A 144,179-nucleotide genomic window follows, 5' to 3' on the forward strand; every position below is an offset into this window, starting at 1 on the left:
AGAGAAAAAGAAAAATGGTAACAGGGATTGTAAATTATCCCAGCTGGAGCCATGAGGGAAATGGAGGTTGTAAGGGACATGGCTCTCCACTCGACCTCCCCCTGGAGGTAATTAGTGCTGTTCCCCACAGTGTGGTTCTCAGGTCCTTCTGGCACAGGGAGGGCCGAACTTTCTACTCCTTTAAAGTTAAGGAAAATATAAATAAGACGAAAAGACAACGCTTAGAATGGGAGAAAATATGTGCAAATGAAGCAACTGACAAAGGATTAATCTCCAAAATTTACAAGCAGCTCATGCAGCTCAATATCAAAAAAACAAACAACCCAATCCAAAAATGGGCAGAAGACCTAAATAGACATTTCTCCAAAGAAGATATACAGATTTCCAACAAACACATGAAAGGATGCTCAACATCACTAATCATTACAGAAATGGAAATCAAAACTACAATGAGGTATCACCTCACACTAGTCAGAATGGCCATCATCAAAAAATCTACAAACAATAAATGCTGGAGGGCTTCCATGGTGGCGCAGTGGTTGAGAGTCCGCCTGCCGATGCAGGGGACACGGGTTCGTGCCCCGATCCCGGAAGATCCCACATGCCGCGGAGCGGCTGGGCCCGCGAGCCATGGCCGCGGAGCCTGTGTGTCTGGAGCCTGTGCTCCGCGGCGGGAGGGGCCACAGCAGTGAGAGGCCCGCGTACAGCAAAAAAAAATAAAAAATAAAAAAAATAAAAAAAATAAATGCTGGAGAGGGTGTGGAGGAAAGGGAACCCTCTTGCACTGTTGGTGGGAATGTAAATTGACACAGCCACTATGGAGAACAGTATGGAGGTTCCTTTAAAAAGTAAAAATAGAACGACTACACAACCCAGCAATCCCACTACTGGGCCTATACCCTGAGAAAACCATAATTCAAAAAGAGTCATGTACCACAATGTTCATTGCAGCTCTATTTACAATAGCCAGGACATGGAAGCAACCTAAGTGTCCATCATCAGATGAATGGATAAAGAAGATGTGGCACATATATACAATGGAATATTACTCGGCCATAAAAAGAAACGAAATTGAGTTATTTGTAGTAAGGTGGATGGACCTAGAGCCTGTCATACAGAGTGAAGTAAGTCAGAAAGAGGAAAACAAATACCGTATGCTAACACATATATATGGAATCAAAAAAAATGGTTCTGAAGAACCTAGGGGCAAGACGGAAATAAACTTGAGGACACGGGGAGGGGGAAGGGTAAGCTGGGACGAAGTGAGAGAGTGGCATGGACATATATATACACTACCAAATAGTTAGTTAGATAGTTAGTGGGAAGCAGCCGCATAGCACAGGGAGATCAGCTCGGTGCTTTGTGACCACCTAGAGGGGTGGGATAGGGAGGGTGGGAGGGAGACGCAAGAGGGAGGAGATATGGGAACATATGTATATGTATAGCTGATTCACTTTGTTATAAAGCAGAAACTAACACACCATTGTAAAGCAATTATACTCCAGTAAAATGTTAAAAAAAAGGTGAGCTGTGTGACTTGCTTTGGCTCGCGAGATATGGTGGTTGGCGACATGTCCCCTCCTGGCAGAACATGCGGTTTGCCACATTCTGCTTCTCTTGCCTGGCCTGATTAGGAATGCACATGGGAGCCTTAGTGAGCCCAAGTCCCTGGGTCACTCTGAAATCCCTTACCAGTCTGCAATAGACAGGTGGCATGAGCAAAATGTGAACTCTAGTCATTTTAATTTTAAGCCACTGACAGCCATGGGCTATTTATCACCCAGCATCACCTAGACTATCACAGCCAAAATACCTGCTAAGTTCTTCCAAAAGTTTAGTCCACTGAGTAAGTGTAAAGGAAAGTCTTCTAGGAGATTGAGTTTCTGCTTTCTCCAGAACCAAGTTCACCTGAAGCTGAAGGCTTAGGTGATTTACACAAAGTCTTTTAGTGTCTGAGCCATATTCTGCAATGTCCCAGCCCCAGCCCTTCCATATCACTTTTTAAGCCGGAGAACTTTGCACTAATGGAGGCAAATGCTGATAGGCCCTGTCTTCTTTCTGTGATAATATAGATTCTGGGGATTGAATGGGCATTTGTCTGCCTAGAGCTAAACAGAGAGTGCACAGGTTGGAAAGAGAAGAACTACAATCCCCAGACTCCCTTGCAGCCAGGCTCAGGATGTGGTTTAGGTCTGCCAACCAGATGTGCTCGTGGGAGAGTTTACTGAAGCAGATCATGCCAGAGGTGGACCCAGCAGCTAACACAGAAGCTTCCTGACTTCACAGCTTCCTTTTTATGCTCAAGAAGCTAGAGGCCTTGCTTGTGAGGTCAGATGAAGCAGTGGCCTGCACTAGTGACAGCATAGCAAGTGATCATATGCCGCCTAACCAGAGGGCCTGAGCACTGCTGAGACGTGCAGCGGGGACGCAGGCTGCAACAGGGCAGGCTTCCTGGAGGGGTGTGTGGGTGGGTGTGTGTATGTGTGTGCTGGGAGGATACCCTGAAGTGGTTCTTGCGGGATAAGTGAGGAAGGGAGGGGATGGCGGGGCTTTCCAGAGAGAGTGTGACTTGGGAATTTTCAAAGTAATAACCCCTTGCTAAGAATCCAGAGGGTATGAATGTGTGTACTTAGAATACTTGAGACTATAAAATAAGGAAATGGTAAAAATAGAAAAAAAAATAGCAGTTCTATCTCCTCCCTTAGAATTTCACGGGGAGAGTTTCCCCCAACCCCTTCCCAGGAAACGTCACTAAAGCATATATTAGCGGCAACCATGGCCTGAGGGCTGGTCAGCAGGTACACACCTCATTACCCAGAGAAGACATGGAAAGTGCAAGGACTGGGGCTCAGGGTACCTGAACTCCAGCATCAGGATAAGCCATACGGCCTCTCCGTGCCTCCGTTTATTTTTCCCCTAAGTAGGGATCATTTCAATTTTGGGGAGGTATTGTGAAAATACAGAGAGACAATAGGTGGGAAAGCTCACCAGTAACATAAATGCTGCACATGTGAGTTTTGTTGGCATGTGCTGGAAGAGGCACGATTCAGGGAAGAGGCAAGAATCCCATGTACGGGAGGAAAGGAAAGCAGCCAAGCCCCAAAAAGGCGCAGAGAGAAAGAAGAACGGAAGAGGAGGTGTGGAGGGTATGGGAAGAACAGGCTTGCAGTGCTTGGATTCTTGAAATGTGCCCGGGGACTGGAGACTACCTGCGGGTACCTGCAGGCCCTAGACCACCAGGGCCCCGGCCACCTGGGTAAATGCACAGCCCTGCATCTCTGCTTGGCATCCCTGCCTGGCCTCCCAGCCACCGTGCTCCGGTGCTGGCAGAGGGCTGTGAACAATCAAGGTGCACTCACTGGGTGGGCTGGGGGTGCAGCATGACAGCCTGGCTCCAACACAGGCCACCTACGGATGTCACAGGTCATAGCAGATCCTCCAGGATATTGAATACACACCCAACTATCAAAGGTTTATCTTCATTCACAAAGTTCCAGAATCACACTATTATGTAAGGTGAAGCCTCCTTTTCTACCAGCCTGTGTTTTGTTTGTTTGTTTTGAAATAGCATTTCTTAATCCTTGTTTGAGACAAGGAGCTAAGAGAGTAGCAAATGCCGGGTCAGAGTAGAAAGGAGATGACCCTCATTGCATCCCAACCCCACTGTGGGATGGGACTGGGATTTGGTTCACCTTCTAGAGAATCACACTTACTGGTGTAATGATGATGCCAGTGAAATCTGACTGCAGTCCACGTCTCCCTTCTCACAGCCCACTTCCTCTCTTTGCTCTTTCTCCTGCTCTTCTTCCCACCCCATCCAGGGTGCCAGAGGACCACTTCTCCCCAGCTGGGCATTCTGCCCTTTCCAGACCAGTGATATACACACACACACACCCCACTCCCAGTAGCCATGTCTGTTCCCTCCCATGGAGCTGAGTCCTGCCATGGGACCACTGGCTGATCTGAGGAACCAAGAATCTGCATGTGTGACCATGGGGTCAGATGCTGTGGCCGTGACTCTGGTCACAGGTATGAGTCTAGCAGGATGGCCCAGTGGGAAAGGTCCCAGTCAATCCATCAAAGAAGAAGGCAGGAGATTCCGTATCAGGCGGGTGTTGGGACGCACCACCATGCAGGCACCTGCTCCTGTGCAGGCTTCCCCTCTGGATCTTATCTACTTCCTGAATACCTCCACAGCTTTCTCGGCAGTACACAGCAATTCCCCAATTCCAGAAAATTCTACTCCTCAGGAATAAGCCATGGCATGAAAAGATATAATTGCAAGGAAGTCAGCTGGTGCTTCTTGCCCTGAGCAGAGTAATCGTCCAGGCCCCAGAGCAGATGCAGCTTGTCCTCTTGATCCTCTGGCACGTCCAGGGACCACAGGAAGCGAGGCCTGAGATAATAGTAGCCCTGAACTCTGTAGTGACATTTCCTGGAACTTCTTGAGAAGAAGAGAAAACAAGCAAACTGACTCTGAGCTGCAGTGCTCGGCCAGATGTCACTCCTCAGTCCTGGGCATTGACTTAATGTCTGGTTTGGAATCCAGGTCTAGTGGTCTGTGTACAAGAAGGGCCACTTCATGCACCAAGGATTTCAGCTGGGCTGCCTCGACTGGATAATGACAAAAATCCACAAGCTGGGATTTTCCAAGACCTAATTCAAATGGATCAATGGCATTGGCATACGTGTTGAATTTCACCATCCAGATCATGAACTCCTTCAGGGCATGGAACACGCTTAGCCCAGTGCAGGGGTGCCTCGCTGTGTCACCTGGATTGTCCTCGAGTGCTTATTTCCCGAGCTGCAGGTAGTGCTGCCAGCTGCCCGCCCTCAACTTCAAGCCATTTCCAGAAATTATCCTCAGCGGCCTCCCCCCCGGTGCCACACCCTCTTCCCAGGAACAGCTGCACCCAATAAGGGGTCAGTGAGAGGTTACAAAGGCCTGGCCCCTGGCCCCACCTGGAACGGTTCTGAAGCGCCTTCGCATTTTAGAATTCCACATGGGCTCAGCCCAGCCCTCCTGGCTGCATTGCAGCCCAACACCTCCCTCCACCCCCTCCTGCATCTTTCTCTTCCCCTTTCCAAGAGCACCCTCCGATAAACTTGCTGCATGTTAAACTCCATCCCAGGGTCTGCTTCCCAGAGATCCCACCCTGCAATAAAAGAGAGGGTCTGACAGATAGAAGCTGCTCAATAGATACTGGTTGGCACAGTTGAACAGTCAGTTAGTTGCTCAGTGATAAATCCAGTCAGAGGTTGGCCTCATGGGGACTACTTAGTTGACCATGCAAATAGGAGAGGTGGCCTTGCCAGAAGGTAAGTGCCACGTGGCACCAAACCTACTTGGCAGGTAACTTTGAATTACTGGGAGAAGCTGGCACCATGGAATGCAGGGGAAAAGGCAAAATTGTTCGAGTTACACCTCAGGCAGCTCCAGCCAAAGGGTTGTTTACTAGTAACTGAGGGGAAGGACCATAGGACTCTTCTTCTTTGCAGAATGAGACCATTTTTTCAAATCATGCTCAATCTGCAATTTCTTCTTTTCTTCCTGACAGCCAGTCTCTCCTGTTCTTGGACGTGCTGCAGCTCAGAGAGAGACGGAGGTCCATAGATGTCAGAGAGAATATCCTTTCAAAAAGTAAGCATTAGAGGGAAGGACACTTCCTTAGGAGCGGAATTGGTGAAGATGCTGTCCTTAAGCAGAAATCTAGAACCACTGCATTGGGAGACTTTTCTGCATTTGCCGTAAAAGCCTTGGTGATAAGGATGAGATTTTTTTTTTAATTGCAGACTTGTAGGATATAATAGAAGATCAGTGGATGAAAAAGAACTGGGGCAACAAAAGAAGATCTGATGAGGATCAGGATCCTCACGGCTGGTTTCCACATCCCAGCAGCCATGGACGAGTAGCAGCTGCTGGGAACACTGATGGGAGGACTCAGGGTGCCTTCTGTGACCGGTCAGCTATGGCTTTGCTGGCACAGAAATGGGGAATGGTGGCACATTCCTCCTAGACTAAAATGTCACCAGTTCCTCAGTGAAGAGGAATCAAATTTAATGCCAGAGCCATATTGTATATCATATATAGTTTATTATATAAATAATTTTATGCTAGACATAGTTAATAGTTTAATTAACCATATCAATCTTATTTCATAGTCTCAATCATTTTATCATCTTTGAAAAGCCTTGAGAAAAAGGATCCTCTTCTGATACTTTTAAGCAAATAGAAGCCTGGACACGGTGAACCCCAATGAATCATTGTGGTAAATCCCCTGTTGGCCAGAGTGGGCAGGATGGGTAACAGCACCCTTTATAGAACATGCCATAAGGCCAATTCCTGATTGTGTCTGGCCTAGGTCATAGAACCACAGGTCTAGGAGTTGAACAGGACCTTGGAAATCATCATGTCCACCCAGCCTCAGACACCCACCAATGGAGCTCTGTATCCTTATGACTGTCCCTGGCCACCCATGTGTCCAGAGACCAATTTCTTCTGGATGAGATATCTTTCAGCAGTCACTATCTCATTATCACAACACTTTGCCTTATCAATAGGCACATGGAACTGCATCTGAAAAGAATGTAGGGCCAAAATACACTTGTCAAAACCCATGGAATGTACAACACTGAGAGTGAGCTCTAACGTAAACTACGGGCTTTGAGTGATGTGATGTGTCAGTGTAGGTTCATACATTGTCACGAGTGTACCATTCTGGTGGGGGATATTGAGAGTCAGGGAGGCTGTGCATGTGTGGGAACTCTCTGTACTTTCTGCTCAGTTTTCCATGAACCTAAAACTGCTCGAAAAATAAAGCCTATTGGTGAAAAAGAAAGAAAGAAATCAGGGCCCTGTCTGCACACGTGGAGCTCTGTAGCTGTATGTCAGAGTGAAGGATGTGTTGTCTGGCATGAACTCTGGGGTCAACGGGATTGGGTCCTCCGGCTCCTTTCCCGTCTCACTGAGACAAAATAAAGTCAATGACTGCTGGGTGTTGTGAGGGGTTGAGTTTTGAATTGGGGGAACTGGGGTCTAGAAAAGAAAGAAGATTTAAATAGGTGATCATTTAATTAACTCTCTGTAATATTCTCATCTTTGCAGCTGCAGCTTATCTCAGGAGCACTCGGTTCCCCTTGTCTTCATGCTCCTTTTCAGCTCCCCATTTCAATTCTACTATTGAGGGCCTGCCTTCCACCATGGCCAAGCTTTGAGACCATCATTCCCATCATTTCCCTCCGTTGTTGGTCTCATGTGATCCAGGCACAGAAAAAATAACCCAAGATGACTTATTGCTGAGAGAAAAGGAGATAAGTCACGAGAAGGGAAAGAATTTTTTTTTCTCTGCTGCTCAGGAAATGCAACTCGCTAGATAAGTTTTTTTTTTTTTTTTTTTTTTTTTAGATAAGTTTTTTTAAAAAATGAACTCTCTAATTTTCTTCCAATGCAAAAATAAAATTTCCCTTGAAAACCAAATGTATCATTTATGTGTCTCAAACCAGAATCATCTTTTTGTTCAATAAAAAAGGCAGATTGGGGGTGTGGGGAATATGATCAATTTCAGCACATGCCCTTTCTCTGTGAGAATTAATCAAATAAGGATGAAAAGTAAGGTAAACCTTCCAATGCCCTTCCCCTGACTCTTCCCACTGCCCGAAAAGATTTCACATGAAGTTATTTCAGTTACTGTAGGTTTTGGCCCTAATTCAACAATTTTGCCAAAGTACGTGTTAGGAGTAGTGCAGTGTCTACAGGGCTTCAACATTCGTGTGTGTGTGAGAGAGAGACAGAGAGACAGAGAAAGTGTCTGTGAGCATTTATGTGTGCCTTGTGTGTGGGTATTTGTGTGTGTGGCTGCGTGTGTGTGTTAACTGTTTTTGTCCTGTTTCTCTAGTGGTACAACAGTTTTGGAGAGTACCTGAGAACAACTTTGCAAAACACCTTACCGGAACGTTCCTATCCTGTTTCTCTTAAGCAATTCCAGCTTTTGGAAAGACAGAATTGAAAAGTGCTTCCAGCTGAGCAATTTGAAGACTCAGGACAATGTTGACCTATTATGAACCAGTCAGGTCTCCAGGCCACCAAGCCCATTATCAGGTCCTCTGCAGCCCATCATCTGGGCAGGTAGTTGAACCCTTCTTTGAACCACATCTGTAAAAGGTAAGGGCTCTGCACCCTTTCCTCCCGGTGCTGCCTGCCAACACCCTTCCACAGAAGGCAGCTCGGGAATATGCCCTCTCTCCTTGTCACCACTTTCCCCTCTTTTCAGCCCTGGTCACAAGCGCACAGTGGCCTCTCCCTTTCCTGAACTGGATGCACTCACACACTCAGCACCTAATAACGTAAGACTGAGCTGTTTATTAAGGGTCTCAAGTGTCTTTATTTTGTCTGTTGACCAGACTCCAAGCTTCCACGGGCAGGCTTGAGTTTCCTGTTCCTATTGCTTCCTCCCAAACTGCCTGGACGAGCCAGGGGCAATCTGCTGGTATTTGGTGCTGGACAGATGGTCACAGGCCCAGTGAATGGAGTCCCTTGAGGGCTGCAGTCAGAGAAGCCTCCAGCCTTGCACGGACTCAGATGAGACTTGATTGTTAACTTGCCCCAGCTTGACATCCATGAAGTGGCAGGACTGCATTAGCAACGGGAAGTCTTTCCAAGGATTTATGTATATTTCGTCTTCCCCTAACTGGAGACTTTTCAAGGAGAGAGATACACCTTCTTCTACTTTTTATATCCAACTATATTGCCTTAAAAAATGCTTAATAGGGGCCTCCCTGGTGGCGCAGTGGTTAACAGTCCGCCTGCCGATGCAAGGGATACGGGTTCGTGCCCCGGTCTGGGAGGATCCCATATGCCGCGGAGCGACTGGGCCCGTGAGCCATGGCCGCTGGGCCTGCGCGTCCGGAGCCTGTGCTCCGCAACGGGAGAGGCCACAGCAGTGAGAGGCCCGCATACCGCAAAAAGGAAAAAAAAAAAAAATGCTTAATAAAGGAATGAAGGAATTGTTTTTAAAAAAGGAGCAAAGGGCACAAACTCTTTAGGGAAATAATAAGAATTAGAATATAGAAAATCTGAGATTATTTACATACAGCCCCACTAGGGACCAGAAGAATAGACAAATTATTCTTCAGTCCTTTCTAGACTTGTGACATTGGATACTAAAATAGCTTAAATGGTCAAGCTGTTGACCTTGTTCATGTCTGAAATGTCTTGTGATCTATCTGATCCTTAGTTGCTGACCATCGTGCACTCGTGATATTGCCATATTCTATGCCTTAATTGCAATGGAAAGAATAATAAGCCTCTGATGAGTGAAAAGACTTTCACCAGATAGGAGCATTTTTTCCACATTAACAATGCTCCCAGGACTTGACAAGCCGGCCCTCATTTCTCTCCATCAAGGTCCTGACTGTACTGTGAGAGCCTTGTGACTAAGATCTTGATTACCTGCTTGGGAGGAGGAAAGGCGGGAAGTCAGGTGAGGAGAGAGCCTTCTCACCCCAATGCAAGGACAAGGACTCTTCTCCCAAGTCAAGGAAAGGATATTTCCCCAAACTCTGAATTCTTGCCTAAGGTATATCCAGATTTGTTTCCATGCTTTTGGGTGGAAATGTCCCATTCCCAGGTTGGATCAAATTGACTTCATATAACAGCTGAACTCCAAAAACACTCAAACCAAGGGTGGCCAACTCTTTTGAAAACCTACTAAAGAGAAGACCTCTCTAGATGGGGCACAGACTCTCCGCTTCACGCCATCCCTACTCAGGCTGCCTAACACATCGCATCACCCACCTACACTTTTAGGCATTTTGTAGATCAGCACAGGACCGAGACCTGAGCCTTGAGGGGTATCCCAAACAGGCAGAGAGGGCAGAGGGCGCAGTCACTCCCTAGACCTGAGACAGAGCAGCAGCCACTTCAGAGCTGGAAGCAGAAAATGGGATCTCAGAACCCGGGGGTACTAAATGCAATGGAAAAGCTACCAAGAACAAAGCCTGGTGAAGTTTGATAGGGGAGGTTCAGGAGTCATCCAGAAGGGGGCGGTGACATAGTGAGTTGATGGACTACATGTGGGAGAGGTTTAGCAACCCATAGATGACAAAGAATGGAATAGGAGCTCAAAAGGAAGTGGAATTTTTTAACAAAGAGGAGTCATGAGCATATGTTAGGTTAGGAAGGAGTCAGTGGAGGAAAAGATCTTTAGGGTAACCTACACTCCTGGCTTGCCTGTAACTGAGCAATTTCCTGGGATATGAGGTTTTTAGCATCAAAACTGGTAAAGTCCCAGGCTTCCCTGGTGGCGCAGTGGTTGAGAGTCCGCCTGCCCATGCAGGGGACACGGGTTCGTGCCCCGGTCTGGGAGGATCCCACATGCCGCGGAGAGGCTGGGCCCGTGAGCCATGGCCGCTGAGCCTGCGCGTCCGGAGCCTGTGCTCCACAACGGGAGAGGCCACAACAGTGAGAGGCGCGCGTACCGCAAAAAAAAAAAAAAAAAAAAAAAAAAAGAAAGAAAGAAAACTGGTAAAGTCCCAAGTAAACCAGAAGGAGTTGGTCATCCTACAAAATGCAAAGGGGACAGAGTGGGGATGGAGAGAGGGAATTACAGGATCCTGGGAAAGGTAGAAAGGCTGACCTGAAAAGGGAGGCTTTCTATACACCAATTTTTATTCCACTGGGAAGTCTCTTGGTACACAAAGAACATTTGGATTTACAGATTATAGAAACACATTCGCAGTTGCTCAGTTAGCTTGGCTCAGGGCTGAAGTCCTGGTGTCTCCTGCTGCTCCCCATTCAAGCTCTTGGTTAACTTGTTTCAACTATCTAGAACCTTCTGGTCACTGACATTCTAGCTCTCTGCCCTCTACATCAAGGGCAAGCTTTCACTGTTCGTCCTCAGCCCTTGACAAATAAAGCTCCTTGCGGCCAAGGTCCCAGGCCGGGCCTCTGCTTTGGATCAAAACATTCTTCCAAGGGCTTCATGGACAGGAAGTGCTCAGGCCCGCAGCATATGGGTGGGCTTGCTAGAACATCCCCCGACCTTCTCCTGCTCCCGTCTGGCCACATCCCTGCAGAGCCCACATCCTCAAATCCCTCTTTGACACTTCATCTCCCCCAGCCTCCCCCAGCCCAGGTCTACTTCTTTTAACAGTGCTTTCTCAGGAGCAGGGTTTAGGTACACAATTCCTTATTAGTGTATATTTTCTTAGAATTTAGGAAACTCTCCAAGCTGACAAACCTCTCCCCTTCATATTTGTCAGGGGTTAGAATCAAACAGGGTATCCTGAAAATATAGAACCAGAGTAGCTGCTGGCTCTGCTGCTGTTAGCCACGTGACTCTGGGTGAGTAAGCTCTCCAAGCCTCCATTCTCTCATCTGTAAAATGGGTCTATAAATGCCTACCTCCCAGTGTCAGCCTAATTCACCCAGAAGGAATAAACAAAAACAGTTTGCCAATTCTTAGCCACACTATAAATAAGCTAGCAGCACCAGAGGTAATGATGAGCTGAAAAGACATCCTGGAAAGCCAGAAATAAATGCCTGTTGAATGAATGAATAAATGAATGAGAGAATATAGGATTGCTGACATGATCAGACCTGGGGAGAACCCAAAAACAGTACTAACCTAGGTATGAAACAAGAAAGAGGCAGTCCCAAGTTCACGGAGGTGGAATTTGAAGTAAGTCGGCAGTATGAAGACAGACAAGCTGGCAGGACACCAGGTGCAAACATGAGCCACAGAGGAGGCCTCGCAGCAGAGGGAACCAGCCTTGCCGTGAGAAGCCTCCTTAGTTCAGGGCCACGCACAAGCTCAGCCACATGCTCAACTGTCCTAGCATCACATACACAGAGGCTGCCGGAGCCAGAAGAGGTTCCAACCCAAACGTAAGCGAGTAAAGCAGACAGGTACATGACAGCGGGGTGCTGAGAGGTGGTGAACCGGAGAACGCACGCCTTTTTCAACGGAGGCCTTTAAAAGTCGGTTAAAAACAAAATCTTTGCCAGCCTCACAAATACAGATGAAGAAACCGGCTCAGAGAGTGGAAGAGCCTGCCCGCTTGTGGCAGCCTGATGACTGCAATCTCTATCTTCCAACTGGAAGCGTTACATCCTCAAGACCCCGGGGGAGAGAAGAGGGTCTGTGGACATGGCAAGTTCGAACACAGACCTTCTGCCCCTGACCCTCAGCCTAAGCTGAGCTTCAGACTGCTTTCAGCACTGGCCTTGCCCTGATGCAGGTTCCGAGATAAAAGTGCAATAAGGAATGTGCCAGAAGCCACCATAAGGACGTGATTCCCACTGGTAATGAGACACAGAGGGAGGCTGGCTGTATTAGTCTGCTTGGGCTGCCATAATAAAGTGCCACAGACTGGGTGGTCTAACCAACAGAAATGTATCTCCTCACGGTCCTGGAGGCTACAAGTCCAAGATCAAGGGCATGTTAGTTTCTTCTGAGGCCGCTGTCCTTGGCTTGTCTTCTCCATGTCTCTTTACATGGCCTTTCCTCTGTGTGTGTCTGTGTCCCGATTGCCTCTTTTTGTAAGAACATTGGTCATATTGAATTAGGGCCCATCCTAATGACCTCATTTAACCTTAATTACCTCCTTAAAATCGTATTTCCAAACCACAGTCACATTCCCAGGTACTGGAGGTTAGGACTTCATATGAATTTGAGGGGGACACAATTCAGCCCATATCACTGGCTTTTGGTAGAAATCAACAATCCTTCAACATTTTAATGACATCTGTCCTCTCTGGCACTGTGTATACTAGAAGTAATCAAAAGCCCTCACGGGAACAGAACAAGGGGTCCTCGTCATATAACACTGCAGCAAAGCTCTGAAAATCAGCCTCCCTGTTTCCTAGACACTTTAATTCTTTCATTTGAGAACTTTTTGGGAGGGGGGTGGTTAAACATACTGTATTCCAGGCACTCTGCCAGGTGCTGGGGACACATTTGGTGAGCAAAGCTGACCTGGCCTGGGCCCTCAGGTAACTTCAGAGTCTATTGAAGACATTTCTTCTGGTTCTACCCTTTACTACTTATATGTCTTAGACCAGGTTGCTTAACCTCAGTGAGCCTCAGTTTTTACATCTGTGAGATGAAGAAAATAACACCCATAATTAAAGATAACATGACACATAGAGAAGGTCTATCACAACATGTGGAACTCATGTGTCCATAATCAACGTAAACCTTCTCCCCTAAGTCCTATTACTTAGGATTCCACATAAAATAATACATATTGAGGAATTAAACTTTTCGAACTTGAAATGGAACATCTTTAATTTGCCTAAATTTGGTACTTCCATCCCAGGGCAAGACGAAAACAGGACCATAACTTATTAGTGGAGACAATGAACATGTTATCAACAGAAAGGCACATTCCGAGATAATGCAGGTCCCACTTCCCACGGTCCAGCTCATCCCTCCCTCTTCCAACGCTGGGGGTTGAGGAGGGACTGGCGCCATCTTGGACCATAAATCATTTCCAAATGGTTCCTGGAGGGCACAAACCCCCGGAGCAGTACCTTCCACGCAGCTAAAGAATTTCCTGCCAAAATGGATAAGAATTTCCTGTTTTGCTTTTCATTATGACTTTAAATAATCATATTCAGAGTCTTGGAGGATCATAAGCAGCAGGGCCTGAGAGGGTGCATCGGCATCTTTTCTGGATTAACTCCAGACGATTGCAGCCACTTTAGAAATGTCAAGTTGAGATCGGGACAAAATGCACAAAACGGCCAGTTGGAATGAGAGAGGAGGACAGCTGACGCATGGGGTCCCCTTTGTTTGGCGCTGGACTTTACCCATGACTCCAGACCAGGCAGGAGTGTCCACACTGTCGCTCAGCCTGATTTTCCCCTTAGAGTTCAGGAGGGAGCTCCCACAAGCCCTCAGGGTTATCCCCTTTCCCTCCCGAGAAGGTCCCAGGTGCGCTTAGAAGCATGAACCTCTCGGGGCAGCTCTAGGTAACTCCCAGACTAATTATACTTGCTCCTGTGTGGGCATCCACACATGCTCAGAGAACACAGGCTGTACAGCCAAGGTCTAGGCGGCCAAGACCTGTACTAGGTTCCTTCACAGGTAGTCTCACTTGCATTTGTCCCATTTCCCCTGCTGCACCCAGCCTAGAATAAAGCCGAAGGACCTTAGGGTCTCATCATCTCCAGCCCCAAGGACAGCAGTGGCCTCTTACCTGGTCTCCCCTTACCCTGTGCTATTCTTATCCCCACTTCTCTAGAGCTGCTGGTACCATCCACACACCACTCAATACGTTCACAAACCTCAGAAATCGCAGAGCCTAGCAAACGAGGCACACGCCCCTTCTCCTGGCACTCAAAGCCCCGCGTGATCTGGTCTCAGATTCCTCTTATTATCCCTCCCCTCGTGCACCTACACTTCAGCCAAACTAGGTAGCTCCCCGTTAAGTTCACATTTCTTGTCCTTTGCCACACACCTGCTTCTGCCCCCGCCAGTCCTTCTAGATCCTGTGCTCTCCAATCCCTGCCTCTCAGAGTGCAGCCTTCTCCATGGAGCCTACCCATCAAAGCTGCTCAGGGTCAGTGTTCCCATCCCCACGGCCCCACACAGCTCTCCATATTGTTTTGTCACAATGTAGGGACGACAGGGCTGGTAGGACTGTTGCCAAATATTCCCAGTCTCTTCTGCTGGGCATTTGATGGACGACCTTGTTGACTTTCTTTGGCCAACAAATGTAAATGAAAGTGATCCGTGTCATTTTTGGCCAGAAGCTTGAAAAGCCAGTGTATACTTTGCCACTTTTTCTTCCCTATGAAACGTGTGTCAAGGTGAGGCTTCCATCAGCCTGAGACCTTGCTGACCTGCTATGATCATATAGTGGGAGTGAGAAATGTCTTTGCAACACAAGCCACTGAGATTTGGAGGTTGTTTGTTATCACAGCAAAATCTGGCTTATCCTGAATGCTGTGATATGAAATCTAAGAGAACTAGCCCATCTCCTGCTTTACAGGTGAGGAAACTAAGGCTTAGAGGAAGTGGAATGACTTGCCCAAGGTCACATCATTAGTAGTGACTCAAGTCTAGGGCCAAGTTCCCCTAACATCCAGTCCAATGCTGCTTCCATGGCACCATCCTGTAGGATCCTTGAGACTAAGGACCTAACAGCAGGAGTCTGGGATCTCAGCACCGGCCCTCCACTACTTAGCTGCGTGATCCTGGGAAAGTCATTCCTGCTCACAGACCTGTTTCCCCACTTCTAGAATGAGAATATGGGACAAAAACCCTTCCAGGCTGTCTTGTCCTGTATCCCTCTGTGTTCATGTTGGTGCCCTGTATATGTGGAGGACCAACCAGCTATCTCAAGGGCTTATCTCCTCTCTCCCTGGGAGTAATCAGGACTTCTCCAGGTGGGGCAAAGGTCAGACTACATGCACTGACTCACTCTTGAATCACCCTTCCCATCTCCTAGTTCCTCATCCAGCTGCCCACAGCTGTGAGTTTATGCTTGACTCTCGGTCCTTAACCAACTCCACACAAGCACCTGGCCTTTGACAATAGAGTCCATGAGGTGTGAGCTTGTTTTTTCTTGTGTGTTTGTTTCTTTTGTTTTTTCTTATCACACCTCAGTTCTTGAGTATTCTAAGTGCTGTCAGCCTTTTAATCAGGACATCAGGTTTCTGGCCAGGACATGCTCTTAATTCCTCTTCTTTGTCTTTTGATCTCCTTTCCTTAAGCTGCCTCTACAGGAAAAGAACCAGTTCTTTGGAAGTTAAGACAGGAAGTTCTTAAAACATGGCGGACCATCATGTATTCCTGGACATGGTGTCAAAAGTCAAGGCTTCCCTTCATCCATCAGCCACATGCCTGACATTCTTAAGGAGGTGATCAACCCAGAGCAGGAGGGACCTCAGAGCATGGGTGACTTCTTCCTCATACTGGTTACAGAGAGGACAGGCCATGCCCTGGAGCAGCTCCTTTCAGAGTAAATATTTTGCCACAGAAGTATGCTGTTCACAAGGACACTGGCAGTCTCGGGTGTCCCCTTTCTGCTTTGGCCAACTCTGTGAGGGACATTAGAGCAAATGACCCAGGAGCAACCAGAGGCAGTGTCCTTGCAGCCACCTCGAGTCTTCCATTAAGCCCCCTTTTCACCTGACCCCAGGCTAGTTAACCAACCAGACCAAAAATGGAAAGGAACCCAGAAAGTCTAGTCCAACCTGTCCATGAGAAACATACTACAAATCACATCTATATTTTAAATATTCTAATAGCCACATTAGTAAAAAAAACAACAGGTAGGTGAAATTAATTTTAATGATACCTTTTAATTTACCCCAATATATCCATAAATTGTCAGTTCAATGTGTAATCAATATAATTATTATTAATGAGAAAGTTTACATTCTTTCTTTGAAACTGTTTTCAAAATCCAGTGTGTATTTTAGGCTTACAGCACACCCCATTTTGGACCAGTCACAGTTCGAGTGCTCACTAGCCGTTTGTGACTAGTGGCCTCTGTATTGAGAGCCCAGGTCTAGTGAAGCCTCTTATCATTAGAGATGAGGAAACTGAGGCCCTGAGATGAGAAATGCATGACATCAAGATCCCCACTTCAGAGGCAGGTTAAAGGCTAGGTATCTGCGATACCCTTTTAGTTGTACCACTAAAACACCCCAAACCAGAACAAAACAAAAATACCACTCAGCAGCAAATAAGGTGTTGGTTTATATGAACCCCAGATGAAATGCTAAAGGTACTTTAGCAGAGTACAAGAAGTCATGTGACCTTCAAGTTCAAGCAAGCTGGGCATTGAGGGAATTTCTTCTGCTCTCCGAGTGGGGTAGTTATTTGTGCTCCAGTTAAAGCCAAGCAAAAGCAGCTGCACTGCTAAACAGATGCTCCTTCCAGGAGAAAGGAGTCCTGGAGGGCTGCCACCCATCCAGCTGGCTGTGCCCACACTAGTGGCCACTGGATCCATTAGCCTAGCTTCTGACCTGCAGCAAGACAGTGAACGAAATATTGCTGGTAAAGAGAAAAGAACGTGAGTTCGGGAATCAAGTTGACCCGAATTCCAATCCCTGACCACCTCTGTGAGCTTCTGCGTTCTCCTCTGTAAGCTGGGGAAGATGCTGATGATACTTTCCACTGATGGCTGCGGGGGACACTGAATGGTCTGGTCCCCCTAGTAGGTCCTTGTTACACAGTCAGGCCCTAGTAAACTTCAGCTTTCCTTCCCTGATGCTCCTGAGGCTGGTTTCTCATAGCAAATCGATGCCATTCTCCTAACTGCTTTAGGGAAAGGGGTTCTCTGGCTTAAGGGCCACTCTTAGTTAGGGCCACTTAGTCAGCTGCGGAGTGCTGCTAACTGCACCTGTCTCAGTGTCTTAATGGATGTCTCTGGAGCACCTTTCTAGGCCCAACCATGATGTGCATGGAGCATCGCCCTCCTAGAGTCACAGATGGTCCTCCTGGCAACACTGCTACCTGGGGTTAGGAAGAAAACCAAGCTGGGATGTCACAGCTCTCTGTCCATCAGTGCCATCTGGGGCCAGTCTCAGAGGAAGTCAACCCCAGGAGTGAACCCCTGACCAAAGTTTGGGAGGGGAACTCCTCAGTGGGGGGGTGATAAACTTAGTGCCCAGCTTGGATATGGGAGTGCCTCTCTCTCCCTGTGGTATTTCTAATTCTAACATCAAGTAAAAATAGAATTTCCTGTTGATCTGATAAGAAATTCCTGTTTTTCCAGGGAGCAGGGAAGACTGTATCGGGGGGCATGGACGGCAGGGTTTACCAACTACTTCCGAGATGGATGATTACAGAAAGGAGGGGCCCGGTGGGCCCTGGTTCACATTTCCTTATTCTTAAAGTGTAAAGACAGCTCATGCCAAGAAGAATCACAGGGTGTGATGAATAATTTCCTACATACATTGAAGACCTTGGCTAGCTTTAGAAAGTTCTTTCTGCTAGTTCCCTGGGGCCTGGATATTTTTAGTTGCCAGATGCAGTTTGGTCCAGATTCTCAGGCTGAGATGTTGAGCCTCACACATGGAACATGGCATATCAGGGTGGCACCTTGCAGGGGGTGTGCAGGTGCCAGGCCTCAGCCTTCACCACAAATCCCTGGTCACCCCAACGTGTGCTCTGCTTCTAGGGTAGCTGAGAGCCTTTGGCTCAGCAGTCCCCGCTGTGCTTGCTTCTGCATAAACAGTTCAAAGAGTTTGTCTCTAGTGGACATTTGAGGCTTTGGGGTCTCCCAGCATCCAGCTCCCATTCCTTCTGTTAATGGCTCCCCCATTTCCATTTGGAGAATCACCTCTTCCACCCAATGTGCCGGCTTGATGGAACTGTCAGTCAAGGATTCTTGCCCTCCCCTGGTCAAGTGGCCCATCAATGAGACCCTGTCCTGGGATTTGGAACCTTGAGTGGAGTGATGTAAAGACAGAAAAATGACCATCACCCATTCACCCCAGCAGTCAGCCTCTGACCCCAGGACCCCGGACCTTGTCTGGCCCCTGCCCTTTTGAGTCTGAGTATTCATTTCTCCAATTCTGTGGGCTACGCAGGTGCCTTCTGAAGATCTCCATTTTCTAATACTTATAAATAAAGCAATGTGCTAAACACAGCAGTGTACTGATGGTGGGTCAGGGGTGTCACCTGGTGTGTCTTCTAACAGCAAAGTAATGGTCTTAGCACAAATGTGTGATCCTGGACTGGCTGAGAAGCACCCCGACCCCAGACAGCTCCTTGGCCTTTTAACAGCTCTGTGAGGAAGGCAAGCAGCAATCATAGCACCTTTTGAGAAATGAGGAGGCTGAGATTCAGAGACCTGCCTAGCTGCTACACAGCCTGGGGATGGCAGAACCATCATGTAAACGTCTGTCTGTCTCCTGAGCCCAACCTAGGATGTTCTCTACCAGACCTCTTGAGCTGAACTGGAGCTGTTTCCCCAGGATGGGGGTTATTTGATCTTTAGCCTCTTCTGACTATTGATGCCCATGTCCTGGCTCACCAGTAACTAAAATTGGGAAACTAGTCTCTGAGATATATTTCACAAAGTCTGACTTGCATCCAAGCAGAGAAGCCATAAAAACACATTTTAAAGTCAGCTTTAAGATGTCATCGGGATTGTACGTGTGTGTTTCTGTTGACGCTTCACAATAGCCAAAATGTGGAACGGTCCAAATGTCCATTAATGGATGAATGGATACACAAATTTTGGTATATCCATACAATGGAACATTATCTGGCCATTAAAAAGAATAAAGTATATACTAGTGTATGCTACAGTGTGGGTGAACCATGAAAATATACTAAGTGAAAGAAACCAGGCACGAAAGGTCACATATCATATGATTCCACATATATGTAATACTCAGAAGAGATAAATCCATAGAAATGGAAGACAGCTGGTGGTTACCGGGGGCTGGAGGAGAGGGGAATGGGGAGAAACTGCTTAATGGGTACAGGGTTTTACGTTGAATGACAGAAAAGTTTTAGAACTAGATAAAGGTGGTGGTTGCACTATATTATGAATGTTCTAAATGCCACTGGATTATTCACTCTAAAATGGTTAATTTTATGTTATGTGAATTTTATCTCAGTAAATGGTATAAATACTTTTGTTGATAAAATAACAATAAAACTAATTTGAACAAAACAGGAATATCATTGGGACTCATCCTTTCGTTTTAATTCCTATTAGTCTCCCTGACTCCTTTCTCTTCCTCCATCAAACATTCACAGTCACCTGTCGCCTCAGGGCTTCCTCACACCATTTTCACTCATGACATTTGCTCTCTCAGCAATGCCCAGTGACATCCCAGTGACTAGAGATGAAGTTTCAGCTGGATGTTCAAAGTCTTCCAATCTCTACATCTAAACTGCCAGCATGCCCTCTACTTTAGCCAGACTGTTCTCCCCCCGTCACTGGTCACTGAGCTCTTCCTGAGCCCAGCCCTCCTAAGAGACATGATCTTCATGAACCTTCACCCTCTATACAGGTGGGTGATGATGATGATGACGATGATATTACCAAACCACTGCTGCTACTATTAATAATAGCTTCCATTCATCCAAAACCTCATATGCCCCAGCTCTCCTAGGTGTTTATAGTGGGGTAAGGATGCTTCCCATCAAATTGAGACGGTTTTCCTAAGCTCCCTGTTTGTGGGGTAGGTTCTGGTGTTAAGTGTTCTGGTGACTCTTTCTTCTGTATTAGATAGGGTGCAGCTTTCTCTCACTCTGCATCTCTACCACGATAACATCTACTCCCTTTCGTTTTACATTTCCCCCCTTTCATTTTACATTTCCCCTTAACCTCTCCCTTGGTTGATATGTAGAATTTGCTATTTGTATGACCTATTGAGCCTGACAATGGCATTGGAGCCAAGATACCAGGACAATTGCCATCTATCAAGAAACTTCCCATGGGGTGGTACTGTGTGTTAACAGGCCAAGAGGTCCTAAGAAGAGGAAGATAAAATGAGATCTTTGAGAACAAACATCTTTGACTTGTGGGCAAAGTTCCATGGATGGGCTGGTTTTCCCTCTCCAGTGCTACGTTAGCTTAATTAGAGCTCGGGAGAGGCTGAATGGAGCCCCGTTGTCAAATACTGCCATGGGGGTATGGGTTATGTGCTTGAGGTTTTAGCTGGTTGAATGGCTGTTTGTGTTTTTTTCCTCCTGATTTATATGCCTTTCAAACACACACCTTTGAGCAAGGCTGTGAGCTGCCCAGCCCAGGGTCAACAGGCATCTTGGAATCAAGAAGCACTAAGATTCTGAGAGCCGAATTGCAGGGACATGGCCCCCAAAAGAAGAAAGGGTGTTCCGGCAACACTTTACATTCACTGTTTTGTGTAATATTTATAATAATTTTAGCTAGAGAGAGATAGAACTGTCTCCACATTAGAGATGAGGCAACAGACTCAGAAGGTTAGCCAAGCCACAAAGTGAGTACCCCGTGGAGTGTGGACTGAATTCCAAAGTCTCTGCTTTTCCCTGCACTCCAACGTCAGCTCCCCTCTTCTCTCCATTCTTTGTCATTCCTTGGGGCTCTTCTCTCTACGAATGAGCTGGACTTAGATTAGCTCTCCCACCTGTGGGGTCTCTTTTCTGGACTCCTACTGTGCATATGATCTATGTTACTCACTTGAATGTTGATTTCATAATCGTCTAATATATTCTAATCTAACTGAGTCTCCTAATGAGACAGGAAGGAAGGAGGCAGGGCACAACCTTTAAAAGAATGACACAGCTGTCAAGGACAGGACATGACATAAACTGGTTAGAGCCAACAAAGTCCAAGATAGCAGGAGGATCAACTTCCAGTAGACTCTGAGCCTCATTATAAGTTCATTGTGATACATTAGCATCTAAACGACACACCCACGACAGTTATGAGGCCAACCATAAAGGGCCAAAAAGTGGGCAGTGTCCCAATTCCTGGAAATCCCTACCTCTTCCCCCAAACAGTTGGAATAATCCTCCCACTCATTAGCCTATGAAATTACCCAGCCCATAAAAACTAACCAGCCCATATTTGGGGGAGGCTCTTGCTTTCTGAGATGGACCGCATTCTGTCTATGGAATGTGTATCTCTCTCAATAAACCTGCTTTCACTTTACTATGACTCACTCTTGAATTCTTTCCAGCACAAGCTAAGGATCCTCACTTGGCGGCCCATCCCAGGGACTCACCCAAGGCCTGGGACATGACCATCCTCTCGCCACATTTTTGCCTACAGCACTAACACATGACTATTTCTTTCAAGCATGCATAGCTTGTATCCTTGATAAAAGCATAGATTCCTTGAGAGAGGATGACCGTTCTGCTCCCCTCTCCTCACCCCTGCCTAGAACAACGCTAAATAAGCAGGAAGTGACCACCAGGTCCTGGGATCTGGGAATTTAAATGGTCCTTAAAGATTGTTCTCGGGCTGCCCTGGTGGTGCAGTGGTTAAGAATCTGTCTGCCAATGCAGGGGACACAGGTTCTAACCCTGGTCCGGGAAGATCCCACATGCCGCGGAGCAACGAAACCCGTGCGCCACAACTACAGAGCCCACATGCTGCAACTACTGAAGCCCACGTGCCTAGAGCCCGTGCTCTGCAACAAGAGAAGCCACCGCAATGAGAAGTCTGCGCAATGCAACAAAGACTAGACCCCACTCACCACAACTAGAGAAAGCCCGTGCGTAGCAACGAAGACCCAACACAGCCAAAAAAAAAAAAAAAAAAAAAAAAAAAAACCACCAAAAAATAAATAAATAAAAAACACCAATCAAACAAACAAAAAAAGATTGTTCTCATCCAGGACCAGACCACTCTAGAAACTCCTCAATGATCACATGAGCAAATGAAGAAAGAAACATTGTTTCAACTGACTTCACTACCTCTAGTTCTTTTTGCACTTAAATAGAAATACAAAATTTCTTCTAGGGGAAAGAAGACAAAAATAAATAGATAGCTAGTGGGAAGCAGCCGCATTAGCACAGGGAGATGAGCTCGATGCTTTGTGACCACCTAGAGGGGTGGGGTAGGGAGAGTGGGAGGGAGACGCAAGAGGGAGGGGATATGGGGATATATGTATATATGTAGCTGATTCACCTTGTTAGACAGCAGCAACTAACACAACATTGTAAAGCAATTATACTCCAATAAAGATGTTAAAAAAAAAATTCCTCTAGGAGAAAAGAAAGTTAATTCCATTCCTTCCAGGGTTTTGGCTCTCAGAGTTCCAGAGTTGACTGTCACCACTACTGAGACTCATTTAGGGGCCATACTGACTCTGCTTTTAAAAGCAATACAGGTTCACAACCCCTTATCCTAAACTCTCAGAACCAGGTGTGTTTCAGAATTCAGAATTCTTCAGATTTCAGAAAGGTGATGTGGTGCATATACAATATATTCTGTAACAACCCCAGCAGTGTCCAAAGCAGCAACTCATTAGTATTTCAAAATATAGCTGCATTCCACATCAGGAGAGGTTTTACTTCCAAATGAGTTTCGACACCAACCACACAATTTTCAGAGCTTTTTGACTTCAGAATCATACATAACAGAACGTGGACCTCTAGTAGATAATAATTATTGAGTGCTTATTATACGCCAGACTCTGCTAAATGCGTACTGTGAGTTAACTCGTATAATCCACCAACGGACTAAGAGGTAAGTTCTCATTTTACTTCCATTTCACAGATGAGGAAACTGAAGCTTAAAGAGGTTAGCAACTTGCTCAGGATCACACAGAGAGTGAGCATGGGGGCAGAGCTCCACGGGTATAGATACCACCACCCCTCCCCCATCTCTGTGGTCCCCTTGGAGGGCACCTAGGATGGTGGACATAGGAGCGGCAGGTGACTCCCAGGGACCGCTGGGTTATGGGCCTGGGCAGATTTCGCCCTCAGGCATGGAGAGGCAGAGCCCTAGGTCTTGAAAGGAAGGGACAAGAAAATCAGCCGCCTTCCAGAACTAACTGAATGACAGGTTCAAGGCTGAACCGGAGGGTCCGCAGAGGCAGGTTAAGAGCAGGGGCTCCAAGGCCAGCCCGTGAGGGTCAAGCCCCGTAACTAGCTGGGGGATGCTGGGCAAACTTCCTTCCCTGTTAAGTTTCAGTTCCCTCTTCTGTAAGAGAAGGTTTCACCATGCTTCTTCACAAGACTGTCTGGAAGATTAAATGAAACAATTCATCTAAACACAATGCCTGACACAGAGTGGGACCCTTGATATTGGCTTTAAATAAATGCCTGTGATGGAAAAAATAGGATTGTAAATTGAGATAACCAGAGAGGAAAGGCACAGGCTGACTGATCCTCCGGTGTTCAAGTGCCCCGTCTGAATCCTTTCGCTGCTGAAAACACCCTTGTTTCACAGCCTTTCACCACTCAGCCACACTAGACTGCGGGTTTGAGGGCGCGAGAGCAACGCCATCAGGGCCGCGGGCAGTCAAGCATGTCCCGGACAGGCCACGCCGAGGCGGTATGGCTGTTTCACGTGGGCTCGGGTGGAAGGTGAGGGTTACGGTGGCCGGGGCTGGAGCACTACGATGCCGACAAAGACCCCGACAAAGACCTTGACCCCCAGTCCCTGAACAGCTCAAAGACAAATGGATAGGTCGCTACTCCTGTCAGTTCATTCTACACAAACACCCTGGGGCACGGCCCCGCTCGCCCCGCGGTTTTCCTCCCGTGGTTTGCCCTTCCCCCACCAAACACAGACCATCAGAAATGGCCACCTGAGGGGCTTCCCTGGTGGCGCAGTGGTTGAGAGTCTGCCTGCCGATGCAGGGGACACGGGTTCGTGCCCTGGTCTGGGAAGATCCCACATGCCGCGGAGCAACTAGTCCCGTGAGCCAAAATTACTGAGCCTGCGCGTCTGGAGCCTGTGCTCCGCAACAAGAGAGGCCGCGATAGTGAGAGGCCCGCGCACCGCGATGAAGAGTGGCCCCCGCTCTCCACAACTAGAGAAAGCCCTCGCACAGAAACGAAGACCCAACACAGCCAAAAATAAATAAATAAAGCAAACTGTCAACAAGTAAAAATAAAACACTATAAAAAAAAAAAAAAGAAATGGCCACCTGGGGCAGCACGAACAGCCAGCCATTCCCCTGGCGCCTGAGGAGGCAGGATTTGCCTGAAGGATGCCGACGGGACCACACTTCACTGGGGTCTTCCAGGGCCCACACCGGCATAATGACAGGCCTGGGGCCGCGTTCTGCAAGACGCTTGTTCTCAGACTCTGCACCTGAAAAGCTTTCCTCTCATCTGCAAACTCATGGCCAGACAGGGGCACCGGACGAAGGACCACAGAGAACAAAAGTGCCAGGAAGACGGGGCGTTTGACCACTCACCATTGTGACTCCCTGCTCACCACTGTATCCCCAGGGAAGAACAACGTTCGGCAAATGATATAGGTGCTTAACAAATGTTTGTTGAGTGAATAAAGAAACGGACACGCACCTCTTGGACCGCGCCTGAGGGGGTGTCCCCGCCTCGTCCTCTCCATCCTGGCTGCAGGCTCCTCCTGGCCAGCACGGGAGCTCATCTGAGCACCATGGCCCACACCTGAGGCACAAGGAAAGGGCGCCAAAGCCAGAGGAGTCTGCCCTGACAGTGTTGTCAGCTGTGGCTTGTCAAGCCCCTATTTAAAGCTCACAACGTCTGCTCTTGTTCCACAGACAGACCTGCCATTAGGAGCTTTCCAGGCCAAAGCTCAGCTGCTCCGAAGAGCAATAATTCAATCAACAGACCGCAGACCGTGATGTCTGCTTTCGGTTCTTTCACACCTGTCTGCCAGCAGGATTACTGGGTAAAAGAAGATCTCGGCTGGGCCCAGACTGGTAAGCACCCTGCAAAAATACCCTGGGGCTGGCGGGGAGGGAGGTGGTGGTCAGCCACGTGCTCCTCAGACCCACGCTGCAACTCACTGACATTTCTGGGGGGGCTGCCCTGTGGGCCCGGGGGAGCTGCAGGTGGGGCTGGAATGAAAGAAGCTCACATAGAGAGTCGGCAATAGGCTATGGATACGGGCCGGGAATAATTGCTTTCTTCGTGAGCATTTACTGGGTGCCTCTGGCGGTCAGAGCTGTACCGGTTTCTCTGTCTCTTGGTTCCCTCCTTACGTGGCCCTGAGTCGAGCAGTTTCCCCAGGCTGAGGAAAGCACTGCGTGCCCATAAGAGACATTCTGGAAATACTTGCCGACTGGGCAGGGGCAGAGGCGGGTGACACCCCAGATTAGAGGCTCTGCGGCCAAGTTCCCCTCCCTTCCTTGCACATCTCAGTGACCCCCCGCCCCCGGATGGTGTCCTGGGTTTGGGGCCCCAGGCTCTGGGGAGCGGAAAGGAGAAGGCTCTAGGCTCCCAGGGGCTCATGGGAAGGGAGGTCAGCATGTCACTTTCCTCTCTCAGGACCCCATGGCCTTCCGTAAATACACACAGCCTGGAATTCCTGACAATCCCAGCTGATTGTCCAGGAAAAAGAAAAAATCCACAGAGCGCCCACTGAGCCCTGACCCATTCCAGGTCCCACAAACACGGATGATTAAAAATACTTGGAGCCCTTGAAAGAATGCCTTCCGCACCAGGGCCCGAGGGTGAGGCCACAGGCTCTGAGACAGGCAAGAGCAGCCCCTAGAAGTGAAAGCAGTCACCTCCATGGGGGCCTGGGGGCCTCTGCTCTGAGGGGCTCTGGCAAAGAAAGCTGGGAGCAGAAGTGTCTCTGGAGCCTGGAAGGGCCTAGAAGAAAATGATAGAGGAGGCCTGCTGATTCTTACTTAGAAAGAAACCCAACTAAGGTCTGTCATGTTTTTCCTTGTAGTTCAAAATTGTAATGAAATAAAAAGTAGAAAAACCTGTTATCATCCAATGGGTTTTCTAAAGGGGAACTTCTACCTGGGGTCACAGGAGGGCCATTGAATGATAAGCTACAGCTGTCACCTGCACAGGGGTGTGTGTGGGTGTGGGGTGTGGGTGTGTGTGGTGTGTGTGTGTGTGTCAGTCATGAGTCTGGAAAGTAAGAAGCAGACTCACCGTCCTGGCAGGGGTGATTGACATGGTCGCAGGAGGAGGTCAGGCTGCTGTTACCCGGTGGCAGCAGGGAGAAGTAAGGGCACCAGGCCATTCCTTTGGGTGCCCTTGCTACTCTTTGCCCCAATCTTGACAGTATATGGAAAATGAAGCAGTCGTGGGCTTAGAAAAGCATTGAAGAGACTCAAACACCTCAGGGATAGGGTCTATCTGGGTCACACCACCAGGGAAGCTGTTGAGACCAGGAGAAGGGCTGGCTGAGGGTGTGAGCAACAAGGATGGAGATATGAGCATAGATGTGGCCCTGAGACCAGCTGGGGTTTGTCTCATTTCCTCTTGTAAGTGTCTCCCAGGAAAAGAGACCACCAGAATTCTGGAGGAGTTGCTTCCAGAACTTCTAAGAAGAAGTGGGTCTGAGTGGCACAAAAGATAGACCATTGAAGATGCTGTGCTGAGCAGCCCAGATGCCGCTTCAGGACTAAAGAACTTACTCCCTCAGCTGCTGGATGTGCTGCCAGCGGAGAACCCCCTTCAGAATCACCTTGGTGGTAGAGAGTTGCCTCGCCCCAAATGACACCCTCTTCCCAGGGCAACCTGCATCCAGTGACTGGTGGATGCGGAGGTGTAAAAGCCCTGTACCATCGCCACCACTCAGTCCGACTCTGAAGGTCCACCCCAGCTTCCGAGCTCCCCACGGTGCTGGCGGAGGCCTTTGTTGCCGCCGCACCAGCCCGCAGCTCTCCCCTCGCTTCAGTCCTGCTTCCCCTTTCCCTTCCTTCCACAGATGTCCATCCCAAGAGCGCTCTCTAATCAAGCTTCCACACCGCACGCTGATCCTGCCTCTGTCTGGCATGCTGGCCTAGGGCCAAGCACCCACATGTGTGTTTGGCCAAATAAATACATCTTCTGAAGTCTGTTCACTATGTATGCATTATCTACTAAAAACTTAATATTATTAGAGCAGATGCAAATGATCCCCTCCCTCGCCCCCATACACACAAACCTCAGGGGGAAGCCCTGGAGTCACCTCCAGGAAGCCCTCAAGCGTTCTGCAAACCAATAGGTTAGGGCATGGCTCCAGGCAGAAGGGAGCCCTGGGCGGGGCGCTGGTTCAGCACCAGAATGTCTGATTCTGACCTGCACTTCTGCCCCTGAAGCTGGGTGAGCTGAGGCGTCGGCCCACTCCTCTCACAGCCACACCCTCATCGGTCTGAACTGCCCCGGCTCCTCCCTGGGTTGGGTGGGAGAGCCAATGAGAGCTTCAAATATTATGTCTCGAAGGACATTTTCAACTGCAAAGGGCTATGCAAAAATAAGAGAATATCATTTAGCGAATGGCCAATGAATTGTGTTCATTCACTGTGTTCGTGGCTAATTCTGGACACGCATCCCCCTAGTGTTGGATTAAACAAGATATCAGCAGGACCTGCCCTAAACACATCCACTGTCTTCTTTGGTTCATTTTAAGACTCAAATAAGATAACAAATGTGAGAGTGCTTCAAATGTCATAATAGTGTGTACAGGTTTGCTAAACCGTGGCGGGTTTGGAGCGGGGGTGGTGGGTGCTGGAGAGAGGTAGGCTGGAACCAAAAGAGAAGACCCAGGTCCCATGCTTTCTCCACCACTTACTAACTTGGTGGCCTTGGGCAAATCACCTAACTTCGCCTCTGTGAAATGGGACTGGTAGTTCAGGCTTTGCTTTCCTTACAGTTTTAAAATTTATTTTCGTTTACTTTTCTGAAAGTCAATGAAAATGTGTATTTGGAAGCATTTTGGGTAAATTGAGGCCAAGAGACTTACAAAGTCCTTACCTCCTATAAGTGGAGAAGTTACATGGAACCCAGGGCCTTGACTCCCAAGCTCAGCCTCTTTCCACACTGGGTCAAGTATTAGGACTAAAAATAACAACAGCAATGCCGATTACAACAGTGATCACCACCACCTTTAAAATACCTCAGGCAGCTTGGCACGTCTGTGTTCATTAGATGCCCCTCTGGGCTGAGGGAGTACAGCCTGGTGAAGATACCAAGGTTTCTATTTCAGACCCCACTCACCACTCACCCCCCGGTGCCAGGCACCCTTGGGCAGTGTCCAACCTGCCCGACTCCACGCTGGCAACCCCTGTGGTTATCACCTTAAGTTTTGAGTTGTTTTTCTGCAGTAGGGTGGCTGTGTGCTCAACATTTCACTATTTCGAAGGCTGTCCCCTCATAGAGCAGTGAAATCGGTGGGCCAGAGTGTAGACTGGTCAAGAAAGAAGGCACCAACCTGACAGACAGACAGGGGGTGGCACCATTCATCTCCTCCCTTCCTAGGAGAGAACAGGGAAAGGAGTGTGGCCTGGAATCAGAGGAGAGAAAGAGGAGAGGGGGGAGTCCAGCATGTGGTCAGGATTTCAATCAGGGAAGTTCTCAGCGTACAGAGGAGAAGAGGGCATTGTCAAACTTCCCAGAGGAAAAGAGGGCATTGTCAAACTTCCTGTTAGGGAGAGGACCTAGGGAGAAGGGAGTTCTGAATGTTCCCAGTGTTTCCAAAGGGCCTCTCCATTCCTACTGCGAGCTTTCCCCTGTAGCCAGGAGGTCTGGCCACCCACGAGGCGGCCCAGAAGCCCGTTACGTCAGTGGGAAGAAGAACCGAGCCCTCTGGGGTGAGGCGGGAGGTGCTGGGCCTGCATCCCAATTTCCCAGCACACAAGCCCAGTCACCTCCCTTGTCCCTTCTCTCTCCATGTAACACACACCCCTTTATTCTGGGTGTGGACCAATGGCATCTTGCCTTGGTGGAGAATGACCCAAGTCCTGTGATACACAGGGATCCGTCCACCGCTAGCAGCTCATGGAATAACTCAACATCTTGCGAACGTCACATAGTAGCTGGGAGGTGAAGGCCATCAGCGCGGGATACCACTCTGCGTGTTTCTAGGTCAGATGAGTTTCTGGATCAGGGGGATCAAGGTGTTATCTGAGAGGACAGAGTTGCAAGTCAGCTGACCTAAATTCAAGTTCTGACTCAGCTGCTCACCCACCCAACTCGTAACTTAAGTTAGCTAACCTCTTGAAGCCTATCTCCTTACCTAGAAAATAGGATTAATGCCCACATCATAGAGTCACTGTGAATTAAAAACAAAAGTATTTGTGAGGTATAATATAAAAGGTTACACTGAGGTGGGACAGGGTGAAGGTGAAGATCAGGGTATTTGGGGTTCAAGAGCTCTGCACTGGGTCCCAGTTCCACTCTCCACTCAGGCTGGACCTTGGACAGGCACTGAAACTTTTTAATGTAGATTCTTTTTTAGAGCAGTCTTAGGTTCACAGCAAAGCTGAGCAGAAATTACAGAGACTTCCATATCCCCCTCTCCCCAGTCCAGAGCTTCCCCACCATCAACATCCTGCCCTGATGTTACAACTGATGAACCTACATCGTCACCCAAAGGCATTATCACTCAAAGTCTTTAGTTTACATTAAGGTTCACTCTTGGTGGTGTACATTCTGTGGGTTTTGACAAATGTACAGTGACATGTATCCACCATTGTTGTAGCACACAGAATAGTTTCACTGCCCTCAAAATCCTCTGTGCTCTGGCTATTCATCCCTCCCTCCTTCCAGCCCTGACAACCATTGGTCTTTTTACTGTCTCCATAGTTTTGCCTTTTTCAGAATGTCATATAGTTGGATTCATATCCTACGGAGCCTTCTCAGATAGGCTTCTTCACTTAGTAATGTGCATTTAAGGTTCCTCCATGTCTTTTCATGGCTCGATAGCTCATTTGTTTTTAGCACTGAGTGATAATCCATTGTCCCAAGGTACCACAATTTATTTCTCGGCCCACCTACTGAAGGACATCTTGGTTGCTTCCAAGTTTGGGCAATTATGAATAAGCTGCTATAAACGTCCACGTGCAGGTTTGTGTATGGAGTAAAGTTTTCATCTGAGTAAATACCAAAGAGTACAAGTGCTGGATCACATGGTTACTGTAACTTCTCTGAGCCTCACTTTCTTCATGATATTTGACTGAGCTACTGCACATGAAGCACTTTGCACAGCATCCAGCACGTAGATGGGGCTCAACTAATGGGAGCTCTGCTCGTTAGCCTACTCAAATGTTAGTGAAAACACTAATGTAAGGGATGTGAATCCAAGCATTGTCTGGGGGGGATGACATACGGGTACGCCAGAGTCATGAATCATCTCTCTGCAGCCCAAGAAGGCAGAGGGCAACGAGAGATGCTGGGCGGCTGTCAGGGCGCTGCTGCCTCCACTGAGGACGGATGTGGTGGTCTCCTGAGCAGCCTGCGCTGTGGGAGGGCAGGTGGAGGTGAACCCTCTGTCCCATAGTAACGTCTGTCCCAGGTTGAGCAAATCAGGGTGTTGGGGGGTATCATGAACCCTTAGACGTCTGCTGTCCTCCACCATCTCCTTCCCAAGTCCGCTCCTCACACAGTTTCCCCCACCCCTTCCTCCACTTGACTCATCCGAAGCTAAGCCCTGCCCCAAACCAGAAGCTCAGAGGTGACAAAAACAGACGCTCTTTTCGTTTCACCTACTTCCTGTGAACTCACTTAATTGTTCCCAGAATTACCAGGTCACCAGGAAGCTTCGCTAGTTCCGTTTTTTCCTTTCTTTTTTCTTTTTTCTTTTCTTGTTGCTTCTCTGATGACAAGATCTACTTGGGATCTGGACTTGAGTGTAAAGTGTGAGCAGGTAGTGTTTCTTTGGAACCCACTTCTTTGGTATCTTTGGAGAGGCTGAGTGAGGGGATGGGACTGAATGACAAGATGAGGCTCCCCATGTGGTATGTGGTTTCAGAGGCAATGCATCCTTTCCTGCTGAAAGGACTAAAGACATGCCCTCCGGGCCTCCAGCCCTGGGCCATGTTAGCTGGAAACAATAATGGTGCTTATGTTTTGTTTATATCTCGCCCTTCCTTCTCCTTCCAGGCTGCTATGGAATGATTAAGTGGTCTGAGTCAGGATCAGGCCTGAGCCTTCCAGGAGCTGGAAAGCGGGAGTTTCTGCCAATGATGCTTACAAAGCAAGCGAGCGTAGGAGGCTGCCATAGGAGAGCCTGTGTGGGTATCCCTCTAGTGACATCACCTGGGCATCCTCCAACAGGTCACCTCTAAAATGGGGGTGTTGGACTTAATGACCTCTTTGATTTCTTATAGACCCATTTTTAAATACTTTTCCAAATGATCTTAGCACTAGCCAGTAGAAGTTACTGCCATGATGGACAGGTTCACTAAAGCTACACTGTCCAATAATGGCAGCCGGTAGCCAGGTGTGGCCATTGAACACTTGAAATGTGCCTTGTGTGGGCAAGCAACATGTTTTATTTCATTTAATTTTCACTACTTTATTTATTTATTTAAATTAATTAATTTATTTGGCTGCACTGGGTCTTTGTTGCAGATGTGGGATCTTCGCTGTTGTGTGCGGAATCTTTTAGTTGCGGCATGTGGGCTTTTAGTTACAGCATGCGGGATCTAGTTCCCTGACCAGGGATCGAACCTGGGTCCCCTGCATTAGGAGCATGGAGTCTTAACCGCTGGGCCACCAGGGAAGTCCCTAATTTTAATTACTTTAAATTTAAGTCACCACAAGGGGCTGGTGACTACCATATTAGTCAACACAGGTCTAGGGAGCTGGATTCTGTCTCTTTTAAACTGCATGTTCTGTCGATTCTGCCTGAAAATGGTAGCACAAAACTGTCCTCTTCTCCTCATTTCCAGTTTCTGCCCTAGGCTGAACCATCACCATCCCCTCCTCCCTGGTTTCTTTTCTCCTACTTTCACCCTCTATGATCCTTTTGGCACAGCACAGAGTGAGCTACTTAAAAAGTAAAATTGACCAAGATATTCCTCTTCGGAAAACCCTTCAACAACTTCCCATCGCAGTAACATTGAAAACCCCCATGAGGCCTGGACACCTTGCTCCATCTCCCCCTTGCAGCCCAACACCAGGCTCCTGGAAGCCACCAAGTCCTTTTCCACCTCAGGTCCTTAGCACAAACTTTCCCTTTGTTCTAGAGCTGGGCTGTCCAATACAATGGCCACTAGCCACACATGGCTTTTTTATATATACACTTAAATTAATTGCAATTAAATAAAATTTAAAATTCAGTTCCTCAGTCACATGAAACACATTTCAAGGGCTCAAGAGTCACATGTGGCTCATTGGTACCATACTGGACAGCACAGATATGGAGTATTCCCATCATCACAGAAGTTCTGGGACAGTCTTCCCTACACTCGAGCTTGGCTAACTCCAACCTATCCTTCAAGTCTCAGCTTAAACGTCACATTCCCACAGAGGCCTTTTCTCATCCTCCAGCCTAAACTAAGAGCCCCTGCTTTCTTTTGTACAGAGCCTGCAATTTTCTTTTTTAGTTCTTACAACTGTTTGCCAAGTTATAGTTCACCTGTGTGGTTGTCTAATGTATGCGTCTATTAAAGTCTAGGATAATGTCTTTTTTGTTTACCAGTCAATCCCTGGACCCTATCTCAGTGCCTGAGACTTAGTAGCAGCTCATTCGTGTTGGGTGGATAAATGAAATAATGAGTAAATGTATAGATGGATAGAGTGGTTGCATGTAGTTTACTCATCTTTCAAAGCTCTAGGTAAAGAGCCAGAGCTCAGGAACCATATGGCCCTGGAATGAAATCCTGACTGCCATCCATTTTATAGCCCGTTGGTTAACCTTTCCGAGCCACCCTCTCTGCACATGTAGGAGGGAATGCTGTTGCCAGCTCGGAGCATTGCGGTGAGCTGTGAGTGAGATAGACAGGTAAAGCCCTTGGTCCACAGTCAGTGCTGTGTGGATGTACAGTCCTTTTCCTTTATTACTTCCCCTATGTCCTTCCAGCCCTCTCTGTGGTCTTCTCCCTCTCACACTGCATCTCCAGCCTTGGCTTCTGAGTCTCTCATTCCTTGGTCCCATTCCCTCTAAGAAGACTTTAGTTTTCTCTCAGCTGCCACAACTCAAGGATCAAACCAGAAGATTTCTCCAACATAGAGAGCCCACCTTGCTTGGGCCCTTCCTCACTGCCCTCCCTGTCTCTGGCTGTATAAACCAGCCTGACCCACCTGTCCACCCCCAACTCATAAAGGCAGACTCCAGCTCTGGAGATTCTCTCAGAATAGCAGGTACACAGGCATCTGGCCTAGAGTGGGCCCACTCTTTTTCTAGGTGTTTTTGATCAACTTGCGTCTGTGAACCACCTACATCAGTATTCCCTTCTTGTTTAAAATGCAGATTCCGGGGCTCCCACTCTGGATCCATTTAACCAGAATCTCTGTGGGGGGCCCTGGAAGCTGCGTTTTCAGTAACCAGCTCAGGTGATTCTGTTGCTCTAGATTGAGGCTTCTCAGTGTATAATATTTGCCCCATCAAGCACTGGGAAGATTCTTCTGGTAAGTCCCTCACTGATCCTCCCTTTTAATTTGTATAAAATTTTATTTCTATATCAAAAGATTATTTACCAAATACCTACCAAGTGAGTTATCAAGTGAATTACTACTATTATTTGGGATCTATAAACTCACATTAAAAACTCAGTCAGGTTTACAGTGGACCCCAACTCACTGTTCTCCCCGGGAGGAAGGCAGCCATGCAGCATGTGGCCATTCTGTGGACTTCCGTGGGGCACATGTCCACAAAGACACTGAAGTGTCCATAGATGCTTAGGAGGACTCACTGTAGCCAGAGGCCCATCACTGTCTTGAGTTGGTCATGATTTTGAATTGCTGCTCTTCTTGGTCTTTAATGATAACTTACTGTGGGTTTGTCATTGTTGATTTAGTTTATTATGGATTATATGGTGAGCCCTAGAGTACGTAGGGGTGCAGAATGATACCAACACAAGTGGGGCCTGAACATTCCCAATAACTAGACTTTAAGACATGTAGCTTGCTGTTAAAATATGACTAATCTTAAAGCTAAAGCAGACGTGTGTGTCTATATATAAATAATCCCTCCAAAATTTGCTTTAGAATGATAGCTTATTGTAATCAGGTTGGTTTTCCATGTGGTGGTATAAAGGGCAGGGTCAGCCGGCTGTGGGCAGTCATTTAACCTGCCCGCACTGCACACAGCTACCCTTACTCCTTTTTACTGCCTTTGCACCCTGAGCGCCCACTGCCTGCGGCAGCGCTCAACCGCTGCTCCGACACCCCCTCCTCACGCCGCAGCTCCAGGGTCCCAACTGGAGCCCTGGGTGCAGCTGATCAAGTTAACTGCAAAACAAGACACACATGGGAACAGCCAAGAGGCCCCCGCTGAGAACAGGGGCAAGAAGGCATTCACCCCAGCAGCTGTGACTGCACCCAGGCTCCCCTCTGCATTCCTGCTGCGAGTCTGAGCACATCCTGTCCGCTGCGTCCATAAAAACAACCTTTGTTATGCTCATCTCAGCATTGTTTATGATGGTAAAACCACTTGGGAACAAGCCAAATGTCAACATTGGGGGATTCATTAAATAAACCATGGTGCCATCCATACAATAGGAAACTATGTATCCATTAAAAATAACATGGAGGAAGAATATTAATAGACATGTCAGCGGGGAGCCTGCCTTTGCTCCTCAGGGGGACACCGGAGAGGAAGGCTGGCTGTTCTCACTGCTCCTCGCAGCAGGTCTCCTGTCTCCGAAGTTCATTCTTTCTATTTCCTCTGCCTGAAGAGCCCTCTGGCCAGGCTCAGCCTATGTAAATTCTACCCATCAAAGGTAGGCAGATAATGGCTCTCCAAAGAAGTCCACGCCTTAATCCCTGGATCCTGTAAATACCTTACCTTGCAAGGCAAAAGGAACTTTGCAGATGTAAATTAGGCTACAGACCTGAAAATAGGTTGATTACCCAGGTGGGGCCCAATCTAATCAATTTCCCCAGCTGGGGTCAGAAGAGACAAGAAGAAGAAATCACAGATATTCAAAGCATGAGAGGATTCGCCCTCACTGCTGGGGGCAGGGGTGGGGCATATGGAAAGCAGGAGGAGGAACGTGAATGTCCCCTTAGGAGCAAAGACAGGCCCCAGCTGACAGCCAGTAAGGAATCAGGACCTCCGTCCTACCACCACAAGGAAGTGAATCCGGCCAACAACTTGAATGAGCTTGGAAGCAGATTCATCTGCAGAGCCTCCAGAAAGGAATGCAGCCCTGCCAACACCTTGATTTTGACCTTGTGAAACTCTAAGCAAAGGAGCCAGCAGAGCCACATGGTACCCACATATCTGACCTACAGAACTGTGGGATAATAACTCTCCTGGCAACTTTCAAATATGTAGTACAGTATTATTAACTATAGTCACCATGCTGTACATTACAAGGTGTAGTTTTAATGCACTAAATTTGTGGTAATTTGTTGTGGCAGCCATAGAAAATTAACACACCATCCTTCAGCACCATCCTTCAGTACAAATGCCACTTCCATGAAGCCTTCTCCAGTTTATCCATCTATCCATGTGCCCCCTCTGAAGTCTCAAAGCATTCTGCCCCCGAGCCTCTTCAGCCTTTGCCATGGTCCACCTGGGTTATATAATTAGGGTTATTTATGTACAGGCCATATTTATCCTACTGGATGATGTGCTACTTGGGGCAACATCTGAGGCTTATTCATCTTTATTTTCCTTCCAGGGCACAGCACCTCATGTGTAGTCAGTGCTAATTTTTTCTTGGAAGTATGTTTCACAGCCTGTACGGATGAATTGCTGTGGCAATTAGGAATTGAAAGATGGACCCTAGAAATATTTGCAAATATAGAAAGGAATAGCTGACAGCATAAGGAAAACTAGAATGGGCAACAGAAGGATATATGACTATGGGGATGCTTGGAATCATGCTCCGGCAGTTGGCTCTGAGATGTAAATTCATATGCATAATAAATAGGATTGAAAGTTATCTAAAGTGTTTTAGAATATAACCTCTTAAAAGATTCAACTTCTTGGCAACATGAAGTTTTAATTAAATGAATGTTCTTCTGCTTCAAATGGATAGAAATGTAGAAGAAAATGTAACGTAACACCCAGCTGAGCTCAAAAAAAAAAAAAGAAAGGGAGACCCCCCACGTTCCAAGAAGAAGAGGGAGCTTGAAGTCAGAAGGTCAAGAACAAGAGCTCCAAAGAGACCTCACAGTCCCGTTGGTGCAACTACCAGATGATGGAGCCTCTGTTACACTTGGTCCCTGAGAGACTGAGCAGAGTAGATCCCACCAATATCCTTTGATGTTGACATAGGAATGAAGAAGCAGAGAGAATCCCAAGCATAATAAACAGTTAACACATACCTAGATAATGGAATATCTTAAAATACCTTAACAGAAGAAAAGCAGCCAGTGAGAGATGTATTACCTGCAAAAGAATGACAATTTGACTGACATCAGAAAAATATATGGCAAGGACTAAGAGACAATAGCTGCTTCCTAGAATTCAATACCCAACTAAATCATGATTGGAGGGTGAGGGCAAAATAAAGACATTTTTACAAAAAAGACTGAGTTTACCATTCACAAACTCTGACTGAAAAACTACTAAAAGATGTGTTTCTTAATGAAGGAAATTGAACCCAGAAGGAAGAGTGGGATATAAAAGCAATGATGAGAAAACAAAGGTAAACATATGAATATAACTAAACTTCTCAAGGATAACACAACAATGACTAAAGGAAGTGTTAGAACAAGGTGAAACTACTCAGTTACAGAGATGGAGGAGGAGAGGGGATGATCAGGGTTCATGCATTTTAAGGTTCTTAACCTGTTTCGTGGCAGCATATATATTCAATTAAACATAGGCTTTTCTAAATACAGTGTGCATGTTAAAAATTTAAAGATTATCTCTGAAAGAGTAGAAATAGATTGTAGAACCAAAAAACTAGTAGAGAGAGCAGGGCGGGAAGGAAAGAAATAGCTTGATGAAGCCAGTGGAAGACAGTGGGAAAAAGAGAGTAAACATGGTCAGTAGAGAAACACCAAACGAAATGACAGAAATAAATCAAAATACATTATTAATCACAATTCCTGTAAATACCTTATTTTGCCAGTTAGAAAGATTCTCAAATTGCATTTAAACACACACACACACACACCCTCATCTTATATACTATTTATAAGAGACCCAACTAAAACATAACGTGAACGAGTCAGAAATAAAAGAACAAAGTAGACATACCCAGAAATGCCAATTTGGAGTATGGGCCGTGGAGGAAAATTCTCACCCATTGCAGAAGGAGGTATGTTCAAGGATGTTTCCCACAGTGTTGTTTGTAGCAATGAAAGACTGGAAACGGCATGAACATCCACTAGTATGAGGATGAAAAAATAAAATTTGGCATATACACATAATAAAACACTACATAACAGATAAATGGCTGAACTAGATCAAATGAATACATATTAAAAGCGTAAGGTTGAGGGGAAAAGCAAGTTACAGAAGGATTTCACCATATGATATCATGGATGTGGGTTTTTTTCCAAAGGAAACTTTATTGAAGAGAAATATACATACATAAAAATGTACACATCATAATGAACCATTCAATGAATTTTCACCAAGCGGCACATCCTTGTAACCAACACTCAGGTTAAGAAACAGAACGTTACCAAGCATCCCAGAAGATGTCTCCTCCACCTTGCTCTAGTTACTACCCCTGACCAAAGGTAACTACTCTTGTAACCTCTAATCCTATAGATTGGTTTTGCCTATTTTTGAAATTTATATACATGGGATCATACACATACAAAGTGTGTACTTGTTTCCTGTCTGGCTTCTTTAATTCCATATTATGTTTGGGAGACGCATCCTTGTTGAAGCGTGTAGCTATAGTTTATTCATTCTCTTTGCTATGCTAGGATTCCATTGTAGGAATGTGCCACGATAATTTATGCCTTTCATTGGTGATCTACATTTGGGATGTTTTTAGTTTGGAGGTATTACAAGCAGTGCTCCTATGATCAGTCTTGGACTTTTTTTTTTGGTGCATATGTGCGTGCATTTCTCTTAGGTATAAGCTCAGCAATTCCTGGGTCAGGGGGTATGTAGACTTTCAGCTTTAAGTAGAGGCTCTCAGTAGTTCTCCCCAAGGGTTTTACCCATTTACTTTCCTAGCTGTGTGTGAGAGTTCCAGTTACTCTGCATCTTATTCACACTTGAGTTTTTAGTCTTTTTAATTTTAGTCATTCTGGTGGTTGATGGGTATGACTTTTGAAACACATTCATGCACAACTACTGTACGTTGCCTGTGAATGAATATACATGTAATATAAAAACATGAAGGGGGAGGATACACACCAACCTTAGAATATTGACCACCTTAAGGCAGAGAGGTAAGTCTGAGGGCGGGGGTGGAATGAAATGGAAGGCTTCAACTGTACTTATTCATTTTTAAGCATGAGAAACAAATATGGGCAAACCAACATTTTTAGAACTGGGTGGGAAGTATATATGTGTCTTTTATTTTTCTCCATATTACTTATATTTGATATACATTGTAATTGAATTTATTTAAGAAAAAAGTTCTTAAAGAAAAACAGACCCTCCACAGGGAAACAAACAAATTCAAAGTGTATCTGGTTATAAACATGACACTCAAAACATGAGTAATAGACAAGATGTTCCACTTCTGTGTATAATTGTTTCAGTATATAGAAATGCTTTAAGAAACTATAGTACAAAACAATTATGTGGGTCTGATAAAGGACTAGAAGCAAGTACCAAAGTCGAGTATTTCCATTTATAATTTTTTTGCAGGAAGGGCAATTCCCCATGCTGCGATGGATACCTCATGCATGTCCATTTAGAAATAAAATTTTCTTGCAGGGTTGGTATGATTATTCAAGCCAATTTTACAGATTAAAAGGCTGAGGTTCAGGGTGACTAAGTGACTTGCCCAAGAGAGAGGAAGAAGAGGAGAAGCAGAGGGGCTTGGCCCGCCCACACTCAGTTCCTAAATAGCCAAGCACTGCCTGAGACATGCTGGTGCCACTGCCCAGGGCAGGTGTTCACTCCAGCCTTGGTGGAAAGCAAGGAAAGGCAGCCTCCCTCCATCACATGGCCAGGAGGACCCCAGGAAATACACATCTCATGGGAGGAAGAACACAGGGCACATGCATGGGTCAGTTCAACGCTGTTGATGGGTGAGGACAGTTGGCTGCATGGAGGAAGGGCCCTGGTCTCCAGCCCAGCTAGGATGTGATGGAGATGGGCAGGCAGGAGGAAAAGGCAGCAAGCCACATGCTGCCCAGACTCTCAGAAACGCGCTCTGTGCTTCTAGGGCTGGTGTTCTGAGTGCATCAGAACAGTGGGAGCAGCCCCAACATTCAGGGCTCATTCTCAGGAAAGACTTCTGAGTGAGACATCTCAGGTCTCAGGCTCGGGCCATCACACAGGCACAGCAGAGCACTCGGGAAGGTGCTCCAGTGGGCCACCCTGGAGCAAGCCGACCGGAGGCTAGTTTGATCCCTAGGCACAAAATGGTCTCTCCCGCCATTGGGATTACGTCACCCCCTCCAGGCAGTCCTCCTGGGTGGCTTCCTCCAGTGTGGCCACACTGGTATCCTTGCCCTGACACTGGAGGATGGGTAACTCGCTCTCACCCACTTCCTCTTGCTGCTGCTCTGCTGCCTCAGGCTGATCCAACCACAGCCACTCAAGAAGCTCTCAGGATGTGGGTCTCTGGGTGGACCCCTGAAGCTCCCCTTCCCCTGACCTGGTGGGGGAAAACGCTGCCTCATACACAGTCTCTCTCTCTCTCTCTCCATCCCTTCCTCCCTCCCTCCTTTCTCTTTAACAGGGAGGATATACATCTTGCTGTCTTCAAAGACATACTCTCTCTCCAATATCTCAAACTCTATATTTCATTTCTTTATTCCCTGAGGTAGGTGATGAGCTAAAGGCAGCAAAGTCCGTTTCCAGCCAAGCCCCTCTGCAAGTCCCGCATAGATGACTTAGCCCATCACTTCAGAACAAGGGGATGTTTTGCACTTACTGTTTTGTTCCCGCCTGTGGAGCTTCAGAAGGATTCCAATTGCAGCATCCTGTCCTAGAGCACAGGCGACAGTAGGGCACAGTGTTTGTCTTGGGCTCCAAGCTGTCCATATCGTCTTCCCACCCCACGTGACTAGAATTCTATCATTTTCCCTGCAATTTGACCCAAAGGTTGCCTAAGAGAAGGCTCGCTTGACGAGTGGATGTATGATTTACTTTAAAGCATCTGGACCAGGAGTCAGGCAGCCCTGTCATAAGCCTGTCTCTCCCACTAAAGGGCTGTGGGACAGTAGACAAGTCATTTACCCTCTCTGGGCTTACGATTCTTGGCTCTTAAACAAAAAGCTTGAGTTTGACGGTTCCCAAGTTCTTTCCAGTTCTAGGATGCTGAGTCGGTCTAGAAGATTGGACAAGGTCAGGGCCAGGCCAGTTCAAGGACAGAGGTGATGTCAAAAACCCTTTGGGCAGTTCCTGACATTTCCATTCCCATTGGTGGGCTGCTTTGTTTCAGGTGATGAGATTGTCACAGGATCTGTCTCCTGCCTTGGGGACATGTACTCCCCCAGTCCAGGATAGAGACAAAACAAAAGGACAGGTCCCTAGGCCTGGGGGGGCCCAGGGCGACGTCAAGCCTCAGCAGGTCAAGGAAGCTGCATGTTCCGAACAGCCTTGTCCCAGGATCTAAAATAGGCAGCAAAGGGAATCGTTTCCAGGCTCCCCCTCCGCTAAAGATAAAAATACCATGGGCCCGGGGATGTTCCCAGTCGTAAATCAACCAGCTAGGACTATTTCTGTCCTTATCCCTTACCCACGGTTCCTCCTACGACCTCCATCCATCCTGTCCTCCCCGTCCTGGCTCCCCGGCCACCTTTTAGCTGCAGTAGGTTGAAGTTCATCGGCTGCCTTCTGACCACAGTCCACGGCTTGGCCATGCCCTGTGAGAATCCTAACCTGCACACAGGCGAACGGATAGGCAATCAGGGGCCTCCTCCAACCTCTGGGAGCCTGAGTAGCATGGGTCCACTCTGACAGGCAGATGGACTCCCGGTATATGCCAGGTTTCCCTGCTTGCATGGCTCAGTCACAGCTTGTTTTCCGGGAGTAAATGCCCGTGAATAACCCTTCTGCACGGCTGTGGGTAGGGTTTCTTCTTCATGTCATTACAGACATTAACGTACTACCTCTTAAGGCCACTGGGATGATTAAATGAGTCCCCGTATGTAAAACATGAAAAGTGGCACCTGGCAAGTTGTAGATGCTGAGAAAGTAAGACCTGCCTTCCCCTGCCAGCCATTCACCAGGAGTTCAGACTCCCACAGCTGACCCATGTCTTCTGAGAGTTCCTCTGAGGAGATTTTTGTGAGTCTGAAACCCTAAATCAGCTTCAAATCCGGCTGTTGAAGAGACCTTTGAAGACACCTGGTCTATCCTGAGGCAGTAAATCAGCTCCCCGGTAACTAACCTGCAGCAGACGCAACGCTGCTGGGCCAGCTGGAGACTATGGTCTCATGTCCAGTCTTCCACTGCCCTCTGCAGGTTGCAGTGAGATACTGCAGTCAATGCTGGCATCCCCTGTGCAACACCAAGCCCAAGGACCCTCACTTTACAGAGTTGAAGCAGTTTAACAGATAAGACAACAAGGCAAGGCCAGGTGTCTGAGGAAGGCAACACCTCAGAATAGCACGGTGATTTACAGCTCACAAAGCACTTGCCTGTTTGATTTTCATGACCACCCTGCCTTGCCTCTGTTCCTAAGCTCAGAGGGAATTCAGTCATTGTTCAGCCCTGATAGACTACTAACAGCTGACAGACACATCTCAGTTTCAGGCCATGTCCTAGAACATTCCAGAAAATCAATGAAACGGACCTGTGCGGATCTCAGTGCAAATACCGGTTTTATTTCTAAAGCTCTTCAGTTTTAATCATGCTGTAAAACAGTCTAGAATATTCTGAAGGAATTTTGTAAGAAAGTGTGTGTGTGTGTGTGTGTGTGTGTGTGTGTGTGTATACATGTGAGTGTTTGGTGTGTGCATTCTCTAGCAATGAAGGTTGGCTAATATATGGCAGATGTCAGCATTTGGTGTGATTATGATGATGAATAAGCATTTCTCACATGCCAACCAGCTGACAGTATCATTTAGCAGTGACATCAAGCACCCGGCTCAACTGCGTGGTTTACACTGTCCTTCTTCTGTGGCCAGAACCGTGGATCCCATCCAGCAGAATGTTGGATATTTTATACAGTGAAGGCACATGACAAGGTCACACCGTCCACCTAGCACCAGGTAGTGATGAAATCACCAGTCAGAACAAGCAGAGGGGATGCTTGCCTTTCTCCTATTCTCTTTTCCAACCTCAGACACTTGGGGGGATTTAAGTCAAGTTCATGAAGCCCAGATAGCATGTCACAGTAAGGGAACCAAGTCTCTAAGTGCTGCAGTTCCCTTATGTAACTGGAGTTTTTAGGTCATATATTTATAGATGTTTAGATCCAGAGAAGACCTTAAGAGATTATTCCAGTCCAATCCTTTCATTTTGCAGTAAAATGAAGCACAGAAAAGGGAAGTGACAGTCTAAGGTCACAAAGATAGTTAGAGACATGGCTGGGATGAGAACCCAGGCTCCTTGACTGTTTTTTCTCTGGCCTATCTTGATTCGAGTAGCCTCATTTGTAGATGGGAACTACTGGCTTCAGTTGAAGATTTTTAAACCTGATCTTTTTTTAATGCACAAAGAAGAAGAAGAAGCTAATGCATTGTAGGTACTCAATAACTGGGTTTGTTGGCTTTTGGTGTTATAGAATAATCTTACTTTATGCAGCTTAAGAAGATTAAATCCAATTAACCTTGAATTTGTTTCATGCTTTATTCTCTCCAATGAAGTGCTTAGAGGTTTGAATCTCACCCCACTGTCCCATTGCAAATCTGAGTGTGGATATGAGGTTATAATATGATGCTCACTGGTTTGAAGGAAAAGCTTTCTGAGGAAGGCACACAGATTTAGAGTTACTTTGGTTTACGCTTCTGGAGGCTTGTGGAAATCCTCTTTGAAGAACAGATGCTGTCAACACTTGAGGTTATACAGGCTGTCCAGTGAGTTGGGACATAGCACAAACACTTCCTAAACCTATTTCAAATACATGATTACAACAGACATGAAATGATGCTAATTGCCTATTAGCCACTTGGGCCTAACATTTCTGAATTTGCTTATCATTGTGTTTATAAATCATATTTTTGATCAAAATCTTCCAATGCATTCAATGTTCTTCCAAACACCATCCTGATGAATCACACTGTTGTCATCCTGCAACTTTTATAAATTCATGTTCTGAAGGGCAAGTTCCATCTTCCATGGAATCCCCAGTGTAGGATAAGAAGACTCCAATGGGGCTTTTTTCTTCAGACCTTCAGAGACCAGGGTTTACAATTTTCTGGTACATCAGTGACACACTAGGAAGGAACAATAGAGAACTTACTGCAGGGTCTTCACATAGCTCAGGACACCAGTGCCAACCACCATTCCAAGACCAGACACCACTCTGCAGTCCCAGCTGTTGGGAGTGCCCCCAGGGCAGGACCCCTTAATTTCCTAGTCATTCGTTTATTTTTATTTTTTTAATTTATTTTATTTATTTTAATTTTATTTATTTATTTATTTTTTGGTGGTACGCGGGCCTCTCACTGTTGTGGCCTCTCCCGTTGCGGAGCACAGGCTCGGCGGCCATGGCTCACGGGCCCAGCCGCTCCGCGGCATGTGGGATCTTCCCAGACCGGGGCACGAACCCGTGTCCCCTGCATCGGCAGGCGGACTCTTAACCACTGCGCCACCAGGGAAGCCCTCTTTTATTTTTATTAAGCACGTTCCATGTGGTAAGCACTGTGGCAGGCTCTGGAGATCCAGGGATGACCAAATACAGAAGTGGTCCTTTGTCATGTGACACAGTCCTTCAAAAGCACAGTTGGCTCATGGATCAGCTGCTCATGCAAATCCATTGCAGGGATTTAAAATCACCTGTGTGTTGTAGCATCACAAAGGGGCTTAGGTTAGAAACTTTGCTTTAGGTCTAGGGCCTCAGAGGGAGAGGCTCACCAAATCATTGAGTTCTGCATCAGATGGTTTACAAGGAGCTAACTTTGCAACCTGTGTGCGCTTACTGGGAGCCATGCAGCACCCCCGCCCTCTGAGAATGGGGTTTGGGTAACTGTCAGCACTGGGGCCACAGTGGGAAGGTTCTGGGCTATGGGAAGGTTGCTGCACAGGTGTGGGCAACTCACTGCCTGGGAGCCCTGCACATGGGTTGTGTGGCCCTCACCCTGAAGTTAAATCTACTGGAAAACCTAAAGGGCAGCCTGACTGGGGACCCATCTGCCTTCCTCACCCTCAGTACTGATGGCAGATTTGCCTGCCCCCAGGGCTTCTCCTGGACCCTTCCCATCCCTGGAACTCTGGGTTCATGAGTACCCACTTCATCTTGAAACCCAAAAGGCCTATCAAATTTCCTATCAAATACCCAAGAGGAAATCCAACTTGGGTATCAGGAAGAATCCAGTTCTGCTAACTCAACAGAGGCTGCAAAGGCAGTTGGAGAGTCCTGTGTATGCAGGGCCCACTTCAGCCCAACTCAGAGACTGGGCTGCTTCTGAGGCTCCAACAGTGGATGAAACTGTCCTGGCACAGTCTCCTTTTTCCAGGCATTGTCTCCACAAGTATCACATAGGGGCTTCCCCAAAATGATTCCAGTGACCGTGGAGTTCACTGCTACACACGCCTCCAAGGTAGTAACCAATCACCACGTAGTGCAATCATCTGGTTTCCTAAAAGGCTGCAAATTCTTCAAGGGCACTTATGTGTCCCCAGTATCAGCATGGCACAGGGTAATCACAGAACAGTGTGGTCCGTCTCATTCATTCATTAATTCTTCTTTTTCTCTCCATTTCCTTAGTACCTCACACTGTGTGTTTAACAAAGAAGGGTCTCCAAAATGCCAGTGATGGACACAAAGGATTAGGCTCTTCTGGAGTTTTATCCATCACCCTCATCTTTATGGAAAATAATGAAATCTGTGGGTGATAAATGTGCATCAAACAGCCCTCCTTCCTCTCAGGAGGCCTAGCTGCAAGCTGCAGCTTTAAAGGTTTCTTGTTATTTTCCTGCAGGTTGGAGGAGGTGCCTCAACTGCATAGCAGAGGGTGGGCGTGGACCCAAGGCTTCCCAGTTGAGAGAGAGGCTACTGTGTCACCCCTCTCTCTGCAACAGAACTTTCCCCAGCCTATGCCCCGCCTCCCCAGACTGAGGGGGCATCATACCAGGGTGGTGAACTTGTCCACGCAGGCATTACGGATCTTCTCCGGGGTGGCGGGGCTGTCTAGCCGGAAGAGCTCTTTCGTATTATTATCTGTGTGCTGAGCCCGAGCTGCGCGGATGGCATCCTTGATGGCGAAGAAGATGGAGGCGCCCAGGAAGAGGGGCGGCTCCCCAACAGCCTGAGTGGACAGAGCAGAGTGTAGGCGAGGAGTCAGGGGAGGGCCCAGCTGCCACAACTGCAGGGCTGGGGATGCCGGGGAGCCCAGCCAGCACTAGTGGCTACGTCGAGCAAGACAGGAGGGACGGTCAAAATTAATCAGAGGCTGAGAACAATCAGTCTAGTAAATGACTCAACCTTGTGGGTGTATTTCTTTTAACTCTTACTGTGTGATTTTCTCTGATGACACCATGCAAATACAATGGACCGTTGAAAGTTATATTAAGTAACTATATTTTACAGACAAAAAAAAAATCTGACCCTTTCCTCACAGCGATAAGCCTAGGGGAATAATCTGCCTGCAGCTCTGTCACCAACATTTACAAGCATCATAATTATTCTTACAATTTGCTGAAATAGAGGCATCATGACAAATAGGAATTAAACTATTTTCTAGCAGAGGTTGTTTTATCCCCCAAAGCATAGATCACAGACTGCCTGTATCAGAATCACTAGGGACACTTGCTAAAAACGCAGGTTCCAGGGCTGTACCGCAGACCCACCGAATCAAAATTTCTAAGGGTGAGCCCAGTGGAGCTGCATTTGTATCATGAGCTCCAACGCCCAGTGATGTGATGTGCAGTGAAGTGTAAGAGCCAATGGCAAGGATCACAAAGTATCCCAGGCCCTCCCACAGTAAAGTAAACCGTGAGATGAGCAAAGGGCTGTGTCTCATTGGTTACAAGTAATTATCTGTCTTCCTTCCCAGACCAACGACTGTATCAATCAGCTTGATTGATTTTCAACCATTTTTTCATACTTATTCAGAGCATGGAGGAAATAGAGGATGGTTATAACCATCCAGGAGTGCTAATCAAGACTTAAGGTCTAGTGGTGGACACTGAAGGAGGTGGAAGTGTGTGCACAGAGGCGCTGCCCCCTGTGCAGTGAATAGGCTGATTCTCATGAGACAACATGGGTGCTGGACCTGTGAGATCATCTCTAAGATCAAGCATCGGGGATGCACACCTGAGACGGGGGTGTAGGTCAGGATTCCACCTACAGAACTGAACTAAGGAATCCCTCTGAGTGTACCCACAAGAGCTGGCTTGGACCACACAGAGGTGGTGTCATCCTTGACCCAGTTCCCTATGTTCCCAGGCAGGACTGCCCACCCCTCCATCGCCCTCACCAAGGCTCATGTCAGGCTCTCCTCTCTCTTCCACACGAGCCCCCCACAGACCCACATGGCAGATGGCTGGAGCCCCTCATCACCACCCGTGGTTTCCCACAGTGTAGACTGGAAGGTAGCACAGACCCAGGGCAACAGTACCTTGGATGCATAGATGGCCTTCTTGTTGGGACAGTCACGGAGCAGGGACACTCTGAACTCAGTGGGGATACTGCCAAATGCAGGGATCTTGTAGGTGCTGGGGCCACGGGTGTGCAGGCTCCCCTCAGGGGAGTAGTGTAGCTCCTCCAGGGTGAAGAGGCCCAGGCCCTGGACAAATGCCCCTTCCACCTGCAGGGCAGACAGAGACCGTGGCTACCCTGCCTTCCTGCCCCCCTCACCCAAAGACAGGTGTTGCTTCCCACAGCAGGCACCAAGCCCCACCTGCAGTGGACCCTGGAAAGAAGCTGAAAACAGCCTCCCACTGCTTCCCTGGCTCCCGCCCCAGCCCAGAATAACTGATCTGGGCCTTTGCCAGGCATCAGTGTAGGCAGAGCAAAGGCACTGACATTGAAATCAGTTTCAGAACTTGTCGGCCATTCCAGGAGGGACACACAGCTGTAGGCGTAATTTCCCATTAGAACCTGCCGCAGGGCAGATGGAGATGTTCCTTCCATGTTGCCAGGGGAGAAATGGCGACCCCGAGCTGAGAAGCAAGCTCGTGGGCTAATGGTGGCTGAGGGTGCCGCAGGGGCCCACGCCGCTCCTCTGTGCTGAGTTGGACCATGCGCTTTGGGGCAGCCCCACAAGAGAGGAGGACTTTCCTGGATGGTAGAATTGAGGCTTTTTGAACTCCCAGTCCTGCCTGCCCTCTGGGAGAAGAGCGCCTCTGCTGTAGCGTACAGATCTCTTAAAGGGCACTGCCATGCTCTGCTGGCCCACACGTCTGCTCTCCCAGCCTCACTGCTCGTGATATGTGGCGCCATCGTAGCTAAACAAGTGTGTTTGGGGGAGACCAGGTGCTGAGCATCTGTGTCTGCCGTGCTGAGCCCTGCGCCGGCCTGTAGGAGGGGCACCTCACCACAATTGTTCAGTGAGTTAATAAACAGATTTATGACTAAGTTTCTCTATACTCACTAACTGTCCAGTTTTGAGAAACAATGAACATTTTCTGCCAGGTGTTCAATACCTCAGTTCTTGATTCCTCCGTCTGTCTTCTTCTGTTCTGCTGCTCTGCTGCATACTCTCATATTTTCCAAGAGGGATTTTCTTCCAGCCACCCCTTTATTCCTCTTGCTGGAACCCCTGTCCTTTGCTCCCAGGACCCTCCACCACCCCGCGCTTGGTAGCATTTACTTCCTAGGGTACCACAGCTGTCCTCGGTGGAAGAGGAATGAGGAGGGAGAAGATGCCTCTGACCTGAGACCCCATGGCCTGCACATTGATCCCAAACTCAATCTCCACTCCCCCTATGCTCCCGCTCAGACTATGCATGTGTAGGCGTGGGTGTGCATGTATGCGTGCGTTTGAGTGTGTGCACACCCAGTGTTCCCACCACCCATCATCTTGTTTTCTGACGTATGAGTGCCCTTTCCAAGTTTAACCACGTGGATTTGTCTTCCGCCCCAGGAGTTGGGTGGGCTCTCGTCTACCTAAATCCCACTCAGGGAGACTCACTTGGTACCGTGCTCAGACCTGCTTAAAAATGACAGTGGACAAGATGCTGTGGCTGGGGACCCTAGGAGGTGGTGGGGCACATCAGTGGCCAAGTCTCTCACCACTCTGACGCCCCAGGAGTCTTACCTGTCCAATGTCGATGGCAGGGTTCAGACTGGAGCCAACATCCATGACGATGTCTGTGCGGAGGTTCTAGTGCAGACAGCGAAATAAAAGCAGTTTGAAAAGAAAGGGATGTGTGGAACGATAGAGGGGTCTCGGTGACCCTTAGGTTATTAAGTGCCAACCTGAGTAGTACTTGCACAAGCAGAGCACCCCAGGCACACTCAGGCAGGAGTCTGAGTAGGAAGGGCAGGTCCCCAGGTCCTTGAGGCTTTGAACCTGTCTGTGTCTGGGTCGATCACGTAAGGAAGGGGTTCACAAATTACATTCCACAGGCTGAACCCAGCCTGTCCCCTGTTTTTCTACAGCCTGTGAGCTAAAAACGGTTTTCACATTTTTAAATGAGTGACAAAAATAAAAAGAATATGTTGTGACACATGAAAACTATACGAAATTCACATTCAGTGTGCATAAATTACATTTTATGGGAACACATCCACGAGCATCTGTTTACACACATTCATGTCTGTTTTCACACTACAAGACAGAGTGAAATAATTGAGGCAGAGCCTCTGTGGCCCAGAAAACCTACAATATTTACTCTCTGGCCCTTTATAGGAAGTTTGCCAAGGCATGATTTAACACATTATTTTCTCAACCAGAAAGTTCATTCCTATCAGCTCTTTGTATTGCAATTTCAGACGTTTCTCTTTTTCCCTTTAGTACTAAAGTTTTGCAAACTTCTTACCTTATGATCCCCTGTTAAGCAGTCAATTTCCACTTCAGAGCAAGCCACCCCATAGGTGAAGTAGTGGAAAGCATTCCCTGAGTTCGTCTCAAAGCTGTAGCCAAGGTTGGGTGTCCTGGGGGAGAAAAGAGAAAATACTGCACATGTATTAAGAGGAACATGCCCCCCACTCATACACACACAAATAGCCTGTCCCATAAAATCTTAAGATGCTAAAGGTTTTATTTTTTATTCAGCTGTTCTTCAAAAAAGTCCATGAGTTTTGAACATTTTGAACCTGTTCATGAAACCCAGGCACTCCGGAGCATTTTGTCCCTTGTCTCTGCTCTGTTTTGCCAATGGCCTTTATATGAATCATTCTGTAGAGCTGAGCAGTGGAGGGTCCCAGCATGCTGGCCTCTACATGGTAGAAATGGAGGTGACAGATCTGCCTGAGCTCATGAAGGACACGTAAGCTACACTCCAAACGATCTACTGAATAGGAATTCAAGATCTCAGAACCAAAGGTTCTTTCTGGGCCGGCTTGTGAGCTTTTCATACAAGTTCATCTGCTCACGGGGCTGCTCACCTTTCTCAAGGTGAAAGGTAATAAGATCAGTACCTCGTGCCAACTTGGGCACCTCTTAAAGCAGCCACCTTGCCTGGTATTACTCCTCATCTACTGATCCCTTCTAAGTTTCAACAAATGATTTGAGGAAAGGGTCGCTAATAAAAGCAGATGCTCTTTTATAATTTTTTTTCTTTTTCAATCCTGAATATCTTATAAGATTCCAATTTTGCATGAGTCAACATATACGAATGTGTGTGTGTGTATTCTCTGCTTATAATACTCTGTATCTGTGCTATTCTATTCACTACACAGAAATAATGATGTGAGCTGATGTGATCAGAATCTGCATGAAGACAAAACCAATACAGGGCTGAGGGAAAAGGCTGCTCCCAGGAGATCATCACCTTCTTTGACCTCTGAACTCACCATCTTCATCTGGGTGTTCCCTGATATAACCCCAGTTTTATCAACTCTAAAAATGAAATAGGAACTTATGAGAAAATTTGCATTAGTTTGTGTTTGTGTAGATCAAGTATTACACAACCCAAGGAGCACTGGCAAAACATTACTTTGCCCTAGAAGTATATATATATACATTTATATTACGTATATATTATATATATTCATAAATTCACACAAGACCTTTTAAAGCAAACATTGAACTATTTTCCAAATCCACTGATCTGTGAAAGAGAAGGTACTAGTTAAATCTCCCAGAGAAAGCTAAAACATTATGGCTGACAGTAAATACGATCATATCTTTTTACAGCTTCTAAATCAGATGGACAGGGTCTCTGCTACTGAATTTTAAAGTTGCAGAAGATATGTGCTCTTTTCTAAAACTCACTTTAAATCCACTGAATTCTGCATTTTGTAACAGGACTATGTGCTCTAAATCCTCCTCTCATTCTTTTGAAGGAAAGCCTCCTTAAAGAAATCTGACGCGTAGCACAAAGTAACACACACGGGTAACTCAGAACACCTGATGCCTCTGGTTCTTGCAGGAGAACGCTGAGAGGGGAATGGCTGGTAACTGACCCACTATGTCCATAAATGAGGAGACAGGTTCAGAGAGCACCAGTGATTCCCCCAAGTGGAACAGTATACTTTAAGACCAGAACTAGAACAGAGGTCTTCCGATATGACAGCTAGTGCTTTTGGCACATAGTTGGGTAAACCCACGTATTTTAGAGCATCTTTACATTGAAGCTAGTGGGAGTCCATTGGAGAGACAAACATTTTGGTGGAACTGCTCTCTCCTGACCATAGGCTGACAGAGTTCAGTGCTGGAGGGCCCTGCAGAGGTTAAGATGACAACACATTGTAAGATGGGTGAGATCAGCGCCTTACTTACCTGTAAAACCCGGTAGCAGACAAGCTCACTGTACCCCGGTAGGCAGCCATGACCTGAGGAGAGGAAATGGCCATCAGGAAGGGGGAACCATGGTTTCCAGAAATGCTGGCCCAGCACTAAACTTTCGGGAGCTCGTCCTCCTCCTCTGGAAGCTGATCAACTCTTTTTACTAGTGATTCTCACTTCCCTACCTTACCTCCCCTTCTCACCATACCCCCTGTACTAGGTCCTTGTCATCTGAAGCCTGGAGCACTGCAGTAGCCTCTTAACTGGTCTTCCTGCCTCAAGTCCCCTCTTCGCCCTGCCGTGTAGCCCAGCCAAGTCAGAGGGATCATCTTAACACACCACACTACCCATGTCACTCCCCTCCTCTAGAGCTTTCCACGCCTCCCCATTGCCTACAGAGCAACAGACCAAATGCCCGACATTCAGGACTCCAGTCTTCTCTCTGGCTTTATGTAACACACACACCATTGCTACTCCAGCCAAAATCAAGTGTTAAGTCTCTCCCAATCCTTCATATCCCCACACGTCTGCACCTTTGTTTACGTGGGTCCTCTGCTATATCTGTCCAAATCCTTTTCTTTCCTCAGCAACCAGCGCAAGCTTGCCTCTTCATCCACTTCTCCTGTGATTACTCCCTAATCTGGGCATTACAACAGCAGCTCTGTGCACTGCTCATTTGATACTTAACATGTTAGCCTTGTGTTCTTACTTACACTTTCCTATTAATAAAGCTATCCATCTCTCCATCCATTCTATCTCTTTAACTACATCATAAATTTTCCTTTCCTTCCTCCCTTCCTTTCTCCTTCCTTCCTTCCTTCCCTCCTTCCTTCCTTCCTTCTTTCTTTCCTTCCTTCCTTCCTTCCTCTCTCTCTTTCTTCCAATATCCACAGCTCTAAGATTTAATTTGTTACTGATATAGTCTGCATCATGATCATTGTCAATTGCCAAGCACTTTACTATATACCAGATGCTATTGAGTCCTTTACAGATACTGTCTTACTTAATATTCAGTGCAATCCTATAAGATCAGCACTTATGAAGATTATTATCTTCATTTTACAGATGAGAAAACTAAGGTTTAGAGAAAAAATTTCTCTAGGTTCCTCACTATACGTGCATGATATCAAATATATACATAGATTATAGTAGCGGCAGTAATGGCTTGTTTTTCAGTACAGTACAAACACTAAAGAGCTTTGATGCCTGTCATCTCCTGATCACACCCTTCTGATAATGGCCTTTTGGGGTTATCTGCCTATAAGGAACACTGGACTACAGGGCCGACAGGTGAGGACAAAGCCCAGGTCAACGGATTGGAAAGGCATTATTAAAAACAATTACGTTGCCTTACAAATCCATACTAAAATTCAAACTACCAAAATCAACCCACCTTCATGTGGTATCTGTGAGTGGGGGCAGGGAAGTACAGGCTGCATGAGGCAGAGTAAGGGGAGTGAGTCAGACGGAAATAGCTTATTTCCTTTGACTCTATTGAGGGAGACTTGTACTATCTGTGCTGGTTCACGTGTGGTCACATTTTATGCGTTACTATTATATCCAGTCCTTTCATTCCAACATTAGGGGAAGGTGAGGCAGGGCCACCATTGCTATTTCTGCTCATGGGAGGAGCTGAGGTCTCCCACTTGAGAGACACTTCCTTGCAGCCTCCCTCTGAGGGTTTCTGACATGCAGGCTTCTGAACCAGAAATCAGAGAACTGGGTTCATTCTTACCATGAGTGCTTGTTGAGTCACTCTTAAAATCACAGAGACGATATAAACTCGTGGGCAGTATCTTTTTCCCTGCCCCCTCACAGATAGAGTCTCTGGACCCCAGAGCTGGGCAAGGGGAGAGGCTCCTGGGGTAGCCCACCGAGAGATGGAGGTTTGGAGAGAACGAGGCTCATCAAAACTGCAAACAGGGCTTCCCTGGTGGCACAGTGGTTGAGAGTCTGCCTGCCGATGCAGGGGACACGGGTTCGTGCCCCGGTCTGGGAGGATCCCACGTGCCGTGGAGCGGCTGGGCCCGTGAGCCATGGCCGCTGAGCCTGCGCGTCCGGAGCCTGTGCTCCACGGTGGGAGAGGCCACAACAGTGAGAGGCCCGCGTAATGCAAAAAAAAAACAAAAAAACAAAAAAAAAACTGCAAACAATCTTACTCAGCCATACAAAGAAATGAAATTGAGCTATTTGTAATGAGGTGGATAGACCTAGAGTCTGTCATACAGAGTGAAGTAAGTCAGAAAGAGAAAAACAAATACCATATGCTAACACATATATATGGAATTTAAGAAAAAAATGTCATGAAGAACCTAGGGGTAAGACAGGAATAAAGACACAGGCCTACTAGAGAATGGACTTGAGGATATGGGGAGGGGGAAGGGTAAGCTGTGACAAAGAGAGAGAGCGGCATGGACATATATACACTACCAAACGTAAGCGAGATAGCTAGTGGGAAGCAGCCACGTAGCACAGGGAGATCAGCTCGGTGCTTTGTGACCGCCTGGAGGGGTGGGATAGGGAGGGTGGGAGGGAGGGAGACGCAAGAGGGAAGAGATATGGGAACATACGTATATGTATAACTGATTCACTTTGTTATAAAGCAGAAACTAAAACACCATTGTGAAACAATTATACTCCAATAAAGTTGTAAAAAAAAAAAAAAAGACTGCAAACAAGTGGGGCGAGGGACCAGCCCCAAGGGACCAAGACTTCTCAGTGAAGCAGAGGTAGCACTCACCCCGTCTTCTGAGGCTCAGGGTAGCCGAACCCCTAGTTCCCACACGGCTGTCAAGATTCTGGATCAAAAATTCTCCTCAAGTGACTTCCCTCAACTATGAACATTGTAGAGAGGGGCCCAGTATGGCTGAGCATTTACTTGTCCTGTGAAAGTATACAGCGCACCTCAACTTCTCTCTGCCTGTGTGACTAGATCCCGACCTCCTATTCCTGCCCAGGGTCGGGGACAAAGCCCTGTTCTTAACTTCACTTTAATTTGCAAAAGCGACTCGAATCAGCTCAGACTTACCCAGTCTTCCCAGGAGCCACTGGGATTCTTTCTCTTGAAGGGTTCCAGCCTTGTCAGGATGGTCTGGCAGGCTTCCTGAAGAACACATGCCCCACATGGCAGACACATCAGTCCTCTGCATTCCCAGACCCAAACAAAACCCCGAGGTCCTCCAAGCGATGCTGTGCCCAGAGTACCACTCAGACAGCCTTGCCACCCTCTTGGGAATGTCTGAGTCCCAGGGTAGAAGCCGTTGGCGCTTGCTTGGAGAGCACTTCCTGACCCAGTCCTGAGGCTGACAGAGGGGGAGATGTTGAGGGATCCCTAAGGAGGTGCCTTCTCCCATCAAACGCCTTTGTTTGATGACATCAAACAAAGCACGTGGTCTGACCTGGCTGACCCCACAATTGAATTTCAATTTCGCTCCATTGTCTTGTGTCCTCCCAGAATCCCCTGCTTTCCCTCCAGCTGCCCTTGCCCTCCCACGTTCATCCTTCCCGGCCTTGATGGAAGTGGTGTGGTTCTTGAGCCCCTCTTTTAGCTTGGTGTCCCCTGGAGAAGAGAGCCAGAGGCATGGCCACAGTCACGAGCCTGCAAGGAGCCATTCCAGCCCCCAGCCCGGGGACTCTCCAGGCCCCCCGCCTTGGGCTGGCCCTCAGCACGGTGGCCCCTGAGCCTCCTTACGTAGACGGCCTGTCCGTAGATGTCGGTGCTGACAGAGGCAGCCGTGGGAGAGCTGTTAGGCACAGTGTTAGTACTTGTTTCGCTGATATAGATCTTAGAGGTGGGGATCTTCAGAGCTCTGCTGGCCACCTGCGAACAGAGAGGACGTCACCCCCTAGGGAAGAGCTTGGTTACCTTCTCCCCAAGATGGGATTCAGATTCACTGTTACAGGAAAGAAAATCATTTCGTAAACCGTAATTCTACTGAGACTCGGATGTTCTCACATCTGTCTGAATCTGAAGCAGCACTTTATGGAGTGGTTTGGTTGGATTTTAAAAAAGTCATAAATGTAATGGTGATGAACAATGCCTTTTTAAACTAACCCTGGCTTTTAAAAAAAATTCAGTTTGGCCAGTACCCACAAGCCAAGCAGGTATGCCAACTCTAATTCAGCGCCCCTGGGAGGAGTCCCGTGTGTGTGAGGGTAGCCAGCTACCTTAATACACATAACACACACACCTTACACGCAGTCACAGAGCCCTAGAGTGCTGGTGATGGAAGTGGCCTGAATCATCACCTGGCCAACCCCTTTGTACAGATGGGGAAACTGAGGCCAAGAGGAGGAGCAGACTTGTCCAGGGTCACATGTAAATGAGCAGCAGGGCTAGGGCCAGAGCCTAGGCCTGCCTCTGCTTCCGGTATATGGCACTGCTCTCTTTTTCACAGCATCTTCCCTCACGCAGACGCCACAGTGCTGGGGCGGATGCCCACGGTCTCCAGACTGCTCACCTGGACCATCTTGGTGTGAAGACCTTGGCCCATCTCTGTGCCCCCATGGCTCACCAGCACAGAGCCATCTGTGTACACATGGATCAGGGCTCCTGCCTAAGGGAAGAGAACGATACCAAACAGAAAATTCAGCAAATCCTAACTCAGTTTAAGGCCTGGGACCAAAAGTACTGGAGCCCAGGAAAAAGAAAACCAGCAGTAGAAATTTGGATAGAAACCTCAGACAGAAAAATCAAAGCAGTATAAATCTCATGATCTAATTATATAGTCTTTCAGTAGTTTGCAAAACTACTTCTTTTTTTCATATCTCTCTGTCACCTATCCTAAGAGGGAGGTAGGTCTTTGTCCTGATTCTCCTGACGAAGAAATGGGATCAGAAAGGCAGAACAGATGCCCATAGTCCTATAGGCAGGAAGATAAGAACTAGACATTGACCCCAGATCAAATAGGGATGCGCAAGTTCAACTTTCATTTAAACAGCAAAGAGTTCCTCTGTTCAGCTCTGTTCCCGTGACAATGGGCTTTCCCTTGCAATACTGCAAGCAGAGGGGGAAATGGGGCCCCAGTGCAGTGGAGATGGACAAAATTATATAAAGCAATTACCTGATTCAGAAAAGGAACTGTGAAGCTTATTCCAAATTTGGTAGGAATTATGCACAATCCTCTCTTTTTCCAACAATTCTCCCTGGAGGAAAAAAAAAAAAACATTCTCATAGCAACTTCTCCACTATATTCATGTCAGATTGAACATATTTTATGTCAATATCTTTGTAAAATTGGAACAAAGCATCCTTGGAATGACCCAGTTAGTCTCTGTCATAACTGAGCTGTGCTTCAATTGTGTAGACAAAATGAGAACAGTGGAAATTTGGGTTCTAGATCCTCCAGTGGAGCTGAAACAGGGCCCACCCTTGAAAGTCTTGAGTGGGATTCAGATTGGGTCAGAGTGCTCTGGTGATCTTGGACTCTACTCGCCCCAGGGAGGAACTGTGGCTTGCTGATGATAATGATAATACTTTCTTTGTGCTGTATATTTGGTTATCCAAGTAATTCTGTCAGAAAGACAGAGCCAGCACAATTATCCCCACTCTACAGATGATGAAACTGAGACCCAAGGAGATGGAGTGACTGCCAAGGTCCCATTTATAGATTAGTGTCAGAGGTAGGCACATAACGTGGTGTTCTTAGCCCCAGGCCGGTGTTCTCTAGAACATCGTCTGCCCGGAAGGCAGACAAACATATAAAGATGGACCACACTGATGTGCTATGACGCTGAGTGCTGTGAGCCCCGAGCCCCAGGGCTGAAGACCATTTCAGGATCTTAAAGAGATGGCTGTGAATGAGTTAGCAAACACAGCAGCCTCCTAAGTTACCTATTAAGTAATTCTTATTTTGAGTTCAGCAAGAAGGCTATAGAATCTGAAACCCAGAGAGCCCCAGAACGTCAGGCTCCTCCCCTCCTGGCACTTACTTGTTGAACTTGTCAACCTCACACTTCCGGGCGTGATACTGAGAGCTCTTCAGGCATTCATCCCAGCACCTGGGCAAGCTGAAACCCTCAAGCCTCTGGCTGAAGTGTGTCAGGTCCCCTTCTCTGTACAGGTTCTTCCTCCGTACCTTCCCAAGGAGAGAGACACTGAGGCCTGGTCGGTGGCAAGAGACCAGGCGGGCATAACTGGAAGTTGAGCTTCCCGCCCCTCGCCAGCGCCTGCCCATCCTCTACCCCCACGGGAGATGTCCAAGATACAAAGCAGGCTAACCCCCTCTGACTTGTGCCCCCAGATTCCCCGCTTACTTCCTCTGCAGGCAGCCCACAGGTCACTGCGACGTCACTCATCCAGTGCTCGGCAATGAACAATGCCTGGGGCCCCCCAAAGCCCCGGAAGGCCGTGTTGGAGGGCAGGTTGGTCTTGCACAGCCGCCCAGTGCCCCGGACATTGGGGATTTTATAGCTGTTGTCCATGTGGAGTAGAGCTCGTTCCATTATCTGAAGCAGAAGAAACCAAAATGGGAGAGAACGATGCATGGATTTCATTGGCTCCTCTGAAAAGGAATTTCAAGGGCTGTGCACATCCCCACCTCTGCCAGCCCCACAGTCAACTGTTCTTCCTCAGGCCCAACTTATTTCTTTCCTGGAGTATTGCAAACCTCCTTAGTGCACTCCTGGCCTTCTGTGTCTCCTCCTTCTAATTTATGCCTCATTCTGAAATATAAGGTCATAGCAGGTCAAGCACTTGCTTCAAAGTGGCACTTACTATCTCCAGAGTAAAGTCTGTATATCTTTAAGCATGGAAGTCAAGACACTTACTGACCTTTCCCCAATACACTTTTTTTCTTTTAAATAAATAAATATTTTTATTTATTTATTTTGGCTACATTGGGTCTTCATTGCTGCCTACGGGCTTCCTCTAGTTGCGGCAAGCGGGGGCTACTCTTCGTTGCGGTGTGTGGGCTTCTCATTGCAGTGGCTTCTCTTGTTGCGGAGCATGGGCTCTAGGCACGTGGGTTTCAGTAGTTGTGGCACACGGGCTCAGTAGTTGTGGCTCTTGGGCTCTAGAGTGCAGGCTCAGTAGTTGTGGTGCATGGGTTTAGTTGCTCCCCAGCATGTGGGATTTTCCCAGATCAGGGCTCGAACCCACGTCCCCTGCATTGGCAGGCGGATTCTTAACCACTGCGCCACCAGGGAAGTCCCCCAATATACTTTGATCCTCTTTTCTGACTGCATGTTACTCTCACCCGTAAGGCTCCCCCCACCATATCCACCTGCTAAAATCCCCATTCAGCTCCCACATGGAGGAGCCCCTCCCAGATCTTCTAGTTGGAATTGATCACTTGCCTCTTTTAAAAAATTGGTGACTTTATTCTCATTAAACTTGCACTGCAAATAGTTTAAAGAATCAAATACTTCCATAAGCCATGTTATGCAAAACAGCAGCTGCCTCCACTTTCTGCCTTCCACTCCCCAGAAGCAACCACTTATTCTTTGTCAGCTATTTACATTGTCTTCCACATCTCTAAATAATGTGTTTATATTGCCACTTCTTGACTTGTTCAGTTTTAGACTTTTTATACTGTTTTCCCATCATGGAAAAGGAGGATTTAGTTCCCGCCCAACCCCCTTTCTCTACATATACACCAGCTTCCTATCCTGCCTCGTCCTTGTATAGTTATACTTTCTTCTCATCAACCGTCCATTTAATCATTCTGTAAACATCATTTACAGCTGAACCATGTAGTTATACTAGGTTTACTTCTCTTTGTTGATAATATTTTCCCCCTTGGAGTTAACAATCATCTTTACTTTTTTCATTTGCTTCATTTTCTATGCACATATTACTACAAATTTGTTTTCAATATGTTTAAACACATTTGATTTTCTATTAGTCTCATCTTTTTGAAGAAATTGTTTCTGAAGCCTTCTGGCCAACTTCAAATTTAAATTGGCAGCCCCTAGGCTTCTGTTCAGCTGTCACCCAGGGGTTTTCCCCTCACATTCATCCCAAGGATTCCCCCTACCTCTCTCCACATTGTATCTCCTGTTTCTAGATCCCATGTCTTCCCTTTTCTTAGTTTTACACCCTTATATGATTGGAGTACAACCGTCAACATCTTCCCAAAAAGTGTATATCTAAAGGTACATTTTTGAGAACTTGCATGTCTGAAATGTCTTTATTCTATTCTCACCCTTAATTCATGATTTGGCTGTACACAGAATTCTAGGTTGGCACTAAGTTTCCCATTTACCCTCAGCATTTTGAGGGCATTTTACTAGTGCATTCTAGCTCCCCAGTATTGAGAAATCCAACCAATGCCTTTCCAACTCTTGGAATGAGTTCCATTTTTTTTTTCCTCCCTGAAAATTGTAAAATCTCCTTTGTCCCCAGGTTTCTAAAATTTCACAATAATGTAAATTAGCATAAGTCTATCTTCCTTAATTGTGCTGGTTACTGGATGGGCTCTCTTAATCTCAAAATATATGCCCATCAGTTTTGGGAAATTTCTTGAATTATTTCTTAATAGTTTTCCTTCTCTCTCTTTTTTCTATTCTTTCTTTCTGAAACTTCTATTATTTGGATCTCCTGGACTGGTCCTCAAATTTTCTTGTATTTTCTTGCTATTTTTCCCCATTGTTTTCTCTTTTTTTAAGAGAGCACCTCAAGTTTCTTTCAACCCTTCTGCTTTCACAGTTTTAATTCACAAGGCTTCATTTTTATTCTTAGACTGCTTCATTTTTATAGCATCCTGTTCTTTCTTTAAAGTGTAATAACTCATCTCTCTGATGAGCTAAATGGTAGCTTTTGTTTGTTTGTTTCATTTTGGCTTTAGTTTACTTCCCCATTTATAGCCTCTTTCCCACAGGTTGCTTTTGGGGGTCTGGTTTTTTTCAGTCTTAGTCATCCTAGATGATTTTTATATGTCTCAATTCCATTTTTGCTTTCCCTTAGCACTTTGTCAATTGTACTTCATTTTACCTTTTATTATCTGTCTCCCCCACCATACTGTGACCTTCTAGAGGGCAGAAACAATGCCATATTCTTCTATATGTCATCACCCTAGGGGCTTGATAAATATTTGCTGCATTGAATTTTAACACTTGTAAAATCTTTGGGGATAAGTCCTATATCTTTTTCAACCTGATTTTCCTACAACACCAAGAAGCAAGTGTTATATTTGGTGAGACTACCAGAAATGTTTTCTTTTTTGAACAGTTTCCTACACTAGATCTGAAGTATAATGTTTCCTAATTGAGCCAATTAGAGAAGCCCTTAGCACATTCAAAGTGGGAATAATGGGGAACTTCTGCTTCTCCTGAAATGTTTGACTTTTTTTTAAACAAGAATCTATGCATATATAACTAATATGGTTATAAAATTAAGATTTAAAAAACTTAAAAGGTAGTACCACCAAGGTAACTTGGTTAATTTGCAAAATGACAAAAATATATGTCATATGAGAAGGTTCAAAGCAGCATTATCCATAAAAGCTAAAGACTGGAAACAACCCAAATGTCCTTAAAGTGGTGAATGGAAAACAAAAAATGATCTATTCATACAATGGAATATTCTTCATCAATAAAAAGGAATGAAGGAATGATCCATGCTAAAACACGGGTGAACCTCAAAAACATTATGCTGAGAGAAAAGAAGCCAGACATGAAAGACTACATAGTATATGATTCCGTTTATATTAATTGGCCACAAAAGGAAAATCTATAAAGACAGAAAGTAGATTAGCAGTTGTCTGGGCCTGAGGGGTAGGAACAGGAGTGACTGCAAATGGGCATAAGCGATAATTTTGAGGTGATTGAAGTGTTAAAAAAACTGGATTGCAATAATGGTTGCCTGACTCCTTAAATGTACTAAAACCGTTAAATTGTAAAACAGTTGACCCTTGAAAAATATGGTTTTAACTGTGTGGGTCCACTTATAAGCATATTTTTTCAATAAAGATATTGGAAATTATTTTGGAGATTTGCAACAATTTGAAAAACTTCACAGATGAAGTGAAGAGCTAGAAATACCAAAAAATTAAGGAAAAGGTATGACATGAATGCATAGGCTATATGTAGATATTAGTCTATCCTTACATAGGCATAACGTAAGTGATCTTAAATATAAAATAATATGTTAGTTTTCTTACTGTTTCATAACTTTGCTTTCAAAGAATTACATTACTGTTCAGTATGCCCCTCTCTTGTAATTGGAGAAACTGCCTATCAGCCTATCATCACAGGGAAGTGGGTTTTTTAAAATGTAACAATGTTTCCAGTACTATATTATGTCTATGACTGCAATCATATACTATATGCCATAAAAATTACTGTATGCCATAAAAATTTTATAACGATTCATTCATTAGTGTATAGGCTAGGCTATCCTGAAGCAATCGTATTGATTACACTGGGCTACCATAAAGCAATCATACTGCTGCTGCTTCGTTATCAACGCATGAATTACTGTATCTGTAAATAAACATGAATTTCTCTTTCACATTACCTTTTCATTGTTGATGTCTAGTGTTAGTAATTCAAATAACATCTACAGTGTTTTGTATCATATAAGATAATATTGATGTAGGTACTTACAGACAGACGGTTCATCTTATAAACAGATTATGTAAATTTACAGTATCGATAAATATAGTACAGTACTGTATTTTCTTCTTATGATTTTCTTAAGAACATTTCCTTTCCTCTAACTTATTTTATTGTAAAAATACATATATAATACATATAACATATAAAATATGTGTTATTGGACTGCTTATGTGATTGGTTATGTTTCCAGTCAACAGTAGGCTATTGGTAGGTAAGTTTTGGGGGAGTCAAAAGTTATACACAGATTTTTGACTGTGGGGTTGGGGGTGGTGCCCCTAATGCCTGCATCGTTCAAAGGTCAACCGTCCTTCAAATGGGTGAACTTTATGTTATGTAAACTATATTTCAATTAAATTATTTTTTAAAAGGTAAATCAAGTTATTCTTTAAAATTCAAACATCACAGAAATGCATAATATAGAAAATGACAGTTAGTACCCCCCTTAATCCCACCCAGTCACTGTTTGGAGTATGGTCTATCAAACTTTTGTCAGGCGTATCATTACACACACACACACACACACACACACACACACACACAAATCAGTATTACATTCACGCCTTCAGTGTCACCACACTATACATAAAGTTTTGTAACTAACTTTACTTGCTTGGCAAAATATCTTGCACCAGAAGGATGAATTTCTAGTCAGATAAGTAATATGATCACTTCCATGCTTTAGAGAATAACCAAGGATGGAGAACCTGAAGGTGGGGACCAAGTAGGAGGCTACTGCAACAACAGGCAAGAATTGAGGAGGCCTATTCCCGCATGTGCAAACATGTTATGGGGCACACCCGTGACCTCCCAGTCACCCCGGATGCAGGGGCACGTCCTACATACACCAAGAGAGAGGTCCTGGCTGTTCCCGGCATTGCTGTAGTGATCCACCTCCAGAGCCACAATCTTCCCTGTCTTCATGAAGCCAACCTGAAAAAAAGGAGAGTGAGTTCTCAACTGTCCCCTTCCTTTGTCTGTCTCTAGCCATCTCCTCCCGCTTATGCTACCTGGAGAATATAGAAAGAATAAGACATCCCACCACAAAATAAAGTCGAACTTAAGAGATCACCAGACCTCACAGGTAAAGAAGAGAGGAACCAACATCTCCCCAGTGATGGACCCTGGACACCCTTCTCCCTACACTCCTTCTTCCTCCCTACGCCTGGCTTCTGGTTCTACCAGCGAAAGTGAGGACGTAGAAGAAAGAACACTGGTCACGATAGGTCAGGGAGGGGAGGGCTGGGAAGAGAAACTAGGAGAGAAACTGGAGACTCCCTCACAGCTTTCGGGCAGAAGACAGCAAAAGTTACACCTTGCACAAGCATGGATGTGCTTTCACATCCCCAACCTCGTGTAAACTATCTAAACAAACCCTGACAGGCCATTTCATGAGTGAGGAACCTGAAACCCCACAAGACCAAGTTACTTTCTTGGAGCCCACAAGAATTTGGGAATAAGAGAAACGCAATCCCTTTTGGTGAGTTAAATCATGGAATAAAGTCAGAAGAGGCCAAAGAGGAGATGTTCAAAGCCACCTTGTGGAGACAGAGGGCTCCCAGGTTTATAGCACTAGACTGGGACCTGTAAGGTTCTACTGGTGTGTAGAGGGGAGGATGCATGGTCAGAACAGTAGTTGGTCATCCACAGAAGCCCAGAAAAGGGACAGTCCCACAGGGCACTTGGGTAGTGCCCAGCCATACATGTTCTGGCTGAGCAGGCACCCTAACAGCTTATACCTGACCAGGCCCCTGGAAAGTTGTATTTCTCATTGGAAATGACTAAGTGGTCATTCTGACTTTGACATCAGGCTGTAAACACATTAACATTAGGCCATCCCGTGGGATGGATTTACCCCAGATCTGCTGACAAATCATGTTTCCGAGCCTGAGTGGACAAAGACCAGATTTGGACCACAGCAAATTCACAAAAGTCATGCACAGCATCCTGTGGCATCTCTTGGGAAGTGACCTGCCAGCCTCCCCCAGGATCATCCTCCTATGTTGCTGTTGGTTGATTTGAATTTCTCTCCTTGATATTCCTTCTTTGAATTTCTACAGGTAGTCATGACAAAAGTCAGAGTATATCCCAGGATCCCTGAATCTTTATCCCCAGTTTCCTAAGCAGAGGGCACTGCCCACCCGGCATAGCTCCCGACATCTAGAACCTTGTATCTGGCCAAGAAGGGGTGTCTGCCGCCAGTTATCAGCATGTCCTCATCACGATCCAGCATGCAGCGCACCGGGTAGCCAGTCCTGGGGGAGGCACCAGAGCGTGAGAAACCTCTACAACAGCCCAGCCCTGTGAGTCTCAGGGATAAAAACAGCAAGGAAGCCTTCTTTCTCCACCTGGTACACTGGGCTGCTTCGCTGTCTAGACACTGTGCTGGACAAGGTGGGGGACGTGCAGGTGTGGGGTATGGGGTGTGGAGTGTGTCCTTGCCATTGGGGTCCTCACAGCCAGGTAGGAGAGATAGGACATGGATACATGAACTTGAATACAATGAACCAGGTGATGTTGCCCTCACCCCTATGTCCACGAGTTCTAAAAACCGAGGGCTGTGAAAATTTGAAGCAAGGGGAATCTACTTCCCAAAGGGGGAAATCCAGGAAGCCTTCCTGGCAGAGGCAGCCTTATTCCGCTTCCCAGAGCCCACTGGGGGAACTCACTTGTATGCAGCCAGGGCCACAGCCACAGTCATCATGATGCTCCGGGTCTCCTTCCCTCCAAAGCCTCCTCCCATTCTCTTCACTCGGACCAGAATCCGGTTTACTGGAACCCCCAACATTTTTGCAACAAAGGACTGTGGGCAAAAGAACAAAATACTCCCAGTGAATGCATATGCCACCTGGACTTACTTCAGGCCTGACCCAGAACCTACCCGACACACAGAAGCCTAATTACTGCTATGAACTCTGAAATTCCTTGATTTGAGAATCCCCCTCCTGTCCCAGGGCAGCCCTTGGGTAGTGGTGCCAGGGTCTAGCACGCATCAGTCACTGTGCACTGAATTCAGACACTCTTTTTTGTTGTTGTTGTTGTTGTTGTTGTTGTTGCGGTACGCGGGCCTCTCACTGTTGTGGCCTCTCCCGTTGCGGAGCATAGGCTCCGGACGTGCAGGCTCAGCGGCCATGGCTTACGGGCCCAGCCGCTAGGTGGCTTGTGGGATCTTCCCGGACCGGGGCACGAACCCGTGTCCCCTGCATCGGCAGGCAGACTCTCAACCACTGCACCACCAGGGAAGCCCCTAGACGCTCGTTTTTAACGAGAGGGGTGAGCAGCTGTTCACAGCCTACTTTCAGAGCCAAAACTCATTCCATTTGGCCAGGAACTGGTGGGTCATGAGGGTAAGACCAGCTGCTCAAAACACTGGCAACCACTGTCCTATTACACGCAACAGAGAAATGAGGAATATTTGAGCCACTGCAGATAATGTAGTGGTCCCCATGGCTCTCACTTAGCACAACCCCTTCATTTAACAGATGAGGAAACTGAGGCCAGATATGATCTGACCAAGGCAATACAGCACTGGAATGATAAAAGCTAGCCTTTTCTAGGCTCTATCCAAGTTTTAAAACTCATCTAATCATTACAACGTCCTGGACAGGCCCCATTTTATAGATGAGAAAGTTATATAACAAGCTCAATGACACCAGCTTGTTGGTGACAGGGCCTGGCTTCAAACCACTACCTTCACATCCCCTCCTGGATCAGCCCATGTCTCCCTCTTCCCCGGCCCCTTGTTGACCCACCAGACACCTACCTGGGTACTCATGGCATTCTGTGTGGACACAAAGAGCTCCATCTCCCCTGCCTCGCCTTTCGGAACAGCAATGGCACAGTGAGTCTCCAGATAGAAGTGCTCTTGGCCACCGATGTACAACTCGCCTGGGGAAGCAACAAGACTCCCCTCAGTGAGCCCGATACTACAGAGGCGGTGCGTTTGCTTAAGGAGAGAATGTACTCATCCAGGGCCCTGTGCAGTTACCAGCTGTTCACAGGTAACCTTTCAGTTCCCCAACTGGGATGGAAAAAGTTCTCAAAGTCTTAGCCATCTGGGAGCTGAACCCCCGCACCCTAACAAAGAAATCAGAACGACACTGAAATGCATCAGGTGTGAAGCTCCCTTCTTGCTGAAGCCAGTGGAAATGAAAGATTTTTAGACTATCATTGTAAAATTTTGGAAAAAGTAAAAAAGGAATTAACAGATGTGATTCAGAAGCTGAAAATAAACAGCATCTTCCAGACCCCAAGCTGTCAGTCCAGCTGGATAGCTGGCTTACTAGTAACTTAGCGATGTACAGAAACCAATGTAGAAAACTACCCCCAAAGGGGGCTGATAGGCAGCCTTGCTCTGGGGTGAGAGCTCTGGACCTAATTTCACAGTGTGGGAGGGAAAGGGGGAGGAGAGGAGAGAGCACTAGCTGGAGATGGGTGAAGACCGCCTCCAGGCAGATGGGGAGGACCAGAAGTCTGTGTAGCCAGAGGCTGGGCAGACCCAAGACTGGTTAGACATCTGTGACCCTTTTTTTTTTTAAATAATCTTTACTGGGGTATAATTGCTTTACAATATTGTGTTAGAGACATCTGTGACCCTTATCTTCCCTAGACAGTCTTCCAAATCCAACACATTATAATGTCTCCAGAATCACTTAGGTATGTCCAGTCTAGAGACAGGAGAGTAGAGATTAAGATGCTGAAGTTCTTTCCCAGCCACCTGTCTAGTATTTTGTTACAAACAACAGAGAGACTCTTCTGTTAGGAAATGTCAGGAAATCACTCCCTTGCTCCAGGGCTCAGGTACAGCTCTTGAATTTAACTCATAAACCAGGGCCACCCCATTCCCACTGCTGCATCGTGCAGCCATACCTGAAACAACATTATCTGCTTCCGAAAACCCCTTCTTGAGGTCTCCTTTCTCAATCTTCAGCTCAGATCCATAAAAGGAATTGTTTTTTATAGCATCCTGAGGATTAAAACAAAGCTTCAGTGACTTGGCTTTAAAGGACGGAAGGTGGCTTTAAGGGATTTGGGAAGAGAAGCTCTTGGAATTATTACATCTCTCTTCCCACATAAGTCACACAGCCATCTCTGTAAGTTTCTTATATAGACTTAAAGCTCAATTGTAGCCCAGGGTGCCCTATTTCTCTATTTCATTAGATATAGACATACAACCCTGGATCTTAAGGAAAGCAAAAAATCCCTCAAGGAACCAGCTGGAGCTGAAATTGGAAAGGAAGAACTCAGCTTGGCCATTTATGGACTGAGTCTAGGATCATGATGGGGAAGGATTCATAGGACCACACAAGCGCAGGCTGGAGGAGATTTAAAAACTTATCTGGTCAGATTCCACCTGCTGTTTGAATCTCCTCTAGAGGATCCTAATAAAGGTGTCTCCAGGGACAGGTAGCTCCCCCCTCTCCAGGCAGCCCATTCCCCAGTTACCTCAATCGAGATAATGGCTGGGAGATCCTCATAGGTGACTTTCACTCCATGGGCGGCTCTCTGTGCGTGTTCTGGGGTGTCGGCGACCACAGCACCAATGACGTGCCCAACACAAGTCACCTAGGAGCAGAGCCAGATGGTTAAAGAACATAACATGCTCCTCATGAAGCAAGTTATTTCTGATTGTTCAAAAAAGCAAAGGAAGTCCTGCCCCCATAATTTTTTAAGGACATTTCAGGAATGTCCTGAGGACTCTTCATGTTCTCATCCTACTATTTGGGGTTACATGCTTCTTCTTAAGTGTTTAGAATCAGTAGAACTGGAATAGGACTTGGAGATAACTAGTATCCGATGGCAGCCTGTTGAGAAGCTGCCCAGGATAAAATGTGGTGATTGATTAGTGATGTCTGCCATGAGCAGCAGAATGGAAAGCACGGCACCATGAAGTATATCTGTCAACTCAGATCTACCCCAACACCCTTGTTCTTCATATTAAGAGACGGAGGCCCAGATGGCAAGATCACAATTGCCTCACTACTAGACCATGACTAAATCTTTTTTTTTTTTTTTTTTTTTTTTTTTTTTTTGCTGTACGCGGGCCTCTCACTGCTGTGGCCTCTCCCGTTGCGGAGCACAGGCTCCGGACACACAGGCTCCGCGGCCATGGCTCGCGGGCCCAGCCGCTCCGCGGCATGTGGGATCTTCCGGGATCGGGGCACGAACCCGTGTCCCCTGCATCGGCAGGCGGACTCTCAACCACTGCGCCACCAGGGATAAATCTTAACCCCTGACTTCCAGTTTCATTTTCTTTCTACCACTCTACTCTCTTTTATCTTCTGTTTCTCAGATTTATACCAAAAGTTTCTCAAAGGCAGTAATCATGTCTTATATTTCCCCTAGATGCCCCAAAGTAGCCATTCCCCAATACTGGTTCTTAGACATAATGACCTATAAACCAGCTTTTTTGGTTGTTAGATTTATAGAATAATTAATGATTATTGTTTTCATTTAATAAATTCAGTTCCTATAGAAACTTTATGGATCTCCTTCAGGGACAATTTTTTTCCAATATCCTTCCAAAAATAAACAAAACATTGTCCAACTCATCACTTTGGAATATGAGATTTCTGACAATAGGAACCAATACTTAACATGTCTGTCTCTGATAATTACCTCTTCAGGACCCAGTTAAGCTCTTGACTTAATTGGTTAGCCTAGTGGTTGTTGAACCTGGCTGATTCTCACTAACCATAATGCTAGTTATGGTCTTAGAGGCTCTTGAAGTTTGTAAAGCAATTTGTCTTCTATCAAATGCTCTCCTTTTAGAGTCCTTGTGTCTCAGGGTTATAGTTTTTCATTCCCTCCTTCACTTTTAGCTTAATAATAAGTTGAATTTGTCCTTCAGCAACACCTATCAACCTCCAATTTGCAACATTTGATCTGTACTGGAATTATAAAATGACTAACAACTATCCTATGAGTATATAGGTTTTTGTAGCAGCTGCCTTGAATGTTTGGAATTTTTTTTTTTTGGCAAAACTCCATATATGGTTGAAATCAACAGATAAACTTTCATGTAAGTGAATTATCAATACACACAGTGGTGGTATTGTAATTCCTATTCTGGTTGGTTTGTTTAATGTATTTTTATTTTCTTTTAATAAAGGAGTTTAATATTGTACACTTAAGGGCCTCCCTGGTGGCGCAGTGGTTAAGAGTCCGCCTGCCGATGCAGGGGATACGGGTTCGTGCCCCGGTCTGGGAGGATCCCATATGCCGCGGAGCGGCTGGGCCCGTGAGCCATGGCCGCTGGGCCTGCGCATCCGGAGCCTGTGCTCTGCAACGGGAGAGGCCACAACAGTGAGAGGCCCACATACCGCAAAAAGAAAAAAAAAAAAATATTGTACACTTAAGAACCTGATTGTTGGTTAAAATACAGTCACCAGCCTTTTTTTAATGCCACTTTGGCATGGAGTCATCCTACTATGTCTTATACTATGTACAAGCTGCAGCCATCAATGAAATAAATAAATAAACATTAAGTTAACAGTAAAAGTGCTACCAGGCATATTCTACCCCTTTACTGATTGTCCTGAATACTGGCTAATTGGATGATGGCCGTGATAATGTGCAAATGTATAATCTTTTCAAGATCAGGGATTTGGACGAAAAAACACAAATTAAAACTTAAATACTCATTCCACTAACTTCATATTTTAAAAAAAAAAATCCAAGACGTACCTTATCCTTTGCAAAGACTGTCTCATCATTAAAAAGTCCAGTTTCATTACTCCCAGGAATATCATCAGCGGAGAGAAAGCAAACAAAGCCTGGCACTTTCTGAGCTTCTGAAATATCAATGGACCTGCAAGGAGGAGGAGGAATGTGAGGGGCCAGGGAGGAAAACTGAAGCGGAAGACCGGTCACCTGTCACCTGTCACCTGACACAGTGATGAACTATGCTCTGCTTCTACCTGTGTATCAATAATTCTTTCCCAAAAGATTGTATAATAGAGACAATTTCTAAAATATCTTCAGCTATACTTTTTTTTTTTTTTTTTTTTGCGGTACGTGGGCCTCTCACTGTTGTGGCCTCTCCCGTTGCGGAGCACAGGCTCCAGACGCACAGGCTCAGCGGCCATGGCTCACGGGCCCAGCCGCTCTGCGGCATGTGGGATCCTTCCGGACCGGGGCACGAACCCGTGTCCCCTGCATCGGCAGGTGGACTCTCAACCACTGCGCCACCAGGGAAGCCCAGCTATATTTTATATCTTATAAATCTTGCTCCTTGTAGTTCCCCATCCAATCCCATCCAACCCTTCGTAGGGAGAACAGATACTATCATCTAGAACAGGGATCTATACCCTCAAAGGGTCTATTGATAGAATTCAGGGATCCATGAACTTAAATGGGAAAACATTTTCATTTTAAAAAAAAAAAGACCCATTACCCAACTGGATAACTTTGTCTTCTTTTTGACAGTTTTTCCTCCACCCTAACGCTTCCCTTTTCTACCTCCTATCCTATCCTATCCTATTTTGCAAATGCTGATTAAATGCTTACCACATGGAGGCCACTGTGCTGAGTGCTGTGGGAGATATAAGATGAATAGGACACGTTTGTCCCTATGGACCTTGTACAATGCCCTATTTTGGTCTCCAAGTACAAGAGAACCGAAAAGCATTTACTCTGAAGAGCTCCAACACCCACATCACAGCTAATACCTATCCAGATTCAGCACATTAGGGCCTTTGCTGTACCACTCAGTTTCCTCATCTGGAACATGGGGATAATCATATGACCTGCCTATAGGGTTGTGGTGAGGAAGAGATAAGGCCACATGTGTAAAATGCTTTAAACCAGGCTGCAGCAAATATTGTGTGACGTGAGTGTTTTTATTATCATCACCATCAACATCGAGGTAGAAATTCTTGCCATTTGGGCTCTCAAAGTTCAACAAATGGGTACAAGTGATTATTCTCTGCTGGGTCCTTTGTGGACACTATCACTGATCCTCACAAAAGTACCCTATGAACAAAATGAGAGCTTAAGCACACAAGCCAAGGTCAAGTTGCTAAGCACTGGAACAGGAAGTCAATGCCAGGCACGCTAAGGCCTCCTTCTTCCCTTTGGTGCTGACTCAAGTTCTCCTGAAGATTTGCACTGAAGTTTAGCCCAATATCCACAGCGAAGATCTAAGAAAGGCCTTTCAGCAGCTCCTCATTGCTTTTCCGGCCAAGTGTAGTGTCCCTGTTCAGTACCCCAAGGCTTTCCTGATCTGGCCCCTGCCTATCTCTCCAATGTCATCCCCCCACCCTCCCAGCACCCCTGAGCCCCTCACGTCTCCTGCTTCTCTCCAGACTGGTTTTAAAAAGAGTTCCTGTGTTCCTCTCTGGACTGGGAGGCCCTGGAGGAGGCTTGTCGTTGTGGCATCTCCAGGGCCTGGCAGGTGCTCCCTGCACCCCCCTTCCCAAGTGTTTTTACTGCACGCACTTGATCTTGGCATGGGCCCGGGTGCTGATGACCAGCCGGAGGAACAGCTCATTCTCGTAGCGAGGGATGTCATCACAGTACACAGCCTCACCAGAGGCCTGCAGGGCCGCGGCCAGGTGGGGCAGGGGCCGGCCCACCATGTCCTCCTCAGACTGACCCTTGGGCACCTCCTGGAACAACATGGCCACCAATCAGGCTGAGCTGCAGAGGACACTGTTCCCCTAGAGGCCCCAGGGAGCCATGGAGAGCTTCAGGCCAAAGCAAATGTGAGGAGTGAGAATGGAGGAGGCAGGCGGGGAACAGGGTGAAAGAAACAGAAGGCAGGTAAGAAGGCATTGAGAAGAGTGGTCACAGTATCACTATACGGTCATCCACAGGCATTCGCCCAGGACCCCCCATGGATACCCAAATCTGCAGATGCTCAAGTCCCTTATATAAAATGGGGCAGTACAGTGGGCCCTCTGTATCCATGGGTTCCACATCCACAGATGAGGGCTGACAATATGCAGGAGCAAACAAAACAAGGAACCCAAATGTCCATTTGTTGAGGGTTGGGTAAATAAACTATGCTATGCTCACAGGATGGAATAACATACAACTGTTAAAAGATAGTTTTGAAGAATTTTAATTAGAAGGAAAGAATGCTCATGCTAAGTGTAAAAGCAGGACATACAACATTGTATGTGTGTGTAATGATTCAAAATTCTGTGGAAAAATGTTATAAATATAGTACAAATATGTCCATATATGCATAGGAAAAAATGGAAAGAAGTATATAAACATATAATAATGATTTTCTCTTGGAGGTGAGATTTGGGGTGATTTTTATTTTCTTATGTTTTTCTATATTTTTCAAAATGTTCTAAAACGTATTCAGTTTATAATAAAACTCTGTTTTGTGTGTTTTTTCAAAGTAATAATAATTGTGGCTAGTATTTATTGAGAGTTTACTATATACCAGGAACTACCTAAACTATTCACTTTTATTAACCCACTGAATCCTCAAAACCATGCTGTGAAACAGGGGCCCTCATTAACCACATTTGCAATGGGCATAATTAACTTGCCCAAGAGGCACAGAGAGAAAGTAACTTGTCCAAGGTTACACAGTTATGTGATGGCAGAGTTTGGATTCAAGTACTGGCAGTCAGGCCCAGAGTTTATGCTTTGGACCATTACACTCTAAAGCAGGGGTCTACAAATCATCGACAATGGGCCAAATCTGGCCCACTCACTGTTTTTTTGTTTTGTTTTGTTTTGTTTTGCGGTACGCGGGCCTCTCACTCTTGTGGCCTCTCCCGTTGCGGAGCATAGGCTCCGGATGCGCAGGCCCAGCAGCCATGGCTCACGGGCCCAGCCACTCCACGGCATGTGGGATCCTCCCGGACCGGGGCACGAACCCGTGTCCCCTGCATTGGCAGGCGGACTCTCAACCACTGCGCCACCAGGGAAGCCCAGAAATAGGACTAAACTAAATTTTGTTTAGTTTACATGCTCAAGAGAACTCCTAGCTTTGCACATTAGCCCTGCAGAGGAACTAGAAAAAAACAAAATGGGGAAAAAATGCTTTTTAAGGAGCAGGTGAAGATGAGAGGAATCCCAAGAGAGAAATTTAGGTGAGCAAGGGGGGAAATGGCTTCATTCACATTAATATAATTCCCATTTCCTTCACTGGACATTTATGCACAATGGTAAGGAGCTTTAAGCACCCACATACAATGTGAGTCGGTCACTCACCGATGGTCAGCATCATCTGAGGTGCCCTGCAAGGGCCACTGATACTAGCTACATACAGTCTGTACTCACTTGGAAGAGCTGGATGTTGGCCGGAGGGTCTTTGTGAAAGAGTAAGGTGGCGCTGGAATAGGTGGGGTCCAGTTTACCACACTTCTGTGGAGACAAGATAACAGAGGTGAGCATGACTATTTCTATCATTGGTCCCATCCTTGGTTGTTTCCAAGTGGTAAAAGTAACAACTTTCTCATCTCCTCATTTACACTCCTGGTACTGGCTGGATCTATCTCAACATCCGAACAGCTTCTCTTCCCCCACCCCTGCACCCTACTTCCTCTGACACACCAAACCAAAGTTTCCCTCCTTCCTGCATTTATGCATGTTGCTTTCTCTGTTGGGAATATCCTTCTCCCTCAGTCTTCCTGGAAAAGTCATCCTTTTTCTCCTCAATTCTGTGGGAAATATTTAGTGGTAGGGGAAATTCTCATAGTATCATTCCACAAAATTAAGGGGAACATGAAGCTCGGTATGCAGCATGACACCAAATCTATTTAGAAAATGATATATCCAGATCAAAAGATAGGAAGATGATAGATATATAGATAGACAGATGGAAGGACAGATAGAAAAAGAGAGAGACATGGAGCAGACAAATAGGATGACAGACAGATGGACACATAAACATAGGAAAAAGATGAGAGGAATAAGGAAAAATATTAGCAGTGGCTTTATCTAAGATCTGAGAGTAATTTTAACTTTTTCTTTATACATTTCTGTATTTTCTAAAGTTTTCCACAAATTTATGACCTACATAATCAGAAAAAGTTAAGTATTACAAATGTTTATAAAAAGGGATCTCACTCTGCTGCACCCACAGCTGTGAAGCCTTCTCTCCTTTGTGCCTCACCCCCCATTCCATCTCCTCAGTTGTCACACCAGGCTGACCTTTATTGATCCCGTTCTCTCCCACACTAGGCTCCCCGCTGCCACCCCTAGTGCACACAGTACAATCTTATGATGTAATAGGTGCAAAATAAATACTTGCTGGCAAACCCATCTCAGGAGTTAGACTCTACCTCAACTAGCATCCTCTCCTGGATGCACATCTCCCCTGGCTGTGGTAGCCCCACCTCACGTTCTCATCACATCACGTTCCCATTCTAACTACACAACCACAGTTGTATCAGCTACACTGCTGGAAGGATCATCTGGTCTACCCGCCCCCAGATTTTATAGCTAAGACATAGAGAGAGTGGTGACCTACTCAGGTTCTCACCTAAGGTAATGACACAGCCAGGACAAGACCCACATCCCCGACGCCCAGCCCAGTGCTCTGCCTCTCAGCCACCCAGTCGGCTCCCATCCCCGTGTGGCTCCTTAGGCTGTGTCCCTGGTCCCTGCTCCTCTGTCCTTAGACATCCAGAGGAGAGGAACGTTTACCACCTGGTCCACGGCACTCTCCTACCCCGGCCAGCTTCCCAGATCCCTAAACACAAGTGCTGCAGGAAGTCTTTGCCTTGCCCAGGCCCCAAACTCACATCTTCTGAGTCCTCTTTGCCCAGCTTCTGCAACACTGTCAGGTAGAACTTGAAGAAGAAGCTGAGGGTGAGGGTGCGCCGGAACTCAATCATGCCACCTGGGGCATCTGGGGACAGGGGCAACTCCTCCACCAGGCCTGCACACACGTCCTGCAGCAGCTTCTCATTCCAGAACCTGCCAGAGAGCAGGCTGTGGGAGAGCGCTCCCACCCGGCTCTCAGAATCCACTGTGTGAGTGGTTTGCACAGGGCCTTAGAGTCATGAACTTCAGCTCAAAATGTGGCTCAGATACTTATAGTTACGTGACTTTAGGCAAGTTACTTAACCTCCTTGAGCCTCAGCTTTCTCTTTTTTAAAAATAGATACAATTTTTTAAAGACCACAAAAGTAATAATAGGTAAATCTATTGAGTTCCTATAATGTACTAGGTAATGTCCCAAGTGATTTATATGAAATGTCATTTTTAATTTAAATTAAAAGGTATAGTCGGGAAAATTTTTATACTCATTTTACCAATGAGAAAACTGAGACATGGAAAAATTAAGTAACTTGACTTATATTACCCATCTGTTAAGTATTGGAGCCAGGAATTGGAACCAAGGAACCAAACTCCAAAGTTAAGCTTTATCTATCCATATGGTTAGTGTGAGGATTACATAGGACAGTGCCAGCAAAGTGCTTGGTACAACCGCTGCCATATAGTAGCCATAGTAATAGTAGTTGCTATAATAATAGTGTAGCAGCAGTAACAGTAATAGCAATAGCAATAGTAGCAGCAGCAAGACTACTAGTAGTAATACTAACAGTGACAGAAGCAGTAAATAGTAGTAGTGAAAGCAATAGTAATAGTAGTAGAAGCAGAAGTAATAATAGAAATAGGAGAAGCACCAGTAGTAATAGCAATAGCACCAGTAATACTACTGGTAGTAGAAGTAGCAGCAGCAGCAGTAGTGATACTATTAGTAGTAATAGTGCCAGCAGCAGTGCTAGTTGCAATAGTAATAGTTGTAGTAGCAGTAACAGTAGTAGTAATAGCAATAATAATAGCATTAATAGTAGCATCTTTAAAAGTAGCAGCAGCAGTAACACCAGTAGTAGCAATGCTAGGAGTAACGGCAATAATAGTACACTAGTAGTAGAAGGGACAGCAGTAGTAGTAGCAGCTATAATAGTGGCAGTAGCCACAATAGTAATATTAGTCATAGTAGTGATAGCAATAGGAATAACAGTAATGGTAGTAGTAGAACAGTAGTAATAATAGTAGCAGAAGTAATACGAGTAGCACTAGCTGTAGCAATTGGAGTAGTAGAAGCAGCAGCAGTAGTAGCAATAGTAACGGTAGTTGTAGCTGCAGCAATAGGTAGTAATAGTATTAGTAATAGCAGCAGTAGTAGCAATGCTAATAGTAGTAGAGCAGCAGCAGCAACACGATTAATAGTAATACCACCAGTGGCAGCAGTAAGCACAGTAGTAGTAGTAGAAGCAGCTACAGTAGTAACAGTAGCAGCAGCAATGGTAATACTGCTGGTAGTCATAGTAGTAGCAGCAGCAGTGATAATAGCAGCAGCAGCAGGAATAATTTTATTTTGCCGTTAGCTCTTACTTCAATAGCTGTTTCTGTGTGGTCTTGAGGGCTGAGATCGTTCTGTCCGCCATTCCACCATAACAAAGGGTCAGCTCCTTTACCTGCGTGGTTCCTGGCTGGAACAGGACTCTCATGCCACAGGTCACCTTGGCTATGTCATCTTCTCTCCGGGAGGCCTGCTTGAATGCTGAGAAAAACTCACCCTGAAAATCACAGAAAAATACCTGTTTCCTACCTTGTTTTGCAAGGACTGCAAATGGTGAGCCTGAAGCAGGGACACAAGGTGGGGTGAGGCGGTAAGACCATCACAGAGCTGCCAAGAGCTGGTGGTAGAGGTCAAAGATCGGGACATAACTACCACCTTTTCAGGAGAAGTTCCAGATAATGTTCCTGGAAGCTGGGAAAGGGCCAGGATTTCTGCCTATCAGTCTGGAAAATGGGAAGTCAGGGACACAGGAGAACTGGGTGCTCTCAACCAAAGAGCAGGAGGGGGCAAGGTGCTTTCACGAAGGCTCCTGAGAGCCTGCCGCAGCCCCACCACGGCTTCCCCATCCTGGTGCCCTGTGTCATGTCCACCCGGCCTCCCCAGAGCTGTTCTGAAGGCTCCACTGGCCTGACCACCTCTCAAGCAGGTACAGTGCGATGCCAAAGGGTGTTTGAGACCCAGCATCAGATGAAGGTGTTTGTGGCTTCTGCAGATGCTCTCCCTGCCTTGCGTCTCCTACCAGTCTACTGGCTATGGTTAGAAATCTTGTTTCCTGAAAGAAAGACTCCCTATGAAACAGTAGCTGCCTCTGTGCTTTGAACATACATTTCCCCCAGATCCAAGCCAATCTCTGTCATTGGAGATAGGAGGAGAGCGTGAGTTACTTTCCAGGTAAGAACCATCTGTTTCAGGTTCTGCTCGAGGTCTGAACTCACCCTGGCACCACAAGTTCTGATGAATGTCAAAGGTGGGAGGTTTAAGGAAAGGTTTATTGGAGAAGCAAGGAGGCCCACTGTTGAGGTTCAAAATGGCCCCAGGCTTTTGTTGAAGAAGCCACGGAGACCCCTCCTAATAAGAAAACTTGTCTAGATTTCTGATGTCTAACATGGCCCTGGGGCAATCAGCCCAGAGCTTGAACTCGGTTCTGGAACAGAGGTTCCAGCCGCTCACTCCCAGGACTGTGCTCGCCCACGGCAATGTTTTTCCCGGGGTTCATGCAGTGTCAGCATCAGGTCATCAGCTGTTCTTTCTTGAGAAAGACCTGATTCTGGGTATTAAAACCTCTTTTCATTTATAAAATGTTTTTTGTTAATGTCCTTACCTGGCAAAATAAAAACTGGGCAGTGCTACGCCTGTTTCCTCTTCCTTTCCCCACCTCATAATTAAAAAAAAAAAAAAATCTACTGATCTGTGAAATACAAAAACTCTGGGAAGCCCTGTTCAAAATGGTCTATAAGGACAAGCTGGAAAATCATTAAGAAACCACTACAGGGATATAACTGCTATAGTGTAATTAGTATTCTCATTAAGGAGGTCAAAATCAGCAAGGGCAAAACATGCCTTGTAACACTCGCTAAAGCACAAGCTCTGGTAAACCCTTAATACTCTCCTTTACAGCTGGCTCCTGGCTCTCACAGATCACTTTTCTAAAAGGCCCACTGTGGAATGTGTAGGACAAAACCACACCAGCTCAAGACACCACAGGACCCAAGGAGCAAGAGCAAGGCGGCCAGAGGAGCCCAGACCTGCCCCAACAAGCCAGAAAACCCTCTCGCGAAGCAGAAATCCATCCAGGACAACACAGGGCAAGGTCAGTGAAAAAGCACCTTGTCAAGCCCAAGGTCAGCTTGTGAGGACCTGACTCACAGGTAGCTTCTCTACCCAGCATGCAAACTCCACACTTCATCATACGAAAACTGGGGCAGGGGTACCCCCCAGCTAGATGTGTTCTTGGAATTATGTCGCTAGCACTAGCTGGTGATCTCCACCAGCTCCTAGATATCTGCCAGGAACCTTATGAATTCTTTCTTTTCAGTCTTCGCAATAACCTGCACAGTCAGTTACATGGGCCCATTTTACAGATGAGGAAATTGGGGCTCAGAAAGATGAATGACTCACTCAGGATCACACATCTACCTGTCTGGTTTCATTGACTATGCCCTGTGCCCCCATATTACTCAGAGAGTAATATGGTTGGTTAAAGGCAAGGTTCAGAGACAAGAACATCAATGTTAAAGTGAAGAGATGCTAAGTTTGGTTCCCGAGGCAGGCTCTGGTCTCCCTGTCTGGAGCCTGGCAGGAGTAGGGGTGATTCAGGATGCTTCTGACAGCATCTCACCTCCCTGCTGTAGGGGATCTCAATGGAGAGCAGTATCTCCTCTGGACCTAGCAGGGTCTTTCTGTAGCCAGGGAAGAAGGTGTGATCCATCGGAACCGTTCTTCTGGTGCCTGTACAGAGGCAAGACAGAGAGGGACCAATGTGAGGAAAGCACAGGACAGACCACCAGTGGAATTCTCCATCCTGGTCTCTGATGCCCACAGTCAGAGGCAGTGGCTGGCACAACGGGGGCCAAGGTGCCCCATTTGAAATCCTTAAGCACTGGTGTGCTGGTGACTGTTTAACAATCAGTTCTCTGAGAAAAAACCCTGATTCAAAGCATTTGCTAATTTTTGTGGTATAAATACTCCTACCACGGCCAATGTAAATCTAAAAGAGCAACATCACTCAGTGTGATGTTGGAAGGAGGGTAGCAAAGAGTTGACACAGCAGACCTGCCCTCCTCTGAAAGTCCTGCTTACAAGGTTGGCCACTAGCTATCCTCTGGGACCTTGGATTTCAGGAGAGTTCCCACCATTCCCTGATAAGAACGGCTCACTGGGCCTGAAATGTTTGTACACATCATATGGTTTATGCTGAGCACCTGACTTTCCTTCTGGGAGTCTGGACTTCTGGTACGTGCCAAGCAGAGTTACATGACCAGCCCCCAGTAAAAGCCCTGGGTGCTGAGTCTCTAACAAGCGTCCCTGGTAGACTACCCTTCACATGTGTTGTCACAGCTCAATTTATTACTGGGGAGATTGAGCATGTCCTGTGTGACTCCCCTGGGAGGAGGCCCTGGAAGCTTGTGCCTAGTTTCCCCTGCCCCATGCATCTTTTCCCTTTGCTGATTTTGCTTTCTATCCTCCTGCTGTAGTAAGTCATAGCCATGAGTAAGACTCTATGCTGAGTCTTGTGAGTCTTCCTTGACCTCCTAAGCATCATCAAACCTAGAGGTGGTCTTGGGGACCCTCCAACGAGGAAAGATGGACAGGAGTACACCATTATGTAGCATTTCCACTCTACAAATATAATAAATGGAAATAACCTCAAGGGCATAGACAACTGTAAAATGAAATAAAATAATTAGGAAATGGTGAATTTTGAGTACTTATTACCTTTGATGGTGAATTTTGAGTACTTATTACCTTTGTGTTTTTTTTAACATCTTTATTGGAGTATAATTGCTTGACAATGCTGTGTTCGTTTCTGCTTTATAACAAAGTGAATCAGCTATACATATACATATATCCCCATATCTCCTCCCTCTTGCGTCTCCCTCCCACCCTCCCTATCTCACCCCTCTAGGTGGTCACAAAGCACCGAGCTGATCTCCCTGTGCTATGCGGCTGCTTCCCACTAGCTACCTATTTTACATTTGGTGGTATATATAAGTCCATTACCTTTGTTTTTAATATACTTTATTTCATTTTAAGGTTATATAATTTAAGTTTTAATAGCTGCCATGTTTAACAAATGCTCAGATTCTCTGAAAACCCAGCAATCAGCTGTGGTGAGCAGTGTACTCTGGCCCCAGCACACACCACTAAGTAAAGCATCTGGTTGACAGGTCCTGTTGTGAATTCCTAATAAAGTGACGGTCCAGCTCTCTTGGTCCCCAATCTGGGTACATCTCCCTTTGCAGTTGCCAGGGATCCAAACTTTAGGAAAGCTGCATCATTGAACTTTGGGCTCTGCTTCTCCAGAAAGTGACCTATCTTGTGAGACTCCACCCCAACCCCAGCCCTCTTTCCTGACCACTGTGTGAGGCAGCTCACCTCTGGACACGATGGTCAGCTTGGTCCCACTGGCCATGAACACAGGGTTGAGGTCGGAGATGGGGCTGGCTGTGATGATGTTCCCTCCAATGCACTAGGACAAGCAGAGAGCGCGTGTGAGAGAGCCCACCCCAGGAAAGCCCTGCTCACACAGCTGGCTCCCGAACACACAGAAGGTGGGGGACACACCCCTGTGGAGACACATGATCAGCACAGTAAGAACTTGGGCATTCGGGCAACATGCAAGAGATTCCAATGCCTGGGGTTGGCTCTCAGCTCTGAAATTTACCTGTTGGTAAACCGGGATCAGCCCCCTTTAAATTGTTTGTTTGTTTGTTTGATCGATTTCACCCAAACTTTTTCTGAAAGGGTTGATGTGGTTTATCACAGAGGCCACAGAGATTTAGTAAAAGAGAAATAAAAGGTAAAGATCAAGGAAAATGAGGAGGAAGCCTTAAGGATGAACAGTGTGTTCTAACTGAGCTTCCTTGGCAAAGAATGTAAGGAGAATCAGACACAGGGTTCCTATTATTAGAAAAGAGGAAGAAAACCAGTTGCTCCAGGAAAAAAAAAAAATCCTTCCCAGAAGTAGATTGCATCTGAGCTTGGGAACTCAGTAGAGTTTTCTGGGTTTATGTCTCCTTATCTGTAATCAAAGGAGGCAGGTGCCTGGGGTAGGGTGATGAGATGGGAGTAGGCTGTTTCGCTTTGTTTTTTGTTCTAATTTAAAACAACAACGGCAGTAGAATGGAAGGGCCAGCTTTTCTCCCAACTCCATCAACAACTGTGAGACTGAAATGGCGCCAGGTGTGAGAACGCCGTCTGCAAACCCAGAATTTGGGGACTAGTCTGAAGACTTATTACAGTCAGCAGGTGGGCCTCTCCCTCCTCTCAGGGGGTCTACCTCTGGTTCACTCCCCAGCTCTGAAAGGCAGTCCCCCTTCCTATTTCGGCTTCTCCCTAACTTATCTCTCACCCACCTGCTGGCAGCCTCGGCCAAGTCCAGGAAGAGGCGGGTAGGTGGCTCCAACCTCAGGGGTAAAGACTGAGTCACAGTGTGGGTGCTTCCAAGGGTGGCCCGCAGGCCACCTTCATCAGAAACACCTGTGGGGCTTGTTAAACCCTGACCCCTGGGCTCCACTCCAGACGCTCTGAGGGTGGGGCCCAGGAATCTGCATTTTCAACAAACACCCCAGGCAATTCTAAGCACTTAAGTTTGACACCCATTGGGTCTGCAGCAGAGTCCAGACTAGCCCCCCTCGCCTTGCGATGAAAACGTGCATCCTGGGCCCCTAAATAGGGACTCACCGCCACAGACTTGACCTGCTTCCCGGCAAACCAGCGCAGCTGCTGCAGGACGCCTCTGAACACCTCTGTTTTCTGGGTGGGAAGCTTAGCAACCGCATCGAGCAGGGTCTTTTCCACAGAGTTCAGGGAGCAAGCGGCTCCAAAGGAGATACCTGGGAACACACGCTCGGAATGACAGCGATCCCCATCACAGCCTGGAAAGCACTTCCATACACAGCAACCCCAGTAAGGCTAAACCAGGATGCACATCCTTATATGGATGAGGAAATTAAGGCCCAGAGAGGTCAAGTGACCTGCCCAATGCCACACAGCTAATAAAAGAGCCAGGACTCAACCCCAGGCCTGTTGACCCTACAACCAGAGTGCTCGTTTCTCTAAACCAGTGGTTCTCAACTCAATAAAATCAGATCTCTGAGGGTGAAGTCTTGGCATTTTTTTAAAAAGCACCCCAAAACTCCCCCCACCTACCGCCTACCATGAGCGATTCTAACATGCAGCCAGGATAGAGAACAACTATGGAGAATCCCAAGCCCCTTGCCTGCTGGCACCCTACCATGGATGCTCTGAGGAGGAGGGCACTGAGGGTGCCCGCTTTCCCCATGCAGGGCAGCTCCCAAAATTGCAGGTGGGAGCCAAAGAGGAGTCTTTCCTGGCACTCGCCACCCCCCCGCATGACCCACCTCCAGCATCCCAGCCCCTCTGTGGGCTCAGGCAAACTTCCCCTTACCCTCCAGTCCATGCTCCACTGAATTCAGCTCAGGGATCCAGGCTGGGCAGATGATCACAGGAAACAGCTGATTCTTAAACTTCATCTCAATGCCTGAAGAGAAACAAGAAGCCTCAAGTTATAGGTCTGTTGATTATCACCAGGGCATTTTTCCCCACCACTGCACACAGGACGGAGGACATATTCACGATCGTAACATGGTCCGTGGGTGACCTGGGATTAGGGGTGCAGTGGACGAGATGTGGGAGTAAGTGCAGTTTCCGCACAATCAGCCTGAAAGCTATGTCTTTCCCTCTCAAAAAAACCCATCGGAATTCAAATAAAATGAACTTGAATTTGTGTGTGTGGTGTGTGTGTGGTGTGTGTGTGTGCATGTGCGTGTGTGCATATGTGCGTGTGTGTTTAATCACAATATTAGAAAAAGGGCATGAAAATAAGTCAGGAACACTTCTCAGCACTTTACATATTTTAACTCACTTAATCCTCACAATAACACTATGAAATACTGTGATTTTCTCTGTTTATAGATGAAAAAACTGAGGCACAGGGAGGTTAAGGTTCGTGCCCAAATTACACAGCTAAGAATGGGCATATTTCAGTACCGGAGCAATTATTAGAATTGGGATGTAATCGTAATATGATATGAAAGTCTAACATTCAGACGAAAAAGGAAAATTGACTGAGAGAGAACACTTCAAATTGGCCTCCCAGTCCCCAATATTCGTCTGAGTTCTTAAGGTGCATGGCTTGGTGGGACCGAATGTCTGTGTCTGGTTTCTGTCCTTCCAGTGAATCAAGTAAGAAACCTCTGCGAACAGACCTGCTTCTGTTCCTCAGACCCAGTTAGCACAGCACCTCTCCCAGCCCCGCCCACAGGGCTGTAGATGGAAAAGGGTAAGAAGGAAATGTCTGTGCATCAACCCCTCCGCCCCCGCTTTCCGGTGCTGCTGAGAGTCTCTGAAGGGAGGTGCAGGCTTTGAGGAGTCTGGCCTGTTTGAATATCAGCTCGTAGGGCAAAGAATGCAGATGGAGGCACTAAGTGGCTCGTTTTGATAAGGGGTTCTCTCTGACCCACTTCCCCCGACGTCATGGCGGTAGGTGGTTACACTGTGCGGGGTGTGTGTGAGGGAGGGAGGTAGAGCTGTGGCATATGGTCTTAAGCAATTATTTCTAACTTGGAGCTTATAACATCTTCGTGAATGCCTTTCTCTTAGAATCGAACTGAGCCCAGGACATTGTGTGACTCGTGGCGAGGAACATGTCATATACCCAAGGACCCCAAATATTCTTCCAGCCAGTCGTTCTCCACCCTAACTCATGGGACCCTGGGCCCTTGGGTCATGGCTACACAGGCCAGCCATTGTGGTCATATCACCTGAGGCACGCCTCACAGGCCACCCTGCCATCCTGATGTGGCACATTACTGCAGCAGGGGACTCTGTACAGCACCTGTGCTCCCAAGGGTGGCCCAACTCAGCACTTCACCAGCACAGATCTGAGCCAGGCCCTCCTCTCTGTGGCTGAAGAACCAACCAGAACCCAGGGCTCGGGGGGTCCCCCCCAGAGCCAGAGCCAGGAGTCCCCCACAAGCTGGACTTGGCTGCTTAAAAGCATGTCAAGTCCCCCCAAACCAGGGTTCCTCTGAGGCAGACCTCGGCTGTGCCACCGTCCTCTCCTTGGATCCTCACTGGGCTTGGGTCCAGCCAAGTGGAAACGGGCCAAGCCAGGCTTATAAGTGGATGGAGACGAGCAGGGACCTGGGCACCTCTGCTCCTGTGTCTTCAAGCACCAAGCCTGAGAGCTGCGCACCTGGGGTCTCCTTGACCTGTTCACGTACTGTGGGCCTCATGTCCCAGGTGGTGGCACCACGGCAGGTGGCCACAGTCATGGGCAACACAGCACAGTCACACTTGGACATCTCCTCTCCCTAGCCTTACCACATCACCCCCAGAAAAGGGAGGGCAAGAGAGTGACCTTTATGGAACCCCTAGTGTCCGTCAGGCACTGGCCCAGACACGTGAGCTACGTTGCTCCCTCCGCCTTTAGACTGGGAGATACTGAAGGGAAGGGGTCTGGTCCAGGTGATCTGGGCACCCCTGGCTCTCCCAGAGTACCCAGTGCAGAGCAGGCTCCCTGTCGGTGCTTACGGAGAACAGTCAGCAAGGAGCTCCGTTAGTGCTCAGAACAACCCTTAGAGGAGGTGTCATTACTCCACATATGAAATGGGGAAGTGAGGGCAGAAGAGGACACACAGAGGACACACAGCCACAGGGGCTGAACTGGGCAGACTGGCCCAGGGCCACCCCGCGCCCTTACCAATCTCCGTGTTCCCCACCACCAGCTTGGCCTCAGGGTGCTGCGCTTTGAGGTCCAGCAGCTCGTTCAGGGCCGAGGCCTGGATCCAGGTCACACGCTCCCCTTCGAAACGCAGCTGCTTCTGCGGAACGTCTTTCAGCCTCTGGAAAATGAAGTGTTCTTACTGTGTTGCCTCTTCCTCCCCACTGCCATTCCCAGGGCCATTGCTTTAAGTCTGCAAGGGGATCAACTCTACTATGGGTTTGTTTAATACTGAATTCAGACGGAAAATGCACGTCAGGGGAGAAGAGAGGGAGAACACCATGTATCGAGGCAGGAATCGCAGTGAAGGAGGCACTGTTAGTCTCATCTCTTACAGGTGAAGGAGGAACCCGAGGATCAAGGTTATGGGACCTGCTGAAGGTCACTGCCACAAGGTGACTTGAACTGTCCCACACTGTCTCCAGGAGGTACGGGAGGGGGATCAGAAGGGAATGCAATGGAAGGTTGGCTCTAGAGCATGAGGGGTGATGCAGGGCTGAGAGAGAAAACCCCCAAATCAAACTGACGGTTTTTCAGGGTTTCACAATCCACAGAAAGATATGCTGGCGGTCTGCTGCAAAGCCGTTCTTTCTGGCCTGTTGAATTCATAAAGCAGTCTTCATGAGCTCACCACCCCCTGAGAAATCTGCACTTGAGAAACCTTGAGAGTGGCTTGATTATTATTATTATTTTGGTCATGGTGTTGGAGTCAAGGAGCAGAATCATCAAGGTGAGAAAGCAGCCATGAGAGGTGTCCTTAAGACGTGGCTGCAGGCCATGGATTGTGTCCTTTGAACACAGCTCTCTTTGTTTGTTTCGTATATACATGGACTGCTAACAGAAAGAAGAATGGATTGCTTGAGGGCTTATACATGAGATTTAGCCAGGAGGTCACCAAATACTTCTGGAGCTCCTGTTACTGTACACAGTGTGCCAAAGGGATCCACTCCCTCAGAGTGACACGTGTGAGAAGGAGAGAAGTGTGGGTCCCTGTGGGAGTATGTGGCACAGGGACTTGACGTTTGGGTGTCAGAGAAAGGGAGGGAAATTCAGGCTGAAACCTACAAGACAAGGAGGACACAAAGGCCCCAGTGGGTACAAGTGGGACCCAACAGGTTTCCAGGGGCTCATGGGGCATCACCTACCAGCAACTCTGGGGGGAAGATGGGTTCCTGGGTGGGATCCAGGGGCATGAATTCCTCTGGGTTGAATAAAGATGGCGAGAGAATGACCTGCTGGAAAAGGGGACGGAGGAGTGATACACTGTCCCCTCCTTGAAAATGCCCCACAGGGCTGGACTAGCCCCCTGTCCAAGCGAGCTCATCCACAGACCCCAGCAGGCCGGTGGAGGAGCTGGTATCTCCTGGGAAGAAGGGACAAGGAGGTCTTGACAGAGGATCCAGGGCTACTGTACACATCCACCACCCTCATGGTTGGGGCGTAACTGTTTCCTCTTCCAGCCACCACTGCCCAGAGTGTGGAGAGAGCCCACTGGCTCCTCTGATCTGAGGTTGGCCCTCAGGCTTCCAGGCTGAAAAGGATCCACTTACATTGTGGTCTTCCTTCTGGTTCATGCAGCAGTTTGGGTTGTTCCCATTTCCTCCACAGCATCCACCATCCTAGAGAGATGACCAACATTCACACAAAGATATTTGCAAAGAGTTTTCATGGAAGCTAAAGAACCTAGATTATTACTATCAAATGAAATCTGGGTATGATACCTATTCCAGCATCAAAAGGAACAGCAGAGGGCCTCCCTGGTGGCGCAAGTGGTTGAGAGTCCGCCTGCCGATGCAGGGGATACGGGTTCGTGCCCCGGTCTGGGAGGATCCCATATGCCGCGGAGCGGCTGGGCCCGTGAGCCATGGCCGCTGAGCCTGCGCGTCCGGAGCCTGCGCGTCCGGAGCCTGTGCTCCGCAACGGGGGAGGCCACAACAGTGAGAGGCCCGCATACCGCAAAAAAAAAAAAAAAAAAAAAAAAAAGGAACAGCAGATACCCCACCCCATCCCACTTGCCTCTGCACAGAGGAAAGGCCTCTGCTTTAACTACTTTCACTTGGTTAATGTAGATTAAATAACTTGAGGATAAACAAACAGGACCTCTCCTGGAAGCAGCAGGGATATTTAATTATGAGAAAATTTCTCCATAAAAGCTAGTCCTATTTTATCAAATCATCTCTTTGTGCCCACATTCCTCTTCAGTACTGCTTCCTGAGGAGGCCTTAGTTCCCCGACCAGGGATCGAACCTGCGTCCCCTGCAGGGGAAGCACAGAGTCTTAACCACTGGACCACTAGGGAAGCCCCTCATGCCTCTACTTCTAAACCATCAAGTTCTATGGGAATTCGTTGGGCGCCTCCCAGGCTGGAGTCTTTGTGGGGCTGCTGCCAAAGACGTTCAGGACCAGAGGTGTTCCCGGCCAGTGGGCCTGATGGCCTTCCCACTCCTTATCAGGCACTTCTTGCCAGAAAGCTCACACTCTATTCCTCACTGCAGGCCTGTTCTGGAGGATGTGTACAGGTCTGATGACTCATCACCTATGGGGAAAGGACTTGCTCAGGACCTCTTGGGGTGCCAATGGCGGAGCACAGAATACAGCCCAGATTGCTATCTCCCAAAACCAATGCACTGAAGGTGGGAAAGGGTGTGTTCACCTGACTGATCTAGCCCAAGGAGGCAGGAGTCTCAGCTCAGGGCCCCAGAAGACACTACAGAATCGTGGAGTTGTGCTAAGAGGCAAAAGTGGGGGAACTCCCAGGCATAGACCTAGACACATTTCCAGGGAAGCCGTTCCTGGGGGAGCAGGCTGGGAGTAGCCCTTCCTTACGTGAATCATGGAAGACACCATTCATGCCGACATTTCCCAAAGGGTGAGTCACCACCCACCAGTATACCCGAGGAAGTTGTCAGAGGGCCAAGGAGGCCGAAGGTGTAGCCTCTGAGAACGTGCAAGCACTGTGAGACTTGCCTCAACCCCCCTGCACACGCTGCCCCGCGTGCAGACCCCTCTTGCATTCACTGCTTTGCCGCTGGATCTCAGAGCGGCTCGGTCTATTTTATACCGCCACACCACCACCTTGCCCTTCCCCTCTGTCTTTGGACAGAACGGAGAGGGCCTCTGCGCATCTCCCTTTTTGGAGGAGTGATGTGGAAAATTACCAGGCCCTGCGTACAGTAAGACAACAGCCTCCCTCACCTGGTCCTTGTGGGGAAGGATGTAATTCGCAAAAGTGGATTATTCAGATAATGAAAGTGTCAGCACTTTCTTATTTAGATCTTCTTCCTTGATAATTCATTGATGTGTTGGACATAAATTGCTGTAACGTACAATAATGTGTCACTGCCCTCAAGGTCTACTGCGGTTGGATAAGGCCAGGGTTTTTCCCCAGAGAGATTTCCACTTTTCTCAGTAGGCTAAAACTACTGGGCTTATTTTTATGGTTCCCCCATTTCCTTCCTTGCTGCTAGATGAATGTTGTCATTTCCTGCTGTGAACAGGCTGCCTCGCTATAGCATGCTCTTCTCACCCTCTTCCGGTGTGTGCTATGGCCATGAAAACTAGATAGATGAGCTTTTTAGAACTGTGTGTAAGGTAACAATTAAAAGGCTCTGAATAAAGGCCCTGAGGGCCTCCAATGAGTAATATGCATGAGCTTCTGAGCACATTCTGTGCACCAGTCATTTTGCCTGCTTGGAGCACCCAGCTCCACTCTGCTCTGCTGTACCCTGCCAGGCAGCTGGAATGAAGGGGGTGCAGCTCACCTCCTCCCACGGTGTCACAATAGACTCAGGAACTGTGTACATGATGATAAAACTCTGACCTACAGAAGGAGTATAATTGTCAGCTACACTCAAAAGCCCTTCTCTCTGGAGAAACTAGGGGAGCTGGTCAGATTGTATTTCTTTGAGAAGCCTCCTATAAAATAAGTACATGCACAAGATTAACAATCCCTGGTTCTCAGGGAAGCCTAAGTAATACATGGAGATCAAATATGGGTAATGGAAAAAATGTACCAGCATCATAATTTATGTTGCCATTTACTGAAAATGTAAGATGTGCCAGGCATTGTCCTAAGTGCTTTCCACAAGCACTGTAAGGTAGGTATTGTTACAATCCCCATTTTAGAAACAAGGAAATCTGCCCAATATCATGCACCAGTTAAGAGATGGAATGGGATCTGAACCCAGGTCTGCAGATTCTGAATCTAAGCTTTCAATCATTTTCATTTACATCCGTACCTCCTGGTTCCTCATCATCAACAGCATTCACCAGGATGTGGCATTTTCCATCCTTAGAGGCTCCATCTCCATCTCCACCCTTTTGGGCTATTTGGACACAATACTCCTTTTTGTACTGTACCAACTCTAAAAGTCAGTGAAAGGCACAGGAGTCTGTGACTCTCCCCTTAACCCAGAATCAAATTGAGACGAGACAGTTTGATTGGAGTCAGGATCAACTTGACCCAGCTGGGAAATCAGGTAAAATCTGGGGAGATTAAGCCAAGAAAGGAGAAGCTAGCCCTCCGCCTCCTCGCCAGATGACAGGTGTGTGTCTGCATTTATGTCATCAAGGCTCATGCACCCCAGCTGTGGTTTCTCACAGAGTAATATGAACACTACAGGGGTTCACACACTGTCTGAAGATCTAATTAGCAGTTTCATAAGCCCAGCAGAGGGCCAGCTGCAGAAAGCAGCCGGGACAGGAAAGGAGGAGAGACTCGAGTGCTGAGTCACGCTGGGCTGTTATTAAATGCCACGTTCAGCACCTGTGCCATAGGCTGAGCATGCCAGTCACCAAGGAAGGATGCCAAGCCCAAATGCCCTGGAGGAAATTAGCTCTTAGGCAGCATGTCTCTTCCAGTAACCAGTTCTCCAGGCCTTCCCTGGAAGAAAGGTCTCCGGGCTATTGATGAGAACCACCACCTCCCTCCACCCCCCGGAGTAAGAACGGCAGAGCCCAACGCCCTTGCCAGGTACCTGCGGCAGAAGGACCCGCCAGCTGGCCATCTGATCATTTTCCTCTGTAACCCAGAGGCCCACGGCATCCCTCCCAGCTGTGATTCCTGAGTGTTGCTGCTTCAGGAGCAGGGCCATTGCTGTCCCAGGGCCCCAGCTTACCTTGGCGAAGGTCCGGAAGCCCTGGAGGATGGGTCTGTAGCCTGTACAACGGCACAGGTTTCCTGTGGGCCAAGGAAGAAGCTGCAGTGTCAGCGCAGGCCCCGGGGCAGCTAAGGGGTTCGTGGCTTTGCTCCCAGATCACTTAAATGCTCTCTTCACATATTCTATTTTCTTTGCTTGGAATGACCCTCCTCCTGCTTGTATCCCTGACTTCAAAACATCTACCACTTCTTCCAGGAAGCCTTGCTAGAATACCTAGACTGAAACAGGTGCTCCTCCTAAGTCCTCCCATGGTGCCTAGTCATAGCTTTATCAGTGAGCTTATCAAACTACATTATAAGCTCTCTTCCCCTTCAGAGTACAAGCTACTTGAGAGGAGGGACTGGATCTTTCATCCCTGTGTCCCCTGTCCCCTGTAGAGTGCCTGACATATGATAGGGCTTCATATAACTGACTGAATAAATGATGCATTAAAATGGATTGAATGAATGGGGAGCCTTCTCTACTCAGTTCAGAGGAACAGATACCAGGCCCAACCATCTGGGCCCACTCACAGAAGGCAAAGTGGGAAGCCAGTCCCTGCTCAAGGCTCAGAGTCATGGCCTCCTTCCTCATATGTGGCCTTTGCCCTGCAGAATCCTGCTCTGAGGAAGCAGGAAGGGAAGGCGCCATGTCATTAGCTTCTGTGAGGTTTCCCAAACGATCTCCTCCCACTCTGGCCACTCATGGCTACCCCATCCTAGCACGGGGTGAGAGCAGGAAGACACCTCAGGAAGATGAACACTAAGGCAGGAGACCCCAGAAGGTCTCCAAACCACCCAAGTGTTCTTCCAATTAAGAAAGCACCACCCTTCCAGTCAATCGTAACCAACATGGTGGGATGGCCTGAGCCTTTCCCTCAAAAGGCAGTGCCTGGAACTCCTAGTCCACTCCTGGCATCCACCCTAGCCCTGCCCTGCCCTGCCCTCCTCAGAGCCCCACTCGCCACTCCACCTCCCGGGCCCTGCCTCAAGGCCCATACCTTGGAAGGCATCCTCGATCTCCTCAACAGTGGGCTCGGGCTGGTTCCGAAGCAGCGTGTACATGCTCATGACGATGCCGGGGGTGCAGAACCCACACTGGGAGCCGTGGCTTTTGGCGATTCTTTCCTAAAAGGGGCAGATGACGTAGACACCTGTGTTGCAGAACCCCTCCCAGGCTCCCTCATGACTCAACTGGAGCCAGCCCATGTCAACAGGCAGTGTAGGGTAGCAGACCGCATGAAGTCACATCGCAGTGCCACCACTTCCCAGCCGTGACCTTGGCCAGGTTACCAAGCCTCACTAAGCCTTGTCTATAGGTTTAGGACCATCCTAGCACTTAGAGGATTCAGTGAGATCATTCACGTAAAACTCTTCACGTCATCCCTGGCATAGAGGAAGGATTCGACCCATGGGAGTTACTCATAGGACAGCCCCCTCAAAGAACCACGACTGTTAAAGCCAGAGGGGCTTCCCACCCTTCATTCCCTTCACCAGAGAGAGGAGGAAGCAGGCTCAGAGATTTAAGAGGTGTATGCAAGATCACACATGGTGAATGCAAGAGCTGTGTCAGGTTCTTTTAGCTACACTACCCCACAATCCAAAATCAACCAAATGAATGCATCTTATTCCAAATTAGAATGCTGCTGTATTCTTATGTGAAGGCAATCCTTGAAGTCCAATGGGTGGGGACTTAAGAATTGGGAAATGTGTGAGATAGAATTCACTAAAAGCATTGAATGTCACAGAATTTTCATTCAAACCTGCAAGATTTTTATTACAAGGAGATTCTCCTCATCTACACTATTTTTTAATCTCTGGGAATCTCTCTTGGAACTTACATTAAGTAAAATTGCTAGAATGTTGTATCCCCAGTGCCTAGCATGGATAGTCATTCATTTGACAGATATTTACTGAGAAACTATTATGTACCAGGAGTGGTAAAGGTACTGGGGACAGAGGGTGAAGAAGAGAGATGAGGTTCCTGGTCTCATGAAGCTCATATCCTAATAGGGGAAATACTGACAAAAACAAAGAAGAAAATTTGAGGTGGAGGTCAGTGCTATGTAGAGAATTAGTACAAGAGGACATGACCCAGAGTGACTAGTGGCTATTTGGAGTGGTTAGAAAAGCCACTCTGAAAAAGTGACCTTCGAGTTGAACTTAATGACATAATTTGGAGCAGGGAAGAGTGTATCCCAGGCAGAGGGAACAGTGAGTGCAAAGGCTCTGAGCACAGACAGTGCAAAAGTCTGATGCACTAGAGCTGCTGAGAGGCGAGGGTGGATGGAATCCTGAGACAAGGGAGGTCAGCTGGGGGAACAGGCAGCAGCCAGTCCATGCAGCTCTTCATAAGCCAGGGTTAGGGATCTGGATTGTTATTCTGGGTGTGATAATGAGAGACCTTTAAGAGGAATTTCAGCAGGGCTTGATATGATTGAATTTGTGTTTTTAAAGAATCACTCTAGCTGCTGGGCAGGGAATAGTTGTAGGGGCAAGAGAAGAAACAGAGAACAGGACACTAAAGTGGCCTAGGCAAGAGGAGATAGTGACTTAAACCAAACATTATGGGGGAAACAGAGAAAAAAAAATGATTTCATTGTAAAGTTTGGAGGTAGAGTAGTTACTACTTCTGGATGGATTGGGTGTGGTGTATCAGAGGAAGAATCATAGGTGACTCCTAGATTTTTATCTTGAGCAATTGGGTGGATGCTTTTGCCACTGACTCAGATGGAGGAAGACCAGGGAAGAAAGAAGTTGGGGGGGGGGGAAATAGGGTTTTGTTAAGTTTGAGATTAGACATCCATCTAGTGATTCAAGTAGGCAGCTGGAAATAGGAGTCTGGTCTCTGAGGAGAGGTCGAAGCTGAAGATACAAAGATGATGCATTCACATGTAGATGGCATTAAACTCACCTCAGGAGAGTGTGAAGGTGGAGAAGAGTTGGGGCCCAGGCCAGAGCCCAGGGTGCTGCAGCAATTAGGGACTGAGCCGAGGAAGAGCCGTACATGGTGCAAGCATGGAGGTAGGAGGAAAATGAGGAAAGTGTGGTGTCGTAGAAGCCAAGAGAAAAACATAAATGGACAAGGGGAAGTGGAATCTACAGCTTATTTGGAGCCAAAAGAAGTACATCAGGAATAAGGATCTGTGCCATTGGAAAGAGAGGGTTTTCGCCTCATTGTATGGATAGGATCCCTGTGTTTAAACGGTTCATTCTTTCTTTCATCTATGTTTCAAAGAAAATTACAAGCCCTCATTAATCTTCTCACATCTGCTTCAGGTTGGACAAGTTTAGTAATCTGCCCTTTTCCTGCCTAAGAAGCAAAGACATGGTAGTGAAGCAATACCACCCCACCGCGCTCTGACCCCACGTGACTGGCCCAAGATGCTCCCTCCAGGGAGTATAATTAGTTTGCTTAACTGGCAACCCTGGCTCCAGACTCACATAAGGGCACAAGGGTGGCAGGATCTGAATGACACAGTCAAGGGAAGATTAAGAAAAGGGCCTGGCTCAGGCACCTTCCGTGATGCAATCTCCTAAGGGCCTCCTGCCTCAGTTTCCCTAAACGTAAGCACCGGGAACAGTGGCTTTTCCTTCCCACTGTGCTCTGCTCCCACATGGGCTCCATTCCTCCTTGTCTACGAGCATCCTTTCTCTCTCCACAAACCCCTCAGACTACTGCCCACTCTTCCCCAAAGTGTTCCCAATTTCGCTTCATCCTCAGGTGGCTGATACCATCAGCGAGAAAGCACTGGTCAGACACCCATGTGTCTCTGTTCTCTGACTCAGCCCTTGCTAACCTCCATTTTAATGAGCCCACGTCTATATGAGCCATGGGTGGAAGGTGAGAGGTGCAATGAAATTACCACCGGAGGGAGCAGGGAGTAGGTGGGTTTTTTACCAAGGGGCACAGAGCATTTGGAATCTTCAATCTGAGACGGCAAGGGGGCTTCCTAAGCACACTTGGGCACAAGGTGAGGAAGTTCCCCTGCCCCTCCTCCCTCCAGCTCTGACACAGCTGGACTTACCAGCCGCCAGATCCAGTTGACCTCTTGGTTCCCATGGGGCATGCAATGTCACCATCCACCCAGACACAGGAGGGAGCTTCAGGCTCGGGTGCCTCCACTTTCTGCCTCACAGCCATCCCCTCACCTCCAAGAGGATCTGGGGAGGTGGCTGGGCCAGAATGCCACCTTTGCCCGGGCAGTGACACTCAGCCCAACAACCCAGAGCAAGTCTGCAGCCTTGGTCAGAGCCTCTGGTTACCTGCACAGGATGCAGCCTCGTCTTGGTACTTCCGATTCCTTCCACAGTTGTCACGGCAACATGGTGCAAGGAGCAAATGGGGGCCAGGCAGGCATTGGCAGAAAAGTGACTGGAACCCAAATTAAGGTCATTCCATTGACCACTCAGGTCATCAGAGCAGACCTGAGTGCAGGGTCTAGGAGATCTATAATGCCTGTGTCACTTCTCTTCACTCTACATTATGTTCTTGTCTTTTCTACAGGTGTCCTCACCTCTCTACCCAAGACTCTGTGCCCGAGCCCCTCCAGCGTCCTGTGGAGTCAAGACATCAGTGCGCCCTAGGCCTCTGAGCTGGAGCATGGGAGCCAGGGTCACTTTCAGCTGCCTCTTAGCCCAACACTGGAGGCTGAGTCAAGAGGAAGCTTCTGGCAGTTTCCAGGCCCAAAATGTGCTCCTCTCTCTGCAGGGCTCGTCCTTAGCCACTTCAATTTCAGAACCTCCTGTCACTTTTGCTTCTCTGCTTTCACTCACCTCCATTTCTCCCATTCCTCTGTGGGGAGAGGGAGGGGAAACCCCCGGGTGACATGGGACACCAACCCCTTAGAAATAGCTTCCCCACATCCATCCCTTTATTCGTCGCTCATTCACTCATACAGACAACATCAGTTACTGAAGGCCAACCAAGTGCCAGGCACCCTGCTGAGGGATGAGCAAATAAAGGTGAATAAGATGGAACCTCTGTCCTCTAATAGCTTGCCTTCAACTCAGGAAAACAGAAGCCAGTGTGAAGATGAAATTTAAATATTTTACAGTAAGTGTTTCAGGAGGGCTATGCACAGGGCCCCATGGCACCAGCAGAGACAAGGGGCACCTAACCCAATCTTGGGAGGTCAAGGAAGGCTCCCTAGAGGAGGTGATATTTTGCCCAGTCCTAAAGTGCTCGTAAGAGTTGGCCAGGTAGAGAAGTCCTTGAGAAAAGGACATTCAAGATGGGAAACAGCTTCTGCAAAGACCAAGAAATGAATGGGCGTGGAGCATTGGTAGTTCACAATTGTTTCTGCATGAACAGAGTGCTGGACCCACGAAGAGAAAGAAAACTGGAGAGGAAAGGTGGGGAAAACTGAAGGACCTCACATGTTGAACAAAAAGATTGGACTTTAATTTGGGGGCAGTGGAGGCCTACTGAAGGATTTCATGGGATGTGATATAAGTCTGAATTGTAAAAAGATGATTTTTTTCAGCAGTTCAGAATCTTGTCCATATCTATAAGCCAGGAAGATACTTCCTAAGACATCATTCTATAATGTCCCTCTTCATGACCAAAGTCTACTTAGAAACACAGGGGCTTACACATATATGCACACACACGCACACTCACTCAAAAGCTGACCCCTGGATCATAGTCCTCAAAGGCCATCAGCCAGCAGGCAAAGGATACATGATCTTGTCCTGGAGACGATCATACTTGGAAAGCATCACTGTGCAAGCCCCACAGCCGCCTTCTCCACAGCCCAGCTTTGTCCCTCTCAGCCCCACTGGATGGTCAAGGGTTAAAGAATATGAACTCAGAGAAAAAAAAAGTCTTTGTTGGGCTGCTGGGAAATGCCTGGACTGAGCTTCGAGTGAAGAGCCATTCGTCCACACACAGGCTCAGGTGCCTCAACCCGGGAGGCAGCAGACCCCCACGGCCTCCCATTCAGACAGGCTGCCCTGCATCCGGGGAAGCAGGGAATGAGGCCAGTTCCACTGTACAGAAAAGGAAAGGCACCAGCGCCCATGTGTCACCCCCTGGGACTGGAGTTCCACTGCTCTCCAATCCTGGAGATTTTCCTGGGATCAAGGTCTTCTAGGTGTGGTCTTAACAGTCCCCCAACCCTGGGTCTCACTGGGCAGGTAAATCGGGCACCTCAAAGACTGAGTATGTGGGCCAGCCCTCACAGCACCCCAGCTGGTCGTGCAAGGAAGCCACTCAAGCCAGCATGGGACTTGCTGAGTTCGGCTTCCCTCATTCCCCCGCCAAACCTTTTGGATTGATGAAGTCCAGGGACCAAAGTTAAGGCTGGACCAGGGGCTTCTAAATATCCATCCCATAGGATGTGTGAATGGAAATTAAAATGAAGATATTTTTGAGGTCAGAAACCAATATTGGAGCCACCTCTTATATATTGGGGGAAACAAAATCTCTGACACTTTGCGTTGAAAAGTGCCTAACTAATAGGCTATTCTGGAGAACAGCAGTTATGGTGGCCTCTTTCCCTGGGACACACAGGCTCCACTGCTGCTTCTCCCTCAGGCCCACAGGCCTCCAGGCCATCTATCTTCCTACTGAAGATGGAAGGAGCTGAGGCTATTATCCCTGGTCACTTCCCTAATTTCAAGATAAAATTAATAACTAACAATGATAAAGCATCTTCTACTTGGAAAGCAGCTACACCCATGGACCCGTTTGATCGTCACTATAATGTGGTTAGCAGGTAGGGCAGGAATTGCTGAAAGAAAGAAAGAGAGAAAGAGAGGGAGAGGGAGGGAGGGAGGAAGGAAGGAAGACAGAGAGAGGGAAAGAGAGAAAGAAAGAAGGAAAGGAAGGAAGGAAAGAAGGAACGAACGAAGGAACGAACGAATGAACAAAGGGAGGAAAGACTGAGACCCAAGATGTAATGTGCGCCCTGCAAGGTGACAGTCACTTGTGTTACCTTGAGTGTTAGGGAACAAACACGGCCATCTGACCCCTCCCCCACCATGCTGCTGCTTCTTTTAAAGCACAGCTGGGGAGGGATCTCTAGATCTCGAGTTATTCTTTTCACTAGTCTGGACGTATGAGATCAGCAGTTTAGGCCACTCCAGGGGCACATGAGGACGAATGGAAGCAGCCCGAAGTAGTCGAGAGGTCTTCTGCTAGCCTGGGCATCCTTCTGGAAGCCAGGGCAGAAGTCAAGGCTAGGGTCTTCTCTCTTGCCTGGAACTCCCACAAATCAACTCTCAACACAGGCAGCAGCAAGCCATGAGGACTTCATATTTACATGCCAACTTTCAGGTTTGGATTTCATTTGAGATTTGGCCATTAAACCAGCCAACTGCTATGGTCAGGAATTTCTGAGGCTGTCAGGCCTTCAAAACTGTATTAGAAATCTAAAATTGACGTCAACAATCTCTAAGAGTGAGCCTCTCCTTCCAGACCACCCAGGTAGATGGGCTGGAAATGGAGTCCCATGCAGTCCCCTGATCCCACTGAGTGACTCCAGGTCTACAAAAAACGCCATCAGGTCCATGTGCTGTGAACCTCCAGACCTGCCCCCGCCAGGTCAAAAATCCAGGACAAAGTACACTAGAGCCAGCCACTATCTGATAGGAGGTGAAAGAACCAGAGGCAAGGCCATGGATTCCAGGCTGGCTTCTGAGGGTGCTGAAACGATCCTTTGTTGTTCCAAAGTATGTCATTGCAAGGAGCCACCGGACATCCCTGCCTCTGGGAGCCACAGGGTTTATAGGCAGAGGTCAGGATGAGTATCATTCTACAACAGACCCCTAGAGAGTTTCCAGTGTGGGTGGGAAGTTCAGAGCATGGCTCCCGGCTTCAGTCCAGGTCTGCCAGCATTTGCCCAGAACACACGAGGGGGAGGTGTGTCCCTTACCACATCCAGCCTCACTTCCTCCTCTGTTAAAGGGATCGCTGTGAATCAGTGAGACAGCCTACATAAATCACCTTGAACTCCACCCATATGTAGTCAGTGCCCATTAATGTTAGCTCCTATGCTAGCTTTACTGCTGGTTTTGTTCCAGGGCCTCAGAATACTTTCCTACTAGCAAAGAACAAAAGGGATGGGGGCTCTTACAGAAGCCCTCCCCACTCTGGGAGCACAGCAGCACCCCAACCCTGCTCAGGAGTCCCCCACCCCATGCTTCCCAGTGCCTGCCATTCCCACAGCGGATGGTGCCTCTACACGATTCCCACCTCCGGCATCCTTTCCCCAAACAAATACCCCTTCCCCTGACTTTCCCTCCACCTTCGCAGAGCTAGAAACCCTGCCTGGGAAGCCCATTTATGTATTAACAAAGGTCCGCTGAGGCACACTCTGCTCCTCCTGGGGGCGGGGGGAGGGGAATGACCATGAAGCTTGCCAGAGCTAAGGAGGGTCTTTTGGAGCTGCTTGTTTCACAGGCCCAGGGTAAAACCTTGGCATTACTAGAACCTTAAATGCAGGAGACTTGAAGAACATCAAGAACCATATTCTTCCTCGGCAGCTGAGAATTTCAGACCCACCAGGCTCAAATGACTTCCCAGGGTCACACAGCTGCCAAGTGGCAGAGTTGCACCTAAGACACGGGGGTCCAGAGCCCTAACCCAGTGTTCTTTCCTCTGCACTTCACGGCCTCCAGACCAGTCACTAGCAAATGGCGTAAGGCCCAGAGAATGAGTCCCCAAGTACTCCCTCTCCCTCACCCCTGCTCCAAAGTCAGGATACATTTTCTTCTCAGGTAGGCCAAAAGGGTTGTTTCTGGATCTGCATTTTTCTCCACCACCTATAAAAGCAAACACCAAAGAAAACTATATCAGAGGTATACTTAGTCATCGTCTCACCCAAGAATTTGTAGAGTTAATGGCGATGTGCTACATATATCATGAAAACGAAGGTGTTTTTCTTAATTCTATAAGATGAGCATATTAGCTGCAAGCCAAATTGTGTACCTGCGGACACGCTGCAATTGTAAAATTCTGCATTAGTGCTCAGCTCTGGACCCACCACAGAGCACTTAGGTACAGCGCCGGCCGTGCTGGGCTGACCAAGGCAAAGTTCCCTTCAAATTGAACAAGTCATTTCATTTCCAGCTGCTGGAGCACATTTGTGAACGCCAGGGACAGCTGGGAGCGGTGGCATGCAGACCTCTGGCTTTGCATCCCGGAGGGTGGACTCTCAGACAGTGGACGGCCAGTCTGCCGGCCTGTGCTCATAGCAGAGTGTGGTCTGCGTTGGGTCATCACAGTCAACAGCACTAACACAGGTTAGAAATGGAGGAGAAATCTCAAACCAAAGGCCCACAAACAGAATGTTCAATAAGGCAGAAAGTTTGTCCATGAGGTGTGGTGCTAGTTTCAGATGCAAATCATCAAAGGAAATCTATGAAAACCTGTTTCACTTCTCCTCATGCATCATCAAGCCTGAAAGGGTCTGGGTGATTGGGATGATTAAGGGGAGAGAATGTGTGATAAGAGTTTCTTTAGAGAGACCTGCACGATGAGTCTCACATCTTCCTAAAGTAGGAGGAGGAGGTATCTGCCTCACACCTCCGACTTCATGAGGGGCTTCTATAGCCCTACATGTAAAGCTCACATGCTGCAGGGCATATGGTGGTCTGGCTTAGCTAAAAGATAGAGAAAGTCTTACCAGACAAGGTGAGGAAGAATTGTAGTGTAAGGATTGATGTGCACTTCCAGAGTTTGGAAGAGCAAAGGATGTGAAATCGTTGTGCCGTGGACCTAGCACAGGCCATACGTGAGAGAGAGAACGTGCTTGGAGGTGTTTAAATCATTCCTGAAAGACTGACTGCAGGAGGTGATGGGAGCTCCATCAGAGTCTGTGTGGAGTGGACCTCCCAAAACCGGAGGCTGAGGGAGAACAGCCAGACTGAGAAAATAGCCCCCCTCACCATGTCATGAGACTTGCAATTGAAGGTTTCCAGCAGTGGGAAGCCATCCTACACCAGCACCTAGTAAATAAGAACTTTCTCACTACCCTCTCCTCTCTGTCCTGAAATGAAACTGTGTTTGGCAGCTTATAATTGCCCATAGGATTTTTTGTTCACTAAGAGTAATCCAGAAGGTCATGAAACTACCAAAATTTACCCTTGAATAAAGTTCAAAGGAAAGTGGAAGATAAAATTAATTTTCTTTTATGATGACACCCCACAGGTACAGCTTGTTCAAATTTTCCTGGTTACGAATTTCACACAAGGAGTTGTTTCTTTTCTCTTGGAAATGAAATCATAAATGTACAAAATAAAAATCTTTATTACCTTTTTCATAGACGGCAATAAGGTCCTCTTAGCTTTTACCAAGAGGCTCCTGCCTCCCCTTCCTCCTGCCCTGCTGCTCTCCGTTTATCACATCCCGTCAGTTCAGTTCTCTGCTCAGTGCCTTCAGTGACCTCCCACATATTCAAGGTAGCATCCAAGTTCCTTAGGCTGTCTTTCAAGACCCCTTTCAATGTGTCCCCAGTCTTCATTGTCAGCCTGTCCCCCTCCTGCTTCCCTGCCAAGCTGGTCTTCATACTCCAGTGAAAATACAACTTAAACCTTCTAACTCCTGTGCCTTTGGCCATTCCATTCCTCTTTCACCTGCATCTTGACTTATTAGGAGACCCCAAACACTTCCCTATCACCCCAGCCACAAGTGGTCCAATCTTCCTTGAATTCCTCAGAGAATGACCAGACCACTCTCATGGCATGGCTGCAGTGTTTGTCCCAGCAAACTCCACAGAACCCTCTCTCAAAAGGATGCCCAAAGGAAATGTGTATTCTAAAAGAAAAACACTGTGGGGAAGTGAGCTTAGGAGATGCTGGGTTAAACAGATTGCTCTGGTAAAACTCAAGCACCAAAATAAATAATAGCCATAATGGATTACAAACCATTAACTAGAATTGAAACTCATAAGTCCAAACCGATCATTAATAAATAAACAAACAAGTAGGAGAGAAAGGAAAGTTCTTCCTGACAGAAGAATACTAACTAGTGGCCATTTTGGGTGGCCATTTTGTAATTCAGCACAATAACTGATCTGGTCAAGAATTATGGATGGATGCTGCAACTAGCAGATGAAAGTTTGATAATCAAGGTATTTACATAGTCCCAAAGTATCTTCTCACAGATTATTCATTAATTATAAAGGGAAAAGAATAATCTTACAGTGGAGATTGTAAGATTACTGGTGGACACCACCTTAACTGAATGATCAAAGTTCACATCACAAATAATGGGGAAAACCGATAACATGTGCTTCCTGATATAATCCACCAAGAAAGACATGTCACTTCTCTGGTATCCTGCCCAAAATGCAGACTCTGAGTCTAATTAGAAGAAAGCACAACAAGCTCAAAATGAGGGACATTTAAAAAAATAATGGCTTGTTCTCTTCAGAAACATCAATGTCACAAAAGACAAAGGAAAGCTAAGGAGTTGTTCCAGATTAAGGGAAACTAAAGAGATATGACAACTAAGTACAAGGCATGATCCTGGATCCTGGGATTGGGGGGTGAAAGCCGTAAATGACTTTACTGGGAAACTTGGAATAACGCTCTGCATAAAGTTTATAGATTAAACTAGTATTATATTAACACTAGATTTCCTGATTTTTATAATTAGATTGTGGTTATGTAAGAATACACTTATTCTTAGTTTAAGGGATAGAGAAGTATGATATCTGAAATTTATTTTTTATACTTATTTATTTTTCATTTATTCACTTGGTTGCACTGGGTCTTAGTTGTGGCACGCGGGCTCCAGAGCATGCAGGCTCAGTAGTTGCAGCAAGTGGGCTCTCTAGTTGTGGTGCACGGGCTCTAGAGTGCAGAGGCTTAGTTGCCCTGCGGCATGTGGTATCTTAGTTCCCTGACCAGGGATTGAACCTGCATCCCCTGCATTGGAAGGAGGATTCTTAAACACTGGATCACCAGGGAAGTCCCTGATATCTGAAATTTATCCTCAATGGTTCAGAAAGAAAATTTTATACTTTATGTATTTATTCCAATTAATTACATGCATAAATATATATATATATCATTATGTATTCATATATCTATATATCTATTTATATGTATAGATGTATACACATGTATGTATACTTAAAGAGAGGATGTTAAAGCAAATGTGGCAAAATGTTAGGTGTTGAATTTGGGCAAGTCTATTTAATATTTCTTTGTATTCTTCTTGCAACCTCCTTGTAAATTTAAAATACTTTTAAAGTACAAAGTTTGAAAAATAAATTTCTTTAGTAGAGGGTTTCTCAGGGTTTTAATATTCATCCATTCATTCTGTCCACACTAATTGGGCACCTACTATGTGCCAACACTATACAAAGTGGTCTAGGAATATCTAAGAAGAGTAACTGGTGGGGATACTTCTCTTTGAAATACATTTTGGAATATGGTACCTTACCTAATCACAATCCACTTTGCCAACTAGTTCATAAACTCCTGAATGGTAAGTGCTTGGTCTTAGAGATTGTATTCCTCCAGTGCATATGTATCCCATAGGCTCAGGCCTGGGAGTAGCTTGTAAATGTTGATGACATGGGTAGGTGGGTGGGTGAGTGGGTGACTGAGTGAGCACTGTCTCATCACTGACTGCTGCTTCTCGTGGGGGTCACTCCTGGACACCTTCAGCTGCACCCTACATGCCGAATCTTCCCAGACTCCTCTAGGGGCCACCATCTCCACTAACCAGAGAGTGACTGTTCAGAAAAACAAGAATCCTGTCCTCCAAGAGGACGGTCACTACGGTGATACCAAAATCCTGGGCAGCCCTTTCCCTTCGACTCTGACTCTAGATCAGATGTGGAAACCATAGTCACCAAGGCCTGTCACCACCACAGAAGGCCCTCGAGGTATTTGATCATTTACATCTTACACCCTCTCCAGGACCACAGCGAGTGAAGACAGAATCCTGGACAGTGGTCTGAAACAGGGAGAGTAGGAAGCTCATATTTAAGAGTGAGTCACCAAGTACCAACAGCTTCTTTGGTAACCTCCTCGCACAATATCTGGTAACAAAAGATCTAGAATATCTTGGGAATTGAATTGGGAAGAAACTTACAGCTGTCTTTATTTGACTGGGAATTCCCTTGCTTGGTCTAGTTTTTATAGCGCTGCTTTCACCTCATCCCTCCTTGCATTGCCTCACCACCTTTCCAACAGATTCTCACAAGTCTGCGTGTTTATAAAATTAAAAGCACTGATATTCATCACAGAAACCTGTAGTAGTAGAAGCTTCAAGAGATAGTAGGGTTTGATGTGATGATACTATCTACAAAGTTTAAATTGCTTTCCTCAAGTGAAAATAAAATATGTGGGGAAACAATTTTCACCAAACCAGATTCACCTTGAAATGCTTGCTTCTAGATCTGGTGCATCATAGCAAACCGTCCCCAAAGAAGAACAGAAGCATGTACCATCACACGTGAACTGATGATGGCTTAATAAATAATCAAACCTTAGAGTGAGTCTATGCCTTGGAAGTCACTGAATCCGTCTGCTCACCCAATATAAAAATTGCTTAGAAAAATACCATGAAGGTGCCACTGTGTAAGTAATGGGTCGAGAAAGCCAATTCAACGACTGTTTCTTAAATCTCTACAATGTAATTGCTGAATGTGACAAAGTTGTTGGAATTCTTGGCTGCAAGCCTAACAGCCACCAACAAGGAAGATTCGCCCTGCCTCTTAGTTTGCTACCAGAGACCAATCCTGAAAAGAAGTCGGCACAGAGAGACAGCTCTGCACCTGGAAGAGCACAGCTGACCCCAGTTCCCAGGGCCACCCAGCGATACCACTCAAACTGCATCCAACAGTCCTGGGAGCACTGACATTGTGACGGCTCGTGGGATTCCCCTGCTACTCACCCAAATATATCCTGACAATTTAAGCACTAGATGCATTTTAGTTCTTGAAAATTGCCTCCAAAGTCACCCAGTTTCTCAACTCAGAATTGCCAATGTTGCAAAACAAATAAAATTGCTCTGACGACGGGGTATAATCATCACTCATACTGTGCACACGGCCATTCACGATGTGCAACCAAGGCTACCCTTTTACTGTCGCTTTCCTTTCCAACAAGGGAGCTGAAGCAGATGCAAGCACCTCAACACCTGTGTAGGGAGAGCAAGTGGACAGTGGAGACAATGTGATGTGCTTGCCCCCTCTTCTCCCTGCACCTGCATTAAGACCTGCAAAGATTCTCACCCTTCTGGTGCTGCAAGGACTGGTACCCTTATCATAAGACCGCCCTCTGCCCTACCATCCCCACCTTCCCTAGGTCCCTGTGCACCAATTAAGTGAATCCAAGTGAGCAATTTTTATCAAAGTAAGAGGTTTGCAATATTTAAATGTATAACTAAGTGTGGGGTGGAGGTGGAGGAGAAAAGCGTGCCCTTTAAGAAATAAAAATTGCAGTTTGCCACAAGATGTCAGTATATGTCCTCACACAACTTGGCTGTTACATTTACACAGATAAATATCAGAATCAAAGCTGTGTACATCTTATACCCTGAGATTAGCAAGAAAACACATTCCTGCTCCTTTTCTCAGTAAAGAAAGCAACACAAGCTTTAGGATACATTTGATTAAACACAGAAATGGAGGTGACCTCCAATCTCACCTAGAACCCTGTCCACCTTTCTCAGCTTCCTGCCAGTGTCTCTATTACCGCGAAGAGGTGGCAGGGAGCACGGGTAGAGCTCACAGACGCCTTTCTTCTCGCTTCCCTCCCCATCACTGCTTTGCCCTGTGAGTATCTTGACTGTGTTCTAACCCTGAGAAGGTCTTCTTTCCCCAGTGTTACCCCAAATGCAGCAACAGCTTTGAAGGAAGAGAGAGAAAGAAAGAAGGCGAACAAATAAGGGAGAACACAAAAGAGAGAAAACAAGAACAGGTCTTTTCCAGAGGACACACATCCCTCCCGGGGATCAGGGAAACCAGAGAAAAGGTCAGCTTCTGCTTACCTTTTTGCCATTCACAAAGAAAACCAACTCATCTGCTGTCATTGTCACGGGTTGGGGGTCCCTGAACTCCAGGTACCTTATGCCCAAGAGGCACTGCCAGTTATTACTGCTCTGCAACTTGAAAAATACGCCTCCCAAAAAAATGAACTGAAGTCAGCCGATGGGAGGGACCAAGCTCAGAGCTTCGGGGCATGGAGAGTTCTTGGCAAAAGACAGCCGTTTACATAATCAAGGAAAATGCAATCACACACAGCAAATCACACCCCCAACACCTATGTGGAAGAGCACAGAGGAAGACACAGGCAGATATCAGCAAGGAGGATGCCTTGGTGCCAGATGACTGTGGGTCTTAGGCACCACCCTCCCAGAACCTGCTTCATTCTCCCACTTGCTGAAGACGGAGAAGGCGGAAGGGCCCCGGTCATAGTGACAGTCATGGCAGTAGAGATGGCTCACACCCTCCGCGGCGACACTTGTCATTTTACCATTTAGGTTTACAGCAACCCAGACTCAGCACTTACATGCGGGCCTCATTCTCCCAGAGCCTGGAGGGGTCTGGGCTCATAAGAGGCAGAGTCCAGTTATTCAGATGCAAAATCTTGCACTTGACCTCAGCAGCTCTCTTATCACTTTCAGAACTCACTTATTTTCATCCTGTAAATGGGCAAATGGATGACATCAAGAGCAAAAGGCTGAGTGACAAATGATGTATTTTTGGAAGTGCTTCGTAAATAAGCAAACAACCAAAATTTTTATTACTATTGCCAATGTATTCTCAACAGCACAGCAAAAATAATCCTGATAACAAACCACTTTTGAGGTTTTCCTTTTGTTTCTCTCAAGGAAATACCCTTGATTAAATTGTCAGAATAACTCATAAAAATATTTCAAAATACTGTACCAAATAAAATGTGCATATCTCATAGGCATAGGCTAAATTAATACAGAGCTGAAAACCTTCCCCCATCCAGTCTCCATTAACTCCTGGTATAAACACACATGCATATCACCCACCCAGGCAGCACCAATGGGCTCTAAAGTCCAGCACCCAACTGCCCCTCCCAACTCTCTCTCTCTCTCTCCCTCTCTCTCTCTCTCTCTCTCTCTCTCTCTCTCTCACACACACACACACACACACACACACACACACCCCAACATTCTCTCTGGTCTTCGTCTACTAAGCTAGCCTCTGTGAAGTAGGTCACTTCCCCTACACCCCTTGAAAGGTATGAGCGGGGAAGAAAGCAGTATTGGGCAGATGTGCTTGGTACAGAAAAAATCTAGAGAAACTGAAGACTGCCAGGACAACCACCATGTTATCAACACAATGCTGCTCTCCACAACAGACTTTATTTAAGCAGGAGATGAAATTCCACCTGTAGGGTGGCTAATCATCCCAATTTGCCCCCAACTGTCTTGGTTTTAACACGAAATCCCTGGCAAATCCCTCAATACAAGGCAAACTAGGATGACTGGTCAGCATAAAACAGTGGTTCTTAACTGGGGAAGGGGGATCTTCATCCCAGGAGCCTTTTTGGCAATGTCTGGGGATACGTCTTGTTGACAGAAATCATCAATAACTAATTAATAATAATAATAATAGAATAGAGTCTTATTTGAGCCAAACTGAGGACTACACTCCAGGAGACATTGTCTCCGATAGTTCCAGAGAAACATGGTTTTCAGAACAGTTTTATACCTTGTCGGAAAAAAGAGCATCTAACATGACAAGAGTACATCCCTTCATGGTTTCAGAAAAGACAGATCAGCACATACACAGCACATTTACTGACAGATCAGTAAAGCCCTGGCACCTAGGAAAGGAGACCTATCATCAAAGGAGTACCAGCACTGGTGTCCCAGGAAGGGAGGCATTTACTATTTATCTTTAAAATGGACAGTTTTACTTCTGGTCAATGCAGCCTTTTCTTTATCAGTTAAAGCAGGTATACAACGTATATTTAATAGGTCACAAAACAGGCTGTTCTAGTTAGCATAAAGTTAAATCATGTATATGCCAGAATGACTTCCCCATACCTCAATATGTGAAAATTTCTTCCATCTTTTCCTTCTTTTGATTGAATAAAATCTTTCAAAAGAAAGCAGTGATGACCAAAATATTTGTCCCTTGATGCCAGAGTGGTTGCTGTCTGTCCAACATGTCCCTCAGTGCTAGGACTTCCTCTCTTTTTCTTTTTTCTAGGAAAAGAGTTGCCTAATTATTCTCATTGGGGAGTAATTAATTAATCAACCAAAGTAAACACAGAGGTATATGATGATGGATAAACATAGGCTATATTATCAATTGTATCAAATTGTTGCACAAACTTTATACATGTGTTTGGAGCAGTCAACTTAGAGCAAACAGTGATACATGTCACGAGTACCTTGATAGCTAGGAAAAGAATAATAATACATACTACAACAATGAAAATCGTCTATAAAGCAACACAGGAAAAAAAAGGCCTATTACTGAGGGAAGCTAATCAAAGAGATTATTTAAAGGGTTAGTTTCCCATACACCTTTTAGCCTTTTTGCCTTTTGGGAATTTTTTTTCTAAGTGTATGCCTACTTTTCCACAGGTGTTGATATAAGTGCAACAAGTAATGTGAGCAATAGTACAACAACTCTTGTTAAGCCAGCAGAAAATCTAAGGCAACCTTGTTATCAAATACTACTTGGGCTAAGGAGTTTAGGGATGTCTGTTGTGCTGCAATGCTTTTTGCAGTGTCCTCAGCTATTTGACCAATGGTGACTGAGAGATTTCTGATCATCTCTCTGCTTACATATACTCCTGCACTACAAATCGAGATTCCCAAAAGACTTTCCCACCAGGTATCTTGGTATCCTGCTAAAATGGATCTCTTGACTCTGTAATGAACAGAGAAAGGAGGTTCATCTATTGCCTTATATAGAAACAATGGGGTAGCATAATGTACCAGTAAACATAATGATTCTATTTGCCAGCTATTAAGACATTTATGTGCCCATCTTTGGGACAGTGGGTCAATTCTAATACCACATGCAAAGATAAAACCTGGGGGAGCACAAGCAGTTTCAATGATAGCCTTGTTAATTGGAAGTTTGCTTAACAAAGTATTAAACCACGGATCATTTTTCTTGCAGCTTTTCCAAAAGCTATCTGTATGGCATTTGACATTTAAGAGTAGCTGGCACAATTTACTCATGTTTTTCTCTTTAAGACATCTGTTAATTAAGTAAGGAAAAGAGTGAAGCAGTCCTAGGGTATGTTGTATCTGGTCTCTAAAGACTGAGGACAGTATCAGACAAGGGATGGACACATTAATATGTTGAAGAATTTAAACCTGAAATGTTAGGCCAGAGAGAGGTCATTCTAGATGAGTGGTAACGTTTGGAACATCAGAAAAGTCGGTGACAGGTATTAAGAGGGGCCTAAATCAGTCTTGTATTCACTGAGGAATTTGATGACAGATCCAACAATCTGTTAAATTGCCCTCAGTAGCTATACACTGTGACAACTTTACTAGACAATGTTCTTTTCATCCTGAACACGGGGGCAAAAGCATAGCTAGAATAAAACAATAATTTTCAACTTGATAGAGAGATAAACATTTGGTAAACGTTCAATGGAACTGGTAGAGCAAGTCTTACAGGCTTGGGTCCAGATACTTGGGTCCATTGTCTACCACTGATGTCTTCCTCTCATCTTGGCTTGATGGTACTTGCCTCAGTCAGTGAAAGCCAGGTCAGAAATAGGTGTCAAAGTCCACTTGGGTGGAGGGGGCTTTTTAAAATGAGAGATGTGAATCCATGAGTCTATGCCCTTTAATTTGACAGCACATGGATTAGTAGATAACACCTGATATTATCAGGTATTATTATTTTACAACATGGCTACAAAGAATCTGTTGTTTGATTTCTTTTCCAATGTGCATAATCTCCTGCAGAGATTGTGCACGTTGCAGGTCATGGGGCATCTGATCTTCATCCAAAGATAGATTATTGAGGTAAGCTTCAGAACCAAGCTTAGAATGTCTTCTAAATAATTCAGTGAAACTTCCCAATAATGTAACACAGAAACAAGGAGCCATCTAGGAAATGAGTCTTAAGCAATAAATATCAAACCTCAATGATAATTAACATCATGAGAACTTAATATACATGAAGGTATATTAATGAAACCATTTTTTCCCTCTAAAATTATCCATATCTCTAAAAAATATAGCCAAATTAAGACTAATCTGTTTGCAAAATAAGTGTGGTTTCAATAAACTTGGCCTGACTATTAACATAAGGGTAATTGATCATATGGACTTTGAAGTTTGACTTCGTTGGACCTTTTCATAAGGAATCTCAAATGGAACTTTCAACAGGCTTCTTAAGGCCAGGAAAGTCATGCCAAGGACTTGCCATCAGATTCTGCCTGTAATACCTAAAGGTTTGATAGGATTTCTCTCTTCTCAAGATCCAAAATATCTTGAGGTTCCTGCAAGTGCCAGGAAGTGGCCCTCCTTAATCACCTGGTAAGGTTGCTGGGAACCCGGTAAGTAAGGTACCAGCTTGTTTTTTCAAGGGGCTATATGGTTCCATAAAGTCTACCTTAGTTCTTTAAAACTATCTAGCCATACTTTATTTTAGGTATATTTCCAAATGTGACATTTTGGTCAAAGCCACAGTAATATTGCCAGTGTTTCCAACTGTGTCTTGTTATAAGGAGAACAACTTCTTATTGAACTCATGCAAATAACTGCATGGCCATGAAAATAAGAATACTCACTAATTAAGAGTTTCCAAATTCTGGTGGGATCAGGAAGGGAGAAAAGGTAAAGGTTTTAATTCCGATTACAAAGGTATAATTTACCAAATTGGTGTAAGTCATCATTAGCTTAGGGGAAATGTTTCCTTACATCTGGAAAATAAAGATGAAAGGCCAGTAATAGTTCAGACAAAAAAATCACTAAAATTACCATTATATTTATCAGTTCATTCAATCCCATGTAACTAATTCTTATTCTTCTTGAGTCCAATATTTCCTTTAGTTCTGTTGATCTTGGATTGAAGGCAATAGTGTCAGTGATAATTTCAAGAAGTTTGCAAGGTTTTTGTTAAGGCTCCTACAATTTACGCAGGAAAGTGGATGCATTGATCGCTGGAGACTGTGGAAGGTATACCCCAAGTAGAAAACATTTTCTAACAGTTTCGTTGTCATTGTGAGGGCACCAGCCTTGTAGTAAGGGAAGGCTTTAATCCATCAAATGAAAAATGGAGTTTGCCAGGGATCCAGGAAAAGCCAAGCAGTCATTTTGGGTTTCCCAAGACCCAACTATTTAATTTACAGCTATTCCTTACTCATCTCAATTTCTCTGATTTAGGAGGAGACTGTTGCCATGTTACAAGGACATCAGGATGGCAAAAGTCTGACAATGAGGGGTTAATTTTTTTCAGAAGTAGAATGGACTTTATACATGCCATAATCTTTACAGATTCTGTTGTTGTTGACTTTTCATGAAAGTCTGCTGGGCATTTCCCTTATACTTGAGTTCAGTCCCTTCAGTGTGAGTCTCAATTTTGATGACAGATAACATTTTATGTCAGGACATATAAGACTTCCAGGAATTTCACATAATTTCTGGAACACTTACAATGCATATAAGTGTCTGAAACACTTATAATGCATATGTAGTATCCATATGTATGGACACTACTTAAAGAAAGCTGAATATTACTTTTTATTACTACATAAAGAAAGCTGAATATTTTATTTATTGACAGTGTTTCCCATGACAACATGCCTAATTAATTTAATATCTCTCTTTATATAAGGAGAGAAGAATATCTCAAAGTTAGTTCTAAACCAAAAGACTTCATTTAGAATTTGAGTTTGGGAAAGTTTTTCAAAGATATCAAAAAGGTTTTTAAAACAGTCAAATAAGTCACTGTGAAAAAAATGTTTAGTCATTCACTTAGCCAAAGTGACAATAAAATATTTCAAAGGCAAATACAGAAAGACAACAGATTGCTTAAAATGTAAAGAAAGTTTTACAATCCATTATCAAAACAGATATTCCAAGAAAACTTTGTCCTCCTAACAGGGAGAGAACCAAATTCTAGTTTTATGGCAGCTTACCTTTAAATTCAATCTCATCTTAGCCGGTCCTGACCACCACTTTTCTCAGGGTGCCTTTTCCACAAACCTCCCACAACTTTCTATATCCAAACTTGTCTCTTATTTTCTTTCCCATTTAGAAATAACCAGATTCAGGACAAAATCACTTTCTTTTTTTTTTTTTTTTTTCCAGGACGCAGGCCTCTCACTGTTGTGGCCTCTCCTGTTGCGGAGCACAGGCTCTGGATGTGCAGGCTCAGCGGCCATGGCTCACAGGCCCAGCCACTCTGTGGCACGTGGGATCTTCCCGGACCAGGGCACGAACCCGTGTCCCCTGCATCGGCAGGCGGACTCCCAACCACTGCTTATGTTTGTATTTTTTACAGTTTTTTTTCCCTGTAATTGATACCTAGTCTCATAGCATTGTGGTCGGAAAAGATACTTGATATGACTTCAATTTTCTTAAATTTACCAAGGCTTGATTTGTGACCCAAGATATGATCTATCCTGCAGAATGTTCCATGAGCACTTGAGAAGAAAGCATATTCTGTTGTTTTTGGATGGATTGTCCTACAAATATCAATTAAGTTCAAATTGTTTAATGTGTCATTTAAACTTGTGTTTCCTCACCATATGACCCAGCAATCCCACTGCTGGGCATATACCCTGAAAAAACCATAATTCAAAAATAGTCATGTACCACAATGTTCACTGCAGCACTATCTACAATAGCCAGGACATGGAAGCAGACTAGGTGCCCATCCACAGATGAATGGATAAAGAAGATGTGGCACATATATACAATGGAATATTACTCAGCCAGAAAAAGAAACGAAATTGAGTTATTTGTAGTGAGGTGGATGGACCTAGAGTCTGTCATACAGAGTGAAGTAAGTCAGAAAGAGAAAAACAAATACCATATGGTAACACATATATATGGAATCTAAAAAAAAAAATTGGTTCTGATGAACCTAGGGGCAGGACAGGAATAAAGACACAGATGTAGAGAATGGACTTGAGGACATGAGTATGGGGACAGGTAAGCTGGGACAAAGTGAGAGAGTGTCATGGACATATATACACTACCAAATGTAAAATAGATAGCTAGTGGGAAGCAGCTGCATATCACAGGGAGATCAGCTCGGTGCTTTGTGACCACCTAGAGGGGTGGGATAGGGAGGGTGGGAGGGAGACGCAAGAGGGAGGAGATATGGGGATACATGTATACATATAGCTGATTCACTTTGTTATACAGCAGAAGCTAACACAGCATTGTAAAACAATTATACTCCAATAAAGATGTTTAAAAAAAAAAAGAATGCTGTGACAGTACATTAGGTCATACTGACTGCTACCTTTCCTTGTAATATTCATCTGCCATACCCTGGTCATTGTTCCTTGAACGTCTTAGCAACTAGATTATTGTCACTTTTTCCAATGCTATCCCAGTTGTAATTCTTGGTGATTTTTATAACTCATTTAGACGATTTCTCCAACATATTGGCATCTAAATTTCTAGACTTTGTGTACTCCAATGGTCTCAATTTCCCGTCTATTTCAGTAACTCACAATTATAGTTTTATGATAAACTCTACTGTTATCAATAAATGTGACTAATTTCAGTTTTTTATTATACAATTCACAAGAAAGAAAGAAAGAAAGAAAGAAACAAACAAACAAAGAAACAAAGAAGGATTAACTGGATGGAAATTTGAAATATTAGAAAATATGTCATGAAAAAAGATACAATACAAGCAATAATTAATTTTATTTAACAATAATAACAAAAACACCAACACCAATATCTAATTGTGGGTTTAAGCAAAACAACATAAATATAAATAATAAATTAGTAATGCAAAATTTTTAAAGTGATTACAACTACAAAGCTCTAAATCTTTGTATTATTAGGGGTGTTGATAAACTTTATATTTCAAGTTCGAATGCTTGTTAAAATATTAAAACTGCCTAAAAAAAGAAAAAGAATAATATGTGTAATTTTCAAAATAAAATCTAAAAAATATTCAAGTAAAAAATGCAGAGGAAGGAAAGGAAGAATAAAAGTTTTTTTATAAATCAGAATGAAACAGCAGAAATAAACAAAAAGAAGATATGACTCTAGAGAGAAAGGATAAATGAAAGTCTAAAGTGAATATGTTAGCTGTCAAAACAAAATGATTTGCATGACAGAATAAAATTTGTTAAAGGCTTTATTCAGCTGGTGAGCATCGAGGCTACTGGAAGACCAGATGATTCCGGCATTGAAGTAGGATCAGGCTTTTTATAGGACAAGGGAAAGTAGAGTAAGGGAGCTTTTGTCTTGGCAGAAATTTTTAACTTTAACTGAAACTTAAAAAAAGAAGTGTGCTACTTGTGAGCTTAGCTCATCAAGGTGTTAACCTCAAGTCAGTTCATCTCTCTTGTGTCTCGGTTTCTGCAGCCAGCTGTCTAAAACCACTGTGCGGGTTCAGAGCACTGAATGACCAATTCTTATGTGCATCCCCAGGACAGCTATAAACTACATAAAGTGTCATGATGGGGTTCCCTATGGGACCACTACTTGTTATGACGATCATTTCTCAGACACTTCCTCCAGGTTGTCAGTTGCCTCAGAATGCCTCTGGTGTGGAAGGAACTACTGTCCCTTCTTTTGAGAGCTGAATGGACTCAGTCTCTCATTTTGCTCTCAAACAGCTTTTTCATAAAATATACATACAAATCTTTCCAATTTAAGCCAAATTTGAAAAAGAGGTCAGCCGAAACATTTAACTCTAAATTTCCTTCTAGGTTTTTCCTGCCTAGGAATTCCCTCTAGGTTCCTGGGTAAGAAATCACCTCTAGGTCCCTGCCTAGGAAAGCACTCCAAAGTTTCTTCTAGGCTTTTCTTGCTTAGGAATTCTCCCTAGGTCCTTTTCACCTAGGAAATATAACAAAAATTTCTTCTAGGCTTTTCCTGCCTAGGATTCCTCCTAGATCCCTTCTACCTAGGAATTGTACTAGTTCCACAATAAAGCTTCAAGGCTTAAGATGACAACGTGAACAAAAGTCACAGGAACATCAAACGTAACATAAGGAGGTCCACATATCAGGAAGAACTCACCAAAGCACCGGAAGAATTCTGTGAAGCCAGGACGGTAGGGACTCAAGGGGTCTGTGCTAGGTACTGAGTCCAAAGTAGACTCCAGGCGACCTCAGGTGGGTTTTTCTGATAACTTACTGACTACACAAAGTAACGTCAAAGGAAATCATCAATAATCAATCTACCATACAAATAGAAGAGAGCTTTATTTGAGCTAAACTGAGGACTCTAGCCTCAGACTCTCAGATTGCTTTGAGGAACTGATCCTGAGAAGCATGGTTTTCAGCACAGTTTTATATCCTGTCAGAACAAAGAACATCAAACATGACAAAGGTACATTATTTCAAGATTTCAAAGATGACAGATCAGCATGTACACCAAAAGTCAGTACAGCCTTGGCGCCTGGGAAAGGATCCTTGTCACTGAAGTGTACTAGCACTGGTGTCTCAGGAATGGAGGCATTTAATCTTTATCATTAAAAGAGATGTTTTTACTTCTGGTCAATGCACTCTTTTCTTTAATGGTTAAAGCATATGTATAATGTAGTTTAACAGGTCACAAAACAGGCTGTTCTAGTTAGCATAAAGTTTAAGTTAAATCATATATAAGCCAGAATTACTTCCCCATACCTCAATATGTAAACATTTCTTCCATCAGCTTTATTGACATGATTGGGGAAAGTTCCTACTGGTATCTAATTGATAGAGGCCAAGGATGCTACTAAACACCTTACAATGCATAGGACAGCCTCCTATAAGCAAAAATTATCTGGTCTAAAATGTCAATGGAGAAATCCTGCCTTAAAAGGAATAAGAAGGAAGGAGTTTGGGAGAGGTAGAGGAGTTAAGCTTGGGTAGGTGTTTTGTAATGCGTCAGTTCTCCCAACAGTGCCCACACCTCTGTGATGGAGATGCTTTTCCCCTATTGACTGATCTACCCAGCTTTACAAGACTTCCACTTCCTCCTAGCCAGTCTCTAACCAAAGCATCAGAACACTCTCAAGGTAAAGGGGGAAGGCTGAGTAAAGAGCTCAGGTTTGGGGTTAGGTAGACAACTTGAATATTAGCTCCACCAGTTCTGTGTGACCTTTGGCAAAAATCACCTTTTGGCTTCAATATCCTTATCTACGAAATGGGGCTAACTATACCAGCTGTGTAGGAATCCACACTGGTGAGAATTAAATGAGGCAGAGGTTAGATGTTTTGCCCATAGTAAATACTCAACATATACTTTTGTCCCAAAGTATCCGTGGTGGATTGGTTCCAGATACCAAAATCCACAGATGCTCAAGTCCCTTATGTAAAATGGCTAGAGTACAATGAATACAGTCACCTCTTCATATCCCTAATAACAGTTTAGCATATGCGGATTCAACCGACCGTGGATCAAATGTCCTGCCCTTGGTTGGTTGAATCTGTGGATTTGAAACTGATGGATACAGAGAACTGATTGTAAGGATTGATTTACTTCCCACTCAGCCAATCATTAGCCTCCTTCTCTTATTTGGAGAAGAAATTCCACTGGAACATTTCAATAAGGGCTTATGTTGTCATTCAGATTTTCTTTCTGTAATAACTAGTTTCTATAAAACTGAGATCTAACAAAACTTTGACATATTGATACTTTGACTTAGTATGATTACTTCTAATTCAGAAGAATATTTGTGACCATGTCTTTCTCTGCAATTTTTCAAGATGCTGTAAATTAGGTCTTCCCCAAGCTGAAGACCTTCTGTATATGCTTTCAACGTTGGGATGCATTCTCAAATCTGGGCTGAATAATGGGATTTCATGGTCTTGAAATAGGCCAACTATAACTTACATGACATTAATTTCCTTCATTTTCCTAAGGACTGCTTGTTTTATAATATGCACTGCATTGGCATGTGAGGTCCCAAAGTCCACAGAAAAGTCAGATAAACCCTGAGGCCTCCTGGACACAGACCTCTTCCTCTTGGAACAACACTGTTAGGAAATCATAAAAGATAAGAAGAGAGAAAATGCTGCCAAGAACCAAGTCATTATTTCTGGAAGAGTGAGCCCCCTTGGGGCCAAGTACTCCCTGCAAAAGAGGAAGAGCTATTCAGGAAATCTTTGGCGTGTTCTCTGAAGGCTTAGGCTGGGTTGGCCCGACAGCTGTAGAGCCTTTGCTGCTTTTGAGTTGATTCTCTGGTAGCTTGTGCCCTGGCAGATCCCCAGCTCCCTTCAGAAGTCTCACTGCCAGCCCTTAACCTGCCTGTACAGCAGTGCCTCTGGTCTGCTCACTCCCTCTCTTTGAATCCAGATGTGCGTTTCTGTGTCTGACAGGCATCCCCTGTTCACTTCCTTCACTTACAACAAACTTTACTTGAAAAAAATCACTTTTCTTTCAAAATATTCCATTGTTTAGATTATTTTTTACTAAGTTGTTGGGTTTTTTGTTTTTTTAGCTAAGACTGGTTTCCCTCCTACATACGCCCATTCTAGATTAAAGATTTTGCTATATTCTCAGAGCGTCACTGCCCAGCACCTAAGTCCTCCCTTGTTCTCCCAGATGTCTAGTTTATTAACCAGTCCTAATAATAGTTCTGAACAACTGAATAGCATTTCTTTCACACAATGTGATTTGTTTTCATCCTTATAAAAGCCCTGCAAGATGAGCAGGGAAGTTATTATTATCTTCCCTTTCTAGACAAAGAAAATGGTGGTCCGATAAGTTGAGTTGCCAACTGTCTCACAGTAAGCAAGTACCGGTTTCTACACCTGTCACCCACTACCCAGCAGAGAACGCATCTCTTTGATACTTCTTCACTAACTAGGAAGCATAAAACCCAAGATTTTTAGCATAGCACTCATGGGTCCTCTCCGTCCAGCTGAAATTCAGCCTTCTGGTTGCTGAAGTCTTTCTCTCAGGCCTGGATGGTGAGCCCCTGAGATCAGGAGCAGAACCGGGTACTACTATATTGTTGGTGCCCAGCATAGGGCCAGGTATAAAAAAAGCATCAATAAATGCCCATTGAATTAAGCCCACAATGCAAGAAATGAACTGAGTTTTCAGAAATGTCTAAGCCTCTGCCTTTTGCCAAATATGGAACTCTCTCCCATCACTCCATACATTCTTAGAACCATTTAAAGTCCCTCACCAGCTTCTTTCCAACTAAACTTCTGTCATTGATATTAGGTAACCAGCTAGTATTCCTCAGCATAAAGGCCACATTACTCTATTACTGTTGAGAAAATCAACCCTTGATTTTCTATGTACATCTGCGAAGTAGATCCTTTTAGAATCAACAAGGTGATATTATCCAAAAGTGGATACAGAGTCAAAACTAAAAGCACCTGAACTTCTGCCTGGGTCAATACTGCTGACAAAAAGCTCAAAAGGTAGAAAAGGCCCAGAAGCAAATTTAAACCCACTTTATCTGTCTTCACATATTATGTTTTCCAATAATATCTTTCAATAAACTCTATAATCTCGTCATCATTGTGATGATGACAATGTGGGCTTGTCTGGATACCAAGTAAAGTCTCTCTTTCCAATCTGAGCTGCTCCAGCACAACTCAGGAAGGAGAGTCCTTACTACTTTGCTCATTCAAAGGATCAACTCACGTACACTCTGTAGGCAATATGGCCGAATGTGTACCATTAGGGAAAACTATTTTCACAATTGTTTGCTGCCCTATTCCTCTCCCCTGATTTATTCTTCTTATTACCATCTGAAATACTATATAATGTACTCACTTAAATGTGTACTGTCTATCTACCTGAACCTAATAGAAGGTAAGTGTGGCAGATGTGTCTACCTGCCAACCAAATATTCATGCCCTCCTTTTCTAATAGAGAGTTTCTGCTGGGAAACAATTGCCAGCCAGGTGAGACATTTCCCAGCCCCCTTACATGTGGATAAAGCTATATTATTGAGTTCTGGTTAATGAAATATGGATGTTAACAATCTCCAGATTGCCATTTTCTCTCCCACTCTCTGATCGCTATGTCAATGTCCAGGGTAATTCTTGCAAGCCTCACACTAAGTATAACAGAGCTTCAAGTCAGCCAGAGTCCTTAAATAAATATTACAATGATCTGAGCATTCTCCTCCCCTACCTTATTGCTTATTTGACTTTTTAGGAGCAAGAAATCAACTTGTATTGTATTTACCCACTGAGATTTCTGGGTTTGTCTGTTACAACATCTAGGATTACATTCACTAATACAATAAGTTCCCCAAAGACAGACGTGTTCATGTGTTTTCATCAGTGCAGAACACTGCCTGGGCATGGTGAACACAATATTTATTCAAGAAGTATTTTGAAATTTCTTCTTTGTAGTCTTTTGTTAGTCCCAAGAGTAATCAAATTCTATAAAAATAAGCTCAAATCTGTCTCTTTCATGTAAATGGAGCAAATGATTAAAAAGAAAGAAAGAAATATTTCTTGAATACTGAATGAACAAACGAATGAATTAGAGCAATGAGGGGACCTGGTTTTAGTTAAAGGCAAGGGAGCATGGCTCAGATGTCTGGCTTGGCCCATGTGCAAAGCTGCGTGTGTAAATGATGGCCACCAAGGATTGTGGGCCCCTGAGCAGAAGACAATTTTGGTCTCCTTCCCAGATCCTTGGCCTTTAGTGTCCCCATCCTCACATTCTATTTTAAGGATGGGCTCAGAGCAACTTCTACACAAGGCAATATTCACACACTCATTCATTTATCAACTTTAATAGGACTCTGCCCTGTCTCAGGCACTATGACAGGCTTTGGTAGGGTCAAAGAGGCTTAAAGAACACACTCATTTTACCTTATAGGTAACCCATGATTTCTGAGCCAACATTTCAGAAACTGAACATTTCAGAACATGACCTTCCCTCCTAAATATCACCACTCCCCAAAGCAAAGATGCAGATTTCAGGCTTATATAGTGATTTTTTTTAAATAATTTTTTTTATTTATTTATTTTTGGTTGCGTTGGGTCTTTGTTACTGTGCGCAGGCTTTCTCTAGTTGCAGCAAGCGGGGGCTACTCTTCGTTGCAGTGCGCAGGCTTCTCATTGCGGTGGCTTCTCTTGTCGCAGAGCATGGGCTCTAGGCACGCGGGCTTCAGTAGTTGTGGCATGCAGGCTCAGTAGCTGTGGCTCACAGGCTCTAGAGCGCAGGCTCAGTAGTTGTGGTGCACGGGATTAGCTGCTGCGCGACATGTGGGATCTTCCCGGACCAGGGCTTGAACCCGTGTCCCCTGCATTGGCAGGTGGATTCTTAACCACTGCGCCACCAGGGGAGTCCCGTATATATATTGATATTTTAAAAATAGTTATGATCTGAAAACTTGAGACCTTCCTTCAGACCATCCAGGGCTGCCTCCCTAGTTTTAATACAGTAGCCTCTGGGAAGTCAAGTCAGGGTGTAAGAGTGTATAGGAAGATCACCTGCTGTTCCTAAACCTGTCCTTGAACCAGAACTCTCCACAGGAACATAGTGTTGCTAATGATGTTATTTGCTTTGTGTTTCTTTTAAAAAAGAAGGAACACCATCTCTCCTGCTTTTAAAAAAAATCCATTAAACTGTTTACATCCCAAGGCATAAAGCCCAAAAAGGGAGCATAGTCCCCAAAGCAATCAGGGACAGAGAGCAAGCCGGCCACCTCAGACCTGTTCTCTAGGCTAAGTTCAGTTTTCCCAGTGCTCAAGGAGAGGAAAAGGAAACTGGAGCAACCTTCTGCATAGAGTCTTCCCTTCTGCACGAGTCCTTCCTGGTGGTCTTATCCATGCCTGGCCGATGCTGTCCACTGCTGATGGTACCTTCCCTTCCATCCTTTCTTGCACTTTTGGAAGAAGTCTACCCTTCTCTCCAGAGTTTTGAAAGCTAGTTGATCCTTGGCATTTGTGGATTAACATTTGAGATTTTAGCCATTTGTGGGTAATCCCAAAGTTTCATGGCATAATATTTGCCATTTTTCTGAAGCGTGAATTGTAATCTCATGAGTTATAATGCTGCATCCATGTCACAGCATGCTGAGCGATTCTCATTGAGTGATTTTAGGAGATTTCTTATGCTGTTGGCTTTATTTTAGTACATTCTGTGACGACTGGAGAAATTAAGGCAACCACATCTCCTCACTGATCTAGCAAGTAACCTTAAGGTCTTTTAGGAGAGTATTCCTTGCTATAAATGCTGCAATGGAAGGCCTCCAGTCCTAAGGCTAGTCTACTGGTCAAAGTTAAATCACCTCCCTAGTAGGAGACATTTTGAAGAGGAGAAAGATTTATGAAGCCACTAATATATGCCAAGTCCTAAATTAGGCATTCTATATGGATCTCATTTACTTTCTACAATATCCCTATAAGAGATATCATTTCTTGTTTTCTATATGAAAAAGCTGTCTGGACTCAAAGAGGTTATGTAATTCACATGGCTGGTAAGGGGGAACCAGTATTTGAACCCAAGTTCCTCTGATTCTAGAATCTTCTGAAAGCAATAGAGAGCAGAGACTAGGCTTTTCTAGCTCAACACCACCTATTATAGGGGCTGGAGGCAGGGGAGAAACTGCTTCATTGATAAAGGTCTCACTTAACACTGAAGAGGTATCAGCAGTGAGAAACTTTGACCTTGAGAGAATCAGAGGCGTAGAGTAGGGGATGAAACAACAAGGAGAATGGTGTGCAGTATGGCAGAAGCAGGCTTAGGGCCGTGCAGGTCTGTCTTCTGAAAATATACGGAGATAGTTTATATCTCTGTCTTTACTCGTACAGTCCCCATAAAGTGCTTCATAGACAGAGATCACTCAGTGAACAGAAATTGTCAGACTACAAGATGTCAGACTACAAGAATCTTAAGGGATTCTATAATCCCAAAGGAAATGTAAAGTGTAAAAATGTTCTAGGGAGAGAGAAGAGACAGACAGTAGGAAGTCAGTGCAATCTTAGCTGTCACCCATCTGACAATTGACTCCCTGGGGACCAAGAAAAAGGTCCCAGGTCCCAGCCTCACTCTACCAGGAGAGAAGCAGATGAAACAGGACATGTGACTACTGTCACCACTCCTCCAGAATCCCAGGCCCAGGATGTGCAGAGAAGGGCAAAGCCAGGAGCATTCTTGCAGGGTCTACCTGACACTTGGACTTGGCCATTTTTCTCTAGGAGAACAAGGAAGCTTCTGGAAAACAGTACCCTTTGGTGGTTTGGTAGCTTCCTGGAGCATGAAGGGAACATGAATCTGGATGGGAAAGGTTTTAACCCCCCACAGATGATATTTGTGGGCCTGATAGATTTAGGACATAAGGAGACAAGAAGGAAGACAGAACACCCAAAGGGAGGAAAAATAGAGTGGTTCCCAAGGATGACGAAGTTACCTCAGGGACCACTTCATGGCCTCTTAATCTAATTTCCTACCTCTGTGATTCTTGGATGTCTTCTAGAACCAGGTGAGTAGCCAGACCAGAATAGTTAACCGTCCTAAGTGACCTGGCAACTATAATTTTTCAGTCTTGATCACTATCAGTGATATTAAATGTCCCCTATTCATCACCTGTATCTAATTATCACCATTATTCTGAGAATCTCATATGGAAGTAGGAACTACGGTGACAAGGATCTTGTGAATGAATCACACAGCCCCAGTAGCCATGTCTGGGTGCCAGGGAAGTAGCAGCTCCCAGGAAATGCATGAAGCACCTTGCCTGGAGGCTAAATCAGAGTGCCTCAATGGTGGGTCTGTGAGCAGAGTTTGTGAACTTGTTCCAAAAAAAAAAAAGAATATCTTCTTCCAAGGAAAAATCTTCTAGCTTCCCATTCCTTTGTTATGAAACAGAGCCCTCATTCAACTGATCTAGAGAATTTTGGCAACCAAATATTGTGTTGAGATGAAGCCATGGAAAGAGTCTCAGTCTAAGAGACAAGAGACTCAGGTGACACCAAGGATCTGTTCCTCCTTGACACTTTCGGCAAGACCCTTTCCTATCTATAAAACTCCACGTATTCTTCCAGCTCTGTCATACTAAGGTATTATGATGTGGGATAATACTTGGACTTTTTTTTTTTGCATCCTTCTTTCCAATGGCATAGCCTGCTCAAGTGTGCAACAGTGCTCTATATTCATGTCCTCTGAGCCTCACTTATCTCTGAGCAAGTTGTGCATCGCTATCAGGACACTCCCAACTCTTGTGCAACATCAGTGTAGCCAGAGTGTTAAGGAAAAGAAAATAATATCAGATGATAGAAGTGCTTTAGTTTATTTTATGCTTATCATTTTCATATAACTGTTTGGACCAGTATTTCCTAATATAGAGTATCCTTGAGTAATCCTCTCTATAGTAAGCCTCTGAAATAGTCATAACATTGTATGGCATTATGAAATATGTTGTCAGACTCTGGTCCACCAATGCATAGAGTTGACTCCCTTAAAAGATCTATTTGGGGATGGAGGTGACAAGAAGTCTTCCTGCCGGCAAGGTTGGGTGCACCTACAAAGTCAGCCCAGTAACCCTGAAAGTAGGACTCACTAAGGATAGGAGCTGCTCATCACAGCCCCACCCTGAGGCCCAAGCAAGAGGTGGCCCTGCCCTGGGCCTGCCCTTTAAAGGACCCTTCTCCATTTTTCCTGTGGTTATTCCCCTCCCCATGGGTTGAGAGGTCCTTTAGGCCTAAGAAAGTAACCACTCATAGTCTATATCACTCCCCCTTTTATAGCATACCCCAAGTACCTGGGTTCCCACCAAACGGCCCCAGCTCACTTCAAGGCCCAATCTGGCCATTTTCCTTGGTCTACTCCTGCAAAGGAGAGCTGTGCTCTTAGTATGACCACCCCTTGGCTCCTGATATGTACAATCTGAGGTCCCCAGAGGGGGACTCCTGGGGACAGTGGGCATAGCTTGGATTTGTGAGCTGCCTTATCCACTCATCTGCCTGAGAGAAGACCATCACAGGTGGGATAGAGCTAAGGATGGGAAGTCAAGGTGGAAAGGGGAGATGCACTACGATGCTGGGGAGGGTGGTTTGCTGGAGAGTCCGTAAACTATAAATTAAAACCTAGCCTTCTAGGAGATTATGAAGGTGCATTTGTCAAGTGAGGAGCATAGAACCTCTTGATTTAACATTTATTAAGTTGGTTTACAACTTTTAAATACGTAAACATATAGCAAATGGGCTTCCATTTGTACCCTCTCCCTGCAAATATTGGGAGTGAGTCTGGAAAGTGGTGCACTTCCAACAGCTTGTATAAATATTAAAGAGGAGGGAAAGTAGGTGAGCAGTGGCAAAGACTCACAGCTTTAAGGGAAAACCTCTCCTAAAACTCAAACCAATGCAAACAGAAAGATTCCAAGCACAGTGAGAAGGACCAAGAGTCCACAGCACAGACCACTTTGCCTTAGCATACAGGGTTGTGCCATCAGGACCCGTCTGGACCCGGTCCACACAACCCATCCTTTGGCCAATAGGCTATTCCCCAATCCCTAAACTCACCACCAAACCCCAATGCCTTTTCCCAGCTTACTCCCTCAGCTTAGAACCCCTTTTCCCCATTTCTCCCCATAATGAAATCCTTGAAAGCTCAGCTTAAATGCAATCAGCTCCCCAAAGGCCATAGTCTCAGACTTCCACACACAACCACACCTAGGAAAATTCATTGCTCTCTCATCTATTTCCAGTGTATTTTATGTCTACCTCTAGTACAGCATAAAACACAGAGACTAGATGTTACTTTTTTTGTAGCCCTAGTAGTGGTCAATCAGTATTTGTTCAATGACCTCTGCTCAGCTATAAAAGGCTGAGGGAAAGGCACTGATTCTTCTCACATGTTTTACCTAAGTCTGCTACCCTCCCATCCAGAGAGAAAATCATCTTAATCTCACACTTATTCTTACCGTGATACTTCTCTGCACTCGTCATCATGCCCTACGGTTTGTACAGCACTACAGCTCTTTCATGTATATCAATTCATGGTATCCTCATAAGTATTACATAATGTTATAAGCCCCATCTTCATCTGAAGAAATAGATCTGAGAGTGAGCGAACAGCAGAGTTTGAACTTGAACCCCACGTTTTAATTCCAGTTTCAGTGCTCCTTCCTCTCTACTGGATCCCCGAGATTACGACTTGAGCACCCACCTTGTTCTTATGACTGACAAGCTCATGTAGACCCTGGTAACTGACGAGTGCAGAGATCTAGTCAACACTGGATTTGGACAAATAAGGAGTCAGGGAGGAAACCCTCAACATTTATAAAACAAAATAGCAACAACCAACAATGAAAATCCAGGGATTGGGAAGTGAGTTTGGCTTAAGTAAACCCCAGTCACCAGAAATGCTAGCTTAAGTGAAATAGGACTTTCCAGAAAACAGCAGGTCAAATGGGAGTTACTCATGGTCTGGAAATCTGTCATGGGCAATGCCTGGGTGCCCTCTTATAAGAAACATTTTGAAAGGGGTTTGGAAACAGTGTTTGCTAAAGGGATGGAAGTGGTCCAGAAATAGACAAGTAAAGGTTATAAGGAAAGTGAGAAAGGAAAAGTGGGGAAACTGGTTTGGGCAGAGGATGAGGAAGGAAACCAGGAAGCAGTTCAAAGAAAGCCAACCCCAGGAAGAGGGAGGATGAGCCAGGAACATCTGCTCACTCCCATGGCCTCATGGTTTCCAGTGGTATTGTGTGAACCTAATTGCACCCAACCGAGTCAGCTGTGACTGGAAGGGGTAGGCCACAGGCTTGACTGCTCCTACCCTACAAAAGTCCCTGGAAAGCTAAAACAATCTCTTCTTACCTCACGTCTGGAAAGGAACAACTGCCCTGCTGGGCTGTCAGAGAAGAGCCTCCCCTTTCCTCCAGAAGGTCTCCCCAGGTTCCCGCTGTGCCCTCTCACATTCAGTCCCTTTCTGTTTGGACATGGGGTGGGGAAGATGTTATTCAGTTTTATATTGTGTAGGAAGCAGCATAGTGCTGTACTGGACTTTGTAGATGAGATAAGGAATAAGTTAAAGCCCAGAACCTGTCAGTAAAGGCCAGTTTTCCAGAGTGTAAGAATAGGGTATGTGATATCACTTATATGTGGAATCTAAAATATGACACAAATGAACTTGTCTATGAAACAGAAACAGACTCAGGGACACAGAGAACAGACTGGTGGTTGCCAAGGGGGAGGAGGGTGGGAGAGGGTTGGATTGGGAGTTCTGGGATTAGCAAATGAAAACTGGTATATATAGAATGGATAAACAACAAGGTTCTACTCTATAGCACAGGGAACTGTATTCAATATCCTGTGATAAACCATAATGGCAAAGAATATAAAAAACAATGTATATATATGTGTAACTGAGTCACTTTGCTGTACAGCAGTAGTTAACACAACATGGTAATTCAATTATACTTCAATAAAAAATAAATTTAGAAAATAAATGAATAAAAAATAAAAATAAATTTTGCTTCAAATAAAAAAAAAAGAATAAGCTATGTAAGCAGATATAAACTCCAAGAAGCGGTAATTGACACTACCTAAATTAAAGAGCCCAACTTTGCATCCACTTTCATACACCTAGTACCTGTCTCCTCCTTCTGTAAGGGCCTGGAGATCCAGCCCTCTCCTACCAGCATCCACTGAAAGGAAGGGAAATGTCAGGGAAGAGGGTGGGAAGACACTGTTCTGTACAAAGATTAACATAACACAGACATGCCATTCAAATTCCCACCAGGAATTCTCTGAAGGCCCAAGTGACCACAGGCCCTGAAATGCCCAGCAGAGCCACCACATAATAATTAGTCACCTTCAAAAGCTGGTAGAGCACCTTGAGGACAGGTATGGCAGCAGCAGGTGGGAGGGATGGGAGGCACTGTCTGCGCTGTGGGTGCCTGTGGCTGCCCCAGCAGATCCCCTTCATTATGGCACGCCCTCCAACATGGGAAGCCCACAGTTAGTTCTGAGAAGTGTTCTGGGGTGACGGACCCTACAGCTGGTCTTTCTTCTGGATTATGTTACCGTATTCAGTTGGACAACAGTGACGGCTCAGGTGTATGAAGTAACCCAGAGAGGACTGTCTCGGGCCAGTGGCTCCAGCTGGGAGCTCTATGAATCCCTGGTTCCCTACATCAGCCCAGCACAGCTTGTGCTGGAGTAACCAACAGGAATCAGGAAAGAAGGTTTTACTGTTTTGATTCCCAGCGCTTGCCCCTCTGGGCTCTTCCATCAAGCTTCTATGAACTAATTTTTGTCGCAAAGCAATAATTTCCAGGAGACCGAAAAATGTCCTTGAACACCAGGCCAGTAGGAAGAGCTTTCAAGAAAAAGATTCCAGGGATGAGATTTAGAGAAGGGAATGTTAAGAGCCTAGTTGTACATTTAGTTGTATGTACAACATCACTAACATACAGAGAGAGGCAGAGACAGAGAGAGACAGAGACAGAGAAATTCAAATATTTGTGTTCAAATCCTTTGTTCTTCACTCACTAGCTCTGCACCCGTGGATAAGATCCCTATGGTCTCTGAACCAACATCCCCGTCTCTCTAATGGAGATAATACTTTCCTTATCTGGTGGTTGCAAGGAGAAATGTTTGTTCATTTCCAGGAATACAGCAGGTATTCAGGAAATGTTTCCTGAAGCAGAAGTTGGAGCTTGGCAGTATTTTATACTGTATTTTAGCCACTCTCCCAAGAACCTACCAGCCAGATGCATCTGTCAATATACTGGTGATATCAATTAGGCACTTCCTAGGGGAGAGTTCCTGAATCCCACACTGGGACACACCAGCAACCACCAGGCGGCATGAGGAGAATGAACCCCTCCTGAGAGCCTGCCTTAGGCCACACGGCTGCAGTAAGTACACAACGTCTCTTCACTTCACATGTGGAGAGCCAAGCAGAGATGGGACTAAGTCTCTGACATCCAGGACTTCAGGACCCTTAGGTCTGTTTCTGTCCAAGAAAATGCTGGGTGGCCCAAAGGCAGAAGTAAGGATTTGGATGAGAGAGTCAAGGCTCACTTATATTAGATGTAAAAGATCTTCTTCCAGGCAATCTCATTCTCTCTTTACCAAGTCATAAATACCTAATCTCTGCATTTTGTTCCTGATTCCTTACTGCCCCACTGCATTTGGACCCAGAAGTATGACTTCTGAAGCCTGGGGAGATATGACCAAGTGATACATGTAATACATGTGACTTCTGCCCACATTGTCTTGGCAGGACTAGTAACACTGGCTACGTCTAACTTCAAGGAAGTGAGTCCATCAGTCAGTGTAGTTCAGGTTAAATGGTGGCAATGAGCAGCCTCCCAAATCTCAATAATTTATAGGAACAGTGATTTATTTCTCATTCATGTGACATTAGTAGCATTGTAAATGCAAATACAGAGGGCCTTAAAACAGAACTTTGTAGGAAGAAATGGTACATCCTGCCTGTACTAGAGATTAAGGGAGTAGGGACAGTTACACAGAAAAACAGACAATTGATCCTGACCTAGAGTTGGAGAACTTATCATTATGTATATTATATTCAACAATTACTTATTGAGTATCTACTATGGACCAGGAACTGAACCCACTGATGTACAGTGGCAAACAAAACTGGCCTGGTCTCTACCCTCACAGAGATTAAATATATTTAGAAAAAAACTGAAATTAAACCAATAAACACACAAATAAATATATATTTACAAATTGGGCTGTTACAATGGAAAACACTGGGCTGTCAGGGACAGAAAAGCAGACAGAAGGCCATACTGAGGAAGTGATGAGAGAACCGAGTGTTGACTGAGTTAGCCAGGCAAAGAGTAGTGGAAAGAAAATTCTAGGCAGAACACACAGGTTGTAAAAACTCCCTGAGATGGAAAAAGGGAATGGTTACTTGAAGTATGGATGGGAGGAGGGAAATCAGTGTAGTGAGTGTGGAAAAGCAGTTCAAGGGGAGGTTAGTGAGAAGATAGATCATGCAGGGCCTTGAGACCATGGTAAGGGTTTTATTGTGTTTTAAGTGAAATAAGTCATTGATAGTTTTCCATCATGGGGGGGGGTGTAATTTATGTGTAAGTGTGAGACATTATCCTACACCCATTTATAAATCATTTTTACTGCTACATGGAGAGTGGATTGAAGTGGGGCAAGAGTTGACACAGTAAAACCAGGTTGGAGGTTAGGCAGGAATCAAACAAAAGATGATGGTGGCCTGAGGGAGCCCTCTGGAGATGCATATGGACATATCCGTAATGATTCCAAGACGACTGATTTAGATATAGAATCAACAGCATTTTGTGATGAATTAGAATGTGTGTTGGGAGAAGAGGAGCAGTGAATGAGGAAAGGTAGCAGGAGAGACAGAGCTGCTGTGGCCTGAATGAAATTTACCCGGATGAAGAAGAACGATGAAGGGCCAGGAACAGCGGAATGAAAAGTTTCTTTGGTACATGTTAACGTTGAGATTCCTGTGAGCCATTTCATTTGATATTAGAAATATCAAATAAGTCATTAAATATAAGAGCCTGAGGCCCAGAAGAAAGGTCGGGGCCACAGATACTCATTTAAGGGCCACAGTCTATAAAGTAATGTCAAAAGTCATGGGAATGGATGGCATGAGGATTTAAAGGGAGAAGAGAAGAGGTCCACGGACTGCTCCCTGCAGAGCTCAAAGTATTAGAGTTCAGATGAGGGGAGGAAGAACAGGGGTGCTGGCAAAGAAGTCTGAGAAGACCAGGGAGTTAGGAGAAAACCAGGGTAGTATGGTGTCATGGAAGCCAAGAGAGGAAGCATGTATTCCAAGAAAGAAGAAGTGGCCAACAGCTTAGAATGCCACAAAAAGGTCCAGTAAAACAAGGACAGAGAAATCACCGTTGGCTTTGGCACCATGTAGTGACCTAGGAAAATGGGTTTCTATAGAGCGGAGGGTGCAGAAGCTGAAACTGAATACACTGAAGGATTAATAAGAGGTGAGGACATGACACAGACAGCTCTTGAATGAAATGTAGTTAAGCAAGGAAGCAGAAAATTGGGGCAATACTAGGAGGAGATGAGAATAACAAGGATAGTATACAAATGTTGGATATTTATTGGGTGGATCCAATGGAGAATGAAGGGTTAAAGAGAGATGGAGGCAGCATCCCTAATAAAGGAACAAACAGCCTCATAAGGCAAAAAAAAAGGGGTGGGATCCAGAGCACAAATAGGGAACCTAGCTTTGCAGAGGAAGGGAAGGGACACTTCTTCCCAGACACAGAAGAGGAAGAAAACTGGGTGGTGATGCCACCAGGTGTTTGGATTTAGTAGTAGGGAGAAACAGGTAGAGCTTCTGTATTATACTCTACTTTGGGGTTCTTAGAAAGCTAATGCATGGGAAAGAGTGGCCAAGATGGCAGAGTAGGAAGACCCTGAGCTCATCTCCTAACAAAGTCACACCCAAACCACAACTATTTACAGAACAACTATGAATAGAAATGACCTGAAGACTAGCACAAAAGATCTCCTACAACTTAAGATATCAAGAAGGAACCACAACAAAATGGATAGGAGTTGGGGGGAGATGCAGTGTAGTCAAGACCCACACCCCCTGGTGTGTGACCCACAAATGGGAGGATAATCACAGTTTCAGAGATTCTCCCCAAGGAGTGAGGAGTCAGAGCCCCACATTGGACTCCCCAGCCCAGGGCTCCTGCCCCTGGAATATGAGCCCCCCGAAATGTTTAGCTTTAAAGGCCAGAGGGGCTTGCTTTGCAGAAAACCAGAGGACTATAGGAAACAGAGACACTACTCTTAAAGGATGCACACAAAATCTCACACACACTGAGACCCAGAGCAGAAGTAGTCATCTGAAAGGAGCCTGGGTCAGACTCACTTGCTGATCTTGAAGAGCCTCCCAGAGAGGAGAGGCAGGAGGCAACTGGGACTCACCCTGGGTACATAGACACTGGAGGCAGCCATTTTGGGGAGTTCATCTTAACAGGAGGACACTCGTGCTGGTAAGCACCATTTTGGAATCCTCTCTCTAGTTTATTAGCCTTGGGACCCAGATCCATCCACCAGCCAGTCAGCACCAGTCCTGGGACACCCCAGGATGAGCTACTGGCTGCATGGGGACACAGCCCTACCTACCAGGAGGCTGGCCACCATGGGCCCCCATTAGCTCCCCAACCACCCCAGGACATGGCCCCACCCATCAGAGGGACCAGAACCCAGCTCCACCCACCACTGGGCCAGCACTAGCCCTGGGACCCTCAGGGCTGAGCTATCCACTATTGGGACACAGACCCACCCAAGAGCAGGCCAACACCAGCTCTAGGACCTCTAGGACCCTGCAGCCAGAAACCCCAGGACCCAGCTCTACCCACAAGTGGGCCAGTGCTAGTTCCTGGACCCCCTGGGCCCTGACCCCACCAACCCATCAGCAGGCAGACACCAGCTCCAGAACATTTTAGGCCTTTCAGCCAGCCACCTCAGGATCAAGCCTCAACCACCAGTGGGCCAGCCCTAGCCCCAGGACTTGGCTCTGCCACCCAGTGGGTGGGCATGAGCCCTGGAAACCCCAGTATTGCAAGCAGCTACCTAAATACCTAGATCCTCCTGCTAGTGGTCCAGCACCAAGATGGGACTCCTCAGGCCTTGTAACCAGATATGCCAGGACCTGGTCCTGGCCACCAGAAGCTGGCAGCCTCTGAATTAGGCAGGGCCTAGCAACCAACTGGGCTGGGGGCCAACCATGCCTTCCAGTGTATCCACAGCAGTCAACCCATTATAATAAAAGGCCCACACAACCCACACAGAGCACAGCCCTAGAGCATATAACTTTGGTGACCAGAGGGGAGTGTGTTGCAGGTCACCATAGGACATCTCCTACATAAGGCCACTTCTCCAAGATCAGGAAACATAAGTGACCCACCTATTATATAGAAATAAAAACAGATAGTTAGACAAAAGGAGGCAACAGAGGAATATGTTCCAAATGAAGGAACAAGATAAAGCCCCAGAAGGAGAACTAAGTGAAGTGGAAATAAGCAATCTACCAATAAAGTAACGATTATAAAGATAATGATTATAAAGGTAATGATTATAAAGATTCTCAAAGAACTCGGGAGTTGAATGGATGAGCACAGTAAGAAGTTAGAAGTTTCTAACAGAATCAGAAAATATAAAGAGGAACCAAACAGAGCTGAAGAATACCATAACTAAAATTAAAAATACACTAAAGCAGTCAAGAGTAGATTAGATACAAAGGAGCAGATCAGTAAATTGGAAGTCAGAGTAGTGGAAATTACTCAAGCTGAACAGCAAAAAAAAAAAAAAAATGAGGACAGTTTACGGTACCTCTGGTACAATATCAAGCATACTAACATTTGCATCATAGGAGTCCCAGAAAGAGAAGAGAGAGAAAGGGACAGTGAACATATTTGAAGACATAATAGCTGAAAACTTCTGTAACCTGAGAAAAGAAAAAGGCAACAGGTCTAGGAGGCACAGAGAGTCCAAAGCAAGATCAAACCAAACAGGATCATACCAAGACACACTGTAGTTAAAATGGCAGAGACAAAAGATAAAGAGAGAATTCTAAAAGCAGAAAGGGAAAAGTAACTAATTACATACAAGGGAACTCCCATAAGACTATCGGCTTAAGTTTCATCAGAAATTCTACAGGCCAGAAAAGAGTGGCACAATATATTTAAAGTGAAGAAAGGAAAAAACCTACAACCAAGAATACTCTACCCAGCAAGGCCATCATTCAGATTTGAAGAAGAGACCAAGAGTTTTACAGACAAGCAAAAGCTAAAAGAGTTCAGCAACAAGAAACCAGCTTTACAAGACATGTTAAAGGGACTTCTCTAAGCAGAAAAGAAAAGCCACATTAGAAATACAAAAATTACAAAAGGAAAGTCTCATTGGTAAGGCAAACATAGAGTAAAGGTAGTAGATCAACCATTTATAAAGCTGGTAGGAAGGATAAAAGACAAAAGTAGTACAATCATCTATATCTACAATAAGTAGTTAAGGGATATACAAAACAAAAAGATGTAAAATATGATTTCAAAAACATTAAACGTTGGGGGGTGGTAAAAATTCAAGGCTGTTAAAATGCATTTGAACTTGAAGTCATCAACTTAAAATAATCATATATATATGTATGTATATGTATATGTATATATATATATATAAATGGGAAGAGAGAGAGACTGCTATATATAAACCTTATAGTAACCACAAGCCAAAAATCTACAATAGATACACACACACACACACAAAAGAAAGGAATCCAAATATAATACTAAAGATAGTCATTAAATCACAAGGGAAGAGAGAAAAAGAAGAAAAAAGGAACAAGAAAGAACTACAAAACAACCTCAAAACAATTAACAAAATGGCAATATTGCATACCTATCAACAATTACTTTAAATATAGGTGGACTAAATGTTCCAATCAAAGACGTAGAGTGGCCAAAAGGATACAAAAACAAGACCCATGTACATGCTGCCTATAAGAGACTCACTTCAGATCTAGACACACAGAGACTGAAAGTAAGGAGACGGGAAAAGGTATTTCATGCAAATGGAAATGAAATGAAAGCTGAGGTAGCAATATTTGTATCAGACGAACTAGACTTTAAAACAAAGACTGTGACAAAATACAAAGAAGTTTTTAGTTGTCTGAGAATAAAGAGTTTTAATTATTCATCTCCATTATTTATGTTATTATTTCTCTTTTTAAATTTTTGCCTATTACACTGGTTATTATCTCCAGACCAGTGTTGTGTAGAAGTGGTGAGAGTAGGCATCCTTGCCTTTTTCCTGATCTTAGGGAGAGTAACTTTTTTTAATCTGTCTTATTTCTCCTACTAAACAGTGAGATCCTCCAGAGAAGGAATCATGACTTATTCATGATTGTGCTCTCTGCTATGCCTGACACAGAAAAGTGTCTGTCATCTAAGAAGAATTTGGTAAATAGTTATTGATGTATTTTAAAAATGACAGCAGAAATGCACTGGGACCTGTTCTGTTGTGAATCCTTGCCACATTTGGTGCTAATCTCTTAAAATGAAATGGCAGCTCATATAAACAGGCAGCCACTGACAAAAGAATTTTTTTAAAGAGTTAATGGTTTCAGATTCTGAGTTTTATGCAAATATCATGTTAGACTGTGTAGGCATGGCCAGGAGACATTGAACATTCTGACCAGGATGCTAAGAAAGACACATTGTATTACCCTGACTCTAAAATTCTAAGCACACTAAGAACTGCCAGAAGTAAACATAGCATTCAGGTTTGCCTACTGTGGGCCTCAAATATGCAGAACTATAAAGTTAGCTAAAAAGAATAAAAAACTGGAAAACTAGGATTTGTGGGAAAATAGATTCATCCATCTGATATTCATCCACAAAGTACCACTGCTTTCAAACAGAGTGTTATTAAAACTTTATCATCAGGTGCAGCAGCAACTGCTGATTCAGAGCTTTTTGAAAAATAATGAGTAATAGTAAATGCTATCAATTACTGAGAACTTATGCCAAGCATTGTGCTAAGAGTTTAAAATACCTTATGTCATGTTACCCACCTACACTTGGAGGGGTGCACTGCATCCCATTTTATATATAGATTGAGATTAAATTACTGTCCCAATACATGCAGTTCCTAAGTGCTACAGACGAGACCCAAAGAAGACCTAAGTCCCAAGTATGTGAACTATACCTCCAAATTTCATACCATGGAGAGGGGGTGTCCTGGCCACCTTCTCCACACTACCCCAGGTCCTGGACTCTGACTTGAGATCAGGGACCACATCTGTGTGTCATGCCTCTAACCCAAAGTCTAGAATAAGTGCCCTCACACTAAGTAAGCGCTCAGCCAAAATTTTATATGTGAAATGATACACCTTATCAGTCAACCCTCACCACAACCCAAACATTTGTCCATTTCACCTCCCAATAACTGCACATTTTTTATTGAAATATTTCACTCTGATGCTGAATTCTCCTATTCCTCTTGGTAATTCTAGGTAATTTTATCAATTTTTACTTTGTTTTTGAGACTATGTTGAAGCATCTTTCTAGTGTTAAAGGTTTCAAAATGTTATGTGGAGACTACATTGCTCCGAAAGATGTTTTTTGTCTTGAACTCCATTTTATCTGAAATTAGTATCTTTTCACCAGCTTTCTTTTGTTTAGGATTTATGTGTTTCATCTTTTTCTATTCTTTTTACTTTTAACCTTCCCATGTCTGTAAAGTTTTGATACCTCTTTTGTAAAAGCACATGGCTGAATTTTGTATTACTGTTCTCAAAATCATTCTAAGCCTATTTTAACTAAAATACTTAAGTCATTTACATTTTGTTGATTAAATGTTTGGGCTTGTTCCTACCATTTTACTTTGTGTTTTCTTTTGTAGGATTTTTTTCTCTTTTCTTTTTAAAAATATTGAATTTGTGGCATATTTATTTTCTTTCTTTTTTTTATTTATTTTTGGCTGTGTTGGGTCTTCATTTCTGTGCATGGGCTTTCTCTAAATGCGGCGAGAGGGGGCTACTCTTAGTTGCAGTATGCGGGCTTCTCACTGTGGTGGCTTCTGTTGTTACGGAGCATGGGCTCTAGGCATGTGGGCTTCAGTAGTTGCATTACACGGGCTCAGTAGTTGTGGCTCACAGGCTCTAGAGCGAAGGCTCAGTAGTTGTGGTGCACGGGCCTAGCTGCTCTGTGGCATGTGGGATCTTCCCAGACCAGGGCTTGAACCCGTGTCCCCTGCATTGGCAGGTGGATTCTTAACCACTGTCCCACCAGGGAAGCCCTGTGACATAGTTATTTTCTTATTCCATTTCTGGTTTGGAAGATTTACACTCCATTTCAGTTCTTATAATGGTTGTCCTTGAACGTTGCCATTTATAGGTGCCTTTATTTTTTTATTTTATTTATTTATTTATTTATTTATTTTCTTATCTTCTCTTAGTGCTGATGCATGGGCTTGGGTTTTTGGTTTTTTGTACTCTGCGCTTTTACTTAGGAGGCAAATCTTTTATTATTTTTTTTAATGTTTATTTATTTATTTATTTGGCTGCATTGGGTCTTAATTGCAGCACGCAGGATCTTCGTTGTGGCATGTGGAATCTTCAGTTGCGGCATGTGGGATCTAGTTCCCTGACCAGGTAATGAACCTGGGCCCCCTTCACAGGGAGTGCAGAGTCTTACCCACTGGACCACCATGCAAATCTTTTAAAGGTTTCAAATTCATGTAGTGGTATCAGTTGCAGTTGCTCAAGGGCCAAGCCCAGTGTTTTCGTGTTAAAAGAAAAATCTCCAAGCAAGGCTTCCAGGACCACTAATCTCTCTGGAAAGGTGCTCATCAGCTTCCAAAGCTCACTGCTTTTTGCCAGTTACCCCTTCATTTCTAGCATCTGAGGATTTCCCATTTCTCCTGTGACCACAGTTACATGATTTTAATTTTTGAATTTTATTTTATTTATATTTTTATACAGCAGGTTCTTATTAGTAATCAATTTTATACACATCAGGGTATACATGTCAACCCCAATTGCCCAATTCATCACACCACCATCTCCACTGCCCCATGGCTTTCCCCCCTTGGTGTCCATACGTTTGTTCTCTACATCTGTGTCTCAACTTCTGCCCAGCAAACTGGTTCATCTGTACCATTATTCTAGGTTCCACATACATGCGTTAATATACAATATTTGTTTTTCTCTTTCTGACTTACTTCACTCTGTATGAAAGCCTCTAGATCCATCTACGTCTCAACAAATGGCCCAATTTCATTCCTTTTTATGGCTGAGTAATATTCCATTGTATATATGTGCCATATCTTCTTTATCCATTCATCTGTCGATGGGCATTTAGGTTGCTTCCATGACCTGGCTATTGTAACGAGTGCTGCAATGAACATTGGGGTGCATGCATCTCTTTTTTTTTTTGGCGGGACACAGACCTCTCACTGTTGTGGCCTCTCCCATTGCGGAGCACAGGCTCTGGACGCGCAGGCCCAGTGGCCATGGCTCACGGGCCTAGCCGCTCCGCGGCATGTGGGATCCTTGCGGACCGGAGCACAAACCCGCGTTCCCTGCATCGGCAGGCAGACTCCCAACCACTGCACAACCAGGGAAGCCTGCACGTGTCTTTCTGAATTATCATTTTCTCTGGGTATATGCCCAGTAGTGGGATTGCTGGGTCATATGGTAATGCTATTTTTAGTTTTTTAAGGAAACTCCATAATGTTCTCCATAGTGGCTGTATCAATTTACATTCCCACCAACAGTGCAAGAGGGTCCCCTTTTCTCCACACCCTCTCCAGCATTTGTTGTTTGTAGATTTTCTGATCATGCCCATTCTAACTGGTGTGAGGTGATATCTCATGGTAGTTTTGATTTTCATTTCTCCAATAATTAGTGAGCAGCTTTTCATGTGCTTCTTTGCCTTCTGTATGTCTCCTTTGGAGAAATGTCTATTAGGTCTTCTGCCCATTTTTGGATTGGGTTGTTTCTTTAATATTGAGCTGCATGAGCTGCTTATATATTTTGGAGAATAATCTTTTGTCCGTTGATTCGTTTACAAATATTTTCTCCCATTCTGTGGGTTGTCTTTTCGTCTTCTTTATGGTTTCCTTTGCTGTGCAAAAACGTTTAAGTTTCATTAGGTCATATTTGTTTATTTTTGTTTTTATTTCCATTACTCAAGGAGGTGAATCAAAAAATATCTTGTTGTGATTTATGCCAAAGAGTGCTCTTCCTATGTTTTCCTCTAAGAGTTTTATAGTGTCCAGTCTTACATTTAGGCCTCTAATCCATTTTGAGTTTATTTTTGTGTGTGGTGTTAGGGAGTGTTCTAATTTCATTCTTTTACATGTAGTTGTACAGTTTTCCCAGCACCACTTACTGAAGAGACAGTCTTTTCTCCATTGTATATGCTTGCCTACTTTGTCATAGATTAGTTGACCATAGGTGCATGAGTTTATCTCTGGGCTTTCCATCTTGTTCCATTGATCTATGTTTCTGTTTTTGTGCCAGTCACATATTGTCTTGATTACTGTAGCTTTGTAGTATAGTCTGAGGTCAGGGAGCCTGATTCCTCCAGCTTCATCTTTTTCCCTCAAGACTGCTTTGGCTATTCAGGGTCTTTTATGTCTCCATAAGAATTTTAAGAGTTTTTTGTTCTAGTTCTGTAAAAAATGCCATTGGCAATTTGATAGGGATGGCATTCAATCTGTAGATTGCTTTGGGTAGTTTAGTTATTTTCAAAATATTGATTTTTCCAATCCAAGAACATGGGATATCTCTCCATCTGTTTGTATCATCTTTAATTTCTTTCATCAGTATCTTATACTTTTCTGCATACAGGTCTTTTGTCTCCCTAGGTAGGTTTATTCACAGGTATTTTATTCCTTTTGTTGCAATGGTAAATGGGAGTGTTTGCTTAATTTATCTTTCAGATATTTCATCATTACTGTATAGGAATGGAAGAGATTTCTGTGCATTAATTTTCCATCCTGCAATTTTACCAAATTCATTGATTAGCTCTAGTAGTTTTCTGGTTGCATTCTTAGGATTCTCTATGTATAGTATCATGTCATCTGCAAACAACAGCAGTTTTACTTCTTTTCAAATTTGTATTCCTTTCATTTCTTTTTCTTCTCTGATTGCCATGGGTAGGACTTCCAAAACTATGTTGAATAATAGTGCGGAGAGTGGGCATCCTTGTCTTGTTCCTGATCTTAGTGGAAATGCTTTCAGTTTTTCACCACTGAGAATGATGTTTGCTGTGGGTTTGTCGTATATGGCCTTTATTATGGTTTTTTTTTTTTTTTTGCGGTATGCGGGCCTCTCACTGTTGTGGTCTCCCCCGTTGCGGAGCACAGGCTCCGGACGCGCAGGCTCCGGACGCGCAGGCTCAGCGGCCATGGCTCACGGGCCCAGCCGCTCCGCGGCATATGGGATCCTCCCAGACCGGGGCACGAACCTGTATCCCCTGCATCGGCAGGCGGACTCTCAACCACTTGCGCCACCAGGGAGGCCCGTATGGCCTTTATTATGTTGAGGTATGTTCCCTCTATGCCTACCTTCTGGAGAGTTTTTATCATAAATCGGTGTTGAATATTGTCAAAAGCTTTTTCTATATCTATTGAGATGATCATATGCTTTTATTCTTCAATTTCTTAATATGGTGTATCACATTGATTAATTTGCGTATATTGAAGAATCCTTGCATCCCTGGGATAAATCCCACTTGATCATGGTGTATGATCCTTTTTAATGTGTTGTTGGATTCTGTTTGCTAGTATTTTGTTGAGGATTTTTGCATCTATATTCATCAGTGATATTGGTCTGTAAGTATCTTTTATTGTAGTATCCTTGTCTGGTTTTGGTATGAGGGTGATGGTGGCCTCATAGAATGAATTTGGGAGTGTTCCTTCCTCTGCAATTTTTTGGAAGAGTTTGAGAAGGATGGGTGTTAGCTCTTCTCTAAATGTTTGATAGAATTCACCTGTAAAGCCATATAATCCTGGATTTTCATTTGTTGGAAGATTTTTAATCACAGTTTCAATTTCATTACTTGTGATTGGTCTGTTCATATTTTCTATTTCTTCCTGGTTCAGTTTTGGAAGGTTATACCTTTCTAAGAATTTATCCATTTCTTCCAGGTTGTCCATTTTATTGGCATGGAGTTGCTTGTAGTAGTCTCTTAGGATGCTTTGTATTTCTGTGGTGTCTGTTGTAACTTCTCCTTTCTCATTTCTAATTTTATTGATTTGAGTCCTCTCCCTCTTTTTCTTGATGAGTCTGGCTAATGGGTTATCCATTTTCTTTATCTTCTCAAAGAACCAGCTTTTAGTTTTATTGATCTTTGCTATTGTTTTCATCGTTTATATTTCATTTATTTCTGCTCTGATCTTTATGACTTCTTTCCTTCTGCTAACTTTGGGTGTTGTTTCTTCTTCTTTCTGTAGTTCCTTTAGGTGTAAGGTTAGGTTGTTTATTTGAGATTTTTCTTGTTTCCTGAGGTAGGCTTGTAGAGCTATAAACTTCCCTCTTAGAACTGCTTTTGCTGCATACCATAGGCTTTGGATTGTCATGTTTTTGTTTTTTTTTGTGTGTGGTATGTGGGCCTCTCACTGTTGTGGCCTCTCCCGTTGCGGAGCACAGGCTCCGGACGCACAGGCCCAGCGGCCATGGCTCACGGGCCCAGCCACTCCGCGGCATGTGGGATCTTCCCAGACCGGGGCACGAACCCGTTTCCCCTGCATCGGCAGGCGGACTCTCAACCACTGCGCCACCAGGGAAGCCCGGATTGTCGTGTTTTCATTGTCATTTGTCTCTAGGTATTTTTTGATGTCCTCTTTGATTTCTGTAGTGATCTCTTGGTTATTTAGTAACGTATTGTTTACCCTCCATGTGTTTGTGTTTTTTACGTTTTTTCCCCGGTAATTCATTTCTAAACTCATAGCATTGTGGTCCGAAAAGATGCTTAATATGATTTCACTTTTCTTAAATTTACTGAGGCTTCATTTGTGACCCAAGATGTGATCTATCCTGGAGAATGTCCCATGCACACTTGAGAAGAAAGTGTAATCTGCTGTTCTGGGACGGAATGTCCTATAAATATCAATTAAATCTATCTGGTCTATTGTGTCATTTAAAGCTTCTGTTTCCTTATTTATTTTCATTTTGGATGATCTGTCCATTGGTGTAAGTGAGGTGTTACAGTCTCCAACTATTATTGCGTTACTGTCGATTTCCTCTTTTACAGCTGTTAGCAGTTGCCTTATGTATTGAGGTGCTCCTATGTTGGGTGCATCTATATTTATAATTGTTATATCTTCTCCTTGGATTGATCCCTTGATCATTATGTAGTGTCCTTCCTTGCCTCATGTGACATTCTTTCTTTTAAAACCTATTTTATCTGATATGAGTATTGCTACTCCAGCTTTCTTTGATTTCCATTTGCATGGAATATCTTTTTCCATCCCCTCACTTTCAGTCTGTATGTGGCCCTAGGTCTGAAGTGGGTCTCTTGTAGACAGCATATATATGGGTTTTGTTTTTGTATCCATTCAGCAAGCCTGTGTCTTTTGGTTGGAGTATTATTCCACTCACGTTTAAGGTATGACCGTTTTCTTAATTGATTTGGGTTTGTTTTTGTAGGTCCTTTTCTCCTCTTACATTTCCCACTTAGAGAAGTTCCTTTAGCATTTGTTGTAGAGCTGGTTTGGTGGTGCTGAATTCTCTTCACTTTTGCTTGTCTGTAAAGCTTCTGATTTCTCCATCGAATCTGAATGAGATCTTTCTGGGTAGAGTAATCTTGTTTGTAGGTTCTTCCCTTTCATCACTTTAAATATATCATGCCACTTCCTTCTAGCTTGTAGAGTTTCTGCTGAGAAATCAGTTGTTAACCTTATGGGAGTTCCCTTGTATGTTATTTTTCATTTTTCCCTTGCTGCTTTCAATAATTTTTCTTTGTAATTATTGCCGATTTGATTACTATGTGTCTCAGTGTGTTTTTCCTCGGGTTTATCCTGTATGGGACTCACTGCGCTTCCTGGGCTTGGGTGGCTATTTCCTTTCCCATGTTAGGGAAGTTCTTTACTATAATCTCTTCAAATATTTTCTCTGGTCCTTTCTCTCTCTTCTTCTTCTTCTTCTGGGACCGCTATAATGTGAATGTTGTTGTGTTTAATGTTGTCTCAGAGGCCTCTTAGGCTGACTTCATTTCTTTTCATTCTTTTTACTTTATTCTGTTCTGCAGCAGTGAATTCCACCATTCTGTCTTCCAGGTCACTTATCCGTTCTTCTGCATCAGTTATTCTGCTATTGATTCTTTCTAGTGTAGTTTTCATTTCAGTTATTGTATTGTTCATCTCTGTTTGTTTGTTCTTTAATTCTTCTAGTTCTTTGTTAAACATTTCTTGCATCTTCTTGATCTTTCCCTCCATTCTTTTTCCGAGGTCCTGGATCATCTTCACTATCATTATTCTGAATTCTTTTCCTGGAAGGTTGCCTATCCCCATTTCATTTAGTTGTTAATCTGGGGTTTTATATTATTCCTTCATCTGGTACATAGCCATCTGTCTTTTCATCTTGTCTATCTTTCTGTTAGTGTCTGTAGGTGTTTTTAAAACTTTGCTTTGTTTCACTTTAAATGTTCTATTCTTTTCTAAAATAGCTGTAGTTTCATACCTTCCAACTTTTCTAAGAACAATTGGTCAAAAACATGGCAATAAATGTGTCAGAAGAACAACAGAACTGTTAAGCAAAGTGTTTGGTAGGTATGAAATATAAACAATATTGTATGCAAATTGAAAATGCTTATAAAACAGGAAGTATCTAGACCTCAAATCTTCATAAGGTAAAGACAGAAATGTTGACTTGCAAGGAAAGGGAAAATGACTCCCTTTTATCTGGAAAAAAAGCGTTTTTTTTAAACAGGAAGGAAAATTTGCAAGCTAATCCAAGCTCTTTATTTTAGAGATGGGGAATATGAAATCCAGAATGTGGAAATAATCTGCCCAAAATATTGATTTGTGGGCATGAGATACACTGTGAAATAATGTTCCTGGATGGAGATGTAGGTCAAAAATCCAAGCATGAAATAGTAACTGCAAAAGCAAGATCATGTCTTACATTAGCTTCTCCATCCATACAGGCCTAATAGACCACTTACATCAATCAGGGAAAAGGGAAGCCCTTGGCAGATTAAAAAAAAAAAAGTCAGTTGTGGGACAGTTATGGTCAACTGACTGATTTTTATTATATTTGAAAATCACATGTCTGCAATCCAGGTAGCTACCATCAGAATGACAGAGGTTGCCTCCATTATTGGCAAAATCCAAAAATCCTACTAGTTTTCCAGTAGGTAGGTCAGAAGACATATCCTCTGAGAGCTTTTTATTTATGGTCTCTTTACTGAACTAACAAAGCATAACAAATTAATCTCTAACTGCTAATCACAAATTCCACCAGATACATTTATAAAGAACTGAGTTTCCAAAGAAAACAATCCATTACTTTCCAGACACATCCCCTCTACAGGTTGAAGGAAGATTTAAATTGTGCTTTCCAAAAATCAACTTATTTTGGGATTGGTTCAACATGGCGGAGTAGAAGGACGTGCTCTCACTCCCTCTTGTGAGAGCACCGGAATCACAACTAACTGCTGAACAATCATCGACAGGAAGACACTGGAACTCACCAAAAAAGATACCCCACATCCAAAGACAAAGAAGCCACAATGAGAGGATAGGAGGGGTGCAATCAAAATAAAATCAAATCCCATAATGGCTGTGTGGGTGACTCACAAACTGGAGAACACTTATACCACAGAAGTCCACCCACTAGAGTGAAGGTACTGAGTCCCACTTCTGGCTTCCCAACCTGGGGGCCCAGCAACAGCAGGAGGAATTCCTAGAGAATCAGACTCTGAAGGCTAGAGTGGTTTGATTGCAGGACTTCGAAAGGACTGGCGGAAACAGACTCCATTCTTGGAGGGGACACACAAAGTACTGTGTGCATCAGGACCCAGGGAAAGGAGCAGTGACCCCATAGGAGACTGAACCAGACCTACCTGCTAGTGATGGAGGGTCTCCTGCAGAGATTTGGGGTGGCTGTGGCTCATAGTGAGGACAAGGACAATGGCAACAGAAGTTCTGGGAAGGACTCCTTGGCATGAGCCCTCCCAGAGTCGCCATTAGCCCCAACAAACAGCCTGGGTAGGCTCCAGAGTTGGGTCGCTCAGGCCAAACAACCAGCAGGGAGGGAACCCAGGCCCACCCATCAGCAAACTAGTGGATTAAAGTTTTACTGACCTCTGCTCACCAGAAAACACCCAGCTCTACCCACCACCAGCCCCGCCCATCAGGAAGTTTGCACAAGCCTCTTAGATAGCCTCATCCACCAGAGGGCAGAGAGCAGAAACAAGAAGAACTACAATCCTACAGCCTGTGGAACAAAAACCACATTCACAGAAAGATAGACAAGATGAAAAGGCAGAGGGCTATGTACCAGATGAAGGAACAAGATAAAACCACAGGAAAACAGCTAAATGAAGTGGGGATAGGCAACCTTCCAGAAAAAGAATTCAGAATAATGATAGTGAAGATGATCCAGGACCTCAGAGAAAGAATGGAAGCAAAGATCGAGAAGGTGCAAGAAATGTTTAACAAAGAACTAGAAGAATTAAAGGACAAACAAACAGAGATGAACAATACAATAACTGAAATGAAAACTACACTAGAAGGAATCAATAGCAGAATAACTGAGGCAGAATAACGGGTAAGAGACCTGGAAGACAGAATGGTGGAATTCACTGCTGTGGAACAGAATAAAGAAAAATGAATAAAAAGAAATGAAGACAGCCTAAGAGACCTCTGGGACAACATTAAATGCAACAACATTAGCATTATGGGGGAGCCAGAAGGAGAAGAGAGAGTGAAAGGACCTGAGAAAATATTTGAAGAGATTATAGTCGAAAACTTCCCTAACATGGGAAAGGAAATAGCCACCCAAGTCCAGGAAGCGCAGAGAGTCCCATACAGGATAAATCCAAGGAGAAACACGCAGAGACACATACTAATCAAATTGGCAAAAATTAAAGACAAAGAAAAATTATTGAAAGCAGCAAGGGAAAAATGACAAATAACATACAAGGGAACTCCCATAAGGTTAACAGCTGATTTCTCAGCAGAAACACTACAAGCCACACGGGAGTGGCATGATATATTTAAAGTGATAAAAGGGAAGAATCTACAACCAAGATTACTTAAGCTGGCAAGAATCTCATTCTGATTTGATGGAGAAATCAAAAGCTTTACAAACAAGCAAAAGCGAAGAGGATTCAGCATCACCAAACCAGCTCTACAACAAATACTAAAGGAACTTCTCTAAGTGGGAAACACAAGAGAAGAAAAGGACCTACAAAAATAAACCCAAAGCAATTAAGAAAATGGTAATAGAAACATACCAATCGATAATTACCTTAAACGCGAATGGATTAAATGCTCCGACCAAAAAGCACAGGCTCACTGAATGGATACAAAAACAAGACCCATATATATGCTGTCAACAAGAGACCCATTTCAGACCTAGGGACACATACAGACTGAAACTGAGGGGATGGAAAAAGATATTCCATGCAAATGGAAATCAAAAGAAAG

The 144,179-nt window shown here is 45.3% G+C and overlaps 1 protein-coding gene across 1 annotated transcript; it reads right to left on the reverse strand.

Annotated features, from left to right (window-relative positions):
* Positions 1–43,880: 43,880 nt before the first annotated feature.
* Positions 43,881–104,985, reverse strand: XDH (xanthine dehydrogenase). Its single transcript, XM_060116835.1, has 36 exons — positions 104,944–104,985; positions 98,699–98,756; positions 95,674–95,770; positions 94,257–94,365; positions 90,992–91,118; positions 89,971–90,032; positions 86,404–86,472; positions 85,999–86,085; positions 84,833–84,974; positions 82,517–82,609; positions 81,790–81,941; positions 80,482–80,575; positions 78,725–78,834; positions 76,419–76,603; positions 74,816–74,990; positions 73,350–73,433; positions 71,544–71,713; positions 69,792–69,915; positions 67,551–67,670; positions 66,975–67,071; positions 65,869–65,993; positions 64,775–64,908; positions 64,273–64,360; positions 62,952–63,038; positions 57,807–57,998; positions 57,483–57,628; positions 56,615–56,696; positions 56,012–56,107; positions 55,243–55,371; positions 54,580–54,654; positions 51,546–51,598; positions 49,642–49,756; positions 48,918–48,983; positions 47,277–47,465; positions 45,789–45,965; positions 43,881–43,931 (listed from the first exon to the last, which is right to left on the reverse strand). Exons 1-36 carry the CDS (start codon positions 104,983–104,985, stop codon positions 43,881–43,883), a joined length of 4,002 nt encoding a protein of 1,333 aa, XP_059972818.1.
* Between the last annotated feature and the right edge of the window lie 39,194 nt (positions 104,986–144,179).

This window comes from Mesoplodon densirostris, chromosome 14, assembly GCF_025265405.1.
Source record: "Mesoplodon densirostris isolate mMesDen1 chromosome 14, mMesDen1 primary haplotype, whole genome shotgun sequence".
Lineage (NCBI taxonomy): Eukaryota > Metazoa > Chordata > Mammalia > Artiodactyla > Ziphiidae > Mesoplodon > Mesoplodon densirostris.

Coding starts and splice junctions, on each gene's coding strand:
- XDH (XM_060116835.1), bottom strand. CDS start 104,985: ATGACAGCAGATGAGTTGGTTTTCTTTGTGAATGGCAAAAAG. Junction 90,033..90,991: donor GATCGAGGATGCCTTCCAAG/GTATGGGCCTTG, acceptor CTTGGCCCACAG/GAAACCTGTGCCGTTGTACA. Junction 80,576..81,789: donor AGCAGGTCAAGTCTGTGGCG/GTGAGTCCCTAT, acceptor TGCTTGTCCTAG/TGCATTGGAGGGAACATCAT.